The 144,179-nt window shown below is 42.4% G+C and overlaps 1 protein-coding gene across 3 annotated transcripts; it reads left to right on the top strand.

Annotated features, from left to right (window-relative positions):
• The first annotated feature begins 43,306 nt into the window (after positions 1–43,306).
• pdzrn3b (PDZ domain containing RING finger 3b) lies at positions 43,307–143,827 on the top strand. Of its 3 annotated transcripts, XM_003442775.5 has the most exons (10): positions 43,307–44,184; positions 51,414–51,500; positions 53,392–53,499; positions 137,231–137,484; positions 138,757–138,841; positions 140,329–140,427; positions 140,518–140,580; positions 140,679–140,780; positions 140,974–141,090; positions 141,440–143,827. In XM_003442775.5, the coding sequence occupies exons 1-10, from the start codon at positions 43,471–43,473 to the stop codon at positions 142,952–142,954; spliced, it is 3,144 nt and encodes a 1,047-aa protein (XP_003442823.1). In that variant the 5' UTR covers positions 43,307–43,470; the 3' UTR covers positions 142,955–143,827. The 3 variants fall into 3 exon arrangements, with proteins under 3 accessions (XP_003442823.1, XP_005450200.1, XP_005450201.1); XM_005450143.4 differs by lacking the exon at positions 51,414–51,500; XM_005450144.4 differs by lacking the exons at positions 43,307–44,184; positions 51,414–51,500; positions 53,392–53,499 and adding an exon at positions 123,963–124,448.
• Positions 143,828–144,179: the final 352 nt, after the last annotated feature.

The following is a 144,179-nucleotide window of genomic DNA, read 5'->3' as shown; positions in this document are numbered from 1 at the left end:
ATCGAGTGCACATGGGTAACCTGGGTGGTCTGAATGGGGACGGGGGTTACTGGATGGCCCCAGTAAGCACAGGGTTTCACCTGGCCCCCTGACACCTTCGGCCTGTGGGCTTTTGTTTGAATTGACTGTTAGTACAAAGAGATGCAAATCACCCCAAAGAGAAAAAAGCCTAGTGTAAAAAGAACTGCTGAGAGATTCCCAAACAACCAGGAGAGGAATGAAAACAGTCCATTTAAAAAGAGACGTAAAAGATACAAAGGACACGCAAACCATCCATAAGCAGTATGAAAGGAGGGACAAAATAGATGCAAGTGCACCACAAGGACATGAAAGAGTTGTCGCAAAATGAACACAAATGGATGCAAAGACACATTAAAGTCTGCAGTGAGATGGAAAATGACCCCAAAAATAAAAGAACAGACCAAGAAGTGCCAGAACAAACACTACATTTTATGCTTCCTCCACTCTGGGGTAGAGGACCTTGTTTCAATCTGTACTCAGGGGTCCTCTGTGATGCCAAACAATAAAAACCAAGCAAGACCATCCTGGAGGACATTTGAGTTTTTTTTGTTATCTGAGAAGCAATCAATGCAAACGCTGTTCCAGAGTGGAAATGCAGAAGGTTAGCCAATGCTGGAGGAGGACAGTGCTATCACCTGTCAGCGTTATGATGCAGTCCCTCAGGGGTTTCCAACTGATATAATGTGAATAAACAGGTGAATGACAGCAGGGATATCCACAAAAAAAAACAATGTTAACTCGATCAGCTGTCAGCAACTGTCAGAGGGATTTTTTTTTCTTTTTGTGAAAGTTGAGGTCGTTCCATGCGTGACCTTTGAGAGTGTTGGCACATGACCTCAGCTGTTCTGCTGTGTACTGTGATTTGCACTAAAAAGACACTCTTCCTTTTGAAGACAAGAGCAGGCAGCTTGAGCTTCAACTGTAAAGGTTTCAAACATGAATCTAGTTTTCCCAGCAGCCCACGGCCCTCGTGCCACACTCTGACTCTAAATGCAACCTCATCAGCATTGCATGTTTTATGCAATATTGCCCCCTCTGTCCTGCCTGAAAGCAGCATAGACAACTGTGTGCAAGTTAAGCTGCTACCAGAAACTCAAAAATATCTTTTCCTTTCAAAAAGATCTTTTGAGTGTTTTCAAATTAAAGATTGCAACTCCAAACTTTGGTGCAATAGTAAATGGTCGTTTGATGTAATAAGTGGAAACCTTTTAGGGTGAAAAAGAAGGCCGACTCCCAAAAACTGCATTTCCTCTAACGGCCCCTTGAGGCTGGTTTTAAACCAGGTCCATTGCCATAGACGTCCATGTTAAAATGCCCAGCTTCAGTCATTAAAATAACATGTTTTCACCCTGAGGTAAAAAAACAGCTTTCGTCTCAGTAGCTCCGCCTTCATACCAGACTGTATGTAGGCTTTCATTTTTTATAATGCACTAGTTTGGATTTTGCTGAACCCGGCCTCAGGGGTCACAAGCTTGTGTACTCTCAGTGCTGTCCCAAGCCCCCAGGATGGTTGCGTCAGGAAAGGCATCCAGTATGAAATCTGTGCCAAATCAAACATGTGAACCCTCCACTGCAATGGCCATGTGGGAAATAAGAGAGCAGCTGGAAGAACCTTTACTTGTTTGGATGTTGTTAACCTTTTTAAAATGACAAGTGTCCTGACTGTAAGTCACTAAAATGGACCGCAAACCTTTTAAATACAATTTCTGAGATAGCTTTAGTTGACTGAGTTAGTGTATATATATATTTTTTACTATTCATTTGAAGTTATTACCACCTTGGTATATGTGTTTATCCTTTGCTCCCGTACAGTTTGTGGATGCAGCTTGCTAACCAAGCTTGCTAGCAATAGCTGATAGCTTTCATAACAATCAGAGTTAGAATACTTTATTAATCCCTGAGGAAATGATGTAGTCACAGTTGCTCCAAGAGCATTAGTAAGGTCCAAAGTAGCTCAAATAGATACAAATTGCTCTAATTATAAATATCCCAGCATATTAAACAATTTAAATATATATAGGTGACATTGAGGTGCCCCTCTTATTTTGCACTAAACCCTTTGAGTTTGAGTGGTAACTTCTATCTCAATAGAAAAAAACGCTTCAAAATGTGGAGTCCAGAAACCAACGGTAAATGTCACGATATGATTAATCCAAATGTTCATTTCAGGCAAATTTGGTGAATTATCTTTACTCAGACGTTTCTTTCTGTGGTTACTTTGCCAGTGTTTTCAGCTGCTGAATCACTAATGACCCACAACCTGCATCTTTAGCAGCACTTGTGGGGCATTTTCTTAATAATGGCCAATGTGAAAACAAAGAAGGTTGAAATGCTGGAAATGATGCAGGTTTGGCTTATTTCTGGAATAAACTGGAAGAAATTTTGAGTAAACCTCAGACATGCACACAGTAAAATAAATAGATAATTAAAAATAAATATAGATGAAATTATTTATTAATAAGTAAATGATACAGAAACTTACTGTGACATCAAACAGTATGCCAAAATATATTCAGAGAATACTGCAGTTCTTAGCTGTGATATTTATTGTAGGTTTTGTGGTCTTTTACTCTAGAAATCACAGTACAGGCTAACAGTACGAGTCCATCTTTTATATACAGTCTGTGGGTGTGTTTTTTGATATATATCGGTTTAAAAAATTCAGGACAGGTCATACACCCGTGACAAAAACTACGTTCAGCAGAGCAGCTGTATATTGTGCTTGTGTTTAACTTTCATGGCTCCATTACGTTGTTATTATTACAGCAGGATTATTTCCTTCTACAGTTGTCTCGCTTAATTTCCATACAAAAGAACTGGTCCCCAGAGAAACAGCAGCAACAAGCTGTTATTATAGTACAGGCACTGCCATACTGTTAAGGCTCTCTTCAGGAGCTCTGTAGAACTGAACCATTTTCTTCCTTACATCACATGCTGCATGAGCCGCTACCTGGCGTATCACAGCACAAACAACAAAGCTCAAAGCCAATTTCATACGTGTCTATCACAGCCGGAATATTTCCAGCCTCCTGAATTTGCATGGCAGCAGGACACGGGAACACACAAACACAGAGAGCCCAAGGAGTGACAAAGGGGAACAGACAAAGCAGAGCTCAATATTTGTGTTTCTAGGCCAATGGTGCATGACCCTTCTTTCACACCCAGCTGATTGTTTACCGGGCTTACATGCATATACTTGAACGATGATCCCCTCTGCCACACAAAGTACTTTCACTGCCCTCCAGTGGCTCTCTAATAATAATACGACTCAGTGCCTCTCACACACACACACACACACACACACACACACACACACACGCTTACTCCAGCATGCCACCGCCCTAACCAATTCCATCAGTGCTCACTTGCACAAATGTTCCTGGAGCTGAAATGACAAGATCCGCAGAGAAGATCCAATAAATGTTTGCTTACTCTACTGTTATCATCATTCCACTTTATCTCATTTGGCGTCCCCACGGCACTACATAAATTACTTTCAATGCAATTATGGAAGTAACCAATTACAGTCCTTGTAATTTCATCGTACAGTGTACAAATAAGCAGCACAACCCTCCATTTATTACTTGAAACCGTATTTTTAAGACCCAATTGAATGTGGGGAGAGAGCTCAGCAAAGCAAAACCAGATGTGGTTCGCAGGGTTTTTGTCCAAGCCAAACCGTGAGGAATGCTCAGCTCAGGCGAGTTTGTCAGAGAGTGTGTGTGTGTGTGTGTGTGTGTGTGTGTGTGCGTGTGTGTGTGTGGTGGGGAGAAGGGGTCAGAAGGTCGAGGAGTTCATTATTGGGATGGGACAACACGAAGAGCAACTGCAGTCGTGAGGTCGCACGGCAAGCTGGGCGAGGCTCTCTGCAGCCAGGTTGGAGGCAGGGGCAGCAGGGTGTGCGCTGTGTGTGATGTGGGGGTGGGGGTAAAGGCAGGGGTGGTGGGGGTGAGATTGGTCATACAGCAGGGGGCGTTATTGTGTTGCCAGACTCGCAGTCAGAGTACATGAAGTCCCTCAACTTCGCTGGCCTCTAACTCCAAAACCTGTACCGCAGCCAATCAGATCAAGAAGGAGATAAAAAATAATGCCACACACCGGCTGAAGTTACTACCTCTGTGCTCTTCGAAGCTTGCTTGTTCTAATCTGACTTCTGAATTACACAAAGACTTCCAATGTCCTTCCACAGGAACTGAGCCACATTTGCTGTCTCTGGACATAAAGCAGGATTCCCTGAAAGAGAAGTTCTTTTGGGTCAACTTAACCATATCCTCTACTGCGTATAAATAGAGAAATCATCTGAAGCATTGACTACATATGCTATTTCATTTAATGACTGTGGTTATGCGTGTCCATGCAGGCGCACACACACAAACACACAAGCAACCAAAGCCAACCTATAAATGCAGCTGAGGCAGAACACTTTACCGTCTTTGCCAAAGCAAGAAATTTTGGTTAGAAGCTCAAATCACCAACCCAGTTATTAAAAAATATATTCAAAATTTCCAACAGACACTGTAGCTGCCACAGATAATAACATTATTTTACAACTTATTCTCCTTTTCAGCTTGGCTCCAATAGCTGATGCTTTTTTTTTTGGTTGGGTTTCGTCGCTAACTTCAACCCTAAAAGCTTCAAATAATCTGTTTGTGTGCTGTCTTTGTTTCAGTGTGCCCCTACGTGAAATCTGGTTGACCTTCTCATTATAGGCATGTTGTATGGCACTTTCTGGAAAATGTCAAGGCCCTCCCTTTCACTGATGTAAGGATTACCAGGTGTTGACCCAGAATCCATTATCTCCTATTAGAGCCTGTCTTTCTTTTTTCTTGGTGTCAGCATGTGTTTGTGTATGTGCATTTTTGTGCACTCTTTAGCTGGTGCTTTTTGTCAGTTGCTCAATATTCCTCTAAATGTTTAAGTTGAACACTCAGTTCTTTATGTAGGCTGAGGAAAATAAGAAACATAGAAGGCCTAGACAGTGTGTGTATGACAGTGAAACTCTTGTGCATAACTTACACATTTTTCAAACAGGATACAAGTATTTTTGGCTGTATTTATGGAAACATTATCTATCTTATCTATTTCAGGCTACATTGTGCTGCAAAAGTATGATAGTATGATAAAAGTCAGTTGAAGTTGCATTTAACCATAGCATACTTTTGGATCAGCACTGCAGTATATATCTTTTGGACTGCTAAATGAAAAGATTTACATGCATATTGCTAGCTTGAAATAAACAAAATTAAAAGTTTTCTTTTCAGCTACTTTTCATGGTTGCTTTTCAACATGTGATTTTGCTATTAATGCTATTTTTTTGTTCTCTTTAGAAATGCTTTGCTAACTAGCTTGAAAAGCATGTTAGGGTTAAAGCCCAATCACTCAGACCCAGAGTGTAGTTGTGAGGGGAAAATGTGTATTTCCCGGTGGTGGGCGAGTAACTGCTCGCTGTCCCTGGGTGAAATTATGAAGTGGATCTTGTACCACAGTCTCCTTGCGATTGCTTTGGTTGCTAGCAGATTGCCATGGTCATCCATGCTTTGTATGGAAGATGCAGATTTTTCTGCAAACACTCACTAACTAATCACAGAGTGGGACTGAAAAGTGTGATGCAGAATGTAAATAGAGAACATTCACCTTTAAATGAAAAATGGTGCTTTACTGCTAGAACCAATGCATTTCAAAAGGTCAACTTTTATTTTGAAAGTGAATGGCCCCCTTTTCCAGTTTGCGTAGCATTCTTCACAGTGCTGCTGAGTGAGCTGTTGGCGAGTGGTGTGGCCAAGGCAATCACATAGAGGAATAATACATATTTTTCCTTACCAAACATTAGTTACCAGGGTCTGACCAGAGTGTAGACCTACACAACTGGGGCTTGATTTCACAGCAATTCCCTTGCTACCTTTAGTTACTGGTTGGGTAACTTTTGACTGTTGGTTATCAGGCAGTCCCCAACCGGTCTCTAAGCTGTGTGACTGGGGCCTAACTAGCTATAAAAACAAGGCTAATGAGATGCTAACAGTACTAGTTTTTCCTATGAAAACCAAGAATAATATTAGGATAATAAAAACTAAATATAAAAAGGACACTAACATTCAAAAGCAGTGATAATTAAATGCCTTATTAACACAATTCATAAATTGCTTTCACCCAGATGCGTCAAGTGTGGCTATCAGAAGGAATGAATACCATTCAGGATTCACTGCCACACTTTAAGATTCCTAAAGACAAAAAAAGATATAATGATATTCTCCAACCCCGTTTCAGATAATAAAAAGGATTTTACGTTCTGAATGTGTTGCTGCTCTTTAATAGAGAAATCAAGTAAGTGTGGTAATACCAGTGCTAATGTTTAAGCTAGCAAGGTTTGGAAATACAGCAACAGCTGCAGCCACAAAATGTTGTGAGGATATAAACATAAAAAGACCAACGGATAGTTTTTCTGTGATATTTTGTCTATATCAAAATATGTTCTGTTTTGTAGACTGAAGCTATCAAAAAAATCAAGTCAATAAAATGTGCCAAACTGAACCCGTGCAAGCACTTTTCATTCATGTTGTTTCAGATCGTGCTGTGTAATTCCCACCTTTCATAGCAAGTGGCAAGACTGTCAAACCTCACACAAACAAGTAGGTCTGTAATTTCAGCCCGCTGTAAATACAAACTGGTGATTAAAAGCAGGGCATGTAGTGCGATACAGTACAGAATAAAATACAGCTGCTTGATCGTAACGAATGACTGCAACAATAAAACTACATCTGTACACATCTGTAATGCTGCTGAAATGTGTCTCATTGAATTCTACTTATGTTCATGCAGAAAAATAAATCTGAACCCAAATTTCTTAGTAAAAATTAATTTTAGTTTCAGTTCAATCAAGTATCCCCTCAGCTGCCTGTTTACTATGATAAAATATTCCGTCTCTTGCCTGATTTGAATATCAGACATCCCCGAATGTAAAATCTTTCTTGGAGGCTTTACAGTCTAATGCAGCTCCTCTACTACCGCCACCCGCCCCCACCGCAGAGAATTTTTCCTTTTGCACCTGGTGTCTGTCAAGCGCAGCCAGTACAAAAGGCCAGTTGAGGCGTATCCTTTAAGAGGGTCATGTGTTCAGATTTCCTTTCACTTTTTTTTCTCTCCTTGAACTTCTGAAGGATGTGCAGGAGCTTAACCGCCCCAGCCAGAGAGAGGGTGAAAACATGAAAACCAGTCACTGTCCTGGTGTTCCAGCGATTCAGTGGAGCATGGAGGAAGGACTTGGGTTTTTTGGGTTTTTTTATCTTTTTCTGTGCGTTTATCATTATCTTTAAGCTTTGTCTCCGACAGGTTTCCATCCATTTTCTTCCATTTATCCAGTTCAGGGTTGCAGTTGAATCGGAGTCTATCCCAGCTGGCTCCACCCTGGAAAGGCCTTCTGGCTAATTTTTGCTTGCAGAAACCAAACGCACCAACACTACAAGTGCAAGATGAGTAAAATCACATAAAACGACCAAACTGTGACCTGACTTCATCACCTTTTATTCTCCTATAACACGTTTCCACAATCGCTTTGTTCATTATGTGTGCATAACCTTTCAAAATAATTCCCCTTGCACAAGTGAGCACAACCAGAATATCAGCTCTTAATGAGATAAGTCCTTAATGAGATGAGGCCATACAAAAACACTGAACCCTGTGGCTGTCTCTCTCTTTCTCCTTTCACTTAATTGCTGTAATAGTTGTTATCATCATTATCACCCTCATTATCCCAATCAGTAGTTGAAACCGCCGCTACTGCCATCATCATCACCTCTGTCGCCACAGTCTAATTATCTTTAGAAGCGAGCCAGTAGCCGCTCCAAACAGAGTCAAAGTACATGCAGCAGCGCCGTTTGCTTCAAATGTAGATGTTTAGGCGCTTTGATGCGCACGGATGATCACTAAGTCAGTTTTCCAGCTCCACATTCAAAGTTGCAAAAGTAAATGGAAGATAATGCTCTGTCATTACGACTGCTGATTGGGAAGGCTTCCTGTTGTTTAACGGTGCAGAACTGATTTTAATTTCAAGAAACAACAAACGCCTGGCTCAACGCCAGCGGGGGCTTTTATTTCTTCCCCGAGCCTCCTCGTCGTCGTTGTCATCGAGTAACCTGGCCCCGGATAAGATTGAGAGCGCACCAATTTGACTCATGAAGCGGATGTTTCCCCCTTTTAAAAAAACATTATCTTCTCACTTGACTTTTCTCCATAGCGCTCCGTGGTGCCACTTAACGTTTTTATAGCAGCCCTCCAGCAAGGCGGACGCAACTGTATTGTAGCCCCACTTGTGATTCCTCTGAACTGCTGTTCAGACATGTTGCTATTTAGTGCCTCCAAACTGGATGTAAGCATTATGAAATTCCAGCATTCCTCGCAATCCTCTCTATTTTTTCACGCCCCCCTCCCTGCCTGCCAGCTCCTCTACTTTTATGGATTCTGCCTTCCTGTTCTGTGTGTTTTTCGGCCCAGACTCAGGTCAGAGAGATGGATGTTGTGTAATGAGTGTAATTGTGCTAATCCTTCCGTTTTCACAGCACTTTAATTTGTTCATGCTGTTACCTAATCTTTATTGGGCCATAATTTGTATTCTGTATATGATTATATTTCCTCTTCCAGTGGTTTTGGGGCAATTACAGGGCTTGCTCTATCATGCCAGCTTGTGCAATAATTGTTGTTGTTCCTTTGACACGCACTTGTAAATAACAACAGGGGAGGGCAAGGCCTGAGCAGAAATCCAATGCTAACAAGAAGAGGCAGGTCATCCAGATGTTCTTTTTTTATGCTCAGAGTTCAGCTGCTAACCTACGCTGACATAACTTAGACATTTAATTGAGTCACGACGTTCAATTATTTGGTGCCTGCTTGTCTAAGGCTCTCAACGATATTTCACTCACAACACATTCAAAGTTAGACAGTCCAGCAGAGGGAATATTAGGTATGTAATTTAGTGGTTTGTGGACTTCTGCTGGGCTGTGCCATGTGATGTGTGAGATGATAGGGAGAATGCTCTTAGGTCAGTGGTTGTTTATTTTGAGAGCCTTCCAGAAGGGGGGCTTGGAGAGCGAGCCCTGTCACAATCGCAGCACGTTTGCTGATAAGCTCCACTTTCACATTGTGTCTTTTTTCTCCTTTCACCCTCCTCCATCTGATAGGAGACTCTCGGATGTGTAAACAGCGCCTGGTGTCGGTCCCATGCTGTTTGAGGCACAGAGATGCACAAAGACAGCTTTGAGCACAAATATTTGTAAAGTACCTCTGGGAGAGAAGTTTTTGAGGCAAAAGCAGCAGCGACAACACGACTCCTGTTGGATAGAGTTCTGGTAACTGCCTGCCTCAGTCAATCCCTCCTGCTTCGACATCAGAGTGGCAGCGAGGGTGCAGCGGATGCCCTGTTAGACTCATTATCATCAGAGGCACATTTTTCCCCAACCGCACTGGCTTCTGGACTGCTAATCTACTCCATCTGATTCTCTGACTCCTCATTTCCCTGCTGATTCTGCTGCGGAGAGTTCCTTCACCGCTATCTGCACGGTCTAATTTAGCTGTCTTTACTTTGTCCGATCTCTGTTCAAACGCGAGCTCTCAAAAGAGATGGCTGCTGCTGGATGTCGGATCTGACTCGACCTGGATGCCCAAGTGCAAACCTTGGTGAAGTAACCGCAGAAAATCTTATTAGATTAAGCCTCTCTTTGTTTAAAATCACTACAAAGGGTTTCTAGTGAATGCGGCTGTTCAGCCCATGAGGAATGCCGCTTGTTTTTTGAGTCAAATTTGCGTTTATACTCAAAAGAAAAACATGCCAGTGCGGATTAAGGCCAGCCTCCTAATGAAGCTTTTTATATTACAGAATCCTGTTTTGCACTACACTATGTTCACTTTCTAGTTGCAGTTTGAACCTCAGGTCAGAAAGTCAGCAAGGATGCAGTTCTGGTGGCGTCTGAAAAAGAACAGCATTGTAGTCACCCTATGGAGATTTACATTGTCAGACGAGATAGCATGACAGATTGAATAAATGCTGACAGAGTCCCCAAAGTCAAGGACAGAGGAATTTTAGAAGTCATCTCTCAGCCCGCCTTTGTGCTCCTGCTGCCTCAAACTCATCAGCACCGTGACCGGCAGTGAGACGTGTCAGGTCAGACTAACACAAAGAGACATTTTTGGGTTACGGTCAGTACCTCTCTGCTGCCTCTCAAGTCAGCTTACTCATTGTTATGCTCCCGGTGGGTAGCTGACCTCCAGCACAACAAAATACAAGACAATAACATGTCAGCACACAGCTACAAAATAACTGAATACAGTTTACATTAGTGTTCTACAAGTTTGATTTCAGACACGACAAACTCCGCACTGGGAGACAGCTGAGAGAAGTAGAGCTGTAGTCTTGTGGGGGTCTAGTTCTTTAAATAATGCACAAGTATTGTTTGTAACACGGCTTCATCCGCCTGCGTTCAAAATGAAACATTTGTGAAGCCGTGTAGCTCCTTTAATTCGGGTTTTCCGAGCCTCATGTTTGAGAAAGATGCAGAGTCGAGAGGTTTGATGGTGGGTAAGAGTCTCATATTGGTAATGGAAACCTGCAAGTGTTGACACTAAACAGGAACAGATGCTGCTCCAAAAAGGTTTTGAGGGGCTCAAATAGGAAGCAGAGTCATGCTGGTGTTAAGCCCAAGGGGGATCACATCATCTTGCACTGGTAAAGCTGCCTGGTCAACATCAACACCTTCAACATCTGGCCACAGATGTTTCATGCTCAAAACAAAGGTTGGTTCATTTTCCAGAATGACACCCTGCTTGATATACAATAAAGCACATCCTGAGAAACGTGGGTTTTTATTGACAACAACTGAATGCTAAAGTCACATTTGAAGTTCCAGCTCAAATTAAAGTGTATATATTCTGTTAGGGGGAAAAAATCACAAAAAATCTAATTAAATGTTAACAAATTTTCAATGTTTTTGACAGTTGTACGATTTATTTTGCTGTAAGTCTACAGGAAACAATTTAAATACATTTATTTTAGAGCTTCTGTCCCAGCACAGGCCTAATAAAAGTTTGTTCTTCATGAAAACAATCCTTCAATGCCCTAAGCCTGCTTAGATGTAATGCTTTGCATTCTTTAGTATGAGTGACCTCGGAATATGGAAATTTCTCCCAGGCTCGTTTTATCCAACCCATTCACCACCATTGCCTCCAGTTTGAGGCTGCTCACCTTCAAATCTGCTCAGACACTGTAAAACTACTATAATGCCTCACAGTGGCAAGCTGTAATATTGGAATAATTGGATTATTACATGGTTTACAAGTTGTTATATCAGCATAGTATTGTATTTTATCCATCACTTTCTAACAAAAATAATACAATTTTATTTAGGTAGCACCACATCACAACAGCAGTCACCTCAAGGTTCTTTTTATTGTAAGATAAAGACCCTAAAAACCCCAATCAGACAAACTCCTATGAGGTAGCACTTGGTAACAGTGGGAAGCAAAAACTCCCTTTAAACAGGAAGAAACCTCCAGCAGAACCAGGCCAGTGGAAGGACAGCCATCTGCTATATGACCAGTTGAAGCTGAAGGTAAGGAGCAAGCTGATCTATTGCTTAGGTTAGATCAACCTTGTTATTGATCACCAAGAAGAACAAGTAAGCTACAACATTCAAGTTAGTTGGACTAACTACTTGGGTACAGTTTGTTTTATAAAAAAAGTCCCAATTTCAAGGCAGAAATCATGTCTTCTAGCGCAGTGTTTCCCAACCACTGTGCCCATGAGAAATGATCAGGTGTGCTGTGGAAGATTATCTGGTTTCACCTGACTGATATTTTAAGTCACCGCCCTGAGTAACGGGCAGAACAATTACATTCTCTTCCACTAGAGGGCAGTGCAATTTCTTCCTCCAATTAAATGGGTTGCCAACTGCCAGTAGAACAGAAGAAGACGAAGAAGGAAATTACATAATAGTCATGCCAAGAGTGAAGCAATGCAGCGCGCAATATCAATAGATAATTATTTGAAAAGAAAAAGCTGACCTGGGTCCTAGAAAAAATTCCGACCCAAATGAAGGCCCTAGCATGAGTAGTGGTCAAAAGAAAGCAAAAAAGGTATATTGGGGACATATCAAGCCAATTCCGCTATACCTGGTGCATAGGTGCAGCTTCTATCTTAAATCTTTCTATTTGCCAGGTTCTTCTCCAATAAGCACACTGGTGGTTACTTCAGAAGTTACTGCTGATTTCAACTCATCTGCACTTCATACCAGTTTTGTCAGTGTTTGGTATTAGTACACAATGATCTCACTAAGCTTGCAAAACAGGTTATATGAGCACTGTATCAGTCATTTTTGGTAAATATCTTAAAAATGACAAGTGCACTGCTATTATATATTTTTTATGTTGAATCTATGAATATTTTTTCTGTATTGTTTTCATTCATGTTTACATGTCCATGCTTTTACTTTTGTTTATATGCAAACTGCTACATTCCTATGTATGTAAACCTCAAAAACCTTTAATGAATGAGGAATTATGTAAAACTACAAATTAAAACTACAAATTATCTATGACAAAAAAACCAAATACTGAAAGAACGTGAAGGAACAAAAAGTAAAAAGGGAGGCCAAACTGTGATCATACAGTCTACAGTAATATATATATATAGATATATAAATATATATATATATATATATATAGACATATATCTCTTCAGGGATTTTAACATAATTTCAAAAAAGCAATTCCCCTCACCATGCCTCTCTGGCTCCTTGCCCTAAGCTTAAAAGACAGAGAAATAGTGTCCCCATGACGGCAAGAATTGATGTCTGATCAAAGAGAAAAAGTTCTAAAACTCTTTCCCACAAATAAGATGACAACAGAGTCAGCCGTTTTTTATCGAGTTTCTATTTTAGTCGTGTCAAAGTGCCAAATAAAACAATTTTCGGGCAAGGCATTAGAGAGCATCTGCGGCAAATTACTCCATCATGGTGCTGATCATCAGTGGCATTCCTCATATCAAATCCATGATCTTAAACAATCACAATAGCCATGCTTCTATATTTAACATAGACGGTCCACTGTGGCTTTTGCTGATACATTTTATGCCCCAGTTCTTATTTTTGATTTTGTCAGTTGAATGCAATTGAAATACAACAGTGAGTGAGACAGAGCTTTGGGGGATTTTGGAAGCAATATTACACTCAAATCCCTCGAGCACCACAGACTTACTGTGCTCATATACTGCACTGTAAACATAATAAGAAAAATAAATTAGTCTCAGAACTTCACAAACACTAATTGTTACATGAAACTGATTTTCATTAAATGAAATTGACTGTAATGTTTATACCATATTCACTATTGTTTCCCATCTTAACATCTTCCTCTCTTCTGACACAGGAGACTGTTTGCAGTTATGTTGTCAGCTACAGAATGCATGTAATATAGATTTGGACAGTACAATGTGGAGAAGATAGAAGACTGAGAAATAAGGATTTTTGCATTATGGGATTAGGGAGGCTGTCACTTATTTGACAAGGCAATGCTGTGGCTTTTTCTATTCTGCTCTCATCAGCCTATGTCATCAAATTCGACCATGTTTCATCTGTTGTCACTATTAGTGACTTAACAATAGTTAGCAGTATTGGTTTGTCTGTTAGTCACCTTAGTCTCAACTGAAATATCTAAATAGCTATATCCCAGACTGCCCACAAATGTCATACGAATTATTCATGATCACCAAAGGATGAATCCTGCTGCATAAAACATTCAAAGACTTTCACTTCCTTATGCACCAAGATGACATTGACATATGGGAATTTGACTATTTACCTGGGTTACTATAAAATTTGCAGCAAACATTCTTTGTTCACCTCAAAATTAACCCAAAATGGCTTCTCATTAAGCACCATTACCATGTCAAATTTGTAATTTCAAAATTTCAAGGTAACTGCAAAGCGAGTAGGTTTTTCTGCAGAATAGCTAATGCTACTGTGCATTGCCATAATAAGCATGATAGTGTCCTGACAATTGTAATTAGCTCAAGCAACAGTGGAGCTAAGTACAGACCCAACTGTAAACTCTTGGTGTAAAACCAAATACTGAACATGGCCACAGACTGAGCTTCTGTGTGTGAAAAGGGAAATAATGCAGAAGTGCCTTAAATCTGCATTTTTGCTAATAGGCAGCAGAGACGGACTCTTCTGGTTCCAAAATTAGGTTACTGAACAGAGTCAACAATTCTCTGATGAGTTTATGGTCCCGGTTACTGGTTTCCAGGTTTGTTTAATACATCATTGTGAATAACTTGTAAATTATCCATATTAGAGTCAAAATGGGGGGATAACACAGGGTAAAAGTAGGATGGGTCAATGCTGTCACTGACAGGTCACTACAACATGAGTGAACAGTGATCTCGAGATCTGCATTTTACTTAACACGTCCAGTTTCACAACACCATAGCAGCAACATGCAAAACACACCACCCAAGGTTTCATGAGTGGACGTAAACAACTAAAGGCTTATCCTCCCCGAGGTCGCTAGCTAGCTTTTAGATCTCACCCTGGGTCAACACACCTGAATCAAATGATTAGTTCATTACCAGGCTTCTGGAGAACTTCAAGACATGTTGAGGAGGTCATTTAGTCATTTAAATCAGCTGTTAAGAACACATCCAAAACCTGCAGGACACCGGCCCTCGAGGCCTGGAGTTGCCCACCCCTGGTTTAGATCGTATATGTCATATAAAGCATAAGGGTGTCTGCTGGGAGCTGGGAGAAGGGAGCCGGAGATCGACAGACGGATTGGTGCTGCGGCTGCAGTGATGCAGACGCTGCACCGGTCCATCGTGGTGAAGAGGGAGCTGAGTGTAAAAGCGAAGCTCTCAATTTACCGGTCGATCTACGTCCCTACCCTCACCTATGGCCACGAGCTGTGGGTAGTGACCGAAAGAACGAGATCGCGGATACAAGCGGCAGAAATGAGCTTCCTCCGAAGGGTGGCTGGCCTCTCCCTTAGAGATAGGGTGAGAAGTTCGGCCATCCGGGAGGGGCTCAGAGTAGAGCCGCTGCTCCTCCACATCGAAAGGAGCCAGTTGAGGTGGTTCGGGCATCTGACAAGGATGCTTCCTGGGCGCCTCCTGGGTGAGGTGTTCTGGGCATGTCCCACCGGGAGGAGGCCCAGGACACGCTGGAGAGATTATATCTCTCGGCTGGCCTGGGAACGCCTTGGTGTTCGGATAAAGCGGCTGAAGATGGATGGATGGATGGATGGATGGATGGATGGATGGATGTATGTCTGCTGCCAGATACATTCTGGATACAAGGTCCATTAATAAAATGACTGACATGTTAGATTTTGTGTGACTCACCTTTGATAAATCAATTTTCCAGTTCTTTTCCATTGCTCTTCAAATTTGTCGAATTCAAGTGTGTGTACAATATGTTGTAATCATGACCGTGGACAGTCTCCGTCCATTTCCACACCAAAAAATAGACTTTCTTGATGATAGTTGTTGCTTGTTTAAGGAGGTAAGAGCTTTCTGAAGAGAGTGCGAGCAGCCACTGCAATTTAACAAGAAAACAAACACATCCTGTTCCCTAACCGTTATCACCGCAAGAAAGTACAGCCAGGTTTAGCCTCCAAGTTGTTGTTTTGTTTTGGGGTTTTTGTTCTGGTTACTACTTGTATGGAGCAGCACCAGGTTTTGTCTCACAGATAAGAGCCAAAGACATATTTCTCTGTTTGTTTGGGGTTTTTTTGTTTTTTAAATTGACTGAAAAGCAAACAATCAGCAAGTATTGGCAAAAGCAGCTGCAAATGTAAGCTCTGCTCCAAAAATATATTCTTGCCTGAGCACAGTATGGGACATAATGCGCTCAGGCAATCACCTGCATTTTACATCAAAATCTTAAATTGTTATTATGCCATAAAGGAATGAAACATATTTCACTGCTATAGCGACATCATAAATGCCCACAATGCTCAGAATGAAATCTGGTATTGCACACAGTGGGGATGACGGCATATCTCGCCAGTGTAAATCTGAATCTCCTCTCGCATGCATTCAACATTTTCTGACAAGGCCAAAAAATAGAGCAGTGACAGTGAAGATTTTTCATCATTCATATCAGTGACAGTTCTCTGGAGCAGAAATGTCTCATTAAACGGGTCAGGACCTGACTGATAGCTTCTTGTTTCCCTGCTCACTCTTACCTGACAAGGAGCTTTCAGGCGACAGGAGGAGATGTGCCTCGGTTGTCCTGCGTGCATCCCAGCATATGTGAGTGAATAACATACAGTCAGCACACAGATGAGCAAGTGATTACAAGTAGGTGTTGATGTCTGTCAAGAACCCAGCTGTGATAAGGACACGCAATCACGGGAAACACCAACTTTGAAACAAACATTTTTTAGAATAGGTTGCTCTCTATTGTGCCGACTTCTCCCATGCTTAATGTTTAATATGTCATGCTGAGGGTTACACTTTTCCAATATCTGAAGGGATTTAGGTTTGGAGGGGAAATTAGCTTTTGACATGAAAACTTGTTTCTTTTCTTTGTAAATAGCTCCCCAAGCTCAATAATTTCTCCATTTCTTTTCCCATTTAGGTTCTAATGCCGGGCTGATTAGCTTCACAGAAACCTTGAACTAGAAGCAAAGTAGTAAAGAGAGCAACTTTGAAGATTTAGCACAATATTATTTCTCTGAGAAACTGCATTAGAAAACAAATTCAATTTCAACAACACTTGAGTCCTTGGCCATATTAGCAATTAGCTAAAACAGCATTTCCAAACCCCCCAAAATATCTAGGAGAGTAAATGTGGGCAGATGGGACGTTGTAATATGGCATTTATTTAATTCAAGAAGATAAAACAACAGCAACAACAAGGTTTTCCAGTTCATGACTTTTCAACCTCTGTTTGTTCCATACAGTCCAACTCAAACTAATTCATTTTGCTGGTGCTGCATGGATATCTCTTCCACAAATGCACAGTATGAGAGTTTTCATTTTAGTCTTAAAATGTGTTTTCAATTTTTAGAACTACAACCTCCCACCTTTACTGACCAGCTACTCAGAGGGGAGGTAGTAAACTGGTTCACTGGTGGCTGAGAAAAGTGTAATTTATGGTCCTAGAAATATGTCCGTCGGCATACACGTTTCAGTTCGGACAGTGAGCGGAGAGGGGTTTTCCAGAATAACCCAAAATCCCAACTGCACATCACTGGACGCGGATGACCTATGCGTCTGCCAAATGCTGACTGGCTGGGAACAGGAGAACCATCAAAAAAAGTTCAACGATTAAAAAGTACAGCATGAAAAGCACAGACAGTGGCTATAGTGGACACTTTTCATTGTTTTTAACGCTCTGTTTCACTTCAGCTCTTTATATATTAGGATTTTGTGCTTCTCTGTGGCTGGCTGACAACAACAGACCACACACCGGTTGAACCACATAGATGCCTCTGTCAATAACAGAGCTCTCTGCAAGCCGACGGGCAATCCCTGGACTACCAGCAGACTGCAAACATGCTACCTGCACTGAACCATAAATTCTTCTTAATTATAAGCCCTGTCGCCATACTGGTAATTTGGGCTTAATCCTCATATTGTAACTTCATGCTAAGAGGCTCATACAAACTATTGGTCTACTTCAGCGCAAAACCCACTTTGCTGTTAAGAAGCCACTGTCAATATTTACTAAAGAGGCACAGTGTCAGCTCCATTCATGCGGCTTTATCGTGTATTGGGAGTTTCCCTTTCAGAGCACAAAATTTAGAGACTAGAGTATTTAGATGAATCAGACAAATGTGGTTAACTAAGGTTTGCAGCATGCAGTTTACTGCAAATTGCCTTGAATGTAACACTGACAAAAAATAAAAAAAAATGTCTTACTTTGCACTCAATACAGTTGCGATAGTTGTCACCAGGAGTCCTCATTTATTTGGAATCAGAGGGGCAGAGGTTGTCAGTGCAAGTGCGTAATTGGCACTGGTGGGTGGCTCACTATGATGAACGTGGAGTGCCAAAACTCTGCTGCCGTCCTGTAAGTCTTCACCGAGTCCTCACCCTGAGTCTTTAGAGCTGAGCACCGCATACTTCTTCTCCTCAGTAATGCTGGTATTTGGATGAAACAGAAAACAGTTTAACTGAAGTGAACTGAGGGAGGGAGTCATACATGAGCATGTGTTTTGCCTTAGAGGGAGACAACTTCTTAGATTGCACAGCAAGTCGATGGGTGTGTAGTGTACTGCGTTTTTAGTCGCATTTCTACACAGAGACTAGTCCACAGTGGAAATGTCTTATGTCTTATTTGGGCTTTTCTAAGCAGTTACTTTTTATTTTTCCTTCTGCTTCTCAGATCTTTCTGTCAAAAGGCTCAGATGAAAATGTTGTGAGTATGATGTCTAAGTGTTACAATATTTAATTGATGACTTTAATTTGACCTCACACAGCTGACAAAAAATGCAGAACAAAGAAGTCCAAAACATCAACTTCATTAACGCAGTGATGGGTCAGGATCCAACAGTAAGCAATATTTTGTGCTCTTCTACTCATCGCGCAGGCCGGCTGTTACACATATTTCAGGTTTTAATGTTGCAATAGTTGGAATAATGCGGCACTCTGCACATCAGTCCGGAGAACTGCTGTCTCAAAACCTCAGGACCCCAAGCAGTGCTCAGCAAATTCTTTTTCTTCTTCTTCATATCAAAAACATATTGATTCGCCTTCAGCTGCCTCTCATTGATCTGAATTGCCTCACTCTTTCCAGAGAAGAACACATGTATAAAACCTGTGCTTACACTATATTATTTTGCTTCGTATAACCTTCATCGGTTCTGAAATGAATGGATTGGCGCATTATTGGTGCTATGGGGGAAATAATTACATAATGACATGAATTTTGCTTAAGAAAGCAAAGTTTGCTCACTTACAAAGAAATGACTAGTCTCTAATTTTTATGGTAGTTTCATATTAATTGAAAGAGGCAAAATATCAGCCAATGACATGCTTGATTTGCATGTCATTGACTGAAATAAGTATTTGATCAAGCTGTAGGCCTGTGTTTATGGGCTCAAGAACAACTGAAAAGAATGAAACATGAATTTCTTATTCAACCGGTTTGGTCCAGTTGTTCTGATTAGTGCTGACACATTTTTAAATGCTTTATGTTTATTCTCTCTGAGGCAAACTTTTATTTTATTTTTTTTTTAAGTTTCACAATAACATTTCCAATCATCAGTCGTCATTACACATTCCCATCCATCATCTCCGACCTGGCAAAAGGCTTGAAATGTCTCCCAACTTCATTATTTGACTAAAGTCCCCTGGCGCTTGCCCTTAGCATGGCTAGGTGAGGTAAGCTTTAAAATAGTTCAGCCAGAAGGAGTGCCTTATTTGAACAGTACATGTACATCATCTACAAACCGAGCAGCATGAGAGGCAATAGGTCAGGATGTAGGGGAAGAAAACCAACAGGGGAAGCCTCAGATGTGACTTTGATACACTAAGAAGCAGCACGAGGGAAAGAATGCTCTCTGTGAAAAACAGATCCCGTTTCCTCATAATCTGGGCCTGTTAGCGGGGGTCCTGGAGCTCCTGACCAGACTTCCTCGGGACAACAGAGAGCTTTGCTCACCCATCCGTCAGCCCTGTTTACATTCCATCTTGTAAACGCTGAACTAACTCCGTGTCTAACTGCCCCACTCGCCTTTGAATTCCATGTGATGATGGCACCCATTTCCAACCCCCACGCCAGCCCTTTGTTTATGTATTCAACAGTTGTTCCAGATGTTGGAAATGATTGAAAGTCAGTGTTCTGAGAAATCACTTGCAGCTCAGTTATGTGGGGAGCTTTCATCAATAACACAGATCATTACAGTTTCAGTTTGCTACTGTGTCGGTGGCAAAGGGTGAGTGTCGTCAAATAAAGAGTCAAGAAATGCCAGATGATGATGATGCATAGGGATAAATCACACTGATTCTCCCCTGCTGTCAACAAATTTCAGGGTCCTATTGGTATTCATTATTGCCAGGATGTGACTCTCTTTGGCACGTCTTTAGAGGGGGTAACAGCTCATTTTGACCACAAAGATCATCAAAAGGATACACTGTCCCCTTCATCATGTGTTTTTACTGTGCATAACTAGAACCAAATGGAGAACCTGTTATTTAAAGGCATAGACAAGTCGCATCTATTCTTCCCTTACCTTAAAGGAACAAAGACTCCACAAGTTTTGACTCAACTATGAGGCAGGGTGGAAATTGAAGGAAGAATGGAAAATGAGAGGAAAGTCCTTTCAAAGAGCAGCTTGGCTTTACTTTACCTCAATTTATGAGTTTTCACATAAATTGGCTTACAGCTTGTCACGAACACCAGGAACAATTCAACCCGCATTACCCATCAAATGCAGGACAGCACAATTTTTCAACTTGTTTTAGCTCCAGTGGCACAGAAGCAGTCAGATATACACAATACCTCTGCTCAGACTACGCTCTCCCATTCCCCCAAATCAATACTTTAAAAAGAAGAAGCTAGGGCTAAGTGGGTGCCGAAACAACATCAAAACCACAGTACCCAATTCATTATTTTCACTGCCGCTATAAGCTAAACTATGTTAGTTAAAGTGTGCAGCTTCTCTCTGCTCTATTTCTCTTAATGTGACCCAAAGGCACATTAGCTTTCACCACAAACAGGGGGAAAAAAGAGAAAAAAAAAACATCTGAGCAAGCTTACCTGTGTGTTGGGGAGGTGTAGCTAATGGAACACAGTCATTTAAAGATAGTCTCGCTTCATACCTTCATTTCTCAGCTGCACTGCATGCTTCACTTAATAGATAGGGACACAGTGAGGAGAAAGGAAGGGCTTCTTTGTAACAGCTGCCAATAATAAAGTAGAAGTTTAGTTTCTGTTTTCTCCAGGTGCAACACTACTTATGTGTTGTCACGTTATCTGTTTTTGTAGAGGCACGGTCTGATTGGGTATCAAGAAAATTTAAATCAATGAAGCACAGATAGCAATGTAGCTAACGGGCAAATGCTAACGTCGGGTAAACCTTTCCCCACCTCTTCATACATTCATCAAAATCCAATCAGCTTTCTCATATATAAGACGATGGGAATTAATTAGCATGTGTTTAAAAAGCATGTGTTTAAAAATAAAAACAAGCACAATTCAGTGCTTCTAATGTTTCTATTTTAGCGCTGTGACCGATGACAAACTCACAAAACTGCATGCTAGCTGTTTTTGTTTTCATCTGCACTTGTCTTCCATTTTCATCGACACTTTACTAAAAGCTGCATTTAGCTGTTCAAACTGCCACGAGGTTGTAGTGATTAAGTATTTTGTAATTAGTAAATTGCAAATGTGAAAAAAAAATGTTATTGCTAATTGCTAAATGGAATCTGTGGCACGATAGAAACATAATGAACATTATTAGTTTTCCCGCTTTGGCTTTTTGTTTGTTCATTTTTCTCTTTAAACTGACAGCTTACTACAAAGAATGATTTAAAAAAAACTGTTTGGCTATTCATAGTGAGTCTGACATCTGTGTGGCACTTAAAAGACACCAGACATATGTCTGTTTAAGACACAGATAATGGTGATTAGACCACCATGGGTGTGACACACTGAAGGCTGATATGGCTGATGTGAGTCAGTCGGGATCTGTTTCTATTGTTAATGGGAAGACCCGTAGTCGCAGTGTAATCGGTGTTTTATATTTACTGAAAGTAGAAATGTGGTGAAGCCTCGGCCACTTGAAGGCGAGTTTGTTTTATTGTAATGTGAGCTACATTTTGAATAGTGAGACTTATTTCAAGGAATCAGTTTTTAAAGCATTGTAAGTCTACCATGTCATTTACAACAACTAATCACATTTATTATGACTTTGGCTCTAATTAATCCTGCAACCACCAAGTATGGTAGTATTAGTGGCTGAAATATGACCTATTTTCTGCCTCCCGGCCTAGCCTCTAACTAAGACATTCTTTAGATAAATAGCTTTTCAAAAAAAGCTCCCCTTTTTGTGGTACAGCTCCTTTTCCCTCCTCCCTCCTCTCCCCGACAACTTTGATGGTCAATTATATTTAATAAACAGTTAGGGTGCAGAAATAAATCAATTTCAGGAGGGGCTAATCCTCCTGCTCTAGCAGACTGCGAAGCCACAAGTCCTGAAGAAATGTTTGAAAATGAACTGTAATGGAACACATATGTCATGCAGCAGAGTGCCCTGGGAGCCCTGTATCCTATTCAGCTCGCTGCCTTCTCCTTCAGCAGGCAGCTAACACGTGTGGCACGCTCAGCAGAAACACTCTTCTTCTACTTCTTCAACTGCTATGTGTATTTTTCTAGCGGATTTGCGGATGATATTTTGAACCGATGTCATGTGTTCATCAGGGCCCTTTTAATTATGCTATCAACTGAGGGCTTAGCACATGACAGGGCCTACATTTCAACAACAGATGCACAGCCCTACATGTGTGGTTGGGATAGTTTATAAACTCTTGGGCCGGAGGTTTGGTGCTTTCGCCAGTTTGGTTAACCCATCTGAGAGAGTCTCCAGACACTGCTGGTAAAGCTGCACAAATCTGGAAAGAAAAGAGGGAAAAAAGGCCATTTACAAATGACGTTTTAGTCCTAATAGGCTCTTATCTGATGTATTGTATGCTCCATCAGCAGCAGCAGCTCTAAAATGGTTACAAATGTTTGGTCTTTTCAACTCTTGCACTCACAGGGCTCACTGCTGCACTTTTACTTGCTCATTAACTCTTTAAACTCCTCATTCAAAAACTTTCCTGGTTGCAAGTCACCGCGTGGGGAAGCATAGCCGATCTATGTCAATTGATATGCGCACCAGTTTTGGTGTGGTCAACTGTCCATCGCTAAGTAACTGTGGACAATCCTGGTGGCATTCAGTTGTTGCTCATGCCATCCCAGAAGGTTAATGATGAGGTTTTGAAGAACGTCGGGACTCCACATCTTTCCTGCATGTCCCATGTGGTTTAATGCAGAAGTGGTTTCAGTGTGCACAGGCAGATTAAAGAACAGAAGGGGCAGGGATGGGAGATCGGGGGGTTTGGGGGCGGTGGGGCATTGAACCGTGCAGCTGCCAAATGTCAAACACTAATTGCAGGGCAGCAACTACTGAATGTTGGAGAACAGCTTTGGAGGAATCCCTCATTTCTTCTTTCCTTCACTGCTTGCGTCAAGAATTGATGCGTGACTGAGGAACTAGGCAACCACTTAATTGTCTCATTTAGTATGAGCTTATTGACATCCCTGCAACTGGTGTGGATATATAAAATTCATTGGGATTATTAAAAGGGACTAGTGGGCTGATAAAATATGAGTCTTTTTAACAGAATTTGCATTTATTTTCTTCGGGCACGCATCGCAAATTCACCATTAATAAAATCATGTGTCCCTGGTTATGTGTAAATAATCTAATTACGATTCTACCAAACCCTCTCTGTTTTGAGAAAACACTGATTTGCATCCAGCAGGTACGTTAGGCATATCCAACAGGGAGGATAATGTGTTTAAGCTAGGCTTACATTAACTAATTCATTATAATCAGACCCTTTGAAGGAGCTTGTGCTGTCGTATAATTGTCCCGAGCCAAGCTGAACTTTTCCTGTAGTGTATCCAAAGTAAAAGCCATCAGTGCAAAATTACCAGATAAAGGGCTACACTTGGCACATGCCTATGAGTCCCTGGAAATTTTGCTGTTTTTGCTCACAAAATAAAACTTAATTTTATGTACATGCATATTCTCTCTATTTTTCTGCACCTATTTGTTCTTATTGATACTGTCAATCATACTCACTATTTGATGATTGCTTTGGAAGGGTCATCATTCCACATTTCTTTCACTCTAATAACTGAACAGTGATGGTTATTTGCAAGATCTAGCTGCAACATGCAACAACACATTAATAGTAGCTAGTGTGGAGGTTTAGCAGGTATCATATTTATCATCTTATTTAATGTGCTAATTAGCACTAAATGCAAAATACAGTTAAAACTGAAAAAAATGTTGTTTAATTGGTCAGTTATTCACTGATATTTGCAATTCCTCGATTCAAATTAATTTCTTTATCAAAGAATAAAAGGTTGGTATACTGCATATTTTGAACAATGGAACAACTGCAATAATTGCACTAAATTTCCTTCCCTCTCATCCATACATTTATGCTATCTGCAGATTTGACAGACAAAAGAGACGTGTGATCTGATACATTTTGTATGCTCAACAGCAGCAAGTGTCTAGAGATTAAATGCCCATTTTTGTCACTGTAACAGTTATTAAGTTTGGAGAAAAATGAATACATTGTTGAAGACTGATGTATTGAGGTTGCTGTGTCCCCTGAATAATGAATGTGAATGTGTGAGAGCTAAACCACTTATGTATGTGTGGTGAATACAACTATATTACGTAGGTTTTATAATTGTATGTAGCTGGTAAGTGTTTTACACAGAGGCAACAAAACTAAACTAATAAGAGGCTAAAATGAAATCTGTCTGTGTTCAGATAAACTGATGGATCTTCAAATTTTCTTGTAAACTTTATTGCAAGCTGACAGCAGTTGCCTTGTTGCTTTCTAGCAGCAATACCTGCAGCATGTTGGGGGTGAGTCTAAATTATAAAGCTTTACTTACTACTTACTTTTTCTAGTAATATAGAAATGTAAATCTATTAATAATTGTGTAATAAATATTCTCATAGATTAAGCTAGGAGTAGCATGGCATATGTATGACTACATGCCTGTATTTATTTTTTCCAAGCCTAAATATTTTATAAAACTATACAAGAGTCGAAACTATAAGGGTCAATAAAAGTATGATCTACCAGCCTCTTGGTTGGGGGGGATCCCTGAGCTGCACACTTGAAATGTTCAGTTCAGTGTCTCAAATTAGCTAAGAGCTAGCAGCTACAGCTGCCTGTGTAGGCATCCACTGTCTGGCAATGCTGGCACTTGCGTAATATTGAAAACCTTCACCCTTAAAAAAAATGTAAACAGATAATTTTTTAAAAAGTAATTCCAGCTTTGTCTGATATTTTGGTATGAGACTGTAAACGTATTTATTTCTGCTTTAAAATTGGCTGTTTTAGCATGGCAGTTTATGGGGGCTATCCTTGCTTTTAGAGCCTCGGGTGTTCATGGAACTCTAGATTTTGTCATTTTTTTCTCTGGCTTCATTTTTCAGCCTGGAGATGGCTACAGGGTTGTGATGTGAAGGAAACTGGAGGAATAAATATTTGCTTTAAGCTTACATTGTCATATTATTTTTTATTGATTTTATTTGATGTACAGCATTAGCGTGAATGTTACCATTTGATGCGTTGCACCAAAGTTAGCTTAAAGCTAATTTGCATCTGCAGTCCCTTGGCAGGTTCATGTGGTTCCTGTTTATATGTAGTATAATTGGTTGAGAGGCTATAGCGTTTCTAAATCATGTCGCAGTTCCGGGATTTGTTTCTCTATATACAGACCACAGCCATTAAATGTTTCAGATGTCATCAAGTTGTTTTTTGCCGCAATACTCAAAGATCAAATTGGTAAACTTAAGCCAATTTGTAAGAAGAAATGGAGAGTTGATCTACGTTGGAAAAACTTGTTTAACGACAAAGCAATACCTTTTTTGTGGTTTCACTGTGTTCCTAGCAGTGGTATTCTCATAGTTCTTTATAACACAATCACATGTCTGGCCACATCACTGAGAAGCATGACATCATGGACTAACTTAAAGCTACACTGGAGAGCGTCCAGATAAAAGTGGCAGGATTTGCGAGCCACTTAAGCCCCATCTGGTGTGAAGACTGTGTGCAGTCTCAGAGTTTTATTATATGTGGCATAAAAGGATTACAGCGCAATGCTTTATTTAGTATTCCTTGAAGATGACTGATTTGGACCTGCTGCAGAGTCAACATTTGACCTGGAGGGCATCAGGGCACATCGTGGCTGTGTGTGAAATGACAAACTCTTGAGATACTGATCATTAAAGATTTTACATATGGAACATATTTAATTATAGATTAAAAACGCCCCCTGTGAAGTAAGTTCACAAGATCATAAATATGAATGTGTTTATATCAGTTTGATTAAACAAAAAGAAGTCAGATGGAACTTCAATTTCAAGCACACACACAAAAAAGACTTTCCTGGGTGATCATTATCAAGCTCATTACATGCTCATAATTTTGATTTTGAAAACAAAAGCACTGAAGAGTGCTCAAAAGGTGTCATATATATTAAAGCGTAATGAAAAATGTGTTATTGATTCAGTGCTGCACACATCATTTAAAAAGCAGGTCTGGTTCTAATAAGCATCACAGAGATTCAAGCTGCCTTTCTCAAAGTTACTAATGATGTCCCGATGGGCTTGTGATTCTGTGAGTAGTGTTAGTTCTGCTTCAGCTGAGCTCAGCATTCAACTTGTCTCATCATATAACCCTGATTGATCAGGACAACACCCCACCCCCACCCTTAATACACAGACTTCACCTCTTTATTCTTACCTGTCAAACACAAGTTTTTAATAACGGTAAAAGTTCTACAGTTTCCTGGAGTCTGTTATTTGTTTGTGCTGGATTTCTTAAAGGATGCTTTTGCTGAAATGACAAAATATCTAAAATAAATATATTAATATCTTTTCTTACTCACCTGGAGAGGTATCGGTCATGTAAACAGTTTGAGGCTGTATGTGTAATGGTTTTGAGATCCTGAAATTTATGCCTCCTTCTTTAATATAAAGCCTCACTGAAATAATGGCACTGTTGTTCCAGATAACCCATAGAACACACCACCAACACTTTTCAAAGCAACTATACCAGCAATTTTTTTAAAGAAAGCAGTTCCACTGAAAAATTGCTCATGTTGAGTGCTATTGATTATTTTTCAAGTGCTTTGCAAACAAAACTGTTTGTCTCCGAGTTGGATATTTGAAAAACTGAGCACATAAAAGGAGAACTTTCTGCCAAAGGTAAATGATCTCGTTTATGCATGTATTGAAATACTCAAAAGCTATGTCTGCGTCATGGTGAGCTAAGCTATTAGTGTGGTTCAAACAACTGACCTCCCAAGAATGCCAGCAGCAGCAGCTGTTTCGGTAAGTAGAGTAAGTTTACACCAAGAGACAAACTTAACTCGAGAGTCGCCCGTGAATCAAATCTCTAGAAAAAGGCAAAACCATGCATTTCAATGTTAATGTGCAATGTTAAATTCGATTTTGTAGCCTATGCAAGTGATTTGTAGAGTAACCCATTGTAATGAAAATCAAGTCTGCATTCTATTTTATCTGTGTTATATTATTATTGTGTGCTCATCAATAAAAAAAAATATTGATTATTAAATAGCTACACTAAATTGCCTCCAATTTGGTGCCTTCAAATGATGCTGCAATTTTGACAGTAATGCAGCAATGATGCTCGCTGTGAAGTCCTGACAATTTCAAGCCCATTTCTACAGTCTTTTAATAGATTCTTACATTATACAAAAATGAATGGCTTAAAACAGTAAATAAAAACAGAAGGTCAAATGTCAGTGTTTGGTAATATATGGGCTAAAACAGTCCAGCCCGTACTGCAGACACTTCTGTTAAAGTACAGTAAAGGCAGGTTGTATTGTCAGCTTATGAAGAATTATACAATACCATCCTGTATGGACTAAAAACCCCATGCAATACTGTGAGGTGTTACATTAGTGTTTTTCTTTCTCATGCTGCACCAAGAAGAATACTCTAGTTATCAGATATCCTAAACAGGAATGCTGGCTGGATGTATTGTGTCTCAAACTTACTTCCATACATAACTTGCACCTTTGAATGTGTTAGAATCACAGGTCATATAAAAGTAAAGTCATGTGACAATGAAATTACACTCAATTTAATTTCTAAGGTTTTACAGCAGGACATAATAAAAAAAAATTGTTCCTTTCAGGACTGCATAATTATTTAAATACAACCTCAAATGAATAAAACCACATGAAATATTGCACTGTTAATATCTATTTTGCAAAGATTAAGCCAAAATGCAAGTAAATCTTTTTAATAGGAATTAGGAGGATAAGTAGCAGCTAGGTGCTGCCAATCAAATACTCTGATCATCAGCATGTGTAAGCACCTGTAAAAGCAGACGTTTTGGGAGTTTGAGGTATGAAGGACATAGTAGCTAATGATTCATCGCAGAAAACAGCAAGACTCAAGTCTGGATTAACTTCTTTTTTCTTTTTTTTTACAGTTGTGAAAATCTATCGTATTAAGTGAAAATTACTATAAACATAAAATAACCTAAATTCATTACAGGGCACTGAGGTGTCTTTAAATTCTACTCCTCTTTGTTCTCTCCCGATGCGAAGACATCCCTCTCTGTTTGTCTGAGACCAGCACCAGCCTTGACGATATACTAAAATCTTACCATTAGATTGCAGTTTGGGACAAACAAGCCAGAATGTTTCTCCTACTGTCTGTATGTAAGAACATATTTTTTAACATATTTGAATAACAACATTACTTAGCAATAAATTGGGAATTTAAATAATGAATATATGTCATTAACCTCCTAGGACCTGGCATCCACATATGTGGACATCACATTTTGGGTTATTTAGACCAAAATACTCAGTTTTGCTCTACATGGGCCTGATATCCACTTATGAGGACATTATACTGCTACTGTTCTATCAAAATGTTAAACAAATATCCTCATATGTGGCTCTTATTTTTCTTAAAAACAAAAATAAGGTAAAAAGAAAAAAATCTAATTCTTTGTTTTTACATTCATCGGGCTCCAATATGCCCAAATATCAAAGACAAATTAAAAATGCATGCCGTGGAAGAGTTCGGGTCTTAGGAGGTTAAATATTTTGATATATTAAATATTTTAAATATGTCAATTTAATATTATACCCAGTCATCTAAAAACTGTTCATTTATACTGAGTGTAGGCTGTCATTCAGCTGTCAGTATGCCAAGTGAGAGGTGTCCAGATTTGTTTACTCTGGGAAGGCTGTAAAACTTTGAGAAAGGAGTCCATTTCGAATTAAAGAGACATTGAAACTCCTTCTGTCTAGTGGCAGTGATACTGAGGTGAGTTGTTGAGGATATACTGAACTATTATGTCAGTAAGCACTGTTGTTTTTGCCACTAGTAGTTGCTGTTCCCCTCTGTTAGCTGCTATTAGCGAGTGTTAGCTGCTTCTAGCTGCTGTTTGTCCGCGTTAGCTGCTGTTACCCCTTGTTAGCTGCTGTTAGCCAGTGTTAATGAAATTTTCTTTGAAGTGGATCTCTCATACCATGTGACAAAGTAATCCAACTATTTATAAGAGGGAAAGTGTGACTTGAGCCAAACATTAGCTAGCATATAAGAAGAAAAGAGGGTAACATGTCTAATCTGCTGACAATAATTACATTAATGTGGGGAATAAATTAGCATGTTTATGCACCTTTTCGTGTGTTAGAGCCCTAATATCAATACAGCTTCAGGTGAGAGGGAAGAGAATGACGTGTTGTCTCTTTCCTATGTGTTTTCACTTTTTTGGTGTCCCTCTGACTTTGGGTACCATATATGCGATTGGTCTCTAGCCACATACATAAAACACCATTAGGTAAGAATGCAGATGTCCATCTTGGTCACTGTATTCAAGATAATTGGGCAACATGATCTTGAGTACTTTTGCAAATGAGCCTCTGCTCCTGTGTATTTCATTCTTTATAAGAATGCAACAGTATGCTGGAAGACATAATTACACTCTAATCAATCTATATTCTAAAGTACTAATTCTTTTTTCTATTAAATAACCTAAAAAATGACTAACTGTGCCTGTAACTCTAAGATGACCAACAGACTTCAGGGAGTAAAAATTAGCATCGTCTTCCTTCTGGCCGAGTTTAATTTTCAGTGAGTCTGCTTTCCCATTCATGTGTACAACTTGTGTTATTTTTGCACTATTACTATTATTTGTCATTTCACTGTGTTTTGCATATCAACACATTTATTTTACACTATTGTATTACATCAGCCAAAATAGATGCCCTGCATTTTTAGAGCCACAAAGCTGGACAGCCTCAAGGTTAATATTTTGAGATTTTTTTTCTGCAAAATACAGAATTCAAGTCTGTCTCATTTGTGTGTACCAAGTAGGTCAGACACTGAAATGCTAAATACATATTTTTTCACACAATATTTTTAAACCAAAGAGATGGCATGTTATTTCGGGATCGGCCCACACACTGCTCCTTTGTGAGATTTATCTTGCAGAACAACGGGCATCTAAAATAGCCAAATAAAAGAGTGGGTTCTTTCCCCCCCCCCTTGGACAGTATTTACAAGAAGGCTGTCTTCAGCTGTGGAGTGGAGGTGTGTTTGTTTTCACACTGCTCCAAAGAATATAAGCAGAGACACTATCTCCATTCCCATCTGATCTGGCCAGGTAAAGCTGCAGCAGAAGTGTTGGCAGGCAAAGACTCCTCTGGACCAAATGGAGTTGAGGTATTTGCCTCTAAGGCATCTGAAGTAGGACAGTGAGAGGTGTGTATGCAGCTCCTTCAATCAAGCCCTTTCTTTGCTAAATTAACACATTCCCCATCTGAGGAGAGTAATTTAAGGTAATCACTGATTAGAATTCATCATATTCAGTTATAAGTCTCCATATGTTATAGCTGTCTGGTAATAGAAAATCTTTACAATCTTTTTTATTGTGGGTGGGATTTATTGGGCAAACAAAAATCTTCTTGTGTGGTTCACATCTTGACTGAATAATTCTAAAAAAAAATAAAACATTTTTATTGAGCTACGCTATCAGAAACACAAATCGGGAATCAATTTTGTAATTTGATCAGATTTGATTAACAGTTATTGGACATTAGCAAACAGCTTCACCACATTTGGATGCAATCATTGCTGTTTGATTAATTAAAATATGTGGCATCGGTTCATTTAACAGGAAGCTGCTGTAACTTTTGCTGAAATATTCTATGTTCATGCAAGATTATGTCAATCATACAATATGTGGATAGAGAAAATAGGTCCTTGGGGATTTTTTTAATCAACAGAAAATCCAAACAGTGTCAGTGTCTTTGATGAATGGATCAATAAAAACGCCAGAATGACCTTAAATTACCTATTTAATGTGCATTTATGAAACTCTCATGAGAGTAACATCAGAGAAAACTACAACAATCACTTGATTATGTGGGCATGTGTTAAAAGTAAAAGTCTAAAAATACTTAATTTCAGCAGGCGTCGAGTCAAACCCAGACCAGTGTTCCCCATAAGGGAAAGCAATAACTATGACCTCAGTCTGTTATTTTGGTAATGGCTAATTAGAGGGGGCTTGTTTCCGATTAGCTCCTAATGTTACTTACACAGACCATTGCCTTGTTTCCGTGTATATTGAGTTATCCCCCCTTGCTGCTGTGCTACAGGAATAACTGGTCTGACTGTTCCAATCAGGCTGTTTGTTTATGTCTTTGATCACATACACAATCATGACACTGTCAGTCCATTATTCTTGCTTTTCAAACCCTTGTATTTTAATGTATGTTTCTCATTTAATCTAATCATTTCTCTGAAGTGATCCTGAGAAGTTTCCGGGAGAATGAATTATTCTTGGCAAGGTGTGGTCATATTTAGTGATTTGGCTTATCATCGAACAAGTCATTCTTCTGCAACCGTCTCTGCGTGTTATTTTCTGAATTTGCAATAGGATCTTTACTGGGCGATTAGAAACTGCACTAGAAGTAAATCTTTAGAATAAGTGGGGCCTCCTCCCTAACTGATTTATCACTGTCTTCCAAAAGAACTTATGATCTAGCACCCAGTCTGTTTTTTATCAGTGCCTACCCAAACATGACTGTCACAGAAACCAGACCCGCCACCTTTATGACTGGGGTTTGGTTGTGTTTAGGCAACTGAAACTACTTAGGGAACAATTACCATGATTCAAAGGCAGCAGTACTGCTGCAAACATCAGCTTCTACTAAACATCTACACCAAGTTCCCCCTGAAGTTGTTGGAAGCTAATTATCAGTTGTTCTTTGGACCACTGGATATTATTCTCAGAAATCTGCTGCCTCAGGTGATGCTCTTTGTGCTTTAATACAGTCAGTGTTGTGTGGAGATTCTTGGATAGCATCGGAGTGAATGTCTCCAGCTTTTCATCTTTTGAATTTAGTCATAAATTTTGTATGTTAACATTTTTTGCCATAAATATTGCTCTTATAGGTTATCTTGGTTAATACGCTGCTGATAGTTTTGGAAAGCTGCTGACCTCCTCTGTGTTGGTTGCTTCACATTCTGCTTTTATTGGTCCTTTTCACACCCACCATTTATTCATGTCTTGTTGTAGAGCAGTTCATTATTCAAATAAACCATTCACCTCCTGTAGTACCAAATAGTTTTGAATCACATTTCTCTTCACTAATAAACCTACACTGAACCCAGAACCACTGATTTTGGTACAAATTTGTTGTCTATGTCAGCGGTCCCCAACCTTTTTTTGCACCACGGACCGGTTTATGTCCAACAATATTTTCACGGATCGGCCTTTACGGTGTCGCAGATAAATACAACAAAATAAAACCAGTACTGGTACCAAAAAAAAAGATTTATTCATAACACACGGGAAAAGACCCAGGGAAACCGAGTTAATGATAAAAACGATAAGAAGTAAGGATAAAAACCGTGAAAACCATAAAATTCACACCAGAGCCTCAACTCTGGCGGCCCGGTACCAAACGACTCACGGACCGGTACCGGTGGTCTATGTGACTAAGCAGTGGGAATTCATGATATCCCTTTGCAAGAGTTTTTAACAGTTACAATGAGTCCATAGACTGTAAATAAAAGATGACGGTTGCTTCCAGGTCTGTAAAGTGCAGTCAGTGCAGAAATGCCTTAAACATGCATTCTTTAGGCAGCAGAATTTGACTCTTCTGGTTGTAAATGTCTAATTTTAGTGTTTAGTGTACTTGTAACTCGGTTTCTCAGTCACATCCAGTCCTTGCTCAGTACCCACTTTCCCATGTGTCCTTAAACTGCACTGAAATATGACATCTGCACTACTGTAGTGCACAATATGCACTACTCATTCTAAAAGAGACAGCCTGGGGAAGTAGGGATCTACAGAGTCCAAGGAATCATAGTCTAATCCGGTTTAATCACCTATTGCCCTGTTGATGGCAGGACTAGTTTGCCAACTTGCAGATAGCAGAGATGTAAGTCTTTTCTAGATGTCTTAGCTATGAATTATCACCAGGGGGCAGTGTAAAAAGTATGTGCAGCCATTATTCTTGCTCATGGTTGTGCATTCCCACCATTACACTCTCTGGGGGACTATAAATCCTGCATTAGGCTGAAGTTGCATTTGCATTGCAAAGTATCTTTGGACTGAATTTATAATAAATTATTCCAACATCATGCATCATGCCCGATTTTTTTTTTATGAGAAATAACAGTTAAGATTCAATTTTTAAAAAATGCTAACTGATTACTTTTGGCGTCTAAGTGAACAAAGAAGGACTGTTTTTTGTTTGGCAGGAGAACTCTCCATTAGAAACACCATCCGTTCTCTACCCCTTATCCAATTCAGGGTCGCGAAGACTGCATAGATCATTAATGTAAAAGACACGTTGTTACTGTTGTGGAAAACTGCTTTATATTTCCACGAAACACACTGAGCAAGAGGTCCCAGCAGGATGAGTGTATCCTTATTTCCCCTTTCAACTCGGTGAAAAGCTGATTGGTGCACTAAATTTAATGGATCCCAATATTCTTCAGCTGACCCATTTGGAACACCATTGCACTGTACACCTGGGAGATAAGACAAATGTGAAGCAAACTCAAGCCAAAACAGGCCTTTAATGCACCGTCAGAAACAAATGTGAATAAATTTTTTTCCCTTTGCAACTGAGGTAGATTTAATATTTAAGATATAAATAACAGAAGTCAGTTGTTTATATGCAGCTTTGGCTTATCACATTCATATATACTGCCTTATTTAAATATAGCTAATCTAATGAGCTGCTTGTAGATTTGCATAATGAAGACATAATGTTGACAGCACTCAGCTACTATATTCAGAATTGTCTGTGTTTACTTAAAATTGCATGCCTGAGCTAAAACTGAACTGCATCTGCATGTGTCCGATCCTGTCTACCAGCAGCTGCTTTACAGAGAGGATACACTGTCACTTTCATCAGCACTGGCCCACATATGATGTGACACAAATGGAGGCAGAATGGCCACTGAACTGAGAGCCTGCAGTGTTTGCCGTGAACAAGTGCCAGAGAAATGTGACTTCCTCTCATGCCGTCAGATCGTCTGTTTCGGTTGAGTTGAAATCTGGCTTCACTTTCTGCTGGAACTCAGCAAACTCTCGCTGGATCAGCAAAAGCAGCCGATAAGGATTCCACTATCAGTTTTAACCCTTCCCACAGCTTTTAAATGCGATCTGCAGCAATGCAAGAAGTCCTTGTTAGTTGGGCTTCTTGTGTGCATAATTACTTTTTTTTTCACTTGTGGTGTTAAAATAAAAAATAAAACAACTAGCAGTTCACTTGCAAAGTAAAAAAGCTCACGTCCTGTTCATGCTCCACGAATGCGTGGTTTGTGGGAGTGTGCAAGTGTGAACTATGCCTGTTGGACGACCTGTCAACACTATAGTCACAGTTTGCTGGTTCATGGTTGCTGCTCTCATTATCAACAAGCTTTCAGCATAGCAGCTTTTATCTGCAGCTCCAGCCCTGCTGTCACCCTGCTTCAGGTGTTAGGCAAGAGCACAGAACAGCTTCTCCAACACCACACATTGTTCACTCAACAGAGAAGTTCTGTGAAATCAAGCGACACTCGTGACACTCGCCGGAAAATATGAGCATGTCTTAAGTTTATCACAGTCTTTCTTTTTGCTTTTTTTTTGTGGCCACTGCGGGGCTAAAGGTGTGGAGACTAAGTTGCTGTATTATTATCACCTTTTACGGCAGCTGTGTTAGCAAACAGTTGATAATTTGCACATTCAACATTGCTTGTAATTTGTGTCTTTGCGATATCCACACTACTTTAACTCTATTTTTGGTTTCTGCCAACACCTGAGGGAAATATGTGTCTCCTTGGCTGCTAAAACCTCCCTTATATTCACCTGATGTGTCTGATGTTTGGTGTTGAAATTTGTTTAATTAGATGACTTTTCATGCAAAGATTGAGTAAATTCCAGTGCCCCCTAGAGGATATGAGGATCATTAAATACAAAAACACTGCATTAGACAAAAAGGAAAGCTCACTGAGTATACAAAGTGGAAAGCTGCCCTTCTTCTAGAAAACTAACTGTGCCTAGAAAATGTGATTTTTCTCTTATGCTTTGCTGAAAACGTTTGGCTGATGCTGTTGCTGCAGGAAAGATCAGGCAGAGATTGTGAATGCTGAAAGCAAGAATTCTAGTGATAAATGAGCAAAATACTTGAAAACAAAAGTTTTCACCAGATTCTTTGTAGTCCTGTGAAAAAATAAATACACCCCATGATTCAATAGCTTGTAAGACCAGCTTGAGCAGGATGATTTTCTGTATGATTTTATCAGTCTCTCACATCATTGTGGAGGAATTTTGGCCCACTCTTCTTACAACATTGCTCCAGTTCATTGAGGTTTGCAGGCATGCATTTCTGCACAGCTCTCTTAAAGTCCTGCCACGTCATTTCAATCAGGCTGAGGTCTGGACTTTAACTAGCAACACCTTGATTCTTTTTCCTTTTTTTCCCAGCAGTTCTCTTGATTTGCTGGTGTGCGTGGGATCACTGGCATGTTGCATGACTCAGTCTGGGCCAAACTTTAACTGTCAGACCTCACTTTTTAGTCTATGGTGTTGTAGTTTATACAGACATCTAACAGAAAAAGAATCCCCAGTTCAATCCCAGACAAAGATTAAAATGCCTTTTGGGGTTGCAATCATGTGGCAATACCCGCTTTCCTGCATGAAGTGCTGGAAACAGCATTTCATGCAGAGGAGCTGATGGTCGACTTAAGCCATGTCCACACTAATAGGTTTTTGTTTGAAAATGCATCTTTTCTCTCTGTTTTGGCCTTCCGTCCACACTGAGATGGCGTTTTTGGTCAAGGAAAACTGAGCTTTTTGAAAACGCTCTCCAAAGTGGATAAATTTGAAAACGCCGTTTTTAACCAATTCTATTAAGACGGCGGACGGCATTGTACAGCAGTTGTTTGCTCTCAATTTTGACAGCCCTATTAAAGATAAATATCAGATTGTACAATGTCCAGATAGCTCCAGATAAAACTCTGCACTTTTCCTCGACATTTTGCTGCGACGTTTCAAAGAGCTGGAAAGTAAACAAACGGCAGACGGAAATGACGCAGGTCGAATCGTCTTACGTTTCATGCATGCGCAGTACAGCAACGTAGCGTTTTCAGTGTGGATGAAAACGACTGAAAACGATATTTTTACATTTTTAGCATTTTTAGATGAAAACGCTATTTTCCAATTTATCCGGATTAGTGTAGGCATGGCTTCAGTGACTACAAGGCGTCTGCAAAACAAGCCCAAATCATCATCCCACCACCACCGTGTTTGACACCTGGTGTGAGGTGTTTGTGCTGATGTGCTGTGTTTGGTTTTCACTAAATATGGTGCTGAGCATTATAGCCAAACAGCTCCATATTGGTCTTGTATATTTAAAGGATGTTTTACCAGAAGTCTTGTGGCTTGTTTAGATGCAGCTTTACAAAGCTAAGCTGTGCTGTCACGTTCTTTTTAAAGAGCAGAGGCTTTCACCTGGCAAACTTTCAAAGCAAGCCATTCTTGCTCAGTCTTTTTTTAGTTGTACTCTCATGAACTTTAACATTTGACATGCTAACTGAGGTCACACTGAGAGTTAGTGCTTGGGTTTTTTGCAGTTTCTCTGAGCGTGGGTTGAATTTGCTGGGACGTCCCCTCCTGGGAAGATTGTATCATTGCATTAAGACACACCTGAATGCTCCAGAGCAGCCAAGTGCCCAAACATCTGCTTTTATAGAGGTGTGCACACTTGTTGATGATTAATTAATCAAGAGTATTTGATTAGCAGCACCTGGCTTACCCTCTTAATTCCTATGGAAGCAGTAATGGTGTACTCAGTTTTCCACAGGGCTTCATAAAAATCCAGTTAAAACTTTCTTTTTCCACGACTGTATAGCTCCTTGAATTTTGCAGATGTGTTTAAGGCAAATTTGCCAGGGTATATTTGTACTGATCAAAGTAATGGATGGACCGAACACATAAAGGACAAAGCTCTAAATTGCTAGGCCCTCCAGAGTGCAAAATAAATGAAAGATATTAACTATTAAATGTGTCTATTATAGATGTAAAATCAGAACCTTTAAACTTTGTGTGGTTTATCTTTAAAGTTCCTTCTTTGAGCATTTTTTTTCTTTAATAAGCCACAGGGATAAGATGTGCCAAGTATATTTTAAATGTTATTTATGGACTCAGTGGGAACAGAGCTTCCAGAAAATCAGCAGTGCTTCACAGGCTTCAGAAAGGAAGATTTGATTGGAGATTCTCAAGTGCCTTCCTCCCCTCTTCTCCCCTGCAGAGCGACTCATCTGTTCCTAATATTGCACACTTGTGCCTTGGAAACCTCTGTAACTAATGCATTATGCTAGTCCTTTTGAAAAAATGCAGAAGGCTTTTCACAAGATCTATAGCGAAACACGGTCTGCAGATAGTGTCAGGTAGAGAATTTGTGATTACGCGTTATCGGTCTTTGAGTGTATGCACTCTGATGCTGTACATAAGGGATAGCTATTCAATTCACATTATTCATTGATGGCCACACATTTTACATGAGCTTAGAAAGTATGGCTCTTTCAAGAGTAAGTTATAAAGCCTTCCCCTCGGGCAGACACCGCTTTTCTTAGTAAACTCAGGTTAACAGACTTACAGGAGCAAATCAAAACTTGGTCAGAATTTTAAGGATGATTTTTTTTTTTTGTCCTTCTGTGGTAAAGGCTACAGAAGCCTATGTCTGAGTGCTTCTCTTTATGTGCCATTAGTAGTACAAGTCTCAAGGCTGTCTTTATTCAAAGTTATTTTTTTATCTTTTAAAATCTGACTTTAGGGTCACATTTGTCCTATAGCTCTCTATTTGCATGCTAAATGTCACATCTGTATATTATACGCCATTTTCCATGTAGATTTTTTTTTTTTCGTGAACCCGGTAAACCTTTAAAATACCGTTAACATTTGACTGAATATTTCTGGGTGCAGAGACAAACAGAGTAAAGATAGATTGTGTGAGAACTAGCAGTAAAATGATGAATTGCTGCTCTTTATCAAGCCCCCTTTACTTTTGTTTCTCTTGGTTTTTTCCCCATCCTGGGAAAATCTGTTGTTTAGCAATGTTACCTTTCATGAAGTCAAATTAGTCTTTGGGAAACCAACTATAACAAAGCGCCAACCAACAGCACCTACACGGTAATAAAGAACCTACATGTTCATTCATGCATAAACCGAGGTGTAGGGGGGCAGGTTTTCTCACAATGATTATAATAATAATAGCAGCATCTGCCATATTGGCAGCCAATACATCGTGTGATAAAGAAAATTATTATTTTTATTTGGTCCAAAAGATAAGTCGAGCCACAAAGGGCAAAGCCACAGAGTCTTTATACTTTATCTGCACGTCTTTGCCATGACATTTTAATTAGCTACTGTATGTGAAAGCAGATTTAGTTCGGCAGTTTGACTGAGGTCATATAAAATGGGGATTTTTTTTTCCTCTCCTTGTGCAGTTTTGCTTTTGTGTAAATCTGGGTTCCACTGACCCACATCCTGTTTCTAACCTCCTTGAGAGAATTCAAAACAGGCAGCTGTGAGAAGCAAAGCAAAGCATTTATTGGCTTTTCTTCATTTACACATAACCATCTGTGATAAAGATCTTCTTAGCAACAGCAAATATTTTGCACATTGTTATCTCTACTGTAGATCTGTTTTGTCTTTTTTTCCCCATTTCACGATCGATTTAGCTTGGCCAAAAGTTGGCCATGTGGCACGACATGTAAACAATCAATCGGGAGCACCGTGTCCACGTACTGCTCCGAGTTAACTTCAACCACCCGCCGCTGACACCTGTGTTGTGCAATCATTCGCACATTTACATGTTTATGCCTGCGAGGATGTTGTGACGGTTGAGCTGCTGTTCTCTGTCATAACAGTTCGTCGGGGCTAGAGTTGTTGTTTGGTTCATGCCATCTGTCAGAAGTGGAGGCAACTGTAGCCTTGTTGGTTCCCAGCCACAAGCCCAGCCTACTCATGGGGTCACCGTGAGACCTCTTCCAACAGCCTTTAAAGTTACTAATCCACTCAATGTGCGGGGGCCACAAAGCTCCAGCACCCCTTGCAAAAAGCTCAATACGTTGCTGATGTTTGTAAGAAAAACAAACCATACTATTGATGTATAAATCATTTGGGGGTTACACTCAGTTTTGACAATATTACCGACTCCCAGGGGAGTTGGAGGCATATATGAAACCACAGCGAGATGGATAGTGTATTCCTTTTGTAGGAACATCATGTTTCAGCGCAACATGAAAAGGCATCCCGAAGTGCAATAACTCATCTTTGCAGTCTCCCACATGGCCCTCATGTCTTTGACATATCTAGGGGAGAGTGGTGATGATTACTAAATGGCCTGGCTCCAAAGCCCAAGCACACACAAAACACCCTCATCTCACATGCTGAAACCTACATGCCTCTGTTGCTTTACAACAAAGGCTTCGAGTACAGAGGATTAACAATGACACCAGGACAACTCTTCACGGCACTCAGAGTGTGCATTACTCTGTACACATTTTTTATTTATTTTTCCGCTCAGACTATTTGTGGCTTTTTTTATGTGAACAAAACTGTGGTGACATTTTAAGTTACTAATTTGACATTTGGGGCTTGTTGTTATCTTGACAGCAGTTGGCAATATTGCTGCTCCCTCATGTTTGTACACTAAATACAAATCTACAGTGTACACACATATATCATTGCTAACATAAACAATGAGAAATATTAAAACACAACAAAAAAAACTGCCATCACCATTGTGAGTGCTGCTCAATGTCATCTTCAGAAGTAGTGTTAATCCCTTGGTTGCTGAGAGTTCATAGTTAATAGCAGCTAAATTTGAAGCTACAGCTAGCAATCATTTAGTTTAGCCTAAGGACTATAAGAACAGCTAGCCTGCTAAGTAGTTAGCTAAAACATTACATATAAAAGCTTTACACATTAAGTTATTGTTTAACATAAAAACAATAAGAACCTGAAAAGTAACTGCAGTCTAATGTATTGTGTGTCTACACACTGTATAAGTGTATTGTGTTGTTTCAACTTTAAAGGTGAGTGAAAGCTTTCCTATAATTCTAGTTAATATTCTTTTAACTCTACCAGAGGTTATTCTGATTACTTATTGTTGTATTTTTCTCTTGTTTGCTATATAAACCCTTATCTTATTTTGGCTGATGTACATTTATTCATTTCTATCTTTGTTTGAAGTTCCATGTCTTTTTCTGTTTGTTTTTTTTGGCTAAATTAGAATAGTTCCCTGTCCTGTCTTTTTGCTAAGCTAACCTGAATGTCTCTTAGCCCAGAGTTGCATGAAAACAGTTGCTGCCTGCTTATTTTCTTATTCTCATAAGAATGAGTATTTTTCCAAAACTATTTCTTTATATAGGAATTAGGGTTACAATAGAGGCAAGCAAGTGTAAGCTTGAGTTTTATCTCCCAGCACTATTTTAACCTGAAGGCCTGGTGGGAGCATTCAGGCCCAGTCTGTCCTGATGCTTCACTCACAGTTTAGCTTGGAGGAGTGGGATTAACTCTTATCTCCACAGGGATGAGGTCTGTCTTTTGGCGCAGCCTAACATGGACTCGTTTAAACCGCCCCTGTTGCCACTTCACATTCACAAACATTCCTTAGCGTAAAAGTCCCCCAGATAGCAGCTTTTTTAACATACTGTACCATGAAAATTCCAGAAGTTGAGCTTGCTCCGGCTCCGACAAAAGCCCATACAAACAACTGCTAATTTATTCTCACTCCATTTTGAGAGCAAACATTCCTGCCAGCGAGGCAGACCAAACAACCTACTCTCACAGTAAACATCCACGCACAGACGGGCAGGTTGTTTGTTCCCGGACTGAAATAATAAATCACAGCCTGCAGTTTGGTCCACAGGTTGAAAACCCTGAGCGTGGCCGGCAGGTTGCTGGTTAAATTCTGCAGAGTTCTGAGCACAAGATTTAATAACAACCTCAAGCTCCGAACTGTGAAATAATATATGGCTTTATACAGCTGATGTGTAACGGCATTAAAAAAATCCAATAATTCTGTGAAAACTTGCTAAAGAAACAGGTGCTAAAGTAAAACACCAGCCCTCTATTTTTCATTTCTCGTCCATTCATTTTTCTACATCTGTCTAAACATTTCTTAACTCAAAACACATGAAGTGTATTAAAGATGATCTTTTTTAAAAAATGAAGTCATGACCTGAAGAATACTGGCTAAGAAATATATAACATAATCACATGCTGTAATATATACAGTACAAGAATCTTCGAGGTGTTCTGCACAGGGAGTTTTTATTCCACTCCATCTAAGCCATCCCATAACATCAGTGTAGGATTACCTACGAGCTCAAACTCTCTCTATCATGCTGTCCATGAAGTCTTTGATAAGCCTGTGTTTTTAGTTCTGGATAACGCACATATGGAAAGGTTTTATTGACCATGGCATTGCATAAAACTGGATTTCCGAAAGAGGAGGCAACCAGTAGGAATGGGTATCTAATCACGGCAGGGTCAGGTCCGACACAGACTGTGTGTGTCTGCTTGAGCAACGGAGGCTATTCTTTTCCTTCTCTAGGGCGAAACCAGTGTGTCCACTGGAGTTTACGTTAAAATTCAAACGCATTCAGAGCTACAGGCCCTCCTGCTGGTATTGGAAGTGGACTCAGATCAGAGTGTCAAAGTGGTAAAACAATATCGCGCTTTCTTTAGGTAAGGACTGCGGTGAGAGGTGTGTTCAAACACGAATCCCTCGGCGGCGCCTCAGATATTCATTGTCATACCTCGCATTGTGATCTGTGTTGATTTCCCCAACTTTTACCTGATCTCATCCCCTCTTAAAGTGTGTTGTAACTTGAAGTTTCTCTTGTGGTTGGACTGGGTAATGTCCTTCCAAAGTTGCTTGTTTTCACAAGTGTTGTGCATGCCTGAACGCTCACCCACTGTGTAGTGAGTAACATTCATAAACTAACATTTATGAAATGAAATGGCTGCTTATCCTCTAAATATACAGGCGTAGACTTTATAGGTTTATGGGATTTTATAAAGCATTGTATCATTGTTTTTATATAACATTTGAATGATATATTCTGTTTGTTTTTTCTTTTTTAAACAATTCAGACTTTGTATATATGTAAAAAAAAAAAAAAAAGACCTAAAGGCGTTGGTAGGTGAATTCATAACTGCACAGTTACTCATTATAGTTCTTTATAATTCTTTGTATGGTTTTAAATGATGATTTATTCTATTTACCTATTTTATATGGGATTTTTTTTGCTGTTTGGCGTCACGGACAGCAAAGGAAGAATGCAATCGTATAGGAAAACATGTTTCTTTACTGTGCATATGACAATAAAACTTTGAAAACTTTAAAGTTTTAGTTGCCAAAACTATTAGGCAGACTCTATTTTTTTGCAGAAATAAATAAGAAAAATGATATTTTCACTGGTTACATGGATAAACAAATGATATCTCATTTTTATTTCATTCTTCTATTTGAAAAGAAAGGCGCAAGCTACTTTTTATCCCAGTGGCTAAATACTCTGTGCGCCGTTAGTAGAGTAGTTACGGCAGAAAACTTTCGTCCCTGGGAATGTCGCCTTCACTGACTATCAGAAGTGTAGATTGTAAAAGCTGAAGTCACGCAAAAGAAGTGAAGGTGCGTTCGAATTTGATGTTTTTCAGACACAGATCACGTGTAACTTGCTCCAAATGTAGAAATGAGGACTGAATTGTGACGGAATAACTTTCTCACACTTTGGTTCAGAAATTGTTACTTTTACGTGTCATAAACGGCCCTGAAAAATTGTCACCTTTGTCCTGATTTCATCTTTTCATTTGCAGTTACAAAACAAAGTTGTCGCGTGCAAAGGAAACGAAATATATCTATTTTTTCAGGGTGAAAAACTTTTTCTAACTTCAGAGGGTTCGCGTACGAGGCGCTCCTGAAGGCACCAAAAAGTCTCGGTCAATTAGTAGAGTTTAGACAGTGAGGAGAGCTCGGAGCAAGTAGGTCTCGCCGAGTGCTCCACCAATGACCAGCTAAGAGAAAAACGCCCCACTGCTCCTCCGACTTAGATCTGCGGGGGTGGGGAGTCCACAAGTTTGACTCTGGATTTGGGGAAACCATGGGATTCGAGTTGGACCGCTTCAAGGGGACTGTGGACCCGGATTTTAAATGCAACTTGTGCAATAAAGTCCTTGAGGACCCGCTGACGACTCCGTGCGGTCACGTCTTCTGCTCCGGCTGCGTGCTGCCCTGGGTCGTCCAGCAGAGCAGCTGCCCGGTCAAATGTCAGCGGATCTCCACCAAAGAGCTGAACCACGTCCTGCCTCTCAAGAACCTCATCCTGAAGCTGGAGATTAAATGCGATAACCACGCGAGGGGCTGCGATGCCGTGGTGAAGCTGCAGCATCTGGCCGAGCACGCCGAGATGTGCGACTACTCCCCGGCGAAGTGCAGGAACAGAGGATGCAGCGAGGTGCTCAACCTGCGGGACGTGGATGCTCACATGCGGGAGACGTGCGACTACAGACCGGTGGGGGTTTGCGAGAGCGGCTGCGGGCTGATGCTCACCCAAAAGGAGCAGAAATCAAATGGCCACTGCTGCCTGAGAGCCCTGAAGGCGCACAACAGCGCGCTGCAGTGCAGAATGATCATCCTGGATAGGGAGTTCAAGAAGCAGACCATAAAAGCCAACAAGAGGGAGAAGGCTCTCCTGGCACAACTTTCCGCCGTGCACAGCGAGCTGCAGATGACAGCGCTCAAGTATCAGAAGAAATTCACAGAGTACAGCGAGAGGATCGACTCCCTCACCAAGACCGTGGCTTTCTCCTGCAAGGTAAGCAGGAAAAGTTTGTGCTCTGAGTGATTCCCAGTAGCTTCTCCCTGCTGTCATCCATAGTGTGACGCCTGGAAAATCTGTGTTCTGTGAGAATAAAATCATTCCAGTGCAACTTAAAGTTGATCCTGACATGCACTGCGCATAAGTCAATTGCCTCAAGGCCAACTTTTATAGGCTGTAAAATATCTTCCTCAGCATGTTTTTGTCGGCACTCTGGGAGTCCTTGTGTCACTTTAACTGGGCCTCCTTGTTGTTTGGGTGGCTGCCTTTTTGTTTAACTTCAACCCAACTGGAAAAGGAAGTCAATGTTGTTGGCGATTCTGCTTTTTTTTTCTTTTTCTTTTTTCCCCCCTGGTGTTTCCAGGAGAACTTCGTGCTTTGGCTGCCTGCTTTGAGACATGGATGTCAGCTGTGCCTCTTGGCCAGCTGGCAGTAAATGTGGGGTGGGGGGAGGGCTAAATATTTACTGCAGTTCTGTACACAACAAGAACCAGGTTCCAGTTATAATGCCTCACCCCCTCACAGCATGCTTGTTTGAGGCTTTTTGTCATCGGATGTTCGCCCTTTCCCCCGAGACCATCATAACAAATTAGAATCAGGGCTGCAGCAGAGTTGCTGGCACCAAAGTTGAATGAGCTAGTAAGAGCTTATGAGGTCCTGAAAGGCCTTAAAAACAGTATAGCCTGATCTGTGCAAGGCCCCTGTGAAGGGGGGGGGCTCAGGAAGAGCTGATGTAAGGATGTTTTATGGTTCAAATTTATAAACCCAGTGGCCCATTATCAACATCATAAAGGATGCAGGAGTTCATAAATCTGGTAATGAATTGAATTAGTGTATGGTGCTTGCACTGCTGCTGGGATTAGCAAATGGGAGTGGTCAGGGTTTTGTTTTAGAGGAGAAAGAATTATTAGTAGAAATGTGGATGAATGGGATGTGCTTTTTAAAAAAAAAAAAAAAAATTTACACCCTTTTTTGTCCCAGAAGTTCTTTAATAAATCACCTATCAAAAACTTCACTCTCTTTTCCTCCCCCCGCTTTTGCTGGGTGCTTTCATTTGTTCATTACGGGCTCAGTTCCCAGTAAAATGTGTTCCAGTAGACTGGTAAATTGCGCATCAAAAGCACCGATGCAGGCAAATCGGGAAATCGCTCATGCTGGTATAAAGAAGCTTCCTGGGCCTGTAGCGCAGCAAGTTATCATAGCTCATTTGACAGCGGCATCTCAGTCCTGCCATTGAGCTCTACATTAAGTGTGTTACTGCCATTGTGGCTGTGCTAACGCAAAAACAGAAGGAATAACGTCTGCACTTGAGGCATGCTTTGAACATATGTATGAGATACAGGAATTGTTTGAGAACTCTTCTGAGGATGAGATTTAATATCTGTGGGTGATATTGCAACTCGGTAGAAAGAAATAAAGAAAGCTCTTCTATCTCGAAAGGCTTTTCATTGGATCCAGTCAAGCAGTCAACAGGAATGAGGTTCTCTCACAAATGTGAATATGAACTGGGATTAGCTGTTAGAGGCTGGTGACTTGCAGTCTGTCCAAAAATCTTGCTCCCTTTTTTTTTTTTTTTTTTTTTTGATTTCAGTAATCAAGAGCCTAATTACATCAGTGTGTTATTGGTAATTTCCGAAAAGGGATATTTTGACATGCCAAAGCAGCAAAAGCCCAGGTAATGACTTGTCTGATGGGCCTACTCCTTTGAAGCCATGCTAGTGAGCCAGCATTCAGAATACCACGGACCTGGAACGCGCTAAATGGAGTGCATCCAATGCTAGGTGCATTTCACAATTCAAAAGATCATTGGGGGAAAAAAGGTTTTAATGCAGTTTTATGACATACGGTACTATGCAGAAGTCTCAGGCTACTTATCATTTCTTTATATTTTAGGTTATATTAAAGAAGCCAAACTTTCTTGCAACCTTTGTGACATTCTTCTTTTTTAAAGCAGTTTTTGGCACTCTCCAGGCTTCGTAAAGTTTTCTTTGGATATTTGCTGTATTTTCACTCGTTTTCAACTCTGCACTTGACCATTTTCAGAGAGTTTGAAAGTGGACAAAGGGAGAAGTGGGAAGCCTGTAAAACTAACCAAACAGCAGCTGAAAATCATGTCCTTAACAAAATATTAAAAATATAACAAATCCTGCGAAGTCCTGACACGGGATCTGAGAGATGCATCTGGCCCTGCAGTTAATCCATCTGCTATTCATTGAACCCTCATCAGAAATGGTCTCAGTGGAGGGTGGCATTCTTAAGGGAAACGGGGATGAAAGACTAAGGTATGCCAAATTACACAACGGAAAAGCTGAAAATCATCTTGTGGGCTTTGGAATTCAGATTTGAAAATGTAGTTTCAAGTTACTGAAACAAAAATAAAAGGTCAGGAGAGGGGTATAACAGTGAGTGTCGGTAGTCACCTGTAAAACACGCTGGGGGCTCCGTCATGGTTTGGGCTGCATCTCAGCTGGTGGTGTTGGAGATCTTGTCAAAATTGATGGAATTATGAACTCCAAAAAGTACAGTCAGATTTTGATCAACCATGCAATACCATCTGGAAAACATCTGATTGGCAACAACTTAATTTTTCAGTATGACAGTATTCCCAAACACATACCTGGATAAAAAAAACAGACCGAGGAACACTGTCAGTCATGGATTGGCTGCCCCAAAGCCCGGACATCAACATTACTGAAGCATCTTGACCGAGAACAGGACAAAAGGCAGCCAACATCCAAAGCAGAACTCTGAATGTTGTTCAAGAAGCCTGGAGAACTAGTTCAGGGTGTGCTGAAGAATAAAGGTGGTCGTAAGAGATTCTAGTTTTCAAGCTCGTTAGAACTGCGCAAACTCTGTTTTTGCCGTATAAACTGTTTTTTCCTGTATGTTTGCACATGTTTCAATAAATCGCTGCCTCCTATTTCCCAATGTCCTAGCAAACAAAGTGTTGGCTCAAAACTTTTGCTCAGTACTGATCATCAGATCACTACCAAAGGATGAATACAAGTCCATTGTTACAGCTGACTGATAACTTACTTTAGTTCAGAGATTCCACCACTCCTCAACTTGAATGTCTTTTAATGCCAAAAACTGGGAGAAGAGGAGTAACTGACTGATATTTAAAAGAAAGATTATTTAATACTAAATGCAAGAAAGACAAACAAAACTGATGGAAAATCAATGAACAAAAAGCTCAGATCTTTACTGTGGTTCATTGCAGGGCTGTTAGAAGTGTTGTCACACTCTCCATAAAGGATTGGATCTGTGTTTTTGAACCAAGATCCCCTTTGGCTGCAGATGACAGCATTAAAGGTTCTTGATGCAATAACAAGTGTTTTTTAAAATCACAAGACATCAAACTGATCGAACCGCCATTGAATTTGATTGGAGTAATTGTGACCTCAAACTGATTAGGCTAATTGTGGACTTTTTTTTTAAAAGCAGGCCTCTGTGAGATAGCTTAACAGAATAATGGAAGCTATTAGTTATTTCAGAAGCGTGGCTATCAATTGAACATGACAGATCACATTAATAAAAGCCATCATGTATTCAATGAAGATGCCTATTTCATCTAATAAAAATGCATTAGGCTGCTGGTTCCTTTGTGTATATACATTAGCATTGAGTGATAATCCTTGTCATTGATTTGAAATAGACTTCACTACCTCATTAATGGGCTAAACTGCCCTACATTTACAAGGTCACTGAGTTTCTGTCTCTTGACCACATGCGAGTAGTTTATAAATCAATATGTTCCCTTTTTGTTCTGTATTACAGTACCTACACTATAATTAGGTGAACTATATTAAGAGTTAGACAGGGGGGAAGGCAGCTTGATGGAGGACAGACTCGGAAAGTGTGACGAGTGCTGAGGTGAAGGCTCACCGTGAGTGTGCCAAGTCACAAGTGAGCAGCAGACTAAAGTTTCACTGCCAGCGTGCCATTTCTTACCTCACCAATAAAGTTTTGTTGGGTTTTTTTCTCCCCACGGATCTTTTGTTTACTTGCTGTAGCACCCATGTCATTGTGTCTGCACGGTTTTGTTTTGAATTTGTGGTGTTTAGCACATCAGTTTTTCTTTTTAGTCTTTATTTTAACCCAAGCACACCTGATGTTTTAGTAAATTTGCAACCTCATCCTGAGGACGTTTACTTCATTTTTGGGAGGTTGGATCATTGTTAGAGTGTTTGCAGATGTGGTGAGAGGGGAGGAAAAAAAAAAAGGAAAAGCTTCATAATTGTTCATTTTAATGGCTCTTGTGGATGAAATGTGAAGACTAGTTTGTTTTGAGGCCTGTGACACATTCAGCATAAGTGAAGAGGATGGAAAAGCCAGTTGCTTTGTACCTTTTTTCATTTGTCATATTAATTCCACTTTATCTCAACAGCATAATGCCCAACTGTCTTCTTGTTGACAGCGACGGCTGTAGTTCACTATAATTCGGAAGTATGTGCCACTAATGCTGTCGTGACAGAAGCGCACATTCCTGCAGGGCCAGACTTGCACATGCTGGTGTTTTTAGCCTATATGGCAGTCAGGATGCTGTACATGCCAGTAATATCTGCTTTATATTTAGTCTCAGTATGTCGCAGAAAACTGGAACAGCAGCTGAAATTATGTTACTTCATAGCTCCCCTCTAAGTCCTCCTTAAAAAAACAGATTAAGGGCTGACTCTGCGAGTTTCCCAGAGGTTTTCATGTCATGTAGCTTCTGAATAAAGAGGCTCACTAGTATATTCATTTACATAGGACAACGGTTCGTGAGAGAGCGGTTCTGTTCTTTGACCTGGTCATCATTTCAGGCTGGGTGTGCTGGCTAAGCCCTGGAGAATGGTGAAATTCGAAGAAGTACTGGCTAAAGTAACTTGTTACATTACAAGATTCCGGCCATTAGAAACTACATACCAGCTGTTATGTTGTAGCAAAAAAATTGCAACCATCTTGTGCTCATTTATATTGTCCAGAAGGTGTGTAACCCACTGTACATTTACCTGAGAGTTTGTCCACTTTAGCTCACTGCATAACAGGTTGATATAGGCAGCAGTTTGTCCACCACCTAACTAGAAAGAAACTCGCTGTTGCTAGTTTTGCAGTTCTGAACTGTAGCACGAGCACCAGCATCTTAGTCCTCCTCAGCAGCAATGTTGTGGAGCTGTGCTTAGCTTGCAGGTACTTCTTCAACACGAGGAATTGAGCTTCTTAGCAGTTGACAGACTCTTATTATCACCCTGGGTCAGGACAATGCGAATGCTCCAGCAGTGTAACAGCCAATCTCTCTGCCATCTCACTAAATGACCTTCACATGCTGACCGGCTCATAGGCCAAATTCCACTCTGCACAACAAAAGGAGCAGGGAACTGTTGGAACCCTTCAATAGCAACCAGCTCCTTCATTGGAAAAAAAATAAAAAATATTTGAATTACAAAGCTGACCTTTTGACTTTAAAGTTACAACGAACAAGTAATCTGTATACTTGGATGCTGTACTTCATATGTTACACCCAACACTGGCTAGCACTGGACTGGCATTTTTTTTAAATGGTTGTGGGCCTGAGACTGAAGTTGTCTGTTTTTAGTTATGCACAATTGTTACTTGTAATCAAATCATTTATGATAAGTAATTCAGAGTTAACTTGAATACTGACTAGCTTAATTTGTAAACAGACTGGTACTTGTGAAGCGCTTCTACTCTAGCTGAGCACTCAAAGCGTTTTCTAGTACAAGTCTTATTCACTCATTCACACACATACATACACATAAGTGCTTTGCCTAAAGCCATGTCCACAATAATACGTTTTCGTTTGAAAATGCATCTTTTCTCTCGGTTTTGGCCTTCCGTCCACACTGAGATGGCGTTTTCGGTCAAGGAAAACGCAGCGTTTTGAAAACGCTCCCCAAAGCGGATACATTCAAAAACGCCGTTTTCGCGTCGCAGTGTGGACAGTGAACCTGGAGCCTTTTCGAAAGCGATGACACAATGATGCAGTCATGTGACCAATTAAACTAAGATAGCGGATGGCATTATACAGTAGTTGTTTTGTTTGCTCTCAGTTCTGACAGCCCTATTAAAGATTAATATCAGTCTGTACATGCTCCAGATAGCTTTTCTTCAAATTCTTTAATTCTCACTCGCTTTTGCTACTTTGTACCTTTGTGTCACTCGCAGCAACAACTCTGCCTCATTGTTAGTCCATTTAAAACACTCGGTGCTTTTCCTCAACATTTTGCCGACACGTTTCAAAGAGCCGGAAAGTAAATAAACGGCAGACAGAAATGATGCAGGTCGAATCTTCTTGCGCTTCACGCATGTGCAGTACTGGAACATAAGCGTTTTGGGCCGTTTCAATGTGGACGCACAACTCTGTGAAAACGACTGAAAACAATAGTGTGGACGCGGAGCGTTTTCAAACAAAAACGCCGTTTTCAAATTTATCCGGGCTAGTGTAGACGTAGCCTAAGATTCATGCAGACACTCACACTTTGATGGACACATTGGGGGCAGCTTGAGGTTCAGGGTACTTTGACATGCAGATTGATTGACATGCATATTCCATCAGCTGTGGCAGACTATGTAAAATTACAGAGCGAGGTTGGTGAGTTCCAAACGTCCTCTGGCATTAACACCAGCACAAAAATGGTGCGCTGGGAGCTCCATGGTGTAATGTGTTGGCGGCCCGATTCTTTTGGCCATGTACTGAACTTTTTACACATAAGATTTCATTTAATAGTAACACAGCAGTAGCGGTACCATAATATACAAAGATGTCTAACCAAAAGATTCAAGCAACTCTGCTGAAAAGATCTGGCTACTAAGCTAACAGTGTCTGTTTGCTGTCTGTTATGTTGTGAGTATTTGGCCGTTTTGAGCAGCAAGTGATACTTTCTTTTGAAGAAACCGTGTTTGGCTGGATGTTAATGACACAAACACGGCATGAAGTTATATTATTAATAATAGAGCAGTCAATAGTTTCTTATTTTGTTGTTGAGCTACCACAGAGAATTAGGAACATTTGTTTGCTTGCAGCAGTTGTAGCTGGTGAATAAAACCTGAAAGTTAGACAGATTCTATTAAAACATGGGTACAATATAGCCCTTGTGTTTTGAAAGTTTCACTCTTTTAATTTAAACGAGTAAAAAGATTAATTAGGATTAATACTGAATTGTTGTATATGTTGAATAACTTCCTGCCATCTCTTGCTCACGTGTGTCTCTCCTGTCTGTTTGTAGGAAGGCGAGACTAAAAGCGTGACCGTTGTCCTTCTTCGTGAGGGCGGCTCTCTGGGTTTTAACATCATAGGAGGAAGGCCATGCGTGGTAGGTTGAAAGCTGAGCAACTTGGAGGTTCCATCTCCCCCACCCCTCCCCGGTGATCAGCCAAGTGTCATATGGCAAATAGTGGAAGTACCACAAGCCTCCTCTGTGCTGACTGCCGCAACTTAGACAGTCATGCATGTTTTTTTGTTTTTTTTGTCTGTGGATAGATGGACCGCATCTATCAAGTTTTATTGTGTTTATATATTGGTCTGGTTTAGCGGATTTGGCATTACGGATTAAAAAAACTATAATTACTTTTATGGGAGTTAAATCTGGGATTATGGCTTCCACCACAGTTGTTTTGTCTCTAATTGAGGGGATTTTGGTGGTGAGGTAAACACAGAGGAGGGGAAAGGGTCTTTTAAATCCAGACTGAACTTTTCTCTGCCGCTTTTTGCCTCGAGGCCCCTGAAGTTAAAGTCATTAATGATGCCACGCGCTCTGCCGAGTGAAGGGTTGGAAAATATCTCAACGCTGGCATCTCCCAAACATGGAGCTTCTTTCTGCAGCCGAGGTCTTATTGAAACGCTGTATCTGTTTCACTTCCACTGTTGCAGATTTGGCTTTCCACAGCCACAGTGACGCACTTTTCAGCAGTGACATAGATTATCACAGTAAAACTTTTTATAGCGGGAAGCTATAAAAAGATCGACATATAAAAAAAAGAGGAGTTTTTTGTTTTCCTCTTTAACTGTAGATTTACTCGTGGAGTTGCTGTGACAGAGCCATGCATCAAACTTGTACGACAGCGGAGATAATACTTGGCTTTTGCTTTCCTAGTGAGCCTCAAATCATCAGGTGGTGTAAGAAGCTACTCATTAGAATTGGAAGTGGCTAATATCCTAGCAGCCTTTGACATGTGTGTTTCATGTGGCTGTTATACTGGTATGGCATGGTGAGCGCAATCAACTGCCAGGTTTTGTGGTCTCCTAGATGAGCTTGTTTGTCTGCAGCTCATGTGATAGCGGTAGCGGTGAAGCAAAGTAGTAGTAGGCATGTTGTGGAACTTGCAGGAAAGCACTGCAGTGTTAACACTGTACACGATGTCCCTGAAAGAGGAAGCGGACCAGAAATTATTAATTAGCATCTGTTCTGTAACTTCTGGGGTTTCTTTAAGTACCTAGTAAAATGTAGTTGTGTCACAGAGCCCAGCAGGAGTGCGGTACACATTTTCATGTGGTTTTAAAGAGAGTGCTAACATAGCTGTTAACCCAGACTTAGCTCTGACTCTGAGGTCACGGCCACAGAGTCGGATGTAGGCTACTTCATGCCCCTTCAGCATGTCCGCGTGTCAACATTTAGGCCCTTCTGTAGGCCAGGGTCAACCCTTTAAGGCCTGGGAAGCATGTGAAGTTAAAGCTCATCCCCAAGTCCACACTCAAGGGTGGGGTTAAAAGGGCATTTCACACAAATAGCAAAAAGCCATATTTTTTCACTTAGTCTTGTTGCTGTTGAGCCTTCCAGATATTTTTGTTTTCTGTGTGCCCTGATTTTGAGATATCTGCCTTGAAATTACTGCTGCCAGTAAAAAAAAAAAAAACTGCTGGCAGTAACATTTTGTGGATTCACTGGAAATCTCCCTTAAATCTTAAGGCCAAACTAAATGTTGTTTGTGTCATTTATAGGGGTGGTAGCAATAGTTTCCTTGGGATTTTTTTTTCTTTGTTATTTGGGTGAACTAAACCTTTAACTTTGGAGGCTTGCAAAGCGTTGTACAGACACTCACGTGGTTTTGCCCACAACAACCAAACCCAGTGTTTCCAGTGTTTTTTAAAAGTACTTTTATTGCGCGATTTATTGAGACTTCTATATGCTTTCCTTTCCTTAACGAGCCCTGTGAGCGCTGTGCTTCCATTAATCCGCTGAACATGCCTGCAATTTATTCCCGCAGGACGACAATGACAGCACTTCGAATGAAGGAATCTTTGTGTCCAAGATCGTGGAGAAAGGTCCAGCAGACAAAGAGGGAGGCCTTCAGATCCACGACAGAATAATAGAGGTATGTGTGTCCTCCTCTGTAATGCTTCATGTAAATGGGAGGGGGGAAAACTACTGATGTAATGACTGTCTGCACTATAAAGAGGGAGAAACACCAAAGGATCACTCCATCTTTGTGTATGTTTGAGCTCTGAGATCAAGCTGAACGCAATGCGTGACACATGGAACCTGAATTAGCATTTTGGCCTTTTATTGGCGCTCCAGAAAGTCAATCCTGCAGATGATGAACGTCTCTGATACGATTCTACCAATCGACATAGGCGATGTCAAGTAGGGCATCATTGCAGATGGGCTGAGATAAACCTGAGGTGAGGCTGTCCGTCTTTACTTTTGCTGGCGCATATATATATATATATATATATATATATATATGTGTGTATATATATGAGAGAGAGAGAGATGTCTTTTACTTCTCTCGTCCCAGCAAATAAATCCCTTTCGACAGAGCAGCCATGAAGCGTCCTCCTTTCGCCTCTAAACAGAACTCGATGTGGAAAGGCCAGCTCACCCTGAGGTCAACTTGAGGGATGCATCGAAAAACTCAGCATCACAAAGGTTGCTTTTATAGAATGGTTGTCAACCAGAATCGCTCACAATGGCTGCTTTGAAATGAGACGTTTATGTCAATTGCAAGTGTGTATTACCGCCGGCCGCAAGATGACAAATATGGCTTGTCGCAGGCTTTATTGTTAAACCTCAGTGAAATTGCCCCCGGAGCATTTTTGACCAGCTCATTGCTCACAGAGACGCTTGTGGAAAGTGTTTACACACACAAAAAAAAGAAGACTCCCAACATCTGGACTCTGCTGATCGCTCTATCCTGTCATTTATGCAGTCGATTGCTAACTACTTGCAAAAAAAAAAATGCCACAAGTCCTCTGGAGAAAGCCTCACGCCGTTGTTCCAAATAATATGGTTGTAAATCTGGCGACGTCGTGACTGAGATGTTATGATGTGCTTGTCTTTGGTGTAAACCTCCTGAGCTAACACAGTCAAGTGTCTTGGTGCTCTCTGCAACTTAAGACCTCGTAACGAGGGCAGGTTGAACCAAAAAAGCCACTCAGATCTCAGTGACTCCAGACCTAAAGGGACTTGCCGTGGGCTGCTAGCTGATGTGCGGGGAGATTAGCTCATATGTCACACGAACGTGTACAAATGTGTGTCTTTGCGAGCATCTGCCCTGCCTGGCTTTATGAGTTTGCGTGCACGTGTTTGCCTGGGCGCGTGTAAGCACAGGATGCACGCGTTAATGGGCCAGATGTCGCTGTATTTGGTTACTTGAGAAGGTGTATCTATGGGGTTTAATGCTGTGACAGCCAATCCGGAACGGAGAGGACGGAATTTGCTATAGGATAATGCTTCACTCGTGTTTTTCATATTGTTTTTGCGCTATTGTGGGTGAAGTCACGGAATCTTTCCAGCGCAGGAAAGGCCTAAGGAGGTAGCACAGGTTCCTATAAAGTAACCTTTTCTTGACGAGAAGTGAGGGATTGCCATACAATACCCAGCAAAATAAATCATCAGATTTAATAGACAGTTAAAGGCCGATACTTCACATTTACGCCATTCATCGGAAGGGAAACCTGAGAGCGAGGCAGCTTATATTTCCAAGGCTGCTTTTTTTTTTTTTTGTTGTTGACTGGTTGAAGCAAGAAAGTACAATGTCACAGATTCCTGGACCACAATAAGAAATGTGACATCAAAACACAATTTGCTGTTGCGCAGCTTTTATTCTGAACCTGAGGTGACTGGGTCTGTGAACTTTGTTTGTTCACTGTCGAGAATTAAAGGCGATGAACCCCAAGTGCCTGAAGGCAGTTTCACGGTGTTTGGTAGAAACCAAACAGCCTGTAACTGTGTCCTGTTTAGCATCCTGGGATGTATGCTGGAATTGCAGGAACAGTCAAACCTGGTTTATCTCATGTTTTAGGAGAGATTGTTTTTCATGATATCCGTGACTGCTGTGTTATCCTTTTTTTTTTTTTTGTAGTAGTTGTAGTGGAAATCATTGCTTAAGACCGTTGTTTAATTATATCTGTGCTGCTTTTCAGTATGGTTGCAGGATGTGTAAATATCAGGAAGGGTGTGAGGCTTCCTTTTCTGATTAGGCCCACAGCTAATCATCACCGCTCAATTTTTACGAGTAATTTTCCAGTTTATCTTTTTAATCCTCCTGCCTGCCCGAACGCTCCCCGAGGCCAAGGTGATATCTTCAGATTGGTTTTTAAATCCATGTTCTTACTTCTGAAATTAGCTCGTTTTTCTTAGACAAGTAGACGGAAAAGTGAAAAACAGATGACAAACTAACAATCTTTTTTTTGACTGAAGTGGTCCAAGGATAACTTTGCATGAGACAAGTAAATAGTTTTTCTTGGGAGAACTAGTTGAGATCGTAAAATCAAGAAGACATTTTATCTCAGTGCAGTTTAAAATTCGGCTTTTATCTTAGAGTTGAATTTTGAACTTTAAAAGTGTTTGAGAGGAACTGGCTCATAGAAATGTAAAAGTTTATCAAAGGTTTAAGGTCACTGACACATTTCAATCTTATAAAGTTGCTTGTTTTTATTTCAGTGAGCACCAGTAGCAGTCTTTAGGAGACATGTTTTTAGCCATTCATTTAAGGCTACAGTCACACTCGGGGAAAAGAGTTGTTGCAGACTAATGCACAACCAAAGCCAGTGGGACTGTGTGCAATGAATGTGCGATATCACTGTCTTTGAAATGAATGCTTCAATGACGGGGACCAGTTCTACAACCACTCAAAGTCAGGTTCTGTCTTCAAAGCACGTTTTGATGCATGAAGATGGCAACGAAACAACAATAAGAACGGGTCGGTCTATCGTTCTGCTGTGTATTTGTAGTTAGATGCAATCTGTTTGCGATAACGTGGTGACTAACTGTGATAAACTGGTGAAAATTGCCTGTTGCCATCTTATGGAAACCTGTTGCTGTACCCACATACAGAAATTGGCATTAACTTTTTAATTCACAGTCCAAGCAGCAGCTCATATATTTGAAATAGAATGAGAGAGAAGAGGATGGCTACATGTCTGCAAAACGATATAAGACACTCGACAACATTACTTTCACAGAGGAATATAACAAGAATCTGACTCAGATTGATTGCAAACCGTCACCAATCTGTCTGAGAGCGATTGCACTTAGTCTGAGTTTGGATGTCTTGTTTAGAGGCAGGTTGGCTCTCAGTCTGTGAGAGCAGCAAAAAACAAATTAGCCCAGTCACCAGGCAACCGCTAATTTATTTCAAAAGGAGGCTGCCGTCCTATTTTTACTCTAATTGGCTGAGCCTTAAGAATATAAGTCTAACATTTGCTTTCCTTTTAATTCTGCCATCGCTCTTTTTAACTGCTTGAGGCTCTACTGTGTTCATCAACAAGCCAACACTATCATGTGTTGTTTGAGTCTGATAAGTTACTTTCGAAACAAACAAAGTACTGGAGTTTGAATATCAAAACTCTGGGCTATAAGAGGCTCTAAAAAGCCTCAGTCATTCTCAGTGAGTTGTAACTATAAACGATTTTTCATAATGCACCTTTGCACATTTCCTCTGCCCTAAGAGTGGGGAAAAAATATTGATTAATACAGCTTTGATAAGAAATAATTAAGAAATGTGGAATGCTTTATTTTTAGCATCAGTGCCCTAATTTTCCATTATAGTGGAAATGGGGGGGGGGGGGGAATTTGCTTTGTTTTTTCCCTTACTCGTGAAATCTGGTTTGCAAGCCTATGGACGGGATAATTTTGACAGCCCTTCACAATCCTGCTATGGGGGCTCAACTGCTCTGTAAAGGACCAATCACATTACGGAGCAGTGAAATGCTCGTTCACCTGTGGAGGCAGAAAACCACAGCGCTGTCAACAGCCCCGCCGTTTTCTCTTCCTGTAGTAGAGGTGTTAGTTCCAGTAAATCTATATGGATGTAACATGTACCTGATGATTCGTGGCTTGTCCTTCTATAACAGGCTCTTAGCGGGGGAGTGCGACAGCAGATGGCTGTCCTCTAACCGAGCTGCAGGCTGGTATGAATCAGCACACGAGTACCTTCTTGTTCAGACACTTCCTTTTTTTAAAAAAAAAAACCTTGAGCTGTGTTTGCTTTCGCTCACCTCTCTGCAAGCTGCAGAAACTTAGCACTCTGGTCAGGATCTGCCGGGATTGTGCCAGGATTTGATAAATAAGTTCTGATTGAACCTCGCACTGGTACCCGACTTCCCTAATCATGTCTTCGGGCATGAGTTGACTTTTTAGATCTGATTAAGAATGTTTTTCTCGTGTAAATGTAATCCCAGCATTTTGTCTTCAGCCTCACTTCACACAGATAAAGAGCCTCTTGCTGCTGTGTGTTTTCCTACACAAATGACCTTCCACTCTCTTCAAGCCTCTTTGCTTTTCAGCGTGACTAAGCCAGTGTCACAATCCCAGGATGGCTGCACCTGAGCTCTCAGGGTGAACGGGATGTTTTCTGTGTCGGCTCCAAAGTGTGAAGCTAGGAAGAGAACGGAGACGCCTGGGCTGCTGTTGTAAATGTCACCTTGTAAAACCTCAGCAAGGCTTTTTTTGTTTGTTTGTTTGTTTGTTTGTTTAGGTCAGAAGGTGAACAGAAACAGTTACTTTAAAATAAACGGACACTAGGACGTACCGGCTCTACGTGTTACGCCTGTTGTGTTTTTGATCAGAGCAGTGGCTAGCCAGCAGGAATGTGTCCCAGCTAACACAATATTTATATGAATGTGTAACAATGTGTAAACTTGAGCACTAGTCCTAAAACACCCTTATCATATTTATTATGTTCAACACAAGCTTATGTTACTTCAGGTTGGAGTAATCGATGGGCTTTGGCCTTGTAGCTGAAGTTAACTGCACCGTAGATGCTACAGCTTGAGGAATTAATTTCAGGTCAATATTTAGAATATAGAACTGTAGTGCTTATTAAGGCAGCACATCTGCGGCTTCTTACTTGGTACTAGCTGCAGGGCTCAAAGGTCTCCTACACTTTGCCAGAATTCTGGCACTGGGTTGTATAATATATGACTGTAGATCATTATTTCTATGGTAAATCTTGGTTATTTTTTTAACTTTCCCACAGCTATGCTATGGCTGTTTGTCTATGTATAAAAACAGGAAGTCTTTATTTTGTGAAAATAATAAAGTCCTGTTTAAAACAAATAAAAATAACATTAAAAAAGACCAGAAGAGAGAGTGGATGGAGATAAACTGGCGGCTAATTACGGTAGTCTTAGTAACGGATTAATAAAACATTAGAGTGTCAGTCACTAGAAAATAAGCGCAAAATATGATCCAAAAGGCACCAGCAGCTCAAAGCAAAGCTTCTGCACATTCATATAAATATTGTGTTAGCTGGAGAGGAACAGCTAACACAATATTAGTCTGATGCTTAGACCTAACGATCAAAACATCCACACCTCCAGCTCCCACACCTTTACACCAACATTACTGTGATCATGTGTGATGAACTTGCAGTCTTGTTGCCTTTTTAATGGTTGTTTCGAAAATGGGTCCAGTTCTGTGACAACTTGCAGTCAGTTTCTGTCTTCAAAGTGATTTTGGTGTGTCGGGACGGCGATAAGGAATGAGTCGGTCCGTTACAAATTTGCAGCTGAATGAGCTCAAATTAGCAATTACATTGTTGCAAAAATTGCAAATCTGTTGCCGGGTACATACACAGAAGTTAACATTAAATACAAACTCACTTAACTGCTTACACTCAGAGTCCATCCATATTTTAAAAAATTAATTCTTAATAAAGAAATAGTGACAACTCCAATTTAACTGCTAAATTACAGAGGCTCTTAGCAACCTGGGTTTTATATAGCAACGCAAACAGTTTGCAACCTGTGGAGTGTAGTCCCCTATTGCAAGAAGACACGTCACAGATGAGTTGCGCTCGTTATTGCAGACTGTCTCTTTGCCAACGCGTTCCACTCAATCCACTCAATCTGTCTGTGGTTATAAATTAGTCAGCGATTATTTGCAAACCTTCACCAGTCTGAGAGTGATTACAGTCAGTCAGGTCAGACCGTGACTGTTTGGACCAGCGCAGTCACCTTGCAATTGAACGTGGTTGCCAGGTGACTGTTTGGACCAGCGCAGTCACCTTGCAATTGAACGTGGTTGCCCACAGGGTGAGGATGTCGCACGCTCAATCTCTGGGCAACCATAACTACTTGCAATCTGTCACACAATGTGAAAAAATTCAGTGCAGCTTACTTTACTATTATCACTCAAGAGTAACCGAGCCATTAGGTTGAAGGAGGAGCGGGATCATTTATCTTATAGTCTCGTGACCAAGTAGGCTGTGAGCCAGTAGGGGTTTGTTAGATTAGAAGTCTCGTTGATAGCTTACTAATTAAACTAACAGTAAGGCTGTGCGCCCTTTTTTTCTGGTTGGCTTCAGTAAGGAGGCTGAGATAAAATTGTTCCATTAAAAACTCACCCAAGACAGAGAGATGTGACTTGATAGTTTGGAATGAGTCCAGAAATCTCACAGAAATACTCTGGAGCTATCAAAGTGTGCAAGTTTAAAAATGAACGAATGAATCTTTGACACCAGTAGGTGCTTTGAGCAAATTTTTCAAAGCAAAAGACACTAAAGAGAACAATAAACTAAAATCTACAAAAAAAATCAGCACTGGTCTTCATTTTGTGATGTTCTTTACAATTATAAAGACAATTTTAACATATTTGTAATATGTGTCAACTGGTTTATTTTAATTGCCTTTATTTTAACAGAGTGAACGCAAATTATATTTTTTTTTCCAAAGCCTCAACTCTGATTTATTTATTTATTTTTGACATTCAGTCACATTCTGTTGTGCACGCAGTGTCTGAAAGAAAAAAGTCTTTGTTTTATACCCTGACCACCACCAGCACCACAAATATATCTCAGCCACAGAAACGCTCCTTGCTTTAAGCCCTGACACTGTATGAGTTGTGTGCTTGCCCACAGTCGAGCATTAAACACCTAAAGCCTCACCGCAGCTCCTTGAGTATCAAGTCACCAGGTCAGAGAGAGCAAAAAACCCAGCCAGATAGCATTTAGCAGTGACTGACATGAAATGTGAAGTGAGCTGTGTTGGAGGTGAGTTCGAAGCATGGGTGTCAATGGCCCTTTATTCCTCCTTGGTGTGAGGACCAGCAAAAGCAAAATGCTGCCTTTTGTCATCGACCCTGTCATTTGTTTCCTTTCAGATACTGTTTGCTGGCAAAGCTTGGTTTCATTAGAGTTGATGTAGTAGGTGATTAAAATTGTGGGATTTGTTGGCTTGTTGCTCATGTCTGGATTTTTTTTTTTTTTTTTTAAATGCTATCTTATGACAGACCGGTATGATTGGCTTGACCCGTATTGTCTCTAACCAGTTGAAACTGCACATGGCCTCTCTAACAGGACATGTTAAAAAGTCCCCCAGGCGTTATTTCTGACCTGGAGGCCTATGAGGAACAGACATAGTTATTTCCCTTAAGGGGATCACATGTTGTTTGGCATTCTGAGGCAAGAAACGGGCCTTTGTCCGGCCCTTTATTGGATTTTGGGCCCCTGTGCGGGAACGGCGTGTTTATTCCCCAGATGGGCGAGCTGAATGTGGCCCCGCTCTGTTGCTCCTGACTGGCCCTGGACAGGATGAATCCACCACAGGCTACGTGGGCCAATCCTAGCAGCCGGCCGCATTCCTGTGCCCCCGTGGTCCAGCTGAGGCAAGAGCAGGACATTAAATCAAATCTAACTTTAAAAGAGTCCATAATCAGCTTCTGGTGGTAGCCAGTGCCCTATGCAGAGCTGGCTTTAAGAAACAAGGACAAGCACATCTTTGTTTCCACTAGTCCATACTGGGGAAGAGGGGAAAAATTAGATTTTTAAGATGTGGAGTCATCTCAGTGTAGCGTTAGTGTGAGGTGTGCTTAAACTTCACTGTAGCCAGAAAGCTGCTCCCTTTGTATGCTTTTTTTTTTTTTTTTTTTTTTAAATTAATTGTATTTTCCACTTACTTTAAACAGCTTCTGCCCTTAAAGGCGAGCGGGCGCGTGATTATTTTTTTGTGGAGACATACAGTCTGGGGCGCACTGTAAATGCGCTCACTCTGCTCTGACACAGTCCCGACTGGCTCCCTCGCTCACAACTACAGTGGGGTTAATTTATGGTTCCTAAAAGGTTTAAAAACGGGTAGGAACAGATAGGTGCAATTTAGGCCAATTTTCCTGTCAGTCAATCACTGGCGTTGTGCAAATACATCAGCAACAATCAGCTCTGGTTGCTCTGCCAGCTGCTTCTCATGTCAGCCCCTGACCCCCGAGCACAGACTGCCCACCGACTCCTAATTAACTACCCTCAATTAAACCCTAATAGGCTGATTAACAGACCCTTAGTTGTGCTGTAATGGCCCGTCGTTTCCTCCCAGTGCCCCTCTGAAATGCCTCCTGACTCTAGCATGTTAATCACCGCCCACTCCCTCTCACTGTTCCTGCCAGTGTCTCTCTCTCACGCTCTCTTTCTACCGTAGCAGAGACTATCAGTGAAATTGCCTTGTTAAATAGCAACAAAAAGGCACACGAGTCACAGTAATTATACCATAGTGTCACACTTTTTTTTTTTTTTTTGTGATTTGCCTTTTTCTTCCCTTTTGGAACGCGACAATCTAATCATTTCTTTTGCATATCAAACAGCAACACCCCCCCTCCAAACTGGAAACAGTCAGTCAGTTCAAGAAAACATGTAACTCCTTCCCCGGGGAGACTGCAAGACCACAGTTTAGTACGCACATTGCCACTTCAAACTTCAGTCCTCGTGTCATCCATTCAGCTGCACCAAAAATAGCGCCACGCGTCAGCGTAGCTTTCTCAATATTTGACATGATCACAGCAGGGATCTCACAAGAGAGCAGATCCGAAACAGTGGCGCAGTCCTAAAACCATCAGCCTAATGAAAGCGATGACAGTCGCCGCCAGATTTATTCTTCATTGTGCAGACCACAGTTTAAAAACTTACTGTTAGTACTTTTAAGAAGTTGTAAATCTCCCTGCTTGGTTTCTGCTGCAAAGAAGCCAGAAGTCTTGATGCCTTTTTTTTTTTTTTTTTTTGCCTTGATTTCTGTCTGAGCTTTAGGAGCAGTTAGCAGAAGCAACTTCAGACTGTGAAGCATGTCACTGTGATAGTTTTGACAAAACAAAGAGTGAAAGTACTTACTGTAACATGTAACATTAGGCCTCTATAGTGAACTCCAGTGTGATAGGAGCATTATGGCAAGTAAATAATAAAATAAAATAAACGGGGACTGGCGAGGGAGGGAGTACTTGCAGGGAAATCAATTAAGTGGAGAAACAGGCTGCTGAGCTCCGGCAGTGAACTTAGGAACATCTTACCATGTATTCTTATGCATACAGCTTGTGTTTGTTCCATTTTTTAGAGTAGAAATTGAGCTGAACGGTGCCTGCAGTTGTTTCTTGCCTGACACAAGTCTGTTTTTTACGACCGGTGCGTTGATACACAGGGACTTTCCTGTTTTATGACATGGATTCCATCCCTTGTTTGTTGGCGGCAGACACTCTGTATATTTGTTTCTATGGAAATTGCTACTGACAGTGATTTAAACATGGTTTGTGTGGCACCGTGTGATCCAGCGTCGGTCCTCCTGCAGATTATAGGCTATAGATTTTGCTCATCAATCAAAGTGCCAGAGTATGCTTGTCTTCCTCTCATATGGAACGATTACAGTCGTCGTTCCAGCGAGATGATGAAGCGGACTTCATTTCTTTTCCCACAACTCTGTAGGACTCTAATCTCAACTTGCTTGTTAATCATGCTCACTTTCCTCTGTGTGGTGACATCAGAGATGTTTTTCATGCTTCTCCAAGTCTGCCTGCCTTTAAGATCTCCCTACGTTCTGAAACACTTCATCTCTTCTTAACTCCTGAAATCATTAAACTTAATGGTTCCCCAGAACTTAAAAGGTCCACGACTGACCATCAGCAAGGACAACACAGGAGGAGTCCACAGTCAGAGGTATTGATTTTAGCATTAAGCCTCCTGGCTGTCTGAGACTTTACATTCTTGGCGAGGTGAGAGGGACGTGCCTTAGGTTGCTGCTCATTCAACTGATAATGGCCAGCAGCGCATGATGAATGTAGCGTGGCGAGCTGTAGTCCACGCCTGCACTCTATCAAGTGCGTCAGTCTTGGGATTCCAGATCATATGTGATTAGATTAAACCATTGCATTTGCCAATAATTAAAGTATGTATTCAGGAGCATGTCAGAGTAAGCTTGCGGTGTGTGTGTGTGTTGTTTTTTTGTTTTTTTTTTTGTTTTTTTATCAGTTCTCATATTGTGCCATATTGACGACTTCTATTCTCATGTTCCAAATTGCATCGAAAATTTGCTTACATTTTAATTAACCCACCAGATCGACTCAGTCACTCCAACATTAGTCACACTACATAACATTTCCTTGCATAATGACAACAACTTTGTCTGAAGCTGTTTTGAAGTGAGCCTAATCAGGCACTGCACACTGCTGCGGCACTAGGGGCCGTTGATAGCACTGCCAGCAGATGTTAGGTTTCTTTTTTCTTTTTTTGAGGCTCCATTAGGATTTAACAGATGCAAAACACACAAGGTTGACATCACCGTGCATAATTGTCCCTCCTGTACAGACAGATGTTCTGTAATATCTGGGCTAATTGGGATATAACAACACATGCCAACTTAAAGGGAGACCTATTGTCGGGTTTTTTTCCCCTATACTTTGTCACATATGTACTGTTATGAAGGTGGAGGCTCATGTTGAACATAATTTGAGTTTCAAGTAATGAGCTCAGCGAATCTCCAAGTAATCCCAGGGATTATTTGAAAGGATATATCCCTAATATGGCTATCTCAGGAACTCTGCTCTGGAGCGTAGAAGCCCCACCCACCTCCTAATTAAAACTTGATTACGAGGGGCAGCCAATTGCAAGATGGTTGGTTTAAAACGAGAGAGAAGGAAGCTAAAATGGCTTGCTTCACACAGAGGATGGACTGAGTGGTTGCAATTTAATCTCATCCAAGAATATAAGTATGAAACTTAAAGTGGAATCATTTTTCCCTTTAACAAAATAAACAGCAAGTACCTACCTTATCATTTTTGCGCACAGCAGTCATGCAGTGCAACATTAGCATTACATCTACACCTGTACACCTGTTTAAACTTCAACATGTTTGGCACCTCCCCTCAGTGTGAGGTGTTCAGCAGTTTGTTGTGGTACAACATGCCTTCAGTTAGACTCGCAACAGTAGTTGAGAAGTGGAAGCCTGGCGTCTCTTATCAAAATGTTTTCTTCACTCAACCAGCTAATCCTGACAACACGCCCCGCTTTCGAGTCCCCACCACTCCCATTCTCCCCAGCTCCTCTTTAGAAGGTCTAGCGCGCCCATCCTTTCACCAGCCGACTAGGGGAGCTGGTGGCTGCTGTGCTGCCTTTTCTTATGCAAATGTGTGCAAATAGAAAACATTGTTCATCGGCGTGGCTCTCCATCTCAGTTACGCCGCTTTGCTCTGGCCTTTCTCTTGTTCCCCTGAGAGAGATGTTCCCTTTCAAGTGTTACCTCTCTGTCTCATTCAAGACTTCCTCTTTCCTTTTTGACAAACAGCCCGGAGGAATGGTCAGAACCGGCTCATTGAGCAAGCTTTTCAGGGACGTGGAGAAATGGGGAGAGAGAGATGTTCTGCAGGCGCCTCCCTCACACATCCCTGCTTATGTCTTACTTTTTCCCCCTGCTCTCAAGAGGATGAGTTATTCTATAGCGGGAAGTACAGTGTGCTCTCTCTTGATACTCCCCTTTTCTCTGAGAAAGTACAGGTGCTCTCCCTCCAAGTGCACACTTCTCTGTGCTCTGATTCCACCTGTGTTTATGCTGTAATATATATCCCATATGTTCTGTATCACAGAGTAATATATTTCTAGTGATGGCTTAAAAAAAGCTCATTTAACTTTAGTCATAATGTTCAAAGCCCATCTGTGAAAAGGTGTTTAGTTATGTAGTTGGGGGAGGGGAAAAAAAAGGAATTTGGTTTGGCTTCAGTTGGCACTTCTGTTATTCTGCTTTATTAAAAGCATATGTTTAATAACTCGTCTCTTCTGTTAACCCCGATCCACTACGGATTCTGTCCTCTCCTGAAACCGGTGCACCATGTATCTGGGGTTGAATAGATTGTATCCACAAATTCCTGTAGATTATGACATACGATAGCTCTGAGGCAGAGAAAATCACCGGCAGGCTCAGGAGAAGGCCCGGACCACCGACTGAGAGCTCAGAGCCCCGTGCCAAGGTCAACGCCGAGGTATCAATAAAGATACCTTTACTCCGTGTTAACAGAGCGCTTCTTTGATTAGAACCTCAGCGAGGATATGTTGCATTTCGCCAGAGCACTACGCCAGAAGACGCGCAGTCGCAGCCATTTTGTCTGCTTGTTGGAGAGAGATCCAAGCAATTTTTTCCCCTCTTCTTCCCTCCATATTCTCGCTGTGTGATTGATATATGCAGGTGGTAAAGCATATTCCCCTGGGTAAGAATTCCCAGCTAACTTGAAAGGGAATGTTTTCCCTCTTTAACCATCTTATGAAAACAGTAGTCACACAGCAGAAAGTCAGAAAGACCAAGAAAGGAAAAAGAAGTGTAATTTAATGTGTAATGTCTCTAACGTCATGCCAATTCTGCTTGGACAATAGGCCTCTGTAAGTCCATTGTAGGCTCTTTTAACACTCATAACACCATAAGCCCAGCTGCCTTGGGCTTACTTTTAAATACTGGGATATTAAGCCTTTTGTCACTACAGTTTCCACATTTGCTCCATCTGTGAAGGTTTACCCTGAAAATAAATGGAAGGAGGCTGCATGTGCCAAGAGGGAAGATGGAAAACTATTGCAGGGTAAGGCAGACATTGTTTTTGTCTGCAGTGTCCTGAAGTATTTAGGTCTATGTGTACATCAGTGAGTCCAGAACATTGAGCAGGGATGAAATCATGTTTTACTTTAGATAGTATTTTCTTAAAGAGGCCACAGGATCTTTGGATATGCTTCAGAAGAAGACTGAATCGCTGGTGTCTACTACTCGAATGTTAGTTTTACTCTAAAAAGTCTTTAACATTTTAATCTATGCGAAGGTTAAGTGCAACTTCCTAACAGCATTTCCACAAAACTAATGGAAAGAGCCACAGTACTCGTTGGTTAAGTCACTCACACAATTAGAGAGACTACGCACATATGTAGTCATGACAATGGATCCATACAGAGTTTAGGAATTGTAGATTTTAAGAGCTCACCTTTCTGAAATGAAGAATATAAAATAACTGTTAGAGATAAATTTATCCTGTGCCATTGTCAGGGATCATTTGTTAAAAGCAGTTGATGATGTTTTAAACTCGATACCGATACCTGTAGGAGAAAAAAGTCGTTAAAAAAAAAAGAGTCACTATTCATTTTTATAAAAGTCAAAACAAATGGAAACAACCAGTGACAAGACTTTTTTTTTTTTTTAAGGTACCTTCTGGTGCCAAGTCACCAAAAGCAAAGCATTTCATTGCTGATCAAATATAATTGATAAGGTAACATGCTGCTGTTTCTGTTTACTTGCTGGTAGACTTTTCTTAGCTTTAATCTGGGACTTAAATGCATTTAAAAACAAACATTGTTAGTTGCACTTAACTGTGTTATCCTGTTAAATTACCGACTTTGTTAGTGACGGGTCGGACTGATCGCATTTGCAGCCTAGCTTCCACATTAACATTGTTAGCCATTAGCCATATCCAGTACTTGCTAGATTAATGAGAACTTCATAGAAGGATAATCAGGCTATTGGGTAAATGCTAATAGTTAAATGGCTAATGCTAACATATGCACCAGGAAGTGTTATCATTTATGTTAATGTTTTAAATGTTTTAGTGTTGTTGAACGGGAGCTTTACTGAACTCTCAGAATTCCTCATAACATGTTGCTCAGTGTTGTCAGCTACTGTTAATGTGTTCAGCTGCCAGTGAGGGGAGGGGCCGTGTGACTGCCTGTCTGCAGCACGGATGTGTGAAGTTATATGTCAGCTGGAGGGGATGAAAACGGCACTGTTGGTATTGTACCGCTGCAAATCGTAGTGATCTAATCCAGTAGTCATTTTTAGTACTGGTTAGCTTAATGGTATAGTGGTTTACATATTCACCCAACAGGCAAAAGATCCACAGTTCGATTCCTTTGGGATTGTGTCAGGAGTGGCATCCAGCATGGAAAAAAAAAAATCAGCCAAATACAACATCTGGAGCTACCTGCTGTGGTGATATGTTGTGAATAAGGCAGCAGCCAAAAGTAGACTTTAGTATCGGAGTAAAGTTTTTGGATAACCCTGCTGGAAACTGCCATTTATGAATAATGCTGCTGTAAACTCAGAAACGATGACGGAAGCAGTGAACGAACTTCAAGTCTTTAACATTTTGTCAACACTCAACTTGTCTTTACTGGTAAATTTCATTAGTGTAGCCTGTCAGAGACGCTGTGAATATTGTGGTGGTGTGGTATAGTATAGTTTATATTTTATGGACATTTCGATTTATCAGTGTGAAATTATAAGAGCTCAGTGAATGATACTTCTCGGCAGAGAAGATGTCTCGGCATTTTGTGTGACTAGTGATGATACTGAAGTGTAGAAAATTCAATTCAATTTTATTTATATAGCGCCAAATCACAACAGCAGTCGCCTCAAGGCGCTTTATATTGTACAGTAGATACAGAGAAAAACCCAACAATCATATGACCCCCTATGAGCAAGCACTTTGGCGACAGTGGGAAGGAAAAACTCCCTTTTAACAGGAAGAAACCTCCGGCAGAACCAGGCTCAGGGAGGGGCGGGGCCTTCTGCTGCGATTGGTTGGGGTGAGAGAAAGAAGACAGGATGAAAGACATGCTGTGGAAGAGAGACAGAGATTAATAACAGATATGATTCAATGCAGAGAGGTCTATTAACACATAGTGAGTGTCACTACCCGATCCGTACCGGAAACCCGATCGGTACCCCGCATACGCGAAAAGTGTCTACTTCCGGTCGAAGCGTTTTATGATAGTTACGGGTCAGAGTATCTGTTAAGATGTTTTGAATAATAGGTATCTCTTAAAATGTTTGAAATAATGAAACATTTCAATATAATGTAGACAAAAACGAAAAATAAAAAGATAGTTACGAATCAGGACTCTCCGATCCTTATTGCGCATGTGCGAAGTCGGACCATACAAATCGGGTCTACCCGATCCGTACTGTGCATGTGCAGGGGTTTTCTTCTTCTTCTGTTCGTTTAATGGCAGTTTACTCCCCAGTGTACGAGGATACTGCCACCTGCTGACCGAGTGAATGAACCCTATTGTAAACGGAATTAGCGTCATTACAAACGTGTGTTAAATTTGATTTAGTGATACTCGAGTGTGTTTATGCTTGTCTGTGTGGAGAGGATTGATTGGAATAGTGATGATGATGTCCGCTATCACTGTCAAATGTCAGTAAACACTTCCTCTGGCTGATGAATCTTCACGTGACATATTACAAAGTCTGTATTATTAACTCTGTAATTAGGCGCCATTCTTCTTATTTTACGGCGCTGTTGTTCAATTGGGGAACGCTCTCTGTTGAGGACAAAAGCATGAATTTGTTTGTATACAGATTATCCATTGTTTAAATGTCTCGGTAGTCGAAAAGAAGGCAGAGCTGTTGAGAAATGCTAGGAGCTAACTGGGCGCTAACCGTATCATTCAAATATATTGAATGTCGCAATGTTGGCAAAGAGAGGAAGTGACATAAGGTTTGCGCATGCGGGGTACCGATCGGGTTTCTGGTACGGATCGGGTAGCGACAGTGAGTGAGAAAGGTGACTGGAAAGGAAAAACTCAATGCATCATGGGAATCCCCCGGCAGCCTACGTCTATTGCAGCATAACTAAGGGAGGATTCAGGGTCACCTGGTCCAGCCCTAACTATATGCTTTAACAAAAAGGAAAGTTTTAAGCCTAATCTTAAAAGTAGAGATAGTGTCTGTCTCCCGAATCCAAACTGGAAGCTGGTTCCACAGAAGAGGGGCCTGAAAACTGAAGGCTCCATTCTACTTTTAATACTCTATGACAGAAAATGACAAATGTACATTTCCTTCGTGTAAGGGGAAAAAAACATGGATTTTAACAATATGACCAACTCAGGACAAAGGAGAGATGCATGCAGATACTTGGGCTGACCTAGCAAGATGGCTGTCCAGGGTTATGGAAAAATACCCCATGAGTGCATTTGTATACGGAATAGATATGTTAAGGGAGTGCATGTCTGATAGGGAATTTTAATTCTCTCTAGCTTTGCTAAGCATAAGGACCCGCCATATCTCAGACACAGCCTAGATTTATACCAGATATCTATTCCTCTTTTGTTTTCATATCGTACAGCATCATCAAGCCTTATTCTGCCAGGGCATGCACTTTGGGCGATAACAGAAGAAAAAAAAAAAACATGGAAAATATGAGAGCTCAGGAATCCAGCCATCAGAAGCAGGACTGATGTAGATAAAGCAGAATTGGGCCACATTAAGGGGGAAACTGCCTCACTTTGCTTGGCTTTGAAATCCTTGCATGTAAATAAGAAATCATTTTTTAATTAGTTTTATTTATTTATTTATTTATTTATTTATTGGTTGTATGCCAAATGTGCTAGCTAACTTTTTTTTCTGCTGTTGTCATTAAAGAAGACGCTTGAAGGGAAAGGGAGGGCAAGCCTGTGAACGAACAAGGCTGGCTGTAGCACCGTGGCCTCTTTCCTCTCTAGCCATGCTATATCAGGCCAACAGCTGCTGTCTCTCAGCAAAGGCATGCTGGCTGCTGGAGCTTGGCTTCCATACACACCGGATCTTACACAAGGCCCTTTATTTTTGGGCTTATGAGTTAGAAAAAACACACACACACAGAGGCCCAGCTCGATCCTGGACTCGGTAGAAGAAATAAAAAAAGCATTTGTTCATGTTCAACATGACAGGGTCTGCTGTGCTGCATAGCTGCTGTCGTAGCCTCGAGTTTGAGATTCAAACAAGGTATCTCAGGTAAAGGGTATGCGTTGTGCTCCTCAACTCAAATTCCTTGAATCGGAGCCAAAGAAATGTAAGCCCTCCTCCAGCTGTCCCTTGGCACATCTAGACAAGGCCTTTATCTGATTTTTGGAGAGTTGGTGCTGTTTGAGCACTCGGCCTGTTCAGAGACAACAGGCTTGCACAATACAGGGCGAATGCCGCAGGGACAGCCTCCCAAGACAAAACTCCCCGAACATCTGTAGTTTCTCTGTCAGCATTTTGCTGTCCTCACTTTTGTTTTTTGGCATGCAGCAACTTTTTTTTTTCCACGTTCCTACCAGATTTGATGGTTGGTGTAATATTTTTCAAACATTATTGCCTGGTGCTGTGAAAATAAGAACCGCATGTCTGTCTGCATTTTGCACATAAAGGTAAAATAAAAGCTCCTCTGTCTCAAATGACCGCCCCCCCCCACCCAAAAAAAATGTCTATCTTGCGAGTCAGCTTCTTTGAGGTAAGGGACCACAACTGCAGCTCTTAACTCTGACATACAGTCATTCGTCCCCAGGAAAGCATTTCAGCTCCTGTGAGAAACATTTCCACGTCCAGAATTCACACAATTCAAGCAACCCCCTTCCCCCCACGTTCACATTTTCATTTAGGGCTTGGTTAGAAAGAGAAGTGGTTCCAGACTTTTAATGTCTGTCACAGCAGAAGTCAGCGCAGTGTGATTATTTTAGTGCAAAGGTCCAAATAAACCCTATGTGGGTCACGACCTTACTGATCTGAACCAAATGTGCTGCACTTTGTGACCATGTTGAAAAATTGACTGTGCAGAGTAGCTGAATGTGAGCAACAATAGGCATTTTTTTTTTGTCTGTTTTTCCCCCACAGTCGCTCTCCTTCCAAACTTTTCTCTGTCCAAAAACTGTCTCAGCTTTGAGAACGGTGCTGCACACAAACCTGGCTTTCTCCACACTGACGTTTATGTGCACGTCGTCATTTGTCAGGGAGTCATCAGGCAGGTTTTTAGACAAATATACAAATCCTTACTTGAGCCAACATTTGAAGGCTCCATCAAAATGCGTCCAGACAAATGCCTTTGTCATCGATCACTGTGCATTTGCAAGTGTTGAGTAAGTGGATTTAGTTTTTTTGATGTTGCCCGCAGCTGCATGGAACTAGCGGACATCAGCATGTGCGCTGCACATCCATTCAAGTGGACAAATTTGGTTCGTTAAATTGGGGGGGGGGGGGGGGGGGGGGGTTTCTTTGGAGAGTGAGTAATTCATCAACTGGTGAAAGTCAACACTTTTCAAACATGTTTAAAGCCTAGAGGAATTTACCAAACGTGCTTCAGCTATCTCAGCAGTTTTCTACCGCTGGACAAATTACTTGGCCCTTTCAAAACGGGAAAAAAAAATCTTGTCAATATTTATGTAAGAGTGTACATTTAAGAGAGACAGACGGATCTCTGATCAAACATCTTTCATCTGCGACCTTCCTCTGACGAGACTCACAGAAGCCTTTAACCAGGCTGAGGGTAATCAGGAGTGTTCTGGGTGTTTGCTAGGAAAGTGAACTTCATGCATGGGGGCTAACTCTTTTTTTTGTTTTTTGTTTTTTTGCATGCACCCACCCCCTTCCACCACTATTACCATCATTGGCTTGCCTAAGGGAACCAAATGATTTGTAGACTATAACGATACAACATAAAGATATAACTGCTAGATGTCTATAGACTGCAGCTGAATTCTGTTGTTTTACTCCTGAGCAATTCAAGTGCTCAATTCTTGCTACGGTGGCCGTGCAGTGAGTGTAGGCTGTAAGTCGGTTGTTTACCACAGCCAGGCCTCCACGTCTATTTATTACGGAGGAGGCTGTGGTCTGAAAGGAGTCAATGAGTCAGTGATGCTCATTTCTGTCTGATGACATTGATATTGAGGTGAGTTGTTGAGATATACTCAACTTTTCTTTTAGTAAGCACCTACTGTTTTTGAGGCTGTTAGTCTCTGTTAGCTGCTGTTAGCTGCTGTTAGCTAGCATTACTGGAAACTTATTTGAAGTGAATCTAACATTGCTGGACTTTGAAACCAAAGTATGATTTTTAGGACACTTAAGTCGAACAGTAGGTGACATAACAAATAGGTGCCCACTCCTAAGAATTTTTAATGAATCAATTCAAAGTTTATGATAAACTGATATCTATCAGTTTGTTTGAAGGGTTAATTAGACTCTACTCCAGGGGTGGGGCAACTCCAGGCCTCGAGGGTCGGTGTCCTGCAGGTTTTTAGATGTGTCCTTGGGTCAATACAGCTGATTCAAATGGCTAAATGACCTCCTCAACATGTCTTGAAGTTCCTGCAGGACACCGGCTCTCGAAGCTTGGAGATGCCCGCCCCTGCTCTACTCAATATATGTTTATGAGTACAACAATATTTTTTTGTGTTAAATAACCTAAAAAAAACCCAAAAAACTTACTGTACCTTTGAACTTTTCCAGACATAAGCCAGCAGAAGTGCATGTGATCCAATGGCAATTGAATTGGGACATTTAACTGTTTTCAATTTGCCAGCTTCTCAGTACAAAATTCATGTGATGTCTGATTGCAGCCAAGGAACAATTGTTCAGAGATTTCACAGAACTGTGTGGGTGTCACGAGTCCTGCCCTCCTCCATGGTCTATTCCAGACAGCATCGTTGCTTAATGTGGGACTGATGTTCGTCAGTTTTACTTCACTACAAAGATATTCTTTATATATGGGGAATTAGGTTTTCATCAAGGAAAGAGCTAAGCTTAAAGAGCCAACTCCAGCAGAAACATGAACAATAGTAGCCCACATTTGCCAGTTCAACATATTTTCACTTTGTAAGACCCACAGACTACAAATGCACAACTGTGTCGGGACTTTAAACCAAACTGAGAATTTTCAGACCTGAGAACTGCCGCGTGTGAGAAAAGATAGCTGCAGACAATGTCCCGACATGATCCTCGCAAGATTTTCCAGTTCAGCTTGACCGTCCTCGACATTTCACTTCACCGTGACACATTGCAGTGACAGAAGTTAAATTCCTTTCAGTGTTTAGAACATAACAAGGGACAAAGACTGTTGGCAGGATTGAAACATTCAAATCCATAGAGGACATTTAGCTCTGCTCACATTTCCAGCTGTGTTTGTCTGTGTGGCCATCAGATGCTTCTAAATAAATGATTCATCTAGATAGCTATAAGTAGTCTATCACGGCAGCAGAAGCTGTCTTTGAGCTATTTTTCTGTAACTATAATGCCATTAAAACAGGTAGGATGAAACAAATCGTTCACCATTTTGCGTTACGAATGAGCATGCCAACTTGATGAAGTCGAGGGCTATAAAAACGGCCACCGCTGGTACAGGTATGGTACAGCCTAAATATAAGCTCTCACCGCAAGCCGTAGTTGCAGCTCATATTCTAGAAACCCATGTTTATAGACTAGGAAAGGGATTAACTTCACTATTAGAATCCCTGGAAATGTTTCCTCCAATGTTTTTGCACCCATTTGTCTGGCAGTAAAAGCAGAAAATCACCGCCGTTCGTGAACAGGCGCTGCGGTTATGACTCTCTCCGTCCTGTTTGAGCCTCACTCGGGCTTGTGTTTCGCAGCCCATGAATTAAATTACATGATGCAGAAACTCTAGGGGGCCAGACTGGAGACTCCACTCACTCAGCGGTGACTGGGGCGGCGAAATAACTCTCCTGGTCTGCCTTTTCTAGCAGGATTCTCTGCCATCTTGCTGAAATGACAAGTGGCTGCTTTTGAGAGCCTCGTGCTCTCTCTCTCTCTCTCTCTCTCTCTCTCCTCCAGTCTTCAGTGTCTCTTTAACTGTTTTCTCAGATGGTTCTCTCCTCATCTTGAGCACACATTTATTCCCACCCCCCAACAACCTCTGATTAATCAAGTATGACTCGTCGAGGAAAATATGCAACTCGGTGGTTTTGATGCCTTAGTTTGTGTCAGCGTCCAAATATGGAATGTTTACAGCTAAATATTAAGTCTGGACTTCACGGTGGGGGTGTGTGAGTGTCATCCCTTTGGAGTATTTACCGTAAATGATGGCACTGTAATCTTACGTTGGAGTTGCTTGGGCTAGTACCTCACAACGCTCCATAAATTACACTTTTTTACATGTTGTGGGAAAGAAAAGCCAACTCGAGATTCAAGTTCCAAAGACAGAGTTCATTTGGGGAGACACTCGGCTTGTGTGCTGCATGTCATTTGCATTCACTTAAGCAGGGATTACCGTAAGCTTCAACCCACATCACCTGGCCATAGTGTCACTTCGCTGTTGTCGTGTCTCCCGAGGAAACCGCTAGACGATCTTTCACAGCTGACTGAGCTGTTTGTCCAGCTCCTACACAAGAGAGGAAAAGTCAACACGCAGAGGAAAAACTGCACTCCCTCATCACAAGAACAAGAGTCATCCAGCTGGAACCGGAGGAGGAACGCTCGCCCGCAAACACATGATTCGCTTTAGTCAATTAGCCTGTTCGTTCAACAAAGCTTTTTATACCTCCTAGAAAATATCCTGCCTTTGTGCACTTCATTCCAGAGGTTAATCTGTAAATCGTAAACAAGCGTGTCTTGAAGGAGAAGAGCAATAACCTTGCAAAGGAATGAGGCATGTCAGGAGGAAGTGATCAAGGAGCTGAAGGGTTTCAGCAAAGATCCAGCAGCACCTGAGAATAATTATAGTCATAAAATTAATATTCAAGCAAATGAGTAAGAACACAAACCTGTTTCTTCTTTCCTTTTCTTTGCCACATAACATTCACTGTGCTCCCTGCATATGATGCACTGGTGCAGAAGCCATTGTGAGAGAGTGTAGCCCAGCTTCATTTTTCATAGCTTCAGTTTATAATATATGGTCACATGCAGACAATCAGGAAGTTACCGTTTTGAAAAGAGGATATCTAGAAGGGTGTACTCAATTAATGTGTGTGTGCCTGTTTAAAATATGGCTGTTCAGAACAGTGTGATTGTGGCTTGCGGCTTTCTCAAGAACCACTCGTCCAAACAACATGAGCGAGTGAGTAACTGATGTTATTAGTCACAGGAAACCAAAAACGCAAGAATGATTAAAATTAGGTTAAAACATAAATAAAATTAGGGATGATTTGGTTCTAAAAATTTGAATTTTTTTTCACCAGCCCTCATGATTTTTACACCCTACAAAGACTTTGAATTAGGTTTAAGTGACTATAAGGGTCTGGCTCTTAGCCTTGATGGTAGAACTGTAAGAGGTTTGGGAACTCATATTTGTAACATGTATATGTATATATAGTGCCTCCCTCCCTTTACATATATAGTGGAACAGGTAGTGGTTAATCTAGGGGAAACACTGGCAACAGAGAGCAACTTTTAGCTAAAATATAAGCATTGCTCATCCAAACAACCTCAAACTTGGTGCTGCATCTTCTCTGGTCCCCAACATCACACTTGCCAAGTCTAAAGCAGATCCAATAAGCAGCTGTCAAAACAGGTAAAGAACAGATGGACAGATGAACCGAGTTTTCTGAGATTTCTGAAGTTATTAGTAAGATAAACTTTGTCAGAATCTTTTTGAGAAGTACATCCTTCAGATACGATGTTACAGAATACAGAAGTCTGTGCTCTTTGTTCGGCTTTTTAGGATTTGTTGGCGTGAAACATGGACTGCTTGCTTGTAGATCCACTGGAGTCTTGTTTCTTTAGATAATCTTAAAGATCTGATTAAAAGGTTACACAAAGAATATAAATTGACTTGGGTTTTGGCAAATGAAAAATAGGGCTGATAGCGTTTTGATGACTGGAGAGAGCGAACTTGTTAACATGTTCATTTCTGTTCTTCTTTTTTTTGGTTTTTTAAAGGTGCAACATTTCTGCTGTGAAAGATTGCGCAAAGTTGTACACTGATTAGCAAGTGTGACATCACTCTCCTGTCAAGCGTGCACAAAGATTGTGTTGAAGCACTGAAAGGAGCTTTGTACACTGTAAAACAAGAAGGCACAAAAGAGGGGATAGTGTATGTCTGGTCACCATAGAGAAGGCTTGAGAAAACATTCCTGCACAGGTTCCCATCTGGAAAAAGACTGCACAACCATATTGGCGAAAGAAAATATGAAGGAGACAAAGAAGGGAGTGGAATTAAAACTCTTCCAGTTCCAGCTGGTCAATTCAAAAGCTGCATTTCTTCGAGGCTGTCTGCTGGGCACCCGGATATGCTGTATTGCTCTAAGGGGCAGATCCCCTCTGGTTCCGCTTATCTAAGCACATCCAGTCTGGTCCAGTTTTTGACCCGCTGCTCACTTTCAGGCCTGATGTTTCCTCCTTTGAGCTGGATGTGTGGTCCATTGTGAGTGTGGTTAAAGAACTGGCAGCACAGAGACCACCAAAGTGATAGAAAAGCCTTATGGCTTCTGTCAGCAGGCCTGCACCTAAAACCAAATGTGACAATATTGAACATTGTCCTCCTCTTCGCCTTAATATGCGGGTTTCCACTAGTGCTGGATAAACTGAAAGGTGCACTTAACAGTTTTCCTGTTCTTTCGGTCAGCATTTATTAGCAAAAAATATCTACCTCGATTATGCTTCGTATGTTCTGGTCAGATATCGTCTATCATGTGTAAGTACAACCAAAAAACACCCGAACAAATCTTGTTACTCTCTCCAGCTAATGGGGACCCGTCATGATTTCATGAATGTAATCCAGTGTATCTGATACCACGCTGTAGTTTGGGATTTTGAGAGCACCACTAGAAGTCACATGTGTAAACATAGATTCTTCGGTTCTTGTTGTGACCAGCTGGAGACAGACTAATGACCACTGCAGCAATGAACTTTTCCAAACATCGCCCTACAGAGGGGAATGTGAGAACACAAATCTCAGATGCAATGCGATCCGACATTAGCTTGTCTTTAACCTACCAGCCCCCTGAGACAAAGTCTGTTACTGGATATCTGATAGTACCAATCCGCAATTAGTGCAGCTAATATTCCAGTGCATTTACTGCTTGGGAGTGGCTATCATGCAAGCCGCCTCCTGCACACTCTATCCAGTCAGCTCCCTCGCCTCAACCACAAAGTGGACGATTGCTGTGTGCTACAGAGCTACAACAACTGTGGGAAATTATACTGCCCTTATTCTTCAAGGTTTATGTGTGAAAATAGGAAAGTATAGTTTCTCCAAACTTCTTGAAGGACATTCAAAGCCTTTCTTTGGATATTCGCTGCTTTTTGTTCTGATCTGTGTCAAGATAATCCCACGCTGCGTCAATAATGTTGCGGTCAGGGCTCTGTAAACGCCAATCCATGACTGATAGTGTTCCATTGTTCGTTTTTGTATCCAGGTATGCTTTTACTGCATTGGCAGTGTCTTTGGGATCGTTGCCATGTGGAAAAATTAAAACATTGCCAATTAGACATGTTCCAGATGGTGTTTCATGTTTGATCAAAATCTGGCAGCACTTTTCTGAGTTCAAAATTCCATCGATTTTGGCAAGACATCACCACTGAAGTGCAGCCCCAAACCATGATCGAGCCTCCACCATGTTTTAAATGCTACTGTAGCTCTGTTATACTCCTCTTCTCCGGACATGCTCCATATTTATATTGAGGACAATTTGAAATAATTGGATTTACTTGGGCCTACAACATTTTTTTTTTATACTCCTCTTGTCTAATTTCCTCAAATTGGTTTAAGGACATGCTGTACACAATGCTATGATATGCCAACTTGCCATGTCCCAGAATGGAAATAACATTGACAGGCATAAAGCAGTATTTGTGCACCAAAAAACTGTGATGTCTTTGGCAAAGAAATGGAAAATGAGTTTTTGCGACAGTCTGCTAGTAACAAAGTGCCTAAAGATCCAACTTAAAACTGGTTCTTTGCTAAGTTGTCTGTTATACGTAGACACAATACTGGTTCATCTATTATACTTTAATGATTCATTGGTCAATGTTAGTTGGCTTAAATAATTTCTCTGAAAATTGTCAGGTGCAATGGCTGGACTGAAAATGAGGAAAAAAGCAGCCAATGTCCACGGAAAACAGGTCTTGAGAAAACCTGGAGAACTATTGCTCAAGACCCCTTAAAAATATGAAGAAAGTCTGGCTCCTTAGCAAAGCAAAGGCGAAGCAAAATGTAAATAAATGAGGGCTGGCTTAAGACTTTTTCAGAGCGCTTAATGTAAGGTTTATTGTTTATTATTTCCCATATTTTATGGGAAGAATGCACCACACTGGCCAGGACTACAAATCATGTCATCTGCATATTCATTTGTTTTCATATTGCACCCCTAGTGATCGAAGATTTAACTCGGTTCCTTGAAGCCACACTAGAGAATATTAAAAAGTCATTAAAGTAAAGCCATCTTATTGTAAATCAAAGTTGAAACTGCAGGAAAGTAGTTCATCCTTGCTAATGGAAACATTGTAGATAATCTATGACATATCATGTTTAATTCCTACGCCTGAAGCCATCCATACTTGATTTCCATAATAATGTCCATGCTTGTACGTTTTGGTGGTTATTGGATCTTAATATGTCAGCAGTGTACTTGGCAAGGTTACTCTCATGCTCTGTTACAGATCCACAGCCATATTCATTTTCTTCCAGCACACATGCTGACTCATCCAGCCTCCACAGCTCTGGATGGGAGCAGCTGGGAGGCTCACATGTCCCAAACACATTATTAATGTGTACAAGCAGAGCAAAACTCACATTGCCAATAGAGATCTCAGTTATTATCACTGTGTCCATATCCTTGATGTATCAGCTGGATCTCTTTATAGTTTTGAGTAATGGCCCTGAGACTAATGGATGTTGTTGGGGGGGGGGGATCAAGTTCTGTTGCCTATCTAAACATCAGATTTCATACTAGATATGCTGCAGTCTGTTCATATTTCATCAGTTTGATGTCAACGGTTCTTGATAAGTTCATGTGATATCAGGATCTGGAATTTGCATTTTTGGAAAAGAAGCAGCTTGGCAGGGAGTATAAGGCGCTTCATTTTTACAAGATTCTTTAAAGAGATCTGTTTTCAGAACTTCAGCCCAAGTTTTTCACTCCAGTTTATTTACTAGCAGCATCGCTTTGTTTTCAGCACCACAACAACCCCTTTGGTCTTATTAAAATTATTCAACTTTCAGACTGAAGCTTTGCCAATCCAGTAATTCTAACCTCAGACTCAGGCTTATCTGATGTATTTCTTGAAATTGTTCTCATAGGGCAATAAAGCAAAATGGGATAATCAAAGGAAATTTTGGGTTGTTAGTAGGTGCTGAATGTGTGTGTCACCCTCCATGCTCTGCATAATCGAGACATCAGTCTCAGATTCTCAGAGACCACAGTGATGACATGGGCCCATATGCTCCCATATGCGCCTCTGATGTGCTTTTTGTCCACAGAACGAGTGTCATTCCTCACATTCCTGAGCGGAGCCTCTGTTCTCTCGGGATGACCTTCAACTTATCTCTCCATCAGAGCATGTCGAGGAGGGAGAGAGTAGTGGGGACAAAAGAGGGGGTGGAGTGGTGGTATCTCATACAGAGATACACACAGACGCACACAAACTAGCCTAGCCTGTCGGTCAGCTCGGGAGACTCACAGGACTGGCTCAGTGTTGTTTCACTGGTCCGTTTGTGTGTCTGTTACTGCTGTGGTTTCAGTCATGTGTGTGTGTTCTTGTCTTTCCATATCTTTGAGAGCCAGTTTGAGCTTTAGTCCTCTTTTTTTTTTTTCTTTTTTTTTGGGGGGGGGGGGTTGGAGTTTTATGAAGTGAAGTCATTTTGGCCGGTTCCCACTCCCAACATTTTCCTATTTTAGAACTAATCCTTTGGTTCAGGACTTAATTTACATGCAGGTTTACCGCAGAAATGGAAATGAACTCGATAAGTATTGTTTTCAAGCGCACATTTCACAGCTTTAAAGGTTAATGTCAACCCCCGACAAGCAAGCTCTTGCATCATGATGAAAACTTGAGGTTCCAGTTGGGTTGAGGTGGCTCCTGTGGACAACTATCCCATCTTTAATTTGGTCTCTCTGGTCGCCCCAGGCTTCCCGCACTGGAAGCTCGCTGGAGAACTCTGTACTGGCTGCCAAGATCGTCTCTATAGTAACAGGTCCGTCCCCGTCCATTAGAAGAGGGGTCCTGACAATTGCTTCATGTGTAATTGTAGATCAGAGCCGGTGGTTTAAGCAGCTCTGAGACTCTCAAACACGTCTGACTGAATAGGAAACAGCCGAGGCGTCTCTGCTCCAACCCCTCAACTTCGGGCTTCCACTTCTCTACTCAAAATGTCAACTTCACTTTATTAAGCCATTTCAGCCGCACAGGATCCAAGAACAGCACTAAATCTGTCACTTGTCTGCAGAGCGTGCCAAGAAAGAACTGAGCTTGCTTTGCTAGAATATTACCTCCCTTAAAGGTAATGGAGTCATTTCGAGGATGTTAATCAAGGTAGGGAGTCTGCTTCTGGTGGCCCCGGCTATAAGGTTTGATTGGCTAATCTGATCTGGTAGCTATCTCGCCACATGCTAGCGAATATTATCTGCTTGTATTTTTTTTTTTTTTCTTGGCCTCACCAGATATCTCGAGACAAACTCCAGCTGGATTATCCCGACTCAATCAGAACAAAACATTCTGGCAAAACTGTAGCTAACGTTTTAAGCTGCAAGCTCACTAGCTCTTTGACTGTGAGGATGGAAATTCCACTTTGTTTCCTGCTCAGTCAGACCAGCCTTTGGTCTGAGAGACTCTTATTAATGGAATTCAATTGAATGTTTAGATGGATATTGATTGACCCCCACAAGATGAATTCTAATAGCTTTATTGATGAGAGGGCCTTTTCATCCAGTGCTCCTGGCAGGTCAGATTTGTCATTTACCCGGTGAAATACCACAAGCTTTACAAAGTGAATCTGTATAGACATCCAGGATTCACAGACGATATGTCCTACCGACTTTGGTCACCCCCAGAATTTGATGAGTTGTAGTAACTTTTGTTGATCTTTAATTTTCATTTCGCAACTTCGTTAAGTTGTCATTTAAAAATATTCAAATGTATCCAGTAGCCCTGTGCCTTTGCCTCCACTTCAGACAATCACAATACACAAGCAAAAGGTCGCCAGTTCGATTCCAGCTGGAGACACACAGTCACTTCTGGGATTTCATCAGGAACGGCGTCCGGTGTAAAAACTCTGCTAAATCAAACATGTGGAGCTCCCTGCAGTAGAAAGGGAGCAACCTAAAGTAGCTTTATCGGCTCACCTATGCCTCCTCTGTCTAAATACAACCTTACAGAACCATAGGCATGGCAATGTAATGAAATTAATACAAAAATAATGGCACATTGTGAAACTATTAGGATGATCAACTTGAACCTGGATGAATCAATAAGTTTCATTATAATTTATCAGCATTGAATATCTTGTTAAAATGCAATGATTGGAAATCTTGGGTTTTCTGTGGCATCTTGTTACTTTGACACGTATAACAATCATAATTAGAATTATAAAGTGATTAGATTTGTTGCCGTGGCAACCCTGTGATGGCAGTAAACATGACAAAGGATGCTGACCCAGCCTCCAAACATCAAAACCCGACTAGGCAGCTGTGGGATACGTGATAATAAGCAAAAACCACAGAGGTGCAAGCCCTGCTACCCGCAGGACCCAAAGGCTTATCAATATCAAACCACAACTCGTTACTGGAGATGTGCGGACCTACACATTTACTAAGCAGTTGTTGGGGTTTTTTTTTTTTTTAAATTCTGTGTCTCAGTTGTGTTTACACACTGCAGACATTTTCTCCAAACATGTTTTAACATTTACCAAATTGGAGCATAATCGCCACCACGCAATGAAAAGTTAGTTAAGCTGTGAAGCAGGGGTATCAGGTATTGCTTAGCCTTGTGTTCTTGTTGTTTTTTCACACCACTACTCTGACTGGCAGATTGAATTACTTCACCCTCCCAGCAACAGTGTGCCTGGAAAAACAAAGTTCCCTCAGAACAATTTTGCTGTTATGAGTTCATATTTCATTTATGTAGGGGATAACAGCAGTTCAGTGGGGAGCGGTGTAATAAAAGAGGAACACTGTACACTCATTATGCTGTACACATCATTAGCTGTGTGAATGCAGTTTTTCAGTGAAATTCTGAATTTAAGTAGAGTTGCTGCTTACATGCAGTCTTCAGCAATGCAAATGACAGGAGAGATCACAGCATTACTTATTCCGCACATTAATTTTGCATGTGCAACTGTCCATTCCTGCTCGTGTGCATGTGTGTGTGTCTGTGTGTGTGTGTGTGTGTGGGGGGGGGGGTCTGAGTGAAGCCCTGTAGACTTTTCACATCACCCCCTCTTATGGCCCCTGTAATGCCTGATAGCCAAACGCTACAGGGCTAATTGGAGACTGTGCGTTTGTGTGCTTGGCCAGAGCCAAGGTTGCAGGGTGTCATAACCTAGCTAATCAACATCAACTGCTTGCAAATTACCCACACATGCTGTCTAGTTAATGTAGGGTGTGGGCCTGAGCTTAGTGCCGGAGATGTAGACTGACTAATGTGTGTTCTGCAGGGTGGGATTGTATGTCGTTATCTGTTCGTTCTTTCTTCTTCTTCTTTTTTAAACTCTCAGGTTAAACTTAATTTCTGATTTGCTGTTCAGTTATGAGCCAACCGGAACCCTGACAATCCCTGGTGTCAAGACTAAACATCCTGGAGAAGCAGCATTCAGTTGGGCTCCAAAGTTAGTTGTTTTAAAGAACAGGGCTTTAGTTTTCTTTGTTTCTATATGTTTTTAAGTAAAACTCATTTGGAAGTTTTTATTCATATCTTACATCCTCATCTTTTAAAAAAAACATTTTTGTATTTTATTATGCTCGATTGTTATAAAACTCATACTTTATTATAAGAGAGCTTATTTACGAAGCACCAGTCTCCAAAAAAGACCGCCTCAAAGACAGTTTCACAAACACCAGCTAACAGCAACTAACACTGACTAAAAGCAGCTAACTGTTGCTAAAAAGGGCAAAAACAGCAATTCTTACTGAGAGGAAAATTCAACATATCTTCAGCAGCTCGCCTCAGCACCATAGCCTTCAGTCAGAAACAGCCTCTTTGACTCCTTAAGCTGTACTGGACTCTTTCACAAAGTTTTACCATCTATTTTCAGAGTAAATAAACATAGACGATTCTCACCCGTTATTGACAGCTGAGGTCAACAGTGGACTGACAGCCTTCAACAGACAGGAAAAAACTGGTGCAGATCTGATGCAAAAAGTAGCAGAAACATGCCGGCAAGGCATGGCCGTTAGGGGTACAGTCTAAAACAAAAAGTTTTCAGTTCTCTCGTGGGTGAATAAAACAAGTTTGTCCTGTAGCAACCACCATAGAAAAACTAACTCAGTTGACTGCAATCTGCAATCTGAGATCCAGCGGTAAAAACTTTACACACTGTAACTTGAACTGATTTGTGTATAGTCTTTGATTTCCTTTTTTTTAATGTCACTTCTTTGACATGCCTTCTAAATCTTTGTGTTGCCTTGTAGATGAAAATTGCTAAACAAATAAACATGCCTCGCCTCAATAAACTAGAGTGAAAGATAATTATTGGCTGATAGATTTCTTTCCTCTGGAAATCAGCGCCGCCTTGATTCTGCCGCAGTGCAGATGAAAACACTTTTCTGCTGCTCTCAGTAGCATAGCAGAACTGCCATTTAACATTATGCACACACGAGTCCCAGTGCACATCACACATTTGTCGAAACCATGAACAAATAGTAGCTCAGAGCTCTCCGGGTAGCGCTGTGCCTAGTGAAATTTGCCCAGATGGCTACTTCACTATCACCAGAAAAATCTGACTTGGAGTCGAGTCTGCACTCGTGTTCCAAACCAAGCTCAGCGTGGATTTCGGCACGCTTTGCACTGCTGCTAGCTACCAATCATGGCAGGGAGAGGTTTGTCGTATGAGGCACAATGCTGAGTGGTGGTGGACCTACTGAAAACCACACAGTCCCCAGACTGCTGCTCCACCGCTCTCCTAATTAGCTCCTCGTAGTTTCAGTCATGATTTAGGTCCGGACCAAAAATCCCCCCGTTCCCCCTCTGGAGACCATAAATCTGCTTAAAACCGGCCCAGTCAGAGCACGGGCAGCTCGCCGAGATCCGTGCACTGTAGCCGTGTTCACGTCCACACAGATGAGCCTTTCTAATTTCATTAGCAGACTGCATATAAAGCCTCAGTTTTCCCCCTCCGTTTGCCCATCCGGCTGGAATCAACATGCAGTGAATTATTGCATCTTCTCGGGAGCTGATTTAGAGGGCTTCTGCTTTACGTACTGTAGCAGGCAGCCATGTTAAACTTGGCAGTAAAGGCCTGCGCTGAGCTGTGCTGGGCTCAGGGAATGGCTGACTGAGTTAAAGGCTTGCCTCAGCATCCAGCTGGAGCTGAGCTCATCCCCTTGGTCTGACTCAGGTCTGAGTAAAGAAGCAGATGATGTGTTTGTGTGTGCGTGCATGTGTAGGACTACACTAGGCAGAGGTGTATTTACAGACATCGTTAATAGCTCGCTGCCCCATGTGGTCACATTGTTGAAGTTAGGCATCATCAGTCGGATTAGGGAGAGCGATTGTTAGCAATGACCTAAATCTCTTTCTAGTGTTTCTCAAACTGTCCCTTCAAATTATGCTCGTTACAACAAACATAAAGCCAGCACACTTTGCTGCTGGATACAAATCTGGACTCTCCGGGTGTCAGTAAAGGATTTTGAAACACGACTATAAGAAAGAAAAAAAAAAAAAAGATGGGTTCCTACTTTAAAATACAATTTTCCTCTGAAGTTAAAACCATCCGTTTTGAAACTTTGAACATTTTCACATCCGCCTAAGCCCGATATTCATTCAACCAACTCCTGCGTGAAATATCAAGCTCTGTGTTGTTGCTGAGGGTGGTGGGGTGGATGGTGGGTTTGTCTGGACTGTTGCATGCTGCAAGAGAGTCTAAATATGACTAAAAAGCCCCACACAGTTACAGAGTTTGGCGATAATCCTCTGAGGGCTTCTCACCTTTCACGTTACACACGGCCATTTGATCCACCGTTGATGTAAAAATATTGATTAGTGCAGCTTAGTGTTTGGAATGCCTGCTGCAGTTGGCAGTCATCTTGGCTGCTGGACTGAATTCACTTCTTTTATTTATTTTTTTATTAAGCTAATCTTCAAAAAAAATAAATACAAGATGATGTGTGAAAAACAAGCACTCAGGGCACAAAACAGCAATTTAGAGAATGACAGCCTAACACCAGCATCTGTAGTCCCTGGACATTGAGTGGTATCTGTCTAAACATTAGCCACTTTGGAAAACTCTCTCATTTAAAGCGTCTGTGATCTTTGAAAGGTGGCTTAAAGCAGTTAAAGTGTCACATTATCACAAGGCGTGGAAGCTCGTTCCGTTTTTGGTCGAGGCCTTTTGGTTGGGGGAACGAAACAGAATTTGCCCCCACCCATCAACAGGTGCGGCTGCTATTCTCAGCGTGCTCTCGCTCCATCGTGACCAGCCTTGCATGTTACTGCAGAGCACCCTATCAAGCCCTGGGTGCGGTTTCGCCGCCGTCAAGACATCAGCTTTATCTCCCTCGGATCCTGAAGTTACATGTCTGCGGCTGGTTCGCACGCTCTCAGGCGAGCATCGATACCTCACGTCGAATGAGTAGCTGTATATCAGCCTTTAATTTGGCACGGGAGAAACTGATCTGCGTTTAACGCCACGCTTGGATGGCACAGAGTGTCAAAGCAATCAGCACTGATGGAAACTAATAGCACTGATGAGCACGCAGCCGTGTAACTTCATCCTCCAGCCTGCACATGCCTTCGTGTGGATTTATGCTGATAACTACCTGCATCAACTAGTGCTGAGTGCATAAAAAACACATATATCCAAGAGGCTGTGCAACGGCTCATAAACGGTCTTTATTAATAGTCGGCGCTTTCAGGTATTTGCAGTGTATTTGCGCTGGGAGCAGCCAGGAGGTATTCTGGGTAGTGTTGCCTCCTAAAACACTAGCGTGCTGTTCGCTCCGTAGAGCAGACATATAAACTTTCTTCTCTACCGCCCAGCTATATGTTTATCCTGGATTAGGTCATTTGTATCCTTACACCTCGGAGGCCTGCTTTTAGCGGTGCGGCTCAAAGTGAGAGAGGCCTCTGTCTAAGCGTTTGAAGTGTTTCTCTCTTCCACACTGCCTTCCAGTTGGAGTCGCGGCGTGTGGTTGCTCTCTCCCATCACGGCTCAGGTTCTGCTTGCGTTGCTTGTTTACGTGTTCCTCATGAGCGGCGTGCTGCCCGCACATTCAAACATCCTCCGTGTGACACGGGGTTTTAATTATGAAAAGTCGTAGCTGTCATTTTTTTTTCTTCTTCCTCCTCTTCCAAACAGAGTGTGTGTCTCTCTGCCTCCATTCATTCCTGACTCTGTGTGTGTGTGTGTGTGTGTGTGTGTGTGTGTGGTTTACTTTTAAAGGTCCACATTCATCCAGTCAGGCTCAATGGTGGCCGGGAGCTGGCCAAGTGCACAACAGAGTGCCTGTTGTGTGATTGGTCTGAAGCTGCGTCAGCTCCTTTGGGGAGAGACGTTAAAAAATGGCCTCGGTCAAGACTCCACTTTCTCTCTGCAAGAATTAGTCCACCCCGAAGCCCGGAGTGTGATGATACCAAGTCAATCACAGTGGGTCTGAGTGACGTTTGCACAGATTTGGCCCAACAGCCTTGAGCAAAGTAGCAATGTTTGTTTATTAAGGGCTTTGGTCAGCCATTAAAAACTTCCCATTGTAGCCAAAATCCTTCCCTACCTACTCTTCCTCCTTACAGACAAAAGAAGGAGCATAGCTCGTTACACTTGCGATCATGCATTGCTGTCATCACTTGCGTTGGCAAGACTGATTTCTCACAGCAGTTGTTTGTCATCTCTATTTACCGTGTTGCTCAAAAAAAAGAAACATAAAAAAAATGAATAAATGTAATTATGTAATTATTACACAGGAAAAATGTTGCAGAAACAAGATGTTTTTTAATCAGGCGGATTTTACTTGGATTAAAGAACCGACGCGACAGTCTTACCATAATTGCCTTGAAGTAGAGGTACATAACCACTCTCTAATTCACTGAGAAAACGACAGTGAAAACAGTGCACTGTAGCAAACAGACTGGTTTAAATATCCACCATTTTTGGCTGGAGAACAAGTTGAGAGAGTGCAGAATCATCCATATAGGTACACTCGGCTCATCTCATCCGGATGTAGCATAAGTTTTTTTGGCTGACCTAAATAAAGTAGGGCGAGATTTAATATCTTTTCTGTTCTGCATCTCCTTTCGCCTGAGGAAACATCACATCATTTTATCTAAAATGTCTGGCAACGTGCCGCTGTGTCAGTCTGCCGCAGCTCTATCTTAATTTGGTCAGATTGCTCTTAAGATGGCCGGGCTCCATGGCAGGGGAAGGGAAAGCGGCAGGGGGAGACGGATGGACAAAGGCAAGAGGAAAATAAACACGGGAGGAAAAGTAAGCAAGCCGTCTGTGCTACTTTTCCATTTCGAAGGCCAAGAGAAGATATGAGCCCTCTGCGAGAAAGTTATAAAACAAAACAAGTGAAAAGAGCTGCCTTTAGAGAGTTAGGGGAGGGGGATTAAAAAAAATTCCCCCAAACTGCAAACTTATTCGAGTCAAGTGACATTTTCTTAATACAACTGAAGTCGTTTGGCTTCTTCTGCGTGGTTTCAAGCTCCCTAGGTGCCAGAGAATCCCTGAAATACGTGGCGAGGGAATTATTTGACCTTTTCGCAAAGATTTACAAAGTAAAAGGGAGTGAATCTCAAAATAATAACTCTGAGAAACACCGTCGCAGTTCATACTGCGTGCATATTTTCCACAAACTTATGCATTATTCAGAAAAAATGTCGCCTCGCCGTTTAATCAGATCGAGATCAAATGCACGCAAATGCAGTCAACACGTCGTACACCGTGCCTCCAAATTTTCCATCTTTTTGTTGCTGTTTTTATGAGTAGTAGCTTTTTTTTTTCTCCCCTCCTCCATCACACCCCCCACCCACCCCCACCAGGTCCCTCTAGGTTTGAGTTGTATTATATCTCCCAAATCCACAGCTCTCTGTGATGGCATAACTCTTCATGATGGCTGGATTTGGGCTAAAGCTGCTGTCAGAACGGGATATCTTGCTAATGTGTTGAGCAGGCCCTGTCCTGGCACAATAGAGAGCGAGCAGGAGGGAGAAAGGGACAGGAAAAAGAAGGAGAACACAACAAAAAAGGAGACATGAGACCCAGTGGGAAAGTCTTTACTGGGTTCAGCATTAGAGGAGGGTGGAAGATGAATCTGTCGGGTGATGTCGGTGATTTGATCTCAGTCGATCACTTTAGGACAGTATGGCTTTTTCATCTCCCTCCTTCTCCAACTCTTTTTCTTTTTTCCCCCCAGCTCCCCTCCTCTCTCACTTTCTCTCTCTGTGAGCAAGCAAGCTGGCCTGACAGCCATGCACAGCTGCACCTACAGCTGTGCGTCGGTCCACAGCAGACCCAGCTCTTTATCAGCCTGATTGGTCACATCTGGCTCATTACTTCCACCTTTGTGCTGTCCGGTGGGGAGCAGGGAAAGGGGAGTTAGGGGTAGACCCACACAGGGGCATGGCACTGGATGTAAGGCTTTAGCTAAAAGCAACATGGCTCTGATTGTGTTTGCTGGCTGGTCCCCCCTTGTTTGTTTTTGCCTTCCGTGCCCTCGAGGATTTTCCAGCAGACTGCGCCACAAGTTTCCTCACACTCACATGCGTCTCTTCCTGAGGTCTGATACACACACAGTGTGTTGGGGGGGAAATTGCCAATTTGGTGATAATACAGTAGGTAGGGCTGGTTAATGGACATCAGAAGATATTTGGTGTGTGCCAAAATGTTTCTGTAGTATTGAAAACTGTCAAGTGTTAAAGGCTTCAATGAAACAAATGAAAGTTCTGGTCAGAATGTCCTTTAGCTTTCTACCTTAATCTAGGCATAAACCCTCTTAATGAAGAGAGAACTTCTTAACCGAATCTTAACATCGTTTAGACTTTGCCAAGTTGTCTTTTCAGTGAGTATCCACTGGATCTGTAGGATTGTTTCATGTTTTTTATTTTTTTAACTGAACCATTTGTGAGTTCTACTCAAATTCATAATATGCACAAACAGAAAGATTGATGTTATGTTTGGAAAAACATCCAACATGCTGTTAATCTTGATTAAAATGATTGGAACATGATCATTGTCATTGATATTCACTTAATTCTGAGGTAGGTACAACAAAGAATGGGGACTATACCTTCTTACACAAACACATGGCATGAACATGTGTGATACTGGGACAATTTGTCATTCCAGTTCTTTATTTTCTTTATTGGTCTCATGTTGTTTAGACATTTAGCATTTGAGAAGCTCTGCTTTCTTGTGAAACGAACAAAAGGCTTTTGTTATAGAAATCCATCCTTAATCCATTATCTCTTCCCAGTATGAAACTCTTTTTGTTACGTGTTGAGTGAAACTCTGCTGTCAAATTGCAACTAGTACTGCAAAACCTTTTACAGCCTTAATGGTGCATTTTGTGTGTGTCTGTGTGTTTTGTTTTAATTTTTCTTTATAGTGAGAGCGGTTCTTATGCCGTGGCAGCTCTCTGTGTGAGAAAATTTACATGAAACGTGGTGCAAGACTAACAAAAGCAAGAGACTACTTGTTTTGTTTATGTAGGAAATGACTTTCCTTTGACATAAGCCTCCGACACAGGCTTCTCGTTCCCCCTCTCACACGAGTTTCTCCATTTCTAAGAAAACCTCATCATAGCTCACACCCTCTGAGACAAAAAAAAAGCTTTATTTTCCATCATCTCTCCCCCCCACCTCCACTTACAGCTGAACTCGACCCTCACAGTGAAGTGCCAGCAGCTTGCTGCTACCGCAGAGCGCATTGGAAGCCGATGTCACTGCGAAGCTGCCTAGAAGCAGTAGAAAACCCGAGCCAGTGACAAATAAGATCAAGACAGTTGTGCATGTGCAGAGTAGCGTGTTACATGGAGGCTAAGTAACAAAGGGTTTTTAAGCCTCTGAACGCTCCGTATCCAGAACTAATTCCCTGCACATGTGCTCTGAGTAGTATCCCTCCAGCTCCCCAGCAGCCGAGCTGTGATGCAGATGCAGATACAAATCACTGAACTGAGCTGACCCCTGTGTGGCATTAAGGATATACATCAGGGGCTCGTGCCCACCTCTGTGAACGCTGCAAAAGGTGACGCGGAACAGCTACAGCTACCTACACGTCAGCCATCCTAGCTCGGATGGCTGTCCTATTTCCATTTGTCTTCTCTGGAAGGATATGATGTTTAAACCCCCCCCTTCACCCCAGAGGAACCAGTTTCCTGCCATGCCTCCAATGCTGAAATCAGATCCCAGCGTTGCTCCGGCCTTGTTTTTCTTGGCAAGAGCTGCAAACAGACACTCACAGAACCAAGTCTCCCCAACCATTTCCACCCCACCGTCGTTCCCCGGCTCCCTCCCTGCACCTCTGTTCCTCATCTACAACGTACAAGGAAGCGTGGCCTTACTTATTTATTCATGTATTTATTTTTATCTATCAGCTTTGCCTCCAAACCAGTTTTCACACCTGCAGAGCCTGAGTATTTTGCTGATAATCGCTGAATGCGATTGGGAAAAGTTTGCGACGAGGAGGAGAGATGCTTGACTCGCTTGTTTCTCCAGCCATTTCGGGACTGTAATTTGAGCCCAGCTCCGTTCAGCCAGCGCATATTTTAATGACATTTAAACGTCTCCAGATGTAATTTGAAATGAGTCCAAACAAATGCCTCGTGATGCTTTAAAGATGATATTTTTCTCCTTGTAGCAGACCAATGCATCATGTTTTAGAGATAAGCTTTACAGTAAATTTGTTCCTTTTTTCTTTTTTTTTGTTTTCCTGACACCGAAAAACCCAAAACTCCTCAATGGTTCGTCTTTGTGGAGCAGGGCGGCATTCCACTGAGTTCAGGAGTTTTTTTCCCCCCTCTCTCTTCCCCCTTCCTCCAGTTTTGGACTCTGCTATCCCTTCAGCTTGGTCCTAGTGAGCACAAACTTGACAAAATGTGAGTGATGCAAAGTCAGTGTATTGTTTTCCAGCGTAGCTCTGCGGTTTGTGGGAACAGGGCTGTAAAGAGGCTCTGAATGACAGAAGCGTGCACTCTGGTCAGTCTGCTCCTTGTTGTCTGGTGTTTACATGCCTTTGGCCCTCGCACCACTGCCATGGCCCGGGGCAGTTTAACTGCAAAACCCATGAGTTAGTGCTGTGTGTTGAAAAGGTGCTCTGTTTCGGGGCCCAGCGGTGTGGAGAGGCGCTGTCTGTGTGCTTTTCATGGATGGGTACACAAGGCTCACGTCCCCTCCTCCAATTCCCCTCCACCCCTAACTTGTCTGCTTGTGTTTGTGTGGTTATGCTTGCTCCAACAACAAACTGGGCTCATCGTGACATTAAACAGTCCCCGTATTTTAGGAAGAAGTCAAACAGAACTGGCTGTTGCGTTTGCAAGTCAGAAAAATTAAAAACAACCCTCCTCCCCCACCGTGCAAGGACACTTAATCCAGAATCAAAGATCAGTGATGGGAGCTTAGTTGTGTCAGGCAAGTCTCCAGCTTCCTTTTGTCTTTTTTACCTACAGCAGAGCTCAAAATGAAACCCATATGCCAATCGCACAGGCAGTGTGAGTTACCGAATCAAAAAAAAAAGACCTATCTATTTCTCATGCAATGTTTTCCACTCAGATGAGGGTGGGTGTGGCGGGGGAGACAGACAGAGGAGCGGAGGCCCCTGGTCGTCTGCTCCACGTCACCACTCCCCCCGTGCAGCCCGACGGAGTTATCGCACAATAATAGCTTTTTAAACACATAGACAGGCCTTGTAATGTAGCCGCCATGCTCTGACCTCAGTCCCAGCTCATCGTAGCGATCATGTGTACACCCCTCTACTCATTGCACAAGCATACAGCTGTGCACAGCTTTTCTTTTTTTATCCTCCTTGTTGCCTCAGCTCTCTAATTTGATTTTCGGATCAGCTGCTGCTATAGGTCATTGCTGTTTTTTCCCGGTGTAGAGATTTTAAAGGCCTGAGGTATGGAAAAGTAGTGGAAGGTAGGTGAGGTGGGTAAGGATGAACCCCCCCTGACAATCCCCCCCCCCCCCCTCCCCTCCCCTCCACCCCTCCACCTGCCTCGGGTCTGCGCGTCTCTCAAGGCCAAATTAAAAGCCTTGGCAACTTGCATTCACGTTCAATTAAAAGCTCCCCCTCTGTGGCCGCGCAGAAACAGCTGCACAGACTCCGCGCTGTCTGTTCCCCTCAGTTGTTGTCAAGAAGGCCACGGCGGCTCTTCTTCCGTCAGAATTTTACACCCCCCTGACGCGCGCACACACACACACACACACAGGCATTAGACACCAAGAGAAAACAGCCAAGATAGCACTGGGCAAAAATCACATCCAAATGTTTACATGAGAGGCGGTGTCCCTGTTTCATCATCCCCTTATCGCGCCAGCAAAATGAGGCACAATTACAGAAACGATAGCACGGCCTGGACAAGGAGCAGGAAAGAGAAAGGAAGTGAGTAATAGCTTGTAAACAGATCCTCTCCTGCCGGCGCTCTTTTGATGGGAAAAGATGGTGCACCTCAGAGATGTGAATGAGACTGTCCGCAATTATGCCTTATTCGAATATCAGAGTATCAGAAGTGCTGATAAGACATCTCACTATGATCACTGCCTCAAGTTGAGAGTGAGTTGCTCATTTCTTTTTAAAAACATTGTTTTTATTGTTGTCAAAGTAAAAACAAAAACAATAAAAATAAAAAATGAGCCACTGTTTTCCACGAGGTGGAATTTTGGAGTAGAATGCATACAGGAGGCTAAGGTTTTGGATTTATAGGTGGGAACTATTGCTTTGTAACATCAGTGCACCGATTTATGAATAGAACTCTTTAATTCCTGAGGTTTGTTTTTCATGCACCCAGTCGAGTTTAATGTTGGGTGGTCGTATCTTTCTCAGGAAGAGGTGAGGCGGCGGGGGGACGGCAGTGCGGTTGGCGATGGAACTTCCACAAGTTCCTCGTTGGCTGGCTGGCTGCGAGGGCCGAGGCGTCACGTCTGATCCTGCCTATATTTAAACCTGTGGACAGACGAGTCTAGCCAGCAGCCAGCCTCATTCCAGCCACTGATCATGGAGAGACAAAGACAGACAGACAGAGAGAGAGAGGGACGACCTCAGGCCTTTTAAGTCCGTCTTCCCACTCCTCTCACTCCCTCCCCTAGTCTCCTTCACGTCCTTCATCTGTTTTTTTTCTTCTGCTTTCTTTAAACTCCTGCTTTGATACGATACCTTACAATATCTCCAACCTCACTGACCCTCTACCAGTGGGTGAGACACTTGTATATATTAGAGTACTTAAAGCATCGCTGAGGTGAAATATAGTAGAACCGACAGGCTTCGCTTGCTATTCAGTCCCTTCTGGACTTTTCTTTTTGCTTTGAAAACTTGTCAGGTTTAATTAATTATTCACAAAATTCTCCAACGGTCACATCTGGCTTCTTTCAGCTACTGATGGATGTGACACCAGAGCGATTTAATTTGAAGCAAAGCTGTTTTTCTTTGTTGTGATGGGTACAGGGAAAGGATGTGATGTTCCCAGTTTAAACTGCACTGGAAGTGGTGTGTTTTTTGGAAGTGGTGTGTTTTTATAGTGTTTAACTCAACACTTGGTTTGTCTGGAGCAGAAGTAAATAAAATGGGAAGAGGCAGCAGTGTTTGACACTGTGCCTGGAGAGCAAATAGACTGGTACACGTTTGGAAAATCTACAAGGGCTGAAAAATGAAGCCAAGTTAGATTTGGTGAAAGCTGCAGTTCCTCTGATGACCACTTGGGGCTGGCTCCAGAAGTGAGTCAATCCCCATAAGCTACCATGCTAAAACGGCCAATTTAGAAGCATAAATAAACACATTTTAAGGACTGTTCAAATCAAATTTTGCTCTCTGTAGCTAGATTAAGCATTTATAATCACTGTACAGTAAGTGAATATTTTCAGAACCCATCTATTTGTATATTGATGAGCATTAAAATTAGCGGAACAGCTTCATTGACTGGCAGTTTTGCTGGGGTGTACACTTGCAGCCCGTACTGTAATTGCATGCTAGGCTTCCACCTCTGCTAATTTGTGTCACAGAACTGGACCGCTTGTTTATGTATTTGGCGCTTTTGCAACAATTCAATCAAATTACCCGGCCAATAATATGGCCTGTCCAGAAACCAGTGGTTAATCTCACAGTTGCTGTTTCTATCATTCTAAAACAATCTAAGATGATATCTAAAGAAAATCCAACAATCAGACTTTTTAGCTTTTATTCTGCTGGGTAAGTAGACACCAACTTCTTCAGGGTTATAATAATAGCGGTCTGTTGATCTGTTTTATGTTCCCTCATGTACTTGTGCTGCCTCTCCTTATCGCTTCTCTGAACTCACCGGCTCTTCAGATCATGTAATAGATGGGAAAGTTGAGACAGTCTTAGTGGAGGACTGGAAAATGCTCAGAAAGGCAGATGTTCACTGACACAGTGCTTCTATTATGCTACATTTGTCTGCGTGGTTTTATTGCCACGTTGAGAATCAGTCTACTGCTCATGTTATGATGGAAAAGGGGCTTTGAGTGTATATGCTCACATGTGCCTCGTAGCCTCAAAGGCGAGACATTTGAGCACAGTTTCACATGGCTTGCACTTTTCAGGGCTGAGCTAAGTCGGTGAAGAAGCACCAGTCGGAAGATGAGCAGATCCCCGGGAGATGAGCAGATCCCCGGAAGCTCCCCTACATGGGCTGCCTTTATAGGTTGAAAGTATCGGTATCGGCGAGTAAATAAGTACCGCACAGCACTACTTTCCACTCTGGCTCTGTCCACCTTCCTTCCCTCCTTCCTTTCTTCCTTCCTTCCTTCTTTTTATCCCTCTGTCTTTCCGTTTATCCTGTTTCTCTCTCGCTCTCTCTCTCATTCGCTCTCTCTTGCTTCATTCTTCTCCTCCCTGTAATCAGGGCCCTTTGAAGTGGGCCGAGGAGACGGATTAGAGTGGGACCTGCAGGGTCTTTGACCGGGGGTGAGCCGGGGACGAGTAATTAGACAGGGAATTAAGAGGAAGCCCAGCCCCTTGCTCTGTTTCTCTCATGAATTGTACGCCTGCTGCATTGGAAACCGCCTGCTGTGTTTTTGTGGAATTGTTTTTACCATTTTGCATTTGTAATGTTGAATTAAAGGAGAAAATGGTGGTGTCTTAGCAACTTGATATTTATTTTTTTTGGCAAAGGGAGTCAACGGAAGAAGCCGTAAACACAGAATTGACATTTTATCGCCCTATAAAATTTGATATTGACCACATGTTCAATCTTTGCTCTCCTTTCAAATCCTGCTCAGGTCTCTCAACAAGTCCTCAGAGACAGAGCTGCTCACTCTCACAGCTACTACATCTGCAGTGGCTTTGTTAGTGTTGCAGAGCTTGTTTGCTGAAATACAAAAAACAAATAATGTCATAATTTCGGCTTCATTACACACTTCATTTCCGGTGGCTGTGGCTCAGGAGGTAGAGCAGGTCATCCGCTAATTGGAAGGCTGGTGGTTCGGATCCCCAGCTGCTCCAGCCTGCCTGCCAAAGTATCCTTGGGCAAGATACTGAACCCTGCGTTCATCAGGGTGTGAATGTATGTGTGAATGTGTGATACAGTGCTTTGAGTGTTCAAGTAGACTAGAAAACTGCACCACACATAGCACAAGCCACGCCCACCTTCTCTTTACGAGAATCAACCTATTACCCAAAAAACTGGCTTAAAGAGACGTGCACCAGCTGGTTTATTCCTCTTTTCCACCAGCACCTACCCGGCTCTACTCTACTATACTCTGTTTCAACTGTGTACCACCTCAATGTGGGTGTGGTCGTTATAGCAAGGTGGTCCGAAAGCCCTGTGACATTTATTTGTATGCAACACAATACAACAATAGAGGACATTGATCAACCTGCTGCTCGGTCTATAGCTTTTTGTCAGACTTGAGGTTAGAAAACAAAAAAAACAAAAAAAACAAAAATGACATCGCGCCCTAGCCAGTCAATGGCATGGAGTCTGATGTCACATTTTTTTGGTTTGACTCAGCTCGCTTGGAACATCTGCCGAGTCGGTACTATAAAAGTACCTGGTCCCCTAATGGGGAAACCCTAAAAACTAAGTAGAGCCAAGCCCAGTCAATGGTAATAGAAAATTTACTTTAGACAGCAGATAAACTCTGCTCAGAGAAAGACTTACAGTACATGGAGTTAGAAGTGAGCGTAGCAGCTCATCTTTAATAGCCTTTAATGTAACTAGAATGGCGGATGTAAGCGATAGGAGCAATATCTGTCCTTTCAAATAGTGTATTACTACCCGTAGAAAACTATTAGTAGTAATTCTCTGTGGATAACAAGAGCAGGAATAGAAGTGATTGAAGTCATAATGTTGGTAGTATCAGTGTAATTGTTGTGGTGCAGTGGTTTTATGACAGTAGTGATGTCAAAAAGCAGTATGGGTAACCATCACTTTAGTAGCAACAATAGTGTTTGACAGCAGTTTTTATTTGTGTTTATTATGCTTTTGTGGCCTGTGGTGACTGTGTGGACAGCTTTGTTGAAGATGAGAGTGGAGAGAGTGGCGAGGGGGGGTTGTGCCCATCACCCCAACCAGCTGAGACCAGGCACTGTATTATTAAACAGAGACCGTCTAGGAGAGCACCCACGTGGCCAAATATGGACATCCAGTCATCCTCTGTCTCTGTGAGGGGAAAGAGGAATGAACCCAATCCAACTGGCCAACAAGTGACATGAACCCTCTGTGCTAAAGAAATCCACTAAACATGATCTGTCTCTGTCTCTTTTTTTCTTTCTCTCTGCAGGTAAGAAAGATTTTTCAGTGCTACAGAAACCTTTGTGATCTGCCAAGTAAGTAAAACAGAAAGCCAACAATTTTAGGTTCTCTATCCTTTCTCTCCTGCCTACTTCCTGACATCCCATTCCTGGATGCGTCTTTATTTGGAGAGTGTGTGTGTGTGTGTGTGTGTGTGTGATATCCCCAGGGTACCTATTGTTGTGACAGGCTCTTGACTTGAGCAGCGTTAGAAGATAATGCATAAATTGTGATCTGGGAGCTCTCATTCCTGTAGCCTGTGTCATGCTAATAATGCAGCGCGTCAGTCAAACCTGGCCGCTGATTGCAGGCGTGAGCCGATGCTATCTCTCTCCCTTCTACTACAGTGCAGGCGCCACAAAAGGAGCCACTTACTGTTGGCAGTTCAGCACCAGGAGGGAGAGTATTGGCTGTGTGATAATAGCGACTTAACCTGTATTGACTCAGTCCTTTGCATAATCCCAGCACTAAGAGAGTAAGTTCCGGTCGCAAGTGGCAATTTGAACAGATGAGCGACATTTGGTCGCTTCTTCAAAAAGCTAATGGTAGGCATTACTCTAGACTGGGGGTTTCAAACATAAGGCCCAGGGGCCATAATTGGTCTGGCAAAGACTCCAATCCGGCCACACTAGGCGGTCTTGTGAAATGTAAAGGAGGGCGTACATTTTTGGACTTTTAAATGTATTTTTATAACTTTCACTATTGATACAGCTTCAAAGTAATTAAGTAACACTTTTTTTTAATCTACTGTCGAAATTTATGACTTTTAAAATAGATCCACAGTGAAGAAATAGGACTTTTTTGTGAATTGACAAAAACTTCCAGTTTTATAATTACAGGAGTAAGCTAACAGACCTTTTTCTGTGATTTTACAAGTTTATTTGTTACAGTTTAAGCTCAAGGAGTCATGCTGACTTCTTTCATTTACTACATCAGCATTTCTTTATCCTGTAGAAAAACTGAGACATACTGTTGAGATTGCACCTCCTCTCCTTCTAATTAGATATCTCAGGGATTCAATGTGTAGTTAAACTTCTTTACACTGACAGAAAGGGGAGTTTCAATGGTCTGGCCCACTTAAGATCAAAGTGGGCCGTATGTGGCCCACGTTGCAAAATGAGTTTGACATCCCTGCTCTAGACGAAAGAGAATATCTGCAAGAATATCTAAAAGAAAAAAAGGAGGATGGAGTGGAAAGGGAGTCTCGAGGGGAGGGCGTGGGAGTTTCGCGATACTGGGCCGCTGAGAATCTCAGACTCAAACACGTCTCCCACGCAAACACATAAACACTCACAGGTACACACTTCTTTTTAAGCCCATGGCTCCTGCTTACATAACCCACCTGCCTTTCCTTGACCTCGGCCACATCCTGGGAGCAACAGGGAGTGGAGGAGGGGTGTAAGGCGGAGGTGGGGGCTGTTAAAGATAAGAGTGTTTACTCTAACTTTGTAGGGAAGTTGTAGACACCCTTATCACATAGAATGAACAAAATCAACAATAGATTTTTCTTTTTTTTTAATGCTTTTTTTGCTGCTGTGTTTTTATCGACAGCTCAAATCGCTGGTAAAGAAAATGGGAAGCAAAAAACAAAACAGAGGATGATTGTAAAGATGTCCGTATATTACACAGATGTTATTCTCAGTTGAAGTTTTGTTCAGTGCAGTAGCGTGTCTTCAGAGGACAAGAGTGAAAAAGAATCCGTTAGGAAACTGCCATTAAAAAAAGTTGCGGTGCACAGTAGTGACATGGAGGTGTGTCGCTTAAACCTCAAGAGCCGAAGCGGAAATTACGGCTCGGCTATAACACGTCTTTAGGGTGCCAAGTACAGGAGCAGCAGCAGTGCACTTGTGCTGTAAAGAACCCTTCAAGATCCATCGCTTTAACCTCTGATTTTCACCACATTTCAAACCCACTGACCTCTCCTCACGATCAAACCCTATCCTTGCATTGCCTCTAATAACTGACATCATCACTGTTTTGCCCATTAGCTTCACTTTTCTTGAGAAGAAACAGCTGCGTCACCCAGAGACCGTGTTGAGGGTGTATTTCGGTTCCTCGGTTAAAAAGAACATTTGAACTCGGGTTCCTCGCGCAGGCAGCCAAGCCGAACGCCGGGGCTGGGGAATGGAGCGTGTTGTGCAGTTTCACATTCAACCTCATTTCCCTTCCAAACCTTCATCCACTTTGGCCAGACCACACATCCTTAAACGTCGATAGTTCTGCTGGGTTGCTCATATTCTCCCTGAACACACAACCACACAGTCATGACCTCAGATAGGGATCACATTCAGCCTCGCTTGGCTGCTAACTACCCTCAGTCGCATTTGGGGTTTACAACCGAGCTGAGCTTGAGGTACCCCTCAGTATTTATAAACACTTATGATCGCATTTGCTCAATGAAAAGATCTGAAATTAGTATATTTCTAAGAAGGTCAACACAAACACGTCTGACAAGTACATTGAATTTGCACAGCGTGTTCTGAACTCGTGCTGTTTTTGCGGTTTGCTGTTGGCTGGGCTGCCAGTAGAAATGCAGAGTGGATGGGGTTGAGCAGGAGGTTACAAAGGGCTGCCGCTGAAGCCGTAATAGATCATGTGGGCAGTTGGTAGAGAGCAACCGGGCTCTTCTACCACTGATACATCCGGGGCCCTGTTTTGGGCCCTTCTGTCCAGAGAATGAAAGTGCCTGCCGAGGGCACGGACAGAGATCCTGCTGATGTCTTGGATTTCCTTATGATGCGAATGCTGTGTAAAGTCAGAAACAGATGGGAGTATTCACTTTCAGATAAAAGACACAACAATGTCTTCCTCGCTGGCGTTAGAGATCCATTCTGCTCACAGTGGGGCCGTACAGGGGGAGCAAGTCACTGTTTGTTATTAGATGGTGATGCGAGAGGTGGAAGGGTAGTGGGTGATGTGCCATGTGATGCAGAGAGGTGCAAATAAGCTTTGTCTTACCGTTCCACACCCCCCATGTCCCCATCGCTGCCATGCTATCAGTGCCATCTGCTGCTCTGATTGCGCTTCATCTACATTACCACTGACTAACTGGCTGGCAGCCCTTCCTCTCTCCTCTGGGTCATTTCTGTGAGCATGTGTTCTTCATCAGCTTCCCTGTTTTCACCTATTGTGTTCTTTTTCTTCCTTTTTATTATCCGTCTCTCTCTCTCTCTCTCTCTAAAAAAAAAGAAAAAAAAAAGGCCTCATTTGGGATGCAGTCTGCAGATGGAGGCGGTGAAGAGGGTTTGAGATCAGCTGATGACTTTCCCCGGGGGTCAGGAGTACATGACTTGTAGCTCTGGCACATGATGAGCTAGCAGCTCCAGCTTATCAGGGAGAATGATGGCAGAGCCTTGGCATCAGCGCTTCTGGGGGGGGGGCATCAGTGTGAAATGACGGCAAGTTGTAACTGGCTGGCAGCACGCTGACATTTACTGGCTCAAATGTCACTTTACCCAGCTTCAGGAGCCCGTGACGTGTCACTCGTTAAAGCCTGATGGAAATGAATTTGGGGGTCACTGACATTTATCAGGGATATGATCACTTCAAAAATGAGCCAGGTTGTTGTAACCGAGAGATCCTGAGTTTAACAACCGTGCCAACACAGAGAGCTGTGTAGCTTGTTTAACCCCACTGGACTTCTGCACAGCTGAAGGGAACCCCGTTCACTGGATATAAATCCTCTGCTCGTACGCTGCATAAACCCCCTCCAGAGTGGCTCACACACTGTGGCGCATTCCTGCCTTAACCAGGATAGCGATTGGCTGGACGATCCTTTACCCTATTGAAGCCCTTGATGTTTGAGCTGATGCAAACTTTGAGTCAGGTAGAAGTTGCTCGGAGAGAAAAATCTCTTGGTTTCTGTATTTCTGTCGCTGCCTGTCTTTATTAGAACCAGATGGAAAGATGAAAACTGAAAGAAAAAAACAAAAAACCCTCCCTGTCTGGACTGCTGTTGGTAATTTTCTGATCAAAGCATTAAAGTGGGTTATTATGCTGGTGAATACTTCTATTAAACATGGCCAAACTTTCAAATAATGAGGTCAGAGTTTGTACATGCAATCCCTGTGAGCAAAATGCTGAGGCTTCAGACTGCAGCAGCAGCTCGTTCTTCATTTATATATTTTGTTACTGCTCGCTCTATGTGATGACATTAAAAAGGGGTATCCTTCACGCCACTGGCTGTGAGGACAGAAGCCTCACCCATATGCTGTTTAAACATCCAACAGAGATCCTGGACTCACTATATCACTGAAATTGGTTTGAAGACCGACCCACTCTTTAATCCAGCCTCGCCAACCACTTACAAAAATCAAGAGATGCACAGCGAAAACTACTACAAACAATGGCGAGGTTGAAATAGAAGCCGTTCAAAATGGCTCGTTTCATGGCTTGTTTCAAATACCAGATGAAGTGAGGGTTCAGTAAAACTCAAGTAAAGATTATTTTTGGCTGTAAGTCATGCAAAGCTACCCTAGAAGAGTCACATGCTAAACATAAGGAGCTAGAACTGAGCACAACAGGACTGGTTCAGACACAGGGGGTTGTCAAATTGTCATCCTGAAGCTTCCGCAGGCCCAGTTTGATCACAACTGTTCAACTGACCAAATCAAGCTGACTGCCAGCTCTTACTCCCAAACTATGGTAGGTTTTTGTTGATACAATGTTGAAGAGTGTAAGCTCACTAAGAACTAACCACAGCATACATGTGTATATATATATATATTTTTATGGTTATAGACCCTCCAGACTGCGTGCACTGGAGGGTTCTCACAGAGATATAAATACAGTAAATTGTTTGTGTGCTGTGCAATATGTTTTCACATGTGATTTTTATGTATAAGTGCACTGTGCACTCTCAGGGCTGCTTGTTAGTGCAATGTCAGACACGTCCATCAGTAGCAACCCTCGCCGCTCAGTGGGCACGCCCCAAGCCACAACTCTGGCGCACGTTTCACCCTCCTCTCCATGTTTACCTCCTCACCCCCATCTCCTTGTCTCTTTGCCTTAGGCTTTTTCTTTTCAATTACCTTCCGAGTTTCCCATCTTCACAGTCTTGCCTCTCGCTCTGTGTCCTGGCCCCTCGTCTTTGCCTTGCGAGGTAAACTTGATTATAAAGCATCCCCGGGTTCACAAAGCCTTCACAGGTGTCTTTTTCCTTTTTTAAAAAATTCTTATTTAATGCGTGTGAGCATGCAGCGGGAGCTCCTTTCCTGACCTTCTCTTCCCGTTTTGCTATAACTGACAAAAATGACGAATCCACCTCAAGTTTGAATCATTTCCTCTCACGCATCCCGAGTGCTTTTATTTCCTTCAGCACTGCTGTGAAACCTCAGTGGTCCAAACTGACCTTTTTGCAACCAGAAACCTCAACGAAGAGCAAAGAAGGTAAAGAACAAGACCTTCCATGCCATTATTGACCTTTTGGAGAGGCTTTTTGCTCCGATATGAGAAATCAAATGAAGTTAGCTGGCATAAAGGTGGGAATTCTGTATATGACTGAGTGACATAAGGGAAGAGAGAAATCAAGGTCAGATGTTTCCAATCCAGGTCTTCCTTATCAGTTCTGACCTGTGTATGAGTGTGCGTGTCTGTGTGTGTGGATGTTAATCTTTTAAGGGTCTCTTCTTTGCGAGGTTAGAGGGTTGCTTTTCATTCCCGTAGTCCGATCGGACTTCAAAGGCAGCACGGGAAGTGGCAGTCATCCTTTCTTTCATTACCCGAAGCTTTGCACTAATCTGAAGCGGCACACCTGACACCCCTCCCTTTGCTGAATCCCCTCAAACCCACAATCTCCCCCGAATCACTGCTACCTACCCCCCACCCCGTCCCCACCACTGGGGCTAAGTGTTGCGTAATCTGGGTATAAAGGAGCCTTAATCCTCAGAAAGTCGGGTCATGTACTCGTGCACCACTGCTCGAAGCCTGGATAAGTTCCCGAGCTCGTTAATTTGTTAATTGGAGCCGGGTCAGAGGGAAGGCCTGGCAGGGATCAGAGGATGAGTCAGAGTAGATGTTAGTTATAGGGGGAGACAGTACCTCTGACCTGGGCGCGAGGGCATATGTGGCAGAGAGAGACGCACATTTAGTCAGATTGTTTGAAAAAGGACAAAACATTTGCTAAAAATATACCAAAACTCGTATATGTGACTTGTCAGTTATCCTAAGCCAAACACCATCTTGGACTTTTCTAGACTAAACGTTTGGAACGATAGCGAGGCAATTTGTGTTGTTTTTTAACTTCTTCACTCAGAGAAATGTTTGACAGAGGGCTTCTTGTATCATTTACACAGAAGTTGTACTTGGAGTTAAAGAGTAACATCTATCCACTGCTGCCGAGGCACCCTTCAAAAATAATAGCCCCCGTGAGTGGTTTTCACTGGTTTCTCGCTTCAGGTCAAGGTTTGCATGCTCATGAAGGGGGGGGAAAAAGTAGGCGCTAATTGGTTGGTGTAGTCGAGTTCGTTAAAAACCCTTTGTTGTATGTGAAGGGAGGACATCAACAAATCATCAACAACAACAGCAGAAGTCGGTGTACTTTTTTCAGGCCAGCCCACAAAGCTTTAATGTTAACGGGAACATATTTCCATTTCCTTCCAGGGATGTTTTATTTTCCTGAGGTTAGCATGGGGAATACTTGAAGAGGTATGAGCCATAAGCCCACACGGAGCTTTCTTTCAGGCACTTCAGGTCACAGGCAGAGAGATCAGCAGATAAAACTTGGATAAGATTTCTTCTTCTCCTTCTTCTTTTTAATGCAATTCCATTGTAAGAGGAAAATGAATTTCCTCTAACTTCATTTTCAGCTCTCTGGCTCTCAGTAGCATTGGAGATGATTTGCCAAGGGCCTCTGGAATGGAGAATGTAACAAGAAGGGTTTGACTTGAGAGTGCTCCGCTGCTGTGAACTCCGCTCCCTGCCCCGGGCTTTCTTTCCCTGGGAATATGTGATAGATAAAGATCGATGTGAGGGTTGGAAACCTGCCCCCCCACCCCGGCCCTTTGCTCCAGCCCTCATGGCCCTGTTTCCCTCCCTCCTGGTCTGCTTCTTCTTCTCCTCCCTTTCTCTAAATCTCTATTCATCTTCTCAAGACTAGCAAAAACTACAGCAGCTCCTTGGTCTCACCGCCAGAATGAGCTGTTTACATTTGGCCACTTGCCTCTGGCTGGTGTGGGCTGCGCCCCCCACCGCCGAGCACAGCAGGAGCAGTTGTGCAGTCACCAAAATGTGACCAGTGCCCACCAGGCCCAGCGCACCCAGGCTCCCCCCCAGCCACGCACGCTCCGCCCGTAAAGCCACAGAACTCTATCAGTCATGTTCCCAGTATAAGCCCTTTCCTCCTCCTTTCCAGTGGCAGCTCACTGCAGTTTGCCTTTCCAGCCCAGCTGAGGGAAAAACATTTAATTTATTGAATGGTTTAGTGTAAAGAGGCAGGTCTCCGAGCCAACAGTTCTACCACATGCTGCTTTCCTCTGCGTTTTCTGTGCCTGAGGGTTGACGTAGAATGAAAGAGCTCCCCCCGGTGCCACGCACAGAGAGAAGATGCTTGTTTACTCTCTGGCAGTCCAGTTTAGAGCCACCGAGGCTGCGCAGGATCCCCGGACTCGGACTGATGAGGTGTTGTTGGGTGGAGCCGGTGGCCCCTGCAGTTCTCTGGCACTCGGACCCAGGTGCTTCCTGTCTGCCTGCTGGAAAAGTACGAATGAGCACGTGATGGGCCGAGTCAGCCATGAGCCTTGTGCTGTTGCTGCTCCTATGGTGCCCTGTGGGACCAGCAGAAAGGCTTTAAACATCCTACTGTTTTTTCTAGTCTTCCACTGCCTGAGCTCTCTCTCTCTTTCTGCTGTTCTCAGTCTCTTGTAATATAACATCTGCAGAGAGACTTAAATCCTAAGCAAAGAGCTTTACAATTCTCCTCTTATGCCCCCCCCCCTCTCAGGTGTGGCCTGTTACACTGGCAAAACAAGCAGATTTCATACTCAAACACTAATTTAGCCTGACAGCGTGTTATTCTGTTTGCTTTACTTGTGTACTGCTCTCCAAAGGAGTTCTAGAGGTGCACTCCAGTCTTAATCCCAAGACAAAGGAATACTTTGGCAGATATTTTCCCAAATGAGAAAGGATTTACAAGATTTAGTGGCAGCTGTGGCAGTTCCATAAAGTATTTTTATACGCTCCCCCCAAAATCTGCGATTTATATGTAACTGGAGCTGTTGTCTGTGTAAAGAGCGCAGGTCAAACTGCTGGAGCTGCAGCCTGGGTTTTGAATCTGGACAGGGGCTCATTTCTATTAAGGCTTTCATTTAGCTGTCCTTGCCCTAATCTGTGAAACACTGGAGGGATGGAGCGACCCCTGGTGGCGGCCGTGCGCACCTACAGCTCCAGAAATATTCTCCCCCTCTTCAGAGCCAGCTGTGGAGCCACAGCGAGGGGAGCACGTCACAGGTAGTCTCCACTGCTGTTGCATTCGTTGTCTTTGTTTGTGAGCAGACTCTCCTGTCACGCTCAAGACAGACCAGCAAACTCTGATTTATGACACCTCCAAAAGCTGTAATTTAAGGTGGGAGCTCAGGAAAAAAAAACCCCCACTGGATATCTCTCAACTGTCATATCATGCAGAGACGGAGCTGTGATTGTTTGCACCCTCTTCCCCCACACAGAAGTTCAGGTTTTCCAACCTGTGGTGAAGAGAAGCGGCAACAGAATACATTAATTACAACTCTTCTTCTTCTTCACCTTCCTTGTGCTCTGTAGCATGAGTCATCAGATGAGTCTAGGTGTACGAAGGTAATAATGGGCAGCCCTGACACAGGGATGAAAATACATTAGCTGCTCATGAAGAGAGAAAAAAAAAAAAAAAAAAAAAGGATGGCTCTCGCTTGCAGGTTTTTCCCCTTCATTGTCAAGCATTTCATTGGCCCTCCTCCCTTAGGGTACAGCCATAGTGTTGGGTGCAGTTAAGGTGGTGTTTATTTCCAGGTACAGCAGTCTCCCTCGTACGACGCCAGGAGTCTGCATCTGCTGATAAGGAGCGAGACTGGCTGGGAAGAGACAGAGACTCAAGGTTAATGTGCACAGTCTGGGAGACGTTTGCTTTTGCTTTAGGCTAATGTTGTGCAAGAGCAACTTTGTTAGGCTGCTGGACAAACGGCAGCAGGGCAAATTACTGTACTTCCACACAGCCTTGTGAACTAGTTTACTGCATGAACACGGCACGCAATACTGTCAAGTCACAAATCATCATGTATGTGCACATTGTTCCTCCCTGTTTTTAACCCACCTTTTGTTGGCTGTCTAAATAGAGAGCAGTACTTTAAGGTAAGATGGATCATACCCAGCTTTGACCTTAAGAGCCATCCCTCACTTCAGCATGAGCAGGTCTCTGCTCACGTTTGTTTCTGTCCCCCTTGGCTGCCACTCATGCATGGCGCTCTTTAGGACTCTGTGCCGCACCGCCGAGGTTCAGCCAGTTCAAAGCTTCAGTGTCCTTCTGGGTGAAGGGGACTGGTGAATAATTACAGACTCATTGAAACAGACAGCCACTTTTAAGTTTTCTTCGCATAGCCCGACAGTTGCAGACATACAGACATTCTGAAAAAAAAGGAAGAAGGAAAAAAAGCAGTGACATTCATGACCTTCATTTTTCAGTTGAATCCGCAGAGGTATTTTTTGTTTGTTTTGATTTTTTTTTATAAAAAATATATTATTTGGTTGTGTGTTGGGTCTAGATGTGCAGATAGGTGGGGGAGAGACACTCCTGCAGCCAGCTGTGGAAACAGAAGATAGCAAGCGAGCTGGAGAGGAAGTGAAAGGGATTTGGTGTGCAGGGTCTGCACAGCTCTGCAGAAATGGAAGTTTTCATTTCTTCATTTCCTCAGGATAGCTCTGGCTGTTTGAACAGGTGTGCGAGCCCCCTCCCCCACAGCCCCAGGGATATAAAGGCTCCAGCATCCTCTCGTGCTGTCCAGCTCGGGCCGGGCTTTCATCAGTCCACGGCGCAGGGGAACAACCTCACACAGGGAAGCCTAAACAGGCTAATGCTTTTCCAATCGCCCTCCTGTCTTGGTTGTTATTACTCCAAAACAGCTGGGCTAAGAGACACAGAAGAGCTTGTTAAATGGGGGAAAGTGAGCATCTGAACGTACTGATTACAGAGGGCGAGGAGCGGGGAGAGCCGTGTGTTTTGGTACATGCTTTGTGTTTTCCCCCCAAGGCAATGAATACACCCGGACTGAGTCATGCTAGACTGGAGCCACAGCTCTGGCTCCTTAAGCTCCTCTCCCTCTTTTTTCCTCTTCGCTCTCCTCCCACTGTTGACACAACCAGCTGGGCTGCTGATGCATCCAAACACACACATATAACCCAACACATGTTGGGAGAGGTGCTTGATGGGAGGACAGAAGGAGGGAGGGAGGAGTGATGAAATGGCAGAAGGAGCAGGGGCAGCCGGTGCGAGAGGCCCACACTGAGATTGATGAGCTGCTGTAGAATCTAGCAGGTAAACACCAGTGTGGCTCTTCTTCCCCCACACAGAGCTTCTCTGGGATTAAGCCACTTGTTGGAAGAGGTTTCCTGTTTGCTAAAAGCCACGCTCTCTCTCTCTCGTACCACCCCTTCATTTGTCTCAGCTTGTTTACATGTTTTTTGATTTATTTATTTACCGACCTTTGTCTTTCTTTTTTTCCTTTTTGGTCATTTCCTGCTCGACACCTGAGAAAGTCCATTGCAGTGTTTCTGTGCTTTGAACGTGCAGCTCCTTTGCTCCTCAGCATCACTATGTTCATGGCCTTTTAAATATCACCAGTAGGTGGTGATATGACTCTTTAGAAGCTGCCTCAGAGATCTCCTAAATAAATAACCTCTCCTACATGGCCTTATTTGATCCCACATCCCTTCAGCAAAACAATGTCTCGTTACTGCTGTGTGATATTTTTTTTTCACTTTGTAAGAAAGAAACTGCTTTCCTTTTTTTTCTGACTCTTTCTGAGCTGCCTACTTTTAACGAGACACATGAATATGTATTCGTGGGGTGCATGTACAATGCTTGGGGAATCTTACCCTCAAATAATTCAGAAAGGATGAATGATGGTTTGCTCCCTTTTAGGCAGCAACAAAAGAAGATGTCAGCTGTGTTTGTGGATGTTGCACGGGTAAAATTACAGCATATTTCTCAAAAACGTCGCTTATTTACATCAGTGGGTTAACTGCACTGATGTGAGAATAAGGTTTTTGCCTCACTGGATATTCAAGGTGGTTCACTTTTTTGGTATTTTAGAATATATTTCAAGATAAACTTTTCAAGTCAAATATGTTTGAGAAAGACTCCTGTATTCAGTTCAGTCCAGATCTTTTATATAGCGCCAAATCACAACAGCAGTCACCTCAAGGTACTTTATGTTGTAAAGTCCCTACAACAAAACAGAGAAAACCCAACAATCAGAGCGAGCACTTGGCGACAGCAGGAAGGAAAAACTAAGAATCGTCAGGCAGAACCAGGCTCAGGGAATCAGCCATCTGCCCGTGAAGGGGATGTTACTGTCATTATTTGCCACAGTTTTCTCTTCTTTTTTTTCTGTCTGTGAAAGGTCTGACCTTGTGGATATAACCCTGAGGTGGTTTTCTATCTGTCCCTCTCTGTAGCCTAGATCACAGCTCTGTGAGAGTTGTTTGGTCTGGACTGTGGCTGAAGCCTCACTTCCTTCTCTATCTGCAAGAATGTTTTGCTCGGGGAAGCTGTTTGTTATTTCCCCATCGATCAGGAAGTGTAAGAGAACGTGCACGCTTGTGTGTGTGTGTGTGTGTGTGTGTGTGTGTGTGTGTGTGTGTGTGTCTTGGCTATGTGTGCAATGAGAGGTGGACTCCAGGGTCCAAATCTCCCTGTTACGTCCACTTGCAGCGGACAGGAGCTTGGGGCAGATTTGTGATGTAATCAGGAGTTAATCTCTACCCTGCTGCTTGCTGATCAGCCCCACAGGGGCATGCATGGCAACTGAGGCATGCATGCACCCCCCCGCCCCACCTTTGAAATACACCCACACACATTCCATATATCTGCAGCTCTGCCATCCTTCAGCCCCTCTAACTCCCAGCTGAACTACTAATCCCATTACCAAAGCAAGAGAGCAAAAGCCTCCAATTCACCTGAACCCTCATACTCGTTACACATCAAGAGCAGCATTAGAGCCCAATGGATGGAGAAATCACATTCCTGACCCGGCTCAGGTTGCATAACATGGGTCTGCGTAGCCGTATTGGTTGAACCATCACCAGAACTGGAGCTTTTGGCCAAGCCGCTAATGTAGGCAGGGTTGTACTTTATTGGCTGAGAGATCTCAGCATCACTTTAGGAGCAAAAACAGTTATCTAACATTTATTGGCACATTTGAATCATTCCCTTGTTCTTTTGGGTAAAAAGTGAATGCAGATTATGACCTCAGAAGGCTGCTTCAGTCTCATTCATTCACCCAGTTACTGCAAAAATAATAATAATAATCCTAGCATGTTTGAGATTTGTACTGTAACCTCTGGAGAGGAATCTTCACCAACAGGACGTCATCCCTCAGAGGGAGCCTTCACCACTTTTTGGATAAAGGTTGCCATGGTGACAGTCGGAAACAGGTTGTTTCCTTGGTGACTGAAGGTCCTGCCCAGCGTGCGCATTAGCTTCATTGTTACTGTCCTCTCATATGCAGCCTTGCTGACAGCCACACACAGGCAGAGAGGTGTTCGAACCAAAAACCAAACTGCAGCACCATTACCAGCCTGCTGCAGTACTATGTTTTGTTCTGTTATTAGTTTAAAAATAGCCAGCCTTTCTTTCTTTATTTCCATCTGTCTTTCAAGATGCCAATACTGAGGTCGGCTAATGTTTTTCCCTGCTCACCTGGTTCTCCCATTAGGAGTCTGTCTGTGGTCAGATGGGCAGCATCAAAGCAGAGGTGTTAGTGAGACACCATGTCAACCTGCGGCTCTCTGTCGGAGGGAAGGGGGGGGTATTACCCTGGGATAGCTAATGATAGCCTGCTGGGAGCTGGGAGGGGGAAGAGAGGACAGTGGTGGGGTATCTTTTTTTTTGATTAGCATGCTTTGATTTGGGTTTCTTTTCTTTTTTGGGGAGGTTATATATAAAATATTTCTTGTGATCAGCTGTCCACAGGCATTCACTCAGCTGGCAGCACAGCCAACCGTGACTGGCACATAATACCTCCTCACCTCTACCACTCAGCTGCAAAAATCAATCATTTTTTTTTCCTAGCCTGGAACATCCACTGGCTCGGAAGCAGTCTGAATGATGGTGTGTTGGCTCGCAGATAAGGAAGTAGTCAGTGGAGGACTGAGGAGGGAGTACTTTGTAGTGAGAGGCTTTGACTGAGATAGATGGGGCTGAAAGAGTGTGAACTTAGGTGGAAAGAAAAGCTCAGACTCTATCATCGAGTTGTGCATTTGGATGCTGCGAATGGCAGCGGTGTTAAGAGGCCTATATTGAACCAATAGAACTGGAGGAGTAAGAAAATAGATTGGAGTTTAAGAGTTCTGACATATTTCATAACCTTAGTTTCTATAATGTGTTTTTCCGTACACATTGAGCTGTTGTGTTAAAGGAGCCAGAAGCTCTGCCCTTCGTATTGTCATTGTGAGCCTTCTTTTTTTTTTTTCTTTCTTTCAAAAACAGCGGGTGGGAGTCACCTGCTAGAGGGGGATTGCCCTTTGGTTGAAGACCTCTCACCTCACTCGCCTCTTGAGGCATCCCCCAGCAGGCTGTCTGTGTCACAGCTTGACTGGCAGGTACAAAGTAACCACTGTGTGCTCTTAGGTCCTAAAGTCACCCCTGCCACTCAGCTGTCACAGGACAATGCTGGGCTGCCCCACCCGCCTGACCTGCCTCTTTGTGTCCTCATTGAATTACAGGACAAGTTGGTTCTGTGCACTCTCAAAGTAATTGAAAACATGTGATTAAAAAAAGGCAGGGATTTGCACCAGTGAACGTGACTCCATCCAACAGGAGCAGCGCTCAGATAGAGCCTGTGAAAGATGATATCGGCATGTGGCATCCTCATTATGAGGACTTAAACCTCTCTTTGTTAAGGTGTTAAGAGTGGAGCCGGGCTCTTTGATACGGTTGAAGGGGATTGTGTTGACCTCAAAATGAAGTCATGTTCCAGCATTCTGCTGCAGACGGAGCAGAACCTTTTAAGTTCCCTCTTCCCTCTTGGCCTTGTCAGGGTGTCTGCTGGGAAACAGGACTACAAAGTCTTCTTACTAGCTCCTACATTTTTATGGAGGAGATCCTTGTTGTTTCGTATTTATCCTTACATTCAACTCAGATAAAGTAAACAGATGGATATAAGCTAGCTAGTATGTAGCCAGTCTTCTTTTTTCACCTATTTTGGCAGTTCCGCTCAGAACTTGGAAGTGTTTATGATATTGCGCAGCAAATATGGTTGAAAGCCCAGCATTCCAGATCAACACGTGTCACAATTACAGCTTTTTATTGTTTAATTTTAGATCAAATATTTCCACTGAAACTGAAAAAGCTGCCAAGTTGTTGTTTTCGAGTTTGCATTTTTGTTCAAACAACTGCAAAAAGATTTAAATATATAACAAAGAAACAGCTTCACTGCTAAACCGGAGACTAAAATGGCCAATTTAGAGACAGAACTCATTATAGCTGAGCTTGATTGAAGTGCTGTCTATACGATGGTAGAAGAAAGAAATGTCCTTGCAAAGTGGGACAAAGGCTGTGTATTCCATTAATGTGTAGATGGTTATTTCCTTGGGCGTTTTTCACACATCTGTATCTGTCTGTAGTTGGCCCCCTTCTGTCACACGGTACAAAGCCACTGCAGGCAACATCAGTGTGTAGGTATAGGGACACACTGTCTGTCCGTCTAGGAGTAGACAGGGAAATGAGGTGCATAATTGTTGCTTTCAGGGAGTATCCGCTCTCATGAATGTGTGCTCTGTTTTTATTACTACCCTTGATTACCTTAATCCTCCGTCTGAGCTCAGGCCTGTCACACACACCGAGGGATTTGAGAGGTCAGAGATCAAACCATCCCCCTGCTCGCTCCTAAAATCACTGTCTCCTCATTAAAGTACAGCCTTGTCTTTATCTCTTTACTCCCTCCTTTTCTCCATGATTCCAGCCCCAGCTCCTGCTTTGTCGCCATTCCCCTCTGTCTGTTGCTCTTTTGTCCCTCTCCACTTCTCTGCTCTCCTTAAAAGAGAGCATGCTTCTGTCTGCCCGTCTTCCTTAATGGACTTGGTCCTCTCAGCATCACCATAGCACTATGTTCAGTAAAGGCAGCATTTGCGGGGTACTTCAGTGCAAATGAAGTTGGAGCTAGATGGAAATTACAGGCTTCCGTTCCTTAAAAGCATTCTTTTCTTCCCTTCCATTTGGAAGGGGTTGGGGTGTAAATGGGGATGGCGGTGAAGGGTTGGGGGCAGGAGGCTGAATTTTCAGGGGGTTTTGTTATTTGCAATCAAATGCATTCGTTCTAAAGATGTTGTAGTGGAAACACTGCTCAAGAAATTATATTTGAGTTAATGATGCTTACAGCATGAAAGACAAACCTGCACTATGGGCCCATTTTCCAATTCATTTTTGAACAAGCACACGCTAAGAAACGGCATCATGTTGATCCATTGAATTGGTTAATAATGGTGCTAATAGCTTTGTTTATGTGGAAAATAGACAGGAAAATGACACACGGGTTTCTTTTTTTTTTTGCAGTTGCCATTCATGTTTCCGTTTTAATTCCTAACTCTGCATGCGTTGCATAGCATTAGGACACTTGCTAAGCATTATACCAACATTTTAAATGCACATTTTTGGACTGATGAAACCCTTCCACACAATCCTTTTAGTACATTAATTGACACATGTCACAAATGAAACCTCCATTAGTGCTAATGGCATTAGCATTCCCTTTGTTAAAAGCCTCACTGTTTTGAGTAATCACCAAGGAAGCAGTGGAGAATCACACTTGGAAATCTCAGAAGTTGATAATCAAATTAACTTTGGGCAAACCTGGTTTGTATTGTCATGAGCAGATGTGTGATAGGAAGCATTAGCTGGAAGTTTATCAGAAAAATCAAATTCATTACAGACTGCTCATGACTGTTTTGCATAATTAGAGATGGAAAATCCTGTAACGTTGAAATTGTGTCATCTTCTTCAGTTCTTAACCAGATATTTAGTATGTTTTACAAGTTTGCTGTTAAACTGATTTTGATAAAACCGGTAACATTGAGCTAGGATTTGGTTATCTTTAAAATGTTCTATAATTGACAGATTTAGACATTTCCTTCATTTATAAGCAGTTGCAGGCAAAGCTGTGGAATCGGCCTTTGGATAACCTGGATAACGATACGGCCGTATGGATAGGATAAACGATAAAGAGCAGAATTCACCATGTCTGTAGTTAATGTGCTTCTCAAAGACGTTTTAACTTTCAAAGTAGCCATGACAGAGAAAATGAATCTTGTAGTTCATCTAATCCAAAAGGTCAGCCTTCATCATTAAACCAGATTGTCTCCGAGACGCTGTGGGATTTCTTCGTTAATGATGATCTTCAGTGTACAACATTCACTGTCATTTCACACCACTTGAAAATCCTAAAATGGTTAAAGAGACAGTGCCCATTTAAACCATAGTGTGGCTGGCATCACATTAACATTGCCCACTTTTACTGTATAGAATTATTTCAGTGTCTTTCTGTGGGATGGGAAATGTGTGCTGTTATTGAAAAGCCCAGGAATTAAATGGCCCCGGGTGTTTTTTCTTCTTCTGTAACATAAGAAACGGTAAAATGACTAAAAGTTCTTGCATCTTTTCCTGTGTATTACCTTTTTATAGAAAGGTTTATTCAGCCACATGTGAAGCGCTAACCATCAGTCAAAGTGATGTTTAAGATGTGCCATCAGGCAGCCAGTGGAGCTTGACACTGAGGAGGAGCAGACGTCTCACTTTGAAATTGCTCACTCGTTCGGCGAGAACATCGGGGAGGCTGCGAGTCGCTTCCCCCCAAGGCCTTAGAGGTCACTGCCTCGGCCTGACTAATGGGCCACAGGTCACGTTGTAAAGAGATTTACCGACTGGCCAAGACATCCAGTTAGCATCACTCGTAGTTTCATTCAATTTCCTTCAACTGCTAAAGACTGCAGTGTGTGTAAAACCTAATATTTTCCCCTCCAGGGTAGTGGACTCATTTATCACAGCAGGCTTCAGGCTGTTAAACTCAGCTGTCCTTCTGGGTATTGAGACATTTGAGTGATGTCAAGCGACATGTCAGTCACTTACCTTTCAGTGACCTCAGCTCCCACTCAGAGCCTTTCATTTGGGAGAGCACTGTAATGTAATGAGATAAGGCCTTAGGCTGTAAGTCACTTTTCAGAACCTTTCACTAAGAGAGGCTGATTTATTCCCCCTTTCCTATACAGCAACCCAAACACATTTACTGTTACGTGTAAACATTGTGAGAGTGGGCACTGTTATTCCCATTGCCAATCATTTTCTTGCTGAATAGAGCACTTCTCAGATTCAGAGCTTGTAATTGTAAGCACACGAGGAAGAGCTAAGGAGTTTTCAATCCCCTAAGGCTCGATTGTGTTTCTATATCCCTTATCCAAAGTGTTTTGCAGCTTGCATCTCATTGCTATGAGTTACAACACTGACCTAACCATCAGCAACAGCTGTGGACACATGATCTACCTGCCAGCCCTGCAGGTAACGGAGGATCTCCTCAGCCTTTTAAGCGCCAGCTGTAATGTGTTATTGGAGAAACTCAGCTGTCAAATCCAGCTCTGAAGCTGTGAAACTGATCTGCAAAGGGAAAGGCTGTTAAATCTACACGGACACTGTTTTTTTTGTTTTGTTTTGTTTTCTTTGTCCAACTCATCCGCTTGTCTCTTTTGAACCTCAGTCCAGAACCAATCCACTCACTGTCAGCTTCCCAGCTCTGCCTACTGTATCCTCGCTGTGTTTGCCCACACTGTCTCACTCTGCACCCGGTCTAGCTGGAGGCCTTTGTTGGTGACTTTGGCTGCCAACATGCTGGAACAGCCAGGAGTGATGAAGGCTTGGGGGGGAATTAGCTGGTGACAGGATCTCTGTGAGGACTGCAGAGCTGGCAGAGCCCTACAGGGAGCCTCAGAGCGGAGTCACGTCGCCGCAAAGCCCTGCTCTCTCTGCAGGAGAGGGGGATGAAATATGAACTCCTTTTAATATCCCACCTAATAACTGTGTTGACAAGCGCCATGAGTTATCTTCTGCAGGAATGTCGTGGCATTTGGATAATTAGCACGTAAATAGAATTTTGTGATACCCTGCTATAACACAGCGGTGGAGACGTTTTTATAGTGGCAAAGGTTAGGCGGTAATTTTACTAGCCTTCTTGTGAAGCCAAGTACAGGTCTCTCATTGGTGGTGGTGGTAGCTTACAGGCCAGTCAGCTGGGAGGGGACCAAGCCAAGAGATTCACTGCCTGCACTGAGACCAATTAATTTACACTCAAATCCATGCCTGCATCCACTTGGCACTTGTTTGCTCAGAGAACCAGAAAGCTGTTCTTTGCTCTCTTTTTTTTGCGAGAGTTGTTTGTGTTTTTTTTTTTTTTTTTTTTGTGGGGTAGCTTGACAGAAATCTTTTTGGGAAAATGCTGATTCTTTCACACTTGTCGCACTCCGGCGATGCCACACAAAAAAACTGATAATTGCTTTTGTGGCGCGATGTTTGTTCAAACCATCTCAGTGAATGCAGTGCACCAACGAATGCCTGCCTGAAGCTGTTTTCCAAACCCTGGAAAGTGAAGGTGACTTTAAACAACCTGGAGCAAAATTATGTGCATTTTACTGTTGAGTTGTTGATAATGGGAAACCGCCTTGGGGAGCCTGGAAAGAAGACACCAGGTTTACAGATTTATATCTTTTGTTAACAAAAAAAGAGAAGGAGGGAAAAAACTGTATCCTAAAAACATCCAGTGTCACGGCTGTTTGTGTATGAAAGGGGCATTATCATAGCATTTTAGCATATCAGTCTTGTTAACATCCCCTCCATACTTAAGTAATTACTCTGAAGAGATAGTGATGGCATTATTAATTGTTTGAGTCTCCAATTAAATCGTTTCGGTGGCTGTCATTCCCGCTGGCTCGGGTCCCTGTTGGCACGGGATCTGGCTCGCAAAGTAAATAGGAGTACAAAGCTGACAGCTGTCTGATAAATTATGCACAGCCCTGTGTTTCAGAGGTGCACGCACACACACACTCTTGCACCCACATACACACTGATCCTCGCATGCTTAGGCCCCAGCGGTACTGTTGAGAGGATCTGGAGACTCATTAAACTCCTCCACACATTTAGTTTCTGTTTCTGCCCCATTCCCTCCTCTGTGGATTCTGTCTGTCTCGCGTGTCTGTCTTCTTCCTCTTCTTCACACCTTCTTTTAGCGTCCCTCGTGTTAGCTCTCGCTCCGTCTTGGCTCTCCTGTTTGCTCATCTGGCATCTCCATTAACACGGTGGTATTATAGCTCCCTTCTCCTCTCATATCCTCTGCAGATTACAGGGCTGATATGAGGGCTCAGGCCACAGCCAAATGGAGTGTGGGGGTGGAGGGGGTGGGCTACAGAGCCGGGGCCAAAATCAACTGAGTAGAGTCCATCTATGCTGGGCCAAACCTGTTGACAGAGAAATTTCATGGTTCGGTATAGAATTTTAATAATATGGTTTTGCGTTTGCCTGAACTTTATTCATAGTAATCTTTTCAAAAAAGGGAAATGTTACAAAATCATATAATCTTGCAAAATCAATCAAATGGCAGCTCTTCTATGACGCTGCCATACCTGGGAACGCTCATGCCATGCTGCAGTTTATCCAGAGGACTGGAAGATGTTAGAAGAGTATTTTCACTGGTTGAGCAGCACTAATTATGATGAGTAAGCAGTGTTTCCCACAGATGTCCACTCTGATCAGCCATAATATTATGAACACCTGACTAATGTTGTGGTGGTCCCCCCAAAACAGCCCTTAGCCATCAAGGTATGGACTCCACTAGACCAGCGGTCCCCAGCCCCCAGGCCACGGCCTGGTACCGGTCCGTGAGTCGTTTGGTACCGGGCCGCGAGAGTTGAGGCTCGGGTGTGAAATTTATGGTTTTCACGGTTTTTATCGGTTTTTATCGTTAACTCAGTTTCCCTGGGTTTTTTCCCGTTTGTTATGAATAAATCTTCCTTTTTTTTTTTTTTGGTACCTGTACTGGTTTTATTTGTTGTATTTATCCGCGACACCTTAAAGGCCAGTCTGTGAAAATAATGTCAGACATAAACCGGCCCGTGGCGCAAAAAAGGTTGGGGGCCGCTGCACTAGACCACTGAAGGTGTGCTGTGGTATCCGACACCAAGAGAATAATGGATCCTGTAAGTTTGTAAGTCCATGTTTGTCCAGCACATGCCACTGATGCTCGATTGGATTGAGATCCGGGGAATTTGGAGTCCGAGTGAACACCTCAAACTCATTGTTGTGCTCATCAAACCATCCCTGAACCATTTGAAATTTTTCGGCAGTTTGACCTACCTCTGCTCATCTGTTGAATCGGACCGCCTTCACTCCCCACCTGTATCAATGAATCTTGGCCACTGCTGACCCTGTTCCTGGTTCACCGCTGTTCTTTACTTGGATCACTTTGCTAGATACCACTGCAGACCAGGAACACCCCACAAGAGCTGCAGTTTTGGAGATGCTCTGTCCAGTCTTCTAGTAATAACTGTTTGGTCCTTGTCAAACTCACTCAAATCTGTCCACTTGCCCACTTTTCCCGCTTCTAACATCAACTTTGACGATAAAATGTCCAACCGGTTCCCTAATGTATCCAACCCACTAATGCGCGAATCTTTCAGAGAGATGAAGAAAGTTTTTAAAAAACACATGTCACCAGATATGCTCGGATAGCTGTTAACATACCTGTGCAGCTAAGTCTTTGTGTGAGAAACTACGATTCAGTTCATCTTGGTGAACCCTCCACTGGATATTCAACTGCTTGATATATTTTAATTTCCCTGTCGATGGGCTGCATAGTAAAATCCATTTGCTAACAACTTACTGTATAAAGAACAGGTGTTTTTAAATATCCCGTATCAGGTACAGTGCAGTATCATTGACCACTACTTCTTTTATAAAAATATGTCTTTATGAATCGGTACTGGTTTGTCTGATGTGCACAAGGATTTGAATGTGTGCTTATTAGAAAGTGGTGTCCTGTAAGTAGCAACCCAAACAGCTCATTATCCGCTCTTGTTGGAAAACTTGAGTGTCTTCCTGTTTATGTTAGTCAGCATTTGTGGCGTCTCACCACAAAAACATGAGGAGTTACAGACAGCGGAAAGTCTTCGCCTGACCTCAAGCAACATGACGTGAAGTGACGTTAGTACAGACTCCATCGCCGCACAGAACAGTGACACTTTATACAACACAAAGCCACGTTAGACAAATCTGCAGCCAGTCTAGTTTTCCCCTCCATCAATCTATCATTCCCAATCTTCCACCCCTCCTCCCTCTCTCTCTCTGTTTCCCTCATCCTGCTGTCTGGACAGCACATTAGAGTGGTGTGAGAGGACCTGGACATTATGCCTTTTTCCTTTGTGTTATCACTCTTAGCCATCAGTTTCCAGTTACTTCGCATGTTGCCACGTCGTCACCTTCTGTAGATTTCCTCTCCACACCCTCTTACCTCCACTTTTTTTTTTCTTTTTTAATCCTTTCTCTTCTCTGATGACTGAAAGATAAATGGCTAATAAATTGGCTTGGTGAGGTAGGCTGAAACATGCGGTCAGGTTACATACGTGTTAAATAGATCGACAGTGGACCTGCACATGAACCGAAACGCAGTGTGCCGTTACTTCTCAGTCAGAAGCAGTTTTTACACATGAACTTGAGACAGCGTTGGGAGGAAAAGGTCTGGACGTTGTCTCACTTAAGGAAACAGTTTAATGTCCACTTAAACCAGACATTTACGTTGTCACCTGCATGTCTTTGTTTAAAGTCGTGAAAAGTTCAGCACCAAGGTGCATGTGTGAAAACCACAATGTACAGTAAATATTCAGACAGTAAAGGGATTAAAGGTTAAAACTACAGTGTGGATTTTTGTACAGCAGTAGGTCTAACTCACTGCATACTCCATTTATTGCTTAGCTTCTGGTCATACAAACTGCCTAAACTGCGATATTTTAAAATGTTTAAACAAAAATAGATAAAGGTCATAAAATAGTTTTAGTTTTGCTTGAAGAAAGTTAATGATAAACTGACTAGTTGACAGCATGAAGTTCATACAACATAAATGTTGAATTGAACTTTTAAGGTTCCTCTCAACAAGGCAGCAAGTAACCACAATTTTAAAATAACCGTATCCTTTACCAAATGTTGCTTCTTTACTAATACTAGATGCCTGGCTGTAACTCTTCCCTTTATTAGATAAAACTGTGGATTTCTGTTGCTTACCTTTGCCATTTACTTAGATTTTGTGGTTAAACAAGGAAATAATGTCAGCAGTCATTCATTTCACTTTAGTTCAATCATGGTTACTATAATCTATGGACATTATGTGAAGGATTACTGTACGAGGTTAAAGAATACTGCTTAGTGCATCTAAATGCAATGTACTTGGATTTATATAGTATTTACTGACCCCCTAGACTGCAAATCACATTCTGATCACACATTCATCTAAAAGACAACAATAAAGTTGTAATTGATGGGTTTTTTTTTTAAGAGCAGGTGGTGTGGTGGGTGCTTAAATCACAAGACTTGAACATGGTTTATATTCAGCTTCACTTGCACTATGTTTTTTTCCAGACACTACTTGGTTGGGTCGCAGGAAAGGAGTGCGGTTTCAGTTATAACACGATGAGGTGGAATTCATTAACGCTGTGAGGTGCATCACAAGACTAAAGATAAAGGACAGCATGTGCAAATCACATATGTGTCATCAGATTGTAATTAAAATGGCAGTAGCAGGGATAGAGTTTATTAGTGATGCTACATTAAAATGTTAGCAGTTGCAGTTGTAGCTGTGTAAGCTTTAGTTTGTGACTTCAAGAAAAACTGTCAGTTTCTGAAGTTATGCGAGCTGAATAAAGTGGCCCGGGGGAGGAGGAGACGATGCATTAGAACGGTATAAAGCACATAGGGATGGTGCACGCTGCAGCGATCGCCACCTGATCCCTCGGTGGCTCCGGCTAAAGTCATGACTTTTAAACTGGGCCCAGTGGGACACGAACACACCGCCAGGCAGCCTCTATGAATATGAATGATTCAACTGAGCATTGATCAAGTGCACAGCAGCATCCGCACACTATGAAAGCAGCACGCTGGTAATTGGAAGGGGATGTGGTAACCTCGAGCCCTCTGGTCGCCATGAAAAAATGTTGATGTTTATTATAACAAACCGTATGACATTATTATTGTTTGGTCTCGATCCCGCTGAGATGGAACCTCTGAGACCGTGTCATGTCTATGCCAGTAATGAATAAAAGCTGAAGAGTGTCCGTGTGCGCGTGCATGTGTGTGTCTGTCTGCCGAGCCCACTGATCAGACCACCGCACACGATGGAGGACGGTTTTGTTGCCAGAGAGGGCGAGAAATTCAATCAGCAATGACAAAATTAAATCTCAGACACAAAGACGATGTGCAGGCGCTTTTCCTGCCAGCTGTGGTTGAACAGGTTCTCAGTTGACTTCCTAACTCTATATTTCACCTCTGCTGGTTGTTTATTAATATGCACATTTTTTTATTTTTCTGCTCCAGCTGCCGTAACCTTTAGCGCAGTTGTTCGTATCGGAGCGCTGTCTTCGTTTTGACTTGGCGAATGGGATAATCTCAGTGTGAAAGAAAGATTATCCAGGCAACAGCGCCGGCTTGAACCCTCCACTGATCCCAGCCCCAGGCACAACAGTACAGCTAATGTGAGCATAGAATGAGTTTTCATGCTACTCTGGATCAACGTTTTGAGCCTATAGCACCCAGACAAGCAAAAGCCTGCAGTGATGATGAACAATTGTCAAATTTACACAGATACCTTCTTGGTTGGCCCGAGGCAAGTTTTTGTCTCTTGCCTTAAGGAACTCCTTTTAACGTTGTCCAGAGTTCTGTGCAGCTAAGATTGTGGGAAAGAGGAATTTATCTAACGCAAGGCTTTGTTTGAAAGACGCTGGAAAGGAATACAAACACGGAGATTAAATGGATAAGTCAAATCTTATTAGTCAGATTCCCCTCCAAGTGGTCATATGTAAATGAGAAATTAGAGGAACTGAATAAAAATGGGAAATTCTGTAAAAACAAAACAAAAATGTGAGGTTTGCTGTAGGCTGTTTTGCCAAGACCAGTCGTACCATTTAACACAATACAGTGAGTCTGCTTGTAGCAACAAACTGTCAAAGATGAAAACCTTGAAAATTGCTGCATGCTCTTATTGTTATGTGTATTTTTGAAACATTTTTGTATTAGTTGATGAAAAAATGCGGCATTCAGCTGGATGTAAGTTCAGTGTTGCGTCTGCAGGGAAACCTTGCGTCCTGCCATTCGTGTAGATGTTACTTACCACCTACCTAAGCATTGTTACAGATCATGTCCACCCTTTTATGGAAACAGTACTCCCTGATGGCTGTGGCCTCTTTCAGCAGGATAACACAACCTGGTTCAGGAACGGTTTGAGGAGCAAAACAACGAATGTGAGGTGTTCACAAACCCTCCGAATTCTCAATCCTGTCGAGCATCTGTGGGACGCGCTAGGCAAACAAGTCTGATATAATGTTATGCCTGAAAAGGTGTATGTTGTTATATCTGCAGGACAGCTGGATTAGAAAAAAATCATCCAATGTTACTTGTTTTGCAAAAGTGTGCATACAAAGTCGCGTGGCATATGGGAGACGAGACAAAAGTTGAGCAGAATCTAAATTTTGAAGGTGTGGCGATATCCACACTGCTACTCCTGAATTATTGGACAAATGGAAAAAGTATTACATTAACCTCTTCCCTATCCAAATTACTGTATGTTATGTTACAAACACAAAGCCAGCAGGGAAAGAGATTAAGTCTCAAATGCAGTGTATGCCAACCCCAGCTAAGCAGCAAAAACTTGCTTTTTCTACAGGTAACAGAAGCAGAGACGTACAGTGCATTTTGTGTGATGGCCTCTATCGGCTAGTTTTCATCTGCTTTGTGCTAAACAGGCTGCTAAGTAAAATCTGCAAAAGTAATACAACAAGTACTGTAACAAATTACTTTCTCCAGGAGGTAAATAAAAAAAGTAGCTACTTTCTGTTTCTTTCGGTTTTTTTAAACAACCCCAGCCTCTGCTCACTTGTATTGCAGCGGTTTTGGAGCAGCGGTGAAGCTGATAGAGATCACAGGACACATCTGGCTGGAGGAAATGCCTTCCACCGCCAGCAGTTAGTGGTAGGTCTTACAGGAGAAACCCTAACTCCTGCCATGAAATCTATCCAGGCTTGCGGCTTAGCACTTCAGTCCTTGAAAATTCACATCAACTATGCGATCAGATCGTGAAGAGGTGACGATATCATACAGTGAAGTCCTGCAATGATCGTTTTTATCACATACATACATACATGCCTCTAACAAAAAAAAAAAAATCTAATGTTTTTCTCCACTGTGATGCCTGCAAATAAGACTCGAACGCTTTGGTTGCCCCTCTTGCTGCCCCCTGTGAGCATTTATCTGTGCTTGGCTGCGTGGCACACGAGCAAACAGCCGGACAGATGCCAGGTCTGGCTTATGGAGCCGTTACCCGTCGTGCGCTGGCAGGGTAGCGGACACCGTGAAGGACCCCGAGAACTAACTGTATGTCGCTACGCTTCAGATGCTCCGCTGGGTAAAGTTTGTCCAACCGCGCCACAGAGGGCCAGCATAAATATTTATCTGGTTTATTTGTTTTCACTGGCTGTGGGCCTTGTGTATTTGGAAAGAAAAACACGAGGAAAGAATGCTGGATTAGTATACCAGAGGTCACCAAGTGCTAATTTAACAAGGGGCACAGAAAGGGTAAAAGCTGCAAAGCGCAGTGCTGGATGTGTACGTCCTGCTGTCAGAGATGAAGGCTTTCTCAAAGCACTTTGAATTTCAAATTAAAAGTCTGGCTAGAAAGAAGCTCCTGGAGTCTCTTTAGTATATTTGTCCTGCCAGGATATTAAAATGCTTTCCATCACTCAGCTTGTTTCTAGACAAAGGATCTAATGATGCTTATTAATTAAGAAGACTTTATCTAGCCTGATGACCACCACCCCCCCCCCCCCTCCTCACATTCATGAACTAGCCCCACCCTTCATGAATATTCAATGAGCAGCTGCTTAATAAACATGAGGGTTGTATAAAGCCGATCTCAGTTGCTGGCCTCCAAAAGCTGAGCAGGAAGCTGGAGAGCGACGGAGTGGGAGGGAGACATGTGAAGCAAGGAGGAAGGGGGGCGGTCAGTGTGTATGTGTGTGTGCATGAGTGTGTGTTGTGTGTGCATGAGTGTGTGTTGTGTGAAGGACGAGGCTGAGTGGCGAGATAGAGCCACAAGCTAGGGGGAAGTCAATCCTGTCAGCCCAAGTTGTCGTGCGGCTGTGGAAGAAAGACACATCGCACTGGAGTGGGAGTGAGTTCAGAGAGGAGAAGAAGAAGAAACAAGATAACTGCTGCTTCTCTTCTTCTTGGCTCGAGGGAGAGCGTGGATGGTGTGATCTCCTCCACCATGGGATGCAGCCTCTGTACCCTGCAGAAGCCCGAGGAGCAATATAAACTACTCTACGAAGTGTGCCAGGTACTGTGACCAAGCTTCTTCAAGCCTCAGGAGGAGCTTCTTCTTCTTTTTTTTCTTTCTTTTTGTAGGTTGTTTTGTTGTTTTTTGCAGTTTCCATAAGAGCCACAGTCTGGTTTGGTAGCTCCCAGACTTTGTTGAACTGCAGCTCAGTTAGTTTGCGTCTCTGGGGGAAGGTCACCGGCTGAGTGGGAGTTGGAAGAGAGTGGAGTGGAGTTGAGCTGTTGCCGGCCGGAGCTCTCGCAGCTGAGCAGCCTGAACGCCGGTCACAGGGGTCAGTGAGAGGTGGCGCGCTGTGGTTTAAAGGAGGAGGGGGTGACGAAGAGGCGACGGCTCCCTCAGTGTGTCTGCTAGTGTGTGTCGATCGCTAACCCACCTCCTCATTGTCAGTTGAATGCTGACTCGGAGCTTTCCAAGCTTTAACCCCAGTTTGACTTTGACTAAAGTTTATGTTTAACACTCGGGTGCTTGTTGTGCATTTTTTCTTCCCACCAAAGAAACTGGACCAGGCAGATGCATCATTAACAAGCAGGGAGAGCATTTTCTCCCAAGAGCCCTGAACTTGTCTGTTTTTTAGCACTTTTTATGGATCCAAGTTGCTCCTTAAGTGGGAAAATCCTGAGTATGTTTAAGTATCACTTCCAAAAAAATGAGCATATCCTACTTATATTCCATCTCATAATGCTGTAAATTATCTATTTTTTTGGCTGTTGGGCTGAGAAAAGGGAATGCAAGAATTGATGAAGAAAATAAAGTTGCCTCAGTGCTTTTGTAGTGTTAAACTTTTGTTGGTTCTTTTGTGGGAAAAAAGTATGCAAAACATAACTTTTTTTTTTTATGTTGAAAGTAATCTAAGCAATTCTACTCTTCTTACCGAGGCGACCTCGGTGTGAACCCACCTTCTTCATCTCTCTTCTCAAAATTGTCAATCACCATAAGACTGCGGCATTAAAACAAAAACAAAAAACAGTTCCATTGTGAAATTTAGCCGGATGTATCATGTGAGTGTGTTTGCGTGTTCTTTGAGCAGAGAAGCTGTTTACGCTTCGGGACAAAACCCTACAACATGTTGCCGTTCTCTGATCCCCGCGAGCTTTCCTGCGGTGTCAGATTCAATTGAGACAACACATCCAGAGTGCTGGTGTATTCATGTGAGAGCGTTTGGATTCAAGTGTCAGTCTGCTCTAATGAGTGAAAACACTGACCCATCTGACAGCAGACAGTGCGCGACTCTGACAGACTGTGTTGAACATCTTTGTGAGCGCTGCTTTCTGACACACACTCAAATCTGCTTTTTTGTTGTGTTTTTTTTCTCTTCCCCCCTCCCTCACTGTCTTTTCATCTATAATGGAGCCCAGCCAAGTGTTATCCTCCTATCACACCAAATTACATCTCCATTTACTGCACAGGGTGCCGGTGGCTAGCGGCTGGTTTAAATGAATGTAATGATCAAGCTCTCTGTGGATCTCACTCATTATCCTCGCCTTTTTTTATTCTTTTTTTTCTTGTTAAAAAAAGCTCCCAGGGTAGATAACAGGAGGGAGTCTTACATTGTGCCTGCAAATAGTTTGGCTTTGATCAGGTCTGTTCTGGGGGGAAAAAGACTAGAAGGTTTTGATTCTCTGAAAGGAAAAAGGAGGGGGGGCTTGTATTCAGGGGTATAATAAATGGATTATGGGTGCTAATACTGAGGTCAGAAAGCCCACCAACCAAAAACACAGTTTATGGAAATGTGCGTCACTTCTTTTTGTTCTGCTTTAACTTCCATCCTTGTGTCATCTGATGCTCCGGATCGGGAGAGCGCTCACCCACCTTTCCAACTCACGGCTTTCGTGTCAGTGAGTCAGTCTGTGGAGAAAGTCGGAGTGCTGGCTTCAGCAGCACAGATCATCTGTTTCACTGAGGCTTCTGTGCCTCTAACAAGCCAATCGGCTCCCTCGCATGACAGCACAGATCTCATCTTTTTTTTTTCCTACTTCTGGTGTACATTATATTTTAAAATGTGAGGAATTCTTTTGTTCTGTGGTGTAATGAGACTTGGCTTGCTTTTTATGTCTTATGGGTTACTGTTGTTTTGTAACTTTAAAAAAAGGGGGAAAAATACATGTTTTTATGCGTCTTGTGTTGTCTTACCAATGGCTCCAATGTCAAAAATATTAGTTTTATGTTCACCTATAACAGACAAAAAGAGCCAAGTCTCACAGTGCCAACATTGCTTAAACAATCACTGACTGTAAATGCTTTAACTTTTATTGGACGGCTCCAAATTGGGCTTTTCTATCATTAGTACTTTTAATAGTTTTAATAGGAAGTTTTAATAGAAGAATTGCTTCTCTGTCCTGAAACTAAAGCAAAGTCAATTGTGATCAGGTCAAGTATTTATTTGCTGTGCTTTTCCTTTAAATTGAAATAGTGGAGCAAAGGAAGCGGGCTCTAGTGAGCTAATCTGTTATCAGTCTGTTATGTGTTACAGTACAGACAGACTTAGTCCAACCCCTCGACCCGTCCCGACACATTTAGTGTTTAATCATTACATGTGTCCTACTAGCATTGGGGGGGATCCACTGTCTTTAACTTTCCTTCTAGCATTAGTTAATGATAGCCAAGATGAGACACATGCTACCTGACTGCAGGCTATTGCAGGGGTTAAATCATTAAATATGCATCAGTGCGATGATCTGCTGCATGAATGATCATCACACTAATCCTAAACTGTCAGAATGCATGATTTTTTGGGGGGGGTTGTTTTGTCCTTTTTGGTTTTCTTCAAAACATATTGTAAATTTAAGGTTACTTGTCACTTTTTACCAACACATGGTTAACCGTGTATTTTAGTTTTTAGTGTCAGTCCAATTAGTGTGACAGTGTCCCATGAGATCTACCCGGCGTGATGTATAGACTGGTAATGGAATGGTTTCGTGCTTGCAGCGTCCCTGTAAATAACCATTTTCGTCTTTCACTGTGAGATCAGTCTTATCTAGTGTCATCTTAGATTTAAAGGCCCAGAAAATGTCAGGTTTACAACATCCGATATCACTTTTGAAAGGAGAGAGTGTCGCTGTATCAAAGTGTTTTCAATCTGTTGACTAAAAGCGAGTGTTTCAGGCCCTAACATGGTGTTGTGTTTGTCTCTTTCAACCTGCAGCTTTTTTCCTGAAGGCTTGTATGACTTGTTTTGCTTCCACTGAGTAAATCAATTTGCGGCTAATAAAAACAAGTTTACAGCTTCTTGAAACGCCTTTACTGCAGAAATGAAGAGAGGGTAAAATCTGTCGGGCGGCGAAGAATTACGTCTGTCACAGACGATGAGCTCCGAAAGGCGGTCTGAGAAACGCTAACTGTCAAAACGAGTGATTCAGACTGCTTCGGTATTGATTCAGTGATTCAGCTCCTCTCCTCAGAGTAATGGTTCCTCTGGTAAACATCTCCACCGGGATCAGACCACAAGTGTTGCCCTGCATAGGGTGGACTTTGTTTTTGATTGAAGTAATTATCTGCTGTGCAACTTGTTTAATTTTTCTTTTTTTTCAATTTATTTACTTATTTATTGCAATATTTGATGTAAAGTGTGCAAATTGCACTGAAGCCTGGTCTCTGAATGCTTTGTCTCTGCAGTCTGATGGTGGCTGCGAGCTCATTAGAGCTTAGTCTCACTGAAGGCGGGTGCATAGCTCTGGCACTCATGCATAAACCATTCGGTAAAATGAATATGTAGTGCATGTTTGCTCTGCATGCTCTTTCATAGTACAGTAGAAGGCGATGAGTGAAATATTATATGTGAGCAAATTCTCAGCTTGTACCTCTGGGGGCGATTCTGGGAAGTCGTTTTTTCCCCCTCTCCTCACTGATAACACACAGGCAGATCCTCTTGATCAGCGGCCCTGGCACGGCGCCCGCTCCACTCTGCTCGTCATCTCTCCAAGGACTTAATAATCCATGAACACTTGAAATCTTTCCAGTTCATTAAACACCTTAGCTCTAAATCCCATGTTGGGAGTATGAGAAATATGGTTTTGCACTGTTCTATAAAAGTCAGCAGAGTTGCACATCTTTTTTTTTTTTTTTCTGCTTGTTTGTTTGTTTTTTTCTACCTCGAGGCATTTTTAAGCAGTCCTGGCAGGATTCGAAACACTCAGTTGACTTGGTAACTTGAGCAATCTGTTTGGGAAGAATTCATTAAGAGGATCTGCATACATTACTGTCTCCAAGGAATTGCAGATTTTTTTTGTTTACAGCGCTGACTGTCAATAGAGCCATTCTGGAGATCAAACACGGTTAGGGTCTATTAATCGCAGCCAACGCGGCGGTCTGTAGAAGTGTTTTCCCTTTTCGTCACGATCATTAAAGGCCTGAGCTGCAGTGGGCTCAGCGCTCCCTTTTAAACTTGACCCCTCTGACAGCGCTGAACCCTCGGCCCCTTTCTTCAAAGCTTCGAGGTAAGCGCCGTGTGGAGATGTAAGCTCAGCTGCTTTTGTCAGAGACTAGAAGGTAGAGGCCTTGGAAACTCTGTTTGACAGTCCTATGGCACTTAATCTCTCAGAAGCGCTCCGTAATGGCTGTGGCGCCGTGCAGCAGCTCTTATGAGACCCGGAGCTTAATTAGAGCCTCAGCACAAACTGCCCACTGTGGCTCAGATCCATGCTGAACTGATCTGGACTGTTGTTTGTCTGCTAAATCTTTTGCTTTCTTAGCTCTCGCTCTCTGTATTTTTTTATTTTCTTCTGTTCCATGCATATTAAACCAAAAGCGACTGATCTGCTGAGCAAAAGAAGTTTGCAAATGAGTCCGCTGGAACATTTCCTATCCGGAGCTTTCCACGCATCGCTGCCTAATTAGCCACATTTCTGATTGAATGCTGCTAAGATGTCACGCTCGGCTCAAGAAGCCAAGTTGTCATAGCGCCAGATGGTCTCAGTGCGACATCTTCTCCACCAGGCAGACAGAAAAATGAGATGGAAATATTTGTACAAAATACTTTCTTCATCCAGTCAGTCCTCCGCCCCCCTTGTCCCGCTGTCAGAGACCCCCTCTGTCTTCAAAGCTCTGCCTGCTCCTTGGCACCCTGTAACGAAGCCTGACACGGACAGCATGCAGAGACGAAGCAGGGGTCGCCAGCGCTTCAGCATGGCCGGTGGAGCCCGGCACTGTGTGCTTTTAATAACGGCAAAGATCAGTCCCGGTGCGCCGTCACATCTGTTAAACACTGGAGCAGGTGGCTGACTGCCACGGGGGAGCACTCACAGGAGCCTGTGTACTTAGTGTGAGCCTAAAGCAAATGGCAGAGAGGGATCACAGGGACATAACACGATGCTGACAGTACAGCAGAATAACACTGCGAGCCAGCTGTGAGTCTCTCAAACAGACCTTTAATGGACTTTGACAGAATATTGGCACACTTAATGGGTGTAGCATGAGATAGTGTTAGATATTTCTTGAGAGATTAACTCAACCAGTCTCTGCCACACAATTACCGAAACAATTTTTCTTTTGTTTTTTTAGGTGGAATTGTCAAAGGAAGCACAACAAATGCACAGTCTTTGGTTAACCTGATATCGTTGTTGTGTTAGCTGATTTCTTGGTGGTCTGAATAAACCAGAAGGGATGTATTAGCCTGCCAACTTCAGATTTAGCTGAAACTGAACCTACAAGCTAATCCCCTACAAAGCTATCATTACTTTGATGTAGCTTTTCCACCAGTGGAAATAACTGACAAGTAAGTACTAATTAAAGTCATGCTCTTATGCTTTTGCCAACCCCTACTAGAGTGGCTTTGTGTGATTCACAGTTCAGAATAATCCTTTTTTATCTTATTTGCAGTCAGGGTGAAGTCCCTCATTTCAGCCACTGTCTGACACGAGCCCATTTTAGCTCCCTTCTGAATCCCTTAAAGCAAGTATTCTCCTTATTTGTTTGTCGTTTGCAAACAGAAGGTTTGAACAGCAGGGTAGCAAGGCTTCCAAAACTTTAAAAATCGCGGTTATGTCTCATTTCCTGAAAAACTCCCATCTCCCACAATGGCTTAGATCCATTTCCTGTCAGAAAATCAGCATTTTCTGCCCAGTTACATTTAAAAGATTGACTGCGAGTGTCGTGCAAAACACCAGGCTGCAACTTCACTGCAACTTTGCCATGTTTCACTTCACCAGCATCAGTCTTTGCACAGATAATGTAATTATGTCGATTCACAATTTTATTGGAGTTTGAAAATATGCTGCGGCAGACAGTAAAGGGTTTTTATGCTATAAAATCCAAAAAAAGAAGTTAGGCAAAACAAATCTTATTTCCATCCTCAGTTACTTTGACAAAGTACCATCTTCTGTAATATTTACGCCTCTGATTAAGTCTCACAAGTGTGGCTTTATTTTGATACAAAGATTTTTTACACAGTTTCTAATTGCAGAAAAATACTCTTCTCTTTTAGTGGCATGATTTTTTTTTCTTCTCATTTAAACAACTAGAAGATTACTCAATAAGAGCATCCGTGTTGTAACAACAATGACAGAATAATAAGACAAGGGCCAGTTACCAAAAGCTTTGACAAACTACTCACAACTATAACTCCATATGGTACGTAAAAACTATAACCTATACACATCATATGAAAATATAATAGAGTACATAAACCTACATAGATTTATATTTTAAGCACATTGTGTTTTAGTACAGTGAGATTTGCTCTATAAATAAAATTCATATTGACTTTGACAAACAGGTAAAGTTTAACAATTTTGTCGTTCTTTTTCTTTTTTTAAATTAACGTTGTCTTTGCTCACTCAATAATTATTTTGAACCAGCTAATCAGTCTCACTTCATTTAAATAGTATTTCAAAAGACTAGTAAAACCTTCCAAGTTGAACTGGCTTAAACTGTCGTCATTGTTATGGACAAACACTAGCCAGCGACCCAATGCCATTCTAAGATGATAGAATAGGTCCTAGTCAGCTTTGAATAGGTTGTCTTCTAATTAGTTAGGAGTGTGCTCATAGTAAAGGCCTCCTAATTAGTTTCACTCAGCTGTTGTTTTATAGGAACAGCAGTGCTTCACCCTGATTGTCACAGCAGGTACATGATTAAAAGATTGGTGATTATATAATAAGTGTTCATGAACCTTGTAAGCGGGGCTTTATTCATGTACTTATATACACCACTCAGCCACAACAGTTAATACTGTTACCCACTTAATACCTACTTAATGCTGTTAGCCAAAACGACTCTGATCCCCTCAGGGTCACACAGATCCTCTGGAGGTGTCTTGGTATCCAGCACCAGGACCTTGGAAGTACATGTTTGATTTCTGGATGTTTTTCATTATCTGGCCTCTCCCAGCATGGTATTGACTAAGAGCTCTTTTTCTGATTTAGTGTCCTAGTATAATGTAGTTATGGCCGTGGATGGCTCCAGTATGTCCCATCTCGACACAGATTGTGGCTTTTCGTATTTAGTTTTCTGTCTCCCCCCCCCCTTCCTCTCTCCCCCCCCTTCCTCTCCCCTAAGAGTAAAAATGTCTTTGCTGCCATGGACAAATGGACTTGGCCCTGGCAAAGAGCTGTGATGGGGTAAGTGTGTGTTTATAGTGTGGGTCAACATCTGTGTGGCTGGACAGTTAGGGGGTGCCTGAGGCACTGGTGTGAGGTAAGTGCGTTAATGAAACATGGCACAATCCTTAGGTTTCAACCTGACTGCTGATATGAGCAGCCCCGTGAACCTGACCCTGCACTTTGCCTTATACCTGTAATTTCATACATGTGCTGAGGGGCAGAGAATGATGTTCCCCACACTCTGCTCAGGCAGACCGGGCTACACAAGCTCAGTGGGAGATAGAGGCATGCAAAAGCTGTTTAAAAATGATGTGTAATAGTCTATTTGAAAAGACTATTATAGAGAGATTAAAAGCAGGAGACGAATAGAGTGAGGTGAAGTTCAGCATCTTCATCAGACACACATCACACCTTCATTTGGGCTCATTAGGCCTGAGATGGGGAGCAGAAAGCGTACTGGAAGTAATCTGTTTTATCCACAGCTGATCAATTAAGAAGCCAATGTCCCATGCTTCAATCAGATTAGGTGAAAGTAAACAGCAGTATCTCCTTCAGCCAGCATTAAGTTTTTAGCTGTTTGTTCTGTAATCCTCTGTAAGCTCGCAGGCTGCTGTAAATAAAGACTGCTGTGTTTCTAAGCCTCCTGCTGTGGAGAGTTTCCTGTCTGGTCAGTTAAAAAACAAAATGCAGATTTTTACTTAAAAAAAAAAAACACTTTAAGTGTGCACAGAAATCATCAATTGCTTCTCAGGTTTTAGGTTTTTTTCTCTCATGAAAATGCTTTAAAGTGAAATAAAAGAGGGATTAGCTGTGCTTTATGAGTAGAATGACCTACATTCAGGCTGCCACTCAAACGTAGTATAGGCCCTACTGAATATAAGCCTTCATGCTCTCTATAATGTCAGCGCTCCTCTCTGTTGGGAAATAGAGATTTGGAAGAATTTGTCTAAGAAGTGTACCCAACTAGAAGGACGAGTGCTCCGGCTTTCAAACTGCTTGAAAATGCTCGACTATAGAGTGAAGTTCCCAGGGTTTCCTCTACCACACTGTCAAAGGCACCGTGTGTCTGGCAGAGTTTCCACTCTGCTCACCTCGCCGCATCTCCCCAAGGAACAGAAACACTGGCTCTCCTCTTTATTAAAGGATTATGTGGTGATTCAATAGCCATATCAAAGACTAATGCTACATTCACTTAATATACTGCAAAGCCTTTCCTGTATGATGATGATTAGAACTGGTGGGAGGGGGGCTGTCTTACTGGCATTGTAGTGTAGCGGGCTGGTTTAGTCTCATTTTAGCTGATCCAAAATGCTTGTGTTAGCATACTGGATCATTTTCATAGCATTTCCATTTGTCATTAGCTGCAGTAGACTTTGCCATGCTGGTGTCCAGTGTTGGGACTGTTATTCAAAAAAAGTAATGTATTATAAATTTCTTGTTACTTTTATTAAAAGTAACGTAGTTCATTACTTATCCGTAGAATGCAATTTGTCACACTATTTCTTACATTACTACTAATCCCGCTATCCTAACAAGGACACACGTAGGATCTTTCTTTTACTACACAAAGCCAACAACGCAAAGCAAGGATGAAAACCAGCGTGGACTTTAAGGGCTTGAAGCCTGACTGCTCATCACTGTCTTTGTTGTTTCACTCTGGGTTCTTTGCTAGCTTTGTGTTAGCATGCTGTTTGTGCAGAAGCTTGCAAAGAGCCAAAGTTGTGTTAGCATCTTAATGCGGTTGTTTCTATCCTGGATGCAGGTTGCAGTTAGCATCACCCTCTTGTTCTTTTGTGCAACAATAATAATAATGATAATAATAATAATATCCATCTCCGCCTCCCACATACAAACTGAAATCGGCTGAATGTAATGTGAGCCTGCAGGAAGGAAAAAAGCATCACTACTGGTGTCATTCCTACAACATCAGTATTTATGTCATTGCAACCAGCCACTTAAAGCAAGCTGCTCATTAATGTTTTTATTGACATATTCATCCACCCTGCCCTCTTCCTTATGCAGGCTTTGACACTCTTTAAACTCCCTGAGCTGACTTCCCTAAAGCAAAAAGCCCTGAAGGCAACGCTGACAAGCAAGCATTTAGTATTTTTCCAGCCCTTACCCTAAATTGCAGAGCTATGACATCACATCAACATGATTGGCGAGTTGAAATTATGAGTGATAACAGTGTCCGATTCAAAACTACGACTATAATTTGTGGTGGAGTGCCCTTTATTTTTCTCCACCACAGCAAAAATTCATAAAGCCACTTTTTACTGTGTCTTCAAGTGCACACACGCACACCCCTCACTGATGGATGCATATGGGAAAGTTTGGAGTTTAGTATCTTACCCGGCATCACTTAGACTGCAGAAGCAGCCACCGTTCAATTAGCAGATAACCCATTCCACCTTATGAGCAATGATGTGGTACAGTACACATGTGGCAAGCATGGAAAAAAAGCTTGAGTTACAGCAGAGCTTAGAGAACCGTCGTGTCTATTACATTTATTATCCTTGATTACAGTTATTTCCCTTGTTTTTCATCATAATCATTCTCATATTTAAAGAAGCTTGATTTCACTGGGAATATCTGATTAAATAAAGACTAAATAGAAATGGAAAACAGAGGCCGCCTCGCTCCATGCAGTGTAATATGAATATAATAATCAAAGAGATGAAGCCCACTGCCTGGCAGATAAGCATTTCTGGCAGCAGGTTACCAATCACTGAAGAGACAATGCACAGAGAGTCCCACATCAACATCTCAATCCAGCCTGATTTGCCTTCCAGAGCATCTGAGCTCGATGGCTCACACCTGCTGCCCCTTATTATTACCCAGCAGGCTGAAGACTGACACAGCTACCACACGAAGCACCGAGGAAGAGCGCTCCGTAGCACGAAAGTCCTGTGATACAGGTCGTCCGCTCTGCTTTTGCTTCAGAGGTGATAATTTATTGAAAGAAAATTGGTGAATAACAAAGCCACAGCTGTGTAAATTCCACCACTGCAACGGTCGTTTGATTTCAAACTAATTAGTATTCCTTTAAGTGGGGCTTTGCCGCCCTCTTGTCATTAAAACGGATTTAAGAGAGGCCTCTCAGAGGATGCGCCGGAGGATGACGGAGTAATTTCTGCATGTCAGTCATCGTGGTGTCAGCGTGAAGAACACATCTCGAGGCGAACTCGGCCTTCAGTTACAGCTGCTAAACCTGTTAAAGTCTGGCTTGTTTGGCTGCGCGTGTAAACTGAGTTGTGCGCTCTTCAGGAGCTGCTGAACTGCAGCTGAGTTGAGGCGCGGGTTTGACACGGCGCAGTTTGGGGGTCTCAGCGGTGCCGAGGCATTGTGTATTGTGTTGGGAGAGTGTTGTGTGTTTTTTCCCAGTGTGCCGCAAAGGGTCGCTCCGTGTCAGAGGTGAGCCTAGTGAATGGAGGCTGTGGGACCCCCTCCATAGTTGGGAGGAGACTCTCCCCCCCTATTGAAAGCACTGAGGCAGAATGCTGTAGGCACAACAAGAAGGGGACTAAAGGCTTTGTCTCTGGTTCACTGCCTTCAAGTAGGCTCGGGATTCCTGGCAACCAGGTTTAACTGCTGGAGCCTGCGTGCAGAGGGGAGAAGGCACAAAGGCGCTTGTTTTCCTCAGCTGATGTGCAACATCGTGGCCTGCTGTGGGAAACAAAGATCAGTACAGACATGAGGTCTGGACTGATTGAATTTCTTACATTAGCATTCTCTGATATGCTAAAACTTTTGTCACCATTGAATTATTCCGAGCAAACCGCAAATAGACGAGCTATCAATTTTTTTTGGCCAAGTTTTAATGTAGAAAAAGTTTAAAGTCCACTGTGATGATCCAATTATCCTGCAAACCCAGGATTAGCATTAATCTGCTCTGGTTATTAGCGGGCACATGGCCACAGTGTTTCCTCCGTTTTCCAGCCTTCTTCATCCTTTCTCTTTTAGCACATACTCAAGCCTAGCACTTTTTGGTATACGTCCTTTTATAAAAATATACCTTCATCTTTTAGGTTCTCTGGGTCAAAGTCAGGTTTTGTGTATATACCACCGTTATCCCCCTGGAGGTGTTTTAATATTGCTGCTACTTCTGATGTGTCGGACTACAGTTAAGTCTGCAAACTGTGCTATGAATTGGAATGACACTGCTATAGCTGGGGGCAGGCACAGCAACCACCTACATATTTATCAGAAAATTAATCCTCGGACGGGGACTTGCATGTGTGTCAGATGTGAAGAAGAGTGAAGAAGGGATGCTGGAGATTCATGACATGCCTAATGACCTGCAAACTACATACTGATGTGAGAAAGTAGCTTCATTCTAGGAAGAAATGAGCGTGTGTGTGTGTGTGTGTGTGTGTGTGTGTGTGTGTGTGTGTGTGCGCAAAGGCAGCGGAGAAGCAGGAGGAGGAGACCTGTGAAATGAGAAGACCCTCAGGCTCAGATTCTATCAAAGCTCTCAACACATCCGGGAATCACAGACCAAAAAATTCCACATGACGTGGTGATTGAGAGCGGAACGGCAGCTCTGTGTAAACCCCGATAAAGTGTACTGACCCAGGCTGCGGTTTACATGCTGTTAATAAAGTTTAGCGAGCTGCCGCTTGTTTTGGATTTGCTCCCAGTGTCGATCCTCCAGTAAGTTTCCTGTAAGATTTAGCCTATAGCGATAAACCTCAGATCTAATTTGCACACCCAGCCGTGACCTTCTTGGACAGCGTAGATCTGCGTGCAAGTCACACTGGGTCTGGTGACACGTTCTTTTGAGGGTCTGTGCTCATCTCTCATCAGCACTCAGACACTTTAAGTGGCTCAGCCACACTTAATTAGCCTGTTCTTCGCGACTCGCTGCATCTTTTTTGCTCAAATTAATCTTCTCAGGTTAGCGCCTGGCACCCACTCCACTGTCTCTGACGGGAGGTCAAATTTATCCTCTGCTAAGAAATTACTTAGCTAAACGAGGGCTTCTTCATGCAGCCACGGCTAATAACCTTGATTAATTAAAGAGAGACTCTTCCTAATTAAGGTCTTACTCTGCGTGGTCCAACTGTGACCCTGTAAAACAAGCTGAGGCGGTAATGAGTCATTTTTCAAACAGAACATTGCTTCTGAGTTTGTGTGGGCATAGTGTGACATGTGAGCTTCACAGAGAGATCTCAGCACCAAATAGAAAAATAACCTTCTCCATTACTATCATGGTTATTGACCTTGGTGTCTCCTTCCTCCTTCCAGGTCAATGGCAAAGACCTCTCAAAGGCCACGCACGACCAGGCGGTGGAGGCCTTCCGCACCGCCAAGGAACCCATCGTGGTCCAGGTTCTACGTCGGGCCCCTTACCCCAAAGTGGCCAACCCTGCCGTTGACACCCAAGTCACAGACATCAGCACCCAGACGGACATCACCCTCCAGCACATCATGGCCCTCACCAATCTGCCCCCCTCTTCGCCCCCAATCTCGGAGCTGGAGGAGTATCTGCTTCCAGAGGAGTAAGTACCAGCTCGTTGTTTTACTCAAGGAGTTCAACCTTGCAAGTTAGTGAGCACAAAACAGCACAAGAACAACTGGAGACAGACAATTTCAAGAGTAGTCAGAGAACTCTTGTTTTAAATATAGAGAAGGCAGTTTATTCTTTAAATTATATGTGGGACACACATTTGAACATTAAATAACTGTACATGTCGGGCCTCACGTTTAAGCTGTTATAAACTGAGTTTATGGGACATACACAAATGAAGACATTAGCAGAGACCATGGAATGTCAGTGAAACTGTGTTGCTAACAATTACTTCACCTGTCACCAATTCAAAGTGTTCAAGTTACACATTAAACTAATCTCAAATTTGAGGTGATTAATTAAACCGTCTGCCAGTGGTTTTAAAAAAAGGATACATTTGAAAGGGTCTCATAAGCCTTTATGTGTCGCCAGCCTTTCTGGACCACGTTTCTTCATCTTCTTAAAAGCTTCTTAAGCTTCTCCTGTTTCCTTAGTTTAAAGCAAGGCCAGCTGCAGTTAAGCACACTCACCCTCAGTTGCAAAAGACCCCTCACGCCTTTTTCACAACTTGCTTGTTCAGAAATTCCTTTTTGCCACTGAGGGTAAAGAAGGGTGGTTACCAAATGGAGAAGACTGTCGAAATCTTTGTTGTTAGAACTCGGCAGTGTTGGAAAGGTCATGCCAGTTTTGGTCACCATCCAACGTTTTACCTCACATGCTAATTAAAAGAGCTTATCTTGCTCTGCAGAATGCACCGCTGCGATCGTGCAACACGAGGGTGGAAGTTTGAAGGGAAAATGTCCCTGTCACTCACGGGAGATGACAGCTCCTCCAGGGCACGCAGCCACATTAAAATGATGGCCGTGCTCATTTGCATATTCTCAAAATGCATCTTTTGTTTCTGACTCCGTGTGTGTGAGCCCTGGAGCCTGGCTATACTTTCCACTCTGTGGCAGCAGGAGTCGCCCTTTAATGAATAATAGCGATTTCTTTAATTGATTTCCGAGACAAATTAATAACACGGCGTGTTAATTTGTGATTAGCTTCAGGCTGCAGTTTCAATAAATCTGATTCAAGAGTGATTTCTTCATTGAATTCTTATTACTATCCCACTACTTCTCCATTTAATTTTCCAACTCTGGGGCAAAATTAAATCCAGATTGACAAACGCGTCACTACGTCTTGTTTCCTTTCCTAATGTGAGTGTTCAATTTGACTTCCACTCTTTTCCAATTTATCCTATTCTCTTTTTTTCTTTTCTCAGGCATCCTCCTGGGCACATGTACTTTGACCCTGATTTCCTTGAGGGTATACAGCAGGACATAGAGCGGGAGGAGCTAGAATATGAGGTAAAAGCACCATCTCCGTTCTTAGTCATCCACTCAATGAAGATCTACTTTTGGACAGAAGTGCATTATTGCTCCATAAGCAGGCCTTAGGTCGTCTCGGCGTCTCCGCTCCAATGGCCTTGTTAGCGACCCCAAGCCCTGATATATTGCAGTTATTGATGGAGCAGTCTCCCTATGTGGAGACACCGAGATGCATGCCAGACAGGAATCGAGTTGCTGGTTTGTTCCAGCAGATGCACAATGGTGACATCATTACTTATTAGTGACAGAGCCTAATAAGTCTTCCTCTGCTCCTACGCAGTGGAGATGAGGCCCAGTGGATAATTAGATGGCACAAGATAATAGGGCTGCGGTGATGAATCTGACGATGCTAACAGAGGCTGGAAGAGGCCACGATCAAACCTCTGTCGTGCACCTTCATTGACCTCTGCCAACCCTCACTCCCCCTCTTATTAAACCTCAGGGACCGCCTGCCTGATATTAATAATGTCTGTGGAGGTGCTCTTGAAGAATGACTCTGCTTTATAACGTTTAAATTCACACAACAGTAAATTAGCGATTACATCAAGTCTGACAGGTTGACCGCTAATTTGTTTATATTAATAACAAAAACTTTTTTGTTTGCTTTACTTTTCTTCCCAAATCATATTTATTTTTTTCTTTAGTTGTTTTTTTGCTAGTTAAAATAATAGATTCAAACAGTCAGTGTTATGAATCCTGTATAATATAATCCAAATATATGAATCCTATAGGTATTCCTGTGATTCAGTTCAATTTTATTTAGCACTAAGCCTCGAGGTGTAAGATGAAGACCCCAACAGTCATACAACCCACTATGAGCAAGCACTTGGCAACAGTAGGAAGGAAAAACTCCCTTTTAACAGGAAGAAACCTCTGCAGAAGCTGCAGGTATTTAATAAATCCAGAAGAAAGACTGCTGCAAACAGCTAGAAGCAACAATCTAAACTTCTAGTGTCGGTTTCAGCCATTCACGAGTATCACCCCTGCTTACCGTACCTCACTATAGCGTCATATTTACAGAATAAGAATAATTCTTGCCAAAAAAAAGGTGTTTTCCAGAGATTCTTCCTCAAAGATGGTCTCCATTTTTCAGCTGAGAGTTTTTTAGAGTGCTAACCCCTTTCAGAATCTGCCCTCTGCCCCCAAAAACGAGCGCTGCTCATATCTTTATCTGTATCTGTGAGATTACACGTGTTGACAAGTGAAAAATGGTACTCTCCGCATCTGCAGTCCACTGCATCATCTCTCATTCTGTCAGAGGGCTTTGTCAGGAGCCTGTGGCCTCTCTGCCTCCAGCTGAAAGATTCATTAAAGAGATTGATGGATCACTCCTTCTCTGGTGTCCCAGTTTTGATCCCATTTAGATAGTCCTGGGACACGGACATATAAATACAGTGTTCCTCTGCTCTATGGGCCAAAATAATTCCAGCTATGTAGGTTATTCATTTGTGCATGTGTCCTTCCAGGAGGTGGATTTGTACAGAGACAACATTCAAGACAAGCTCGGCCTGACTATTTGTTACAGGACTGACGATGAGGATGAAGCTGGGATCTACATTAGTGAGGTATGTGTCGCAGGCAAACAACAATTTATTTGCCTGTCGGTGTCAATAACGCTCACTTTAACTCACAAATGTAACGTGTGCTCTCTTTAGATTGATCCAAACAGCATTGCAGCAAAAGATGGCAGAATTAGAGAAGGTGACAAAATCATACAGGTATGATTTTGTGTGTGTGTGCATGTTTCTGTGATCTTATATCATGACAGTGAACAAAAACAGCTTTTTTTATTTAAATGGTTCTTTGTCTCAATAAGATCAACGGTGTTGAGATCCAAAATCGAGAGGATGCTGTGGCACTGCTAACCAGTGAGAGCAACCAGAACATCTCCCTGCTGGTGGCCAGGCCAGAGATCCAGGTATTTTACAAACTGTTATTGGTGTCAACTCAATAAAGGTTTTAGTTTGGAACCAAATGTGATTTCACATCAAATTGATTTTTCTCAAACCTGAAAACAGCACTTAGACTTTGGATAGCAGATGGTCTTTTTTTGTGTGTGTGTGTAAAACTTTGCATCTAATGAGGCGTCTCTTCTCTCCGCCGCGTCTCAGCTGGATGAGGGCTGGATGGATGATGACAGGAACGACTTCCTGGATGACCTCCACATGGATATGCTGGAGCAGCAGCACCATCAGGCCATGCAGTTCACTGCCAGCATGCTGCAGCAGGTACGCGCACATGTGCGCAGCGTGAAGAGCGTGAGCACGCACAATCAATCTCCACTAACACACATGTCCATCAATAGATTATGTCGGCCGAGCCCGTTCTGGCGAGGTGAACAGATGCTCCGCGGTTTCCAACTGTTTTTTTCCATTAACAGAAACTGTCTTTGTTATGGAGAACCTCAGGCTCAGCAACACAGCCTTTGTTATACGTCCATTTGTGATGCAATGAATGCTCATAATCAAAGCAGATGTGATATTAACAGTTTTGCACATATCCAAATGTGAAAAACAGTTGTGAAACAGTTACGCTTATTTCTTCCTCCTGTCCGGTCTGTTTGCTTGTTTCGTTTAGAAGAAGCACGAGGAGGATGGGGGCACCACAGATACAGCCACGCTGCTCTCTAACCATCACGAGAAAGACAGCGGCGTCGGCCGCACGGACGAGAGCACACGAAATGACGAGAGCTCTGAGCAGGAGAACCTCGGCGACGACCAGACCACGGCCTCCAACACGCTGGGCAGCTGCAGAAAGCTGACCTACAGCCAGGACACGCTCGGTAGCACCGACCTGCCCTTCAGCAGCGAGTCGTTCATGTCGGTCGACTACGCCGACGCTGACTTCCTGGGCATTCCGGTTGACGAGTGCGAGCGCTTCAGGGAACTCCTGGAGCTCAAGTGCCAGATGAGGAGCAGTGGAGCCCAGGGCCTCTATGGGCAGGGCGGTGGAGCGGTGGGTCAGGACCAGGAGGGTGTGGACAAGGAGCTGGAGATGCTCAATGAAGAGCTGCGCAACATAGAGCTAGAGTGCCTGAACATCGTCCGCGCCCACAAGATGCAGCAGCTGAGGGAGCAGTGCCGTGAATCCTGGATGCTGCACAACAGCGGCTTCCGCAACTATAACACTAGCATAGATGCTCGCCGCCACGAGCTGTCAGACATCACGGAGCTGCCAGAGAAGTCTGACAAGGACAGCTCCAGTGCCTACAACACTGGTGAGAGCTGCCGCAGCACCCCTCTGACTCTGGAACTGTCTCCAGATAATTCACTCCGTAGAGTAGCAGAAAACCAAGCTGGGCCGTCGGGCTCCAGCAGCTCCGGCAGCAGGATGCTGAAGCCCCTCCTGTCTCCTGTGCAGGAAGCTTGCAGCCCGAGCCGGAGCAGAAGCTCATCCAAGGATCTGGACGGAGCGCTGCAGGCAGAGGGCAAAGAGAGAAAGCCCGGAGAGTCCAGTAAGAGCGGGCGAGGCTTCTCTCAGCCACACTCACCTTACAAGCACGCTCACATCCCCGCCCATGCCCAGCACTACCAGAGCTACATGCAGCTGATCCAACAGAAGTCAGCCGTAGAGTACGCTCAGAGCCAGATGAGCCTGGTCAGCATGTGTCGGGATCCCATTACCCCCAGCGACCTGGAGCCTAAGATGGAGTGGAAGGTGAAGATCCGCAGCGACGGCACACGTTACATCACCAAGCGGCCCATCCGGGACAAGCTGCTGAGGGAGCGCGCCCTCCGGATTCACGAGGAGCGCAGTGGAATGACCACAGATGACGACGCCATAAGCGAGCTGAAGATGGGCCGCTACTGGAGCAAGGAGGAGAGGAAGCAGCACGCGGTGCGTGCCAAGGAGCAGAGGCAGCGCCGCGAGTTCATGAAGCAGAGCCGAGCCGACTGTCTGAAGGAGCAGGCCACCCTGGAGGACAAAAAGGAGCCGAACATCATCGAACTCAGCCACAAAAAGATGATGAAAAAGAGGAATAAGAAAATATTTGACAACTGGATGACCATTCAGGAACTTCTCACCCATGGTACCAAGTCACCAGATGGCACGAGGGTGTACAACTCCCTCCTGTCTGTGACTACGGTCTAAGTCCTGTTCAGGCCTGCAAGAGGAGAAGGGACTTGAGTGTAATGGTCTGTACATAGGACACTAACAGCTGGGGTACAGATTCCTGCCTCGTTCAAGGTGGCAACACGTGTAAATAGGAAATAAACACCTTTTCTGTGTGAACATTTTCCCCACTGCAGTGACAAGAGGGCTCCTAAAACAATGGTTGGACCTCGAGTGAGTCGGATTAGGAGACCGTGTATGAGGAAGATTTTGGAAGCATAATTCAATAATCTTTTCTACCTTTGTGCCTGATTTTTTTGAAGATTTTTTTTGAAACACAAATACAATATTTGACTTTTTGGAAGGTTTTGAAAGTGTGTAAAGACAGTGTGCCATACATTAAAAAGCCAGCATTTACACTATTTTACATTATTTTGTTCGTACTATATATCTTTTCAGTATTTTTGCTGTAATGTGTACGTAATGCTTTTACCAAAACAATGCTATTTTCCTGCGAGGTGAAACACTTAACCTTTTCAAAAGGACTTTTTGTAAATTTAAAAAAAAATCCAACTTTTGTATCAAATTCACTTTGTTGTTTTGCTTTCCCTTGAATGGTGCTGATCTCCCAAAGTTTAAAGCCACCAGCGATGTACCATCTGTTACATAATGTAGAGAACATCATAACGTGATATCACCATGTATGTACGTATATTTAGAGAAAGACATTTCTCACGTTGCTCAAACTGAAATGTCTGTTTGTTCAAGCACACACTGTAGTTGCTTTGGTAGGGTTTCATGTATTGGTCAGAATAACAGCTTAAGCAAATCTTTAGTTAACCACCCAATTTGATGTCTTGTAAAATGAGAGAAATAATAAATTATTGTTTTATATATGACGAGCTTTGAAAACTTGTGGGAATTTTGTCATTTATAAGAGATGTTGTTTATTTCCTTCTGGCATTTTAGCATTTAAGTATTTTTACTCATTAAGGGGAGGCTGGATAAAAGTAGATGGTGCAAGACTCCGGTCAAAATATTCATGTCGATTAAGGTATTTGAACCAAGTCTGAAAATGCCCCACAGAAAAAGTGTTTTTGTTCAAAGACATGAAAGAAAACGGGACATTTCCACACAACAGTACGTGCTACTCCCTTAGCAGTAGTACACGTAGTTGTATTAATTTTTGTTTTGGTGATATTCTTTATTAAAAGGTCCACTAATTAATAACATACAGCAAAAACACTCTGACAAGAAATGTTTT

Source organism: Oreochromis niloticus, linkage group LG5 (assembly GCF_001858045.2).
Source record: "Oreochromis niloticus isolate F11D_XX linkage group LG5, O_niloticus_UMD_NMBU, whole genome shotgun sequence".
Classification (NCBI taxonomy): domain Eukaryota; kingdom Metazoa; phylum Chordata; class Actinopteri; order Cichliformes; family Cichlidae; genus Oreochromis; species Oreochromis niloticus.
Note: the sequence above shows the minus strand (reverse complement) of the source record. Positions and strands in the feature narration are given on the sequence as shown.

What these genes read in the sequence shown, in the direction of transcription:
- pdzrn3b (XM_003442775.5), top strand. Translation starts at nt 43,471, where the DNA reads ATGGGATTCGAGTTGGACCGCTTCAAGGGGACTGTGGACCCGGATTTT. An exon ending in CTGGGATCTACATTAGTGAG is followed by an intron (nt 140,428 to 140,517) that starts GTATGTGTCGCA and finishes TGCTCTCTTTAG; the next exon opens with ATTGATCCAAACAGCATTGC. An exon ending in TGGCCAGGCCAGAGATCCAG is followed by an intron (nt 140,781 to 140,973) that starts GTATTTTACAAA and finishes GCCGCGTCTCAG; the next exon opens with CTGGATGAGGGCTGGATGGA.